Source organism: Podarcis raffonei, chromosome 17, assembly GCF_027172205.1.
Source record: "Podarcis raffonei isolate rPodRaf1 chromosome 17, rPodRaf1.pri, whole genome shotgun sequence".
Classification (NCBI taxonomy): domain Eukaryota; kingdom Metazoa; phylum Chordata; class Lepidosauria; order Squamata; family Lacertidae; genus Podarcis; species Podarcis raffonei.
In genome coordinates this window covers 34,830,318-34,972,445 of record NC_070618.1, presented here as the reverse complement: position 1 = coordinate 34,972,445, position 142,128 = coordinate 34,830,318, and the positions used below count along the sequence as shown (strand labels likewise).

General features: G+C 47.3%; 2 protein-coding genes across 5 annotated transcripts; one reads left to right on the top strand and one right to left on the bottom strand.

Annotated features, from left to right (window-relative positions):
* Nucleotides 1-24,409: 24,409 nt before the first annotated feature.
* On the top strand, nucleotides 24,410-114,436 carry MAST1 (microtubule associated serine/threonine kinase 1). Of its 4 annotated transcripts, XM_053370336.1 has the most exons (27): nucleotides 24,410-24,537; nucleotides 47,865-47,896; nucleotides 68,089-68,177; nucleotides 69,226-69,301; nucleotides 75,512-75,590; nucleotides 76,882-77,042; nucleotides 79,644-79,719; nucleotides 80,753-80,962; nucleotides 81,298-81,399; nucleotides 86,283-86,415; nucleotides 89,943-90,010; nucleotides 95,993-96,078; nucleotides 98,078-98,286; nucleotides 99,489-99,627; nucleotides 99,781-99,913; nucleotides 100,861-101,026; nucleotides 101,408-101,509; nucleotides 101,835-101,957; nucleotides 103,525-103,634; nucleotides 105,469-105,632; nucleotides 106,903-107,171; nucleotides 109,382-109,585; nucleotides 110,955-111,184; nucleotides 111,781-111,903; nucleotides 112,004-112,140; nucleotides 112,218-112,408; nucleotides 113,168-114,436. In XM_053370336.1, exons 1-27 carry the CDS (start codon nucleotides 24,499-24,501, stop codon nucleotides 114,271-114,273), a joined length of 4,557 nt encoding a protein of 1,518 aa, XP_053226311.1. In that variant the 5' UTR covers nucleotides 24,410-24,498; the 3' UTR covers nucleotides 114,274-114,436. The 4 variants fall into 4 exon arrangements, with proteins under 4 accessions (XP_053226311.1, XP_053226310.1, XP_053226309.1 ...); XM_053370335.1 differs by lacking the exons at nucleotides 24,410-24,537; nucleotides 47,865-47,896 and adding an exon at nucleotides 55,431-55,702 and having other exon boundaries at nucleotides 112,221-112,408; XM_053370334.1 differs by lacking the exons at nucleotides 24,410-24,537; nucleotides 47,865-47,896 and adding an exon at nucleotides 55,431-55,702.
* A 10,606-nt stretch (nucleotides 114,437-125,042) lies between these two features.
* LOC128404937 (nuclear factor interleukin-3-regulated protein-like) lies at nucleotides 125,043-138,333 on the bottom strand. Its single transcript, XM_053371036.1, has 2 exons — nucleotides 137,984-138,333; nucleotides 125,043-127,468 (listed from the first exon to the last, which is right to left on the bottom strand). The coding sequence occupies exon 2, from the start codon at nucleotides 126,969-126,971 to the stop codon at nucleotides 125,610-125,612; it is 1,362 nt and encodes a 453-aa protein (XP_053227011.1). The 5' UTR covers nucleotides 126,972-127,468; nucleotides 137,984-138,333; the 3' UTR covers nucleotides 125,043-125,609.
* Nucleotides 138,334-142,128: the final 3,795 nt, after the last annotated feature.

The following is a 142,128-nucleotide window of genomic DNA, read 5'->3' as shown; positions in this document are numbered from 1 at the left end:
GCGCATGCGCCCCTTTCCTCCTCGTCCTCCTTTCCTGCCCCGCCCTCCCGAAAGCGCCGAGCTTCCACGCGGGCGACGCCTTCGCTGCGAAGAGACGCCAGGGGGCGCTGCTCTACCCCGACTCGGTTCCGCGATCGAAGCTGCTTTTCCATATACTGTACAGTACAGAGCATTTTTAATTTTAAAATTTAATATAAAAAAATAGCTGCGAGCCTCGCTTTTCTTGTAAACCACATTTGCACAAACTGACCGAACCGAAAGCTTTGTAGAGAAGTGGGTTCCAAAGGAGCGCAGTTTTGCTTGCACAGCTTAACAGTTATGGGTCAGCAATAGTCTGAGCAGATTTTATCCTTCTTTTTCTTTTCTTTTTCTTTTTTTTTAAAAATATTTATTAAATTTTAAAAAATTTTAAACAAACAAACAAAAACATTAAAAAGACATATAGTTCATAAAACGTATTTTTCCATAACAAGTTTCTCAGACCTCCCCATATTTCTCCTTCTTGTATTCCAATTAAAATTATTTGTTCAGCAAATCCTTCATTTAAAGCATTACAGCTTATATTATTACCTTATTTTTCAAACCCTTTTCCCCCATCTATATTCATTTATAACCTTACAGCTAGATACCACTCAGTTTCAATCCAACACCATCAACATTCCTTAATTTCTTTTTCTTTTCTTTTTTACTGGACACCACCAGAGAGAAAACTCAGCGCAAGGCTGAGCCTATGAAAACCTCTCATGAAGATTCAGTGTCAAAAGCCGCTCCAGCAGATCAAGGAGCAGCTGAATGCCCTGTGAAGACAAAGAATCAGTCCAGCACCCTCCTCTACATGCGCTTCAACACATTTCATAGAATTATAGAATCACAGAATTCTAGAGTTGGGAGGGACCCTGAGGGTCATCTAGTCCAACCCCCTGCAATGCAGGAATCTCAGCTACAGCACCCCTGGCAGATGGCAATCCAACCTCCGTTTAGAAACCTCCAGGGAAACTTTCCGAGGGAGTCCATTCCACTGTCAAAGAGGTCTTCCTGTCAGACAGTTCTTCCTGATGTTTATTCAGAATCTCCTTTCTTGTAACTTGAACCCATTGGCTTGATTCCTACCCCCCTAGAGCAGGAGAAAATGAGGTCGCTCCATCTTCCATCTGACAGCACTTAAGATATCAGAAAATGGCTATCACTTCTCCTCTCAGTCTCCTCTTTTCCAGGCTAAACATACCCAGCTCCTTCAACCATTGCTATATTTGGCTTGGTTTCCAGACCCTTGATCATCTTGGTTGCCCTCCTCTGCACACATTCCAGATGGTCAATATGCTTCTTAAATTGTGGGGCGCACAATTAAAAACAGTATTCCAGGTGTGGTCTGACCAAGGCAGAATAGAATGGTACTGACTTTCCTTGATCTGGACACTAGACTTCTGTTGATGCACCCTAGAATAATATTAGCTTTTTTTCTTTTTCTTTTTCTTTTTTTTTTTTTGCTTCTGCATGGCATTGTTGACTCATGTGAAGCTTGTGGTCCACTAAGACCTCTAGATCCTTTTCAGATGTGCTATTGGTAAGCCAGGTGTCCCCCATCTTATATTTGTGAAGATGGATATTCCTGCCTAAGAGCAGAGCCTGACATTTGTCTCTATTGACATTCATTTTATTAGTTGGGGTCCAGTTCTCCAAACTGTTAAGGTCCCAATTGTGTCTTCTGCGGTGTTAACTACCCCTTCCAGTTTGGTGTCATCTGCAAATTTGATAAGCAGCCCTTCAATTCATTCATCCAAGTTGTTTATAAATATGTTGAACGACACCAGGAACAGGACTGAACCCTGCAGCACTCCACCACGTCTCTTTTTTCCAGCATGATGAGGCACCAAACATGAGCACTCTTTGGGTTCGGTCAGTCAACCAAGAATATGTCTAGCAAATGGGGAAGGAATTCAAGAGAAGAGGAATTGGGGAAGCTAACCTGAATGTCAAAATCACCCATAATTAGAGCAGGAATTAAGGATTCAAATTCTGAGAGAATAAGAGAAAATTGGCGGGTGTGTGTGTGTTGAGAAATAATTTCCAGTCATGCAGAGAGAGGTAGTGAAAAGGGGAGAATGGAATTCATTTGGAGAGAAAGAACAACCTTGACAGGCCCATGAAAGGAGGTAACCAGATACACATACAGTGGTACCTTGGTTTAAGAACAGCTTCGTTTATGAACAACTTGGATTAAGAACACTGCAAACCTGGAAGTAGGTGTTTTGGTTTGTCAACTTTGCCTTGGAAGCTGTTGAGTGTGTTCTATTTGCAAATTGAGTCCCCCACGGCTATGGCAAAGCATGCCTTGGTTTATTATTATTTTTTTAATAATATTTATTACTTTTGCAACAATTTAAACACTTACAAAAAAAACAAAGAAAAAACAATACATTACAATACAAAGACACTACCTAACACTAAAAACTAACAAGACAAAACAAAAACAATTTAAAAACACATCAAAAAAGAAAAAGGGGGGGGGAGAGAAAAAGAAATTTCAATATCTTATCTTTCTTTCACATCTTTCCACGACCTCCTCACGCCTCCCTTTTTGTATTCCACTTCTATTAATTATTTCAGCAATTCCTTTCCATCTTCCCCTGTTTTCTGTCCTATAATTATCTTAACACATTTTAACCTTTTTTTCCATTAATACTCTATTAATCTATTTGTACTTAATTCCTTATAACCTTTCTACTGAAGCCATATCACTTCATTCCAACATTCTTCTAACATTCATTAATTTTACAATATTTCTGTAAATAGTCTTTAAACTTTTTCCAATCTTCTTCCACCGACTCTTCTCCCAGGTCTCGGATTCTGCCAGTCATTTCCGCCAGTTCCATATAGTCCATCAACTTCATCTGCCATTCTTCCCTGGTGGGTAAATCTTGTGTCTTCCAATACTTCGCGATGAGTATTCTTGCTGCTGTTGTTGCATACATAAAAAAAGTTCTATCCTTCTTTAACACCAATTGGCCGACCATGCCCAGGAGAAAGGCCTCTGGTTTCTTCAGAAAGGTATATTTAAATACCTTTTTCATTTCATTATAAATCATCTCCCAGAATGTCTTAATCCTTGGGCACGTCCACCAAAGGTGAAAGAATGTACCTTCAGTCTCCTTACATTTCCAACATTTATTATCGGGCAAATGGTAGATTTTTTCAAGCTTAACTGGTGTCATGTACCACCTATAAATCATTTTCATTAAATTTTCTCTTAGGGCATTACATGCCGTAAATTTCATACCTGTGGTCCATAACTGTTCCCAGTCAGCCATCATTATGTTATGTCCAACATCTTGTGCCCATTTAATCATAGCTGATTTCACCGTTTCATCCTGAGTGTTCCATCTCAACAGCAAGTTATACATTCTTGACAAGTTCTTAGTTTTTGGATCTAACAATTCTGTTTCCAATTTTGATTTTTCCACCTGGAAACCAACTTTTTTGTCCAATTTATATGCCCCCATTATTTGGTAATAATGAAGCCAATCTCACACTTTATTTTTCAATTTTTCAAAGCTCTGCAATTTTATTCTGTCTCCATCTTGTTCCAGAATTTCCCAATATTTTGGCCATTTGGAGCATGCCTTGGTTTAAGAACGCTTTGGTTTAAGAATGGACTTCTGGAACAGATTAAGTTCGTAAACCAAGGTACCACTGTATTTCATTTGGGGCTGGGGGAGTAGGAAAATGAAAATAAACCATTGCATAAGTTTGTTGGTTTGCTATCTGTGTGTGACTAACACATGCATATTCAGTTTTAGGCAACACTTTCAAAATAGATAGGCTTAGCAAAAATTCCAGCCCCTGTAGTTTTCTCCACACATGTGAAGCTGACATACCCACGGTACAGTTTGTACACCACAGAATCCTCTCAATAAAAAAATCACTGTGGAATAGCAATCCAAACAATGAAAATACAAAGAAAACCAAGGTGCTCTTATTTTTTGCACGTGTACAGCTACTCTGAGCTCGGCAGCTAATGCCAGGTTTCATGAAGATTCCCAGCAAGCATCCTTTCCCAGCCTCCTTGCATGTCTTCATGTAGAAACAGGAGAAGCCTAGCTGTGTTCCAGCACACACAGCTTCTGGGAGATGCAGGCAAAGGCACGTGAGTGAAGTCTCACTGGAGAGCCAAGCAGTTCAGTTACCATGGACAGCGACAAAGGGCAGCTGAGAATGGGGTTCTGCCTTGCTCTCCATCCCTCTCGCTTCCTCTGCGCAAGGATCGCCTCCCAGGGTTGGGTTTGCTTCTGCAAGAAAGGAGTTCTTGGAAACAAATCAAGTGGGCATATCTCTGTCTGGCTTTCATCAAACCGAGCCCAGGCACAATGTATAAACTCAGGGCATTTTCACAACTGATACTGAAGATGCTCGTGCAAGATGGAAAGTGGAAGGGAGCCATGTTCACATTGAATGCGCATTCTAGCCAGTGTGGGGTTTACATATATGGCAGAGAGAACAGGAAGGGGACATCAGATCAGGCATCTCTCATGAAAACATAGGCAGCCCTGCAACACGGGTGGCGCTGTGGTCTAAACCACTGAGCCTCTTGGGCTTGCCGATCAGAAGGTTGAATCCCCGCGACGGGGTGAGCTCCTGTTGCTCGGTCCCTGCTCCTGCCAACATAGCCGTTCAAAAGCACGTCAAATGCAAGTAGATAAATAGGTACCGCTCAGGCAGGAAGGTAAATGGCATTTTCGTGCGCTGCTCTGGTTTCGGTGTTCCATTGCGCCAGAAGCGGCTTAGTCATGCTGGCCACATGACCCGGAAAAACTCTCTGCAGACAAACGCCAGTTCCCTTGGCCTGTAAAGCAAGATGAGCGCGACAACCCCAGAGTCGTCTGCAACTGGACTTAACTGTCAGGGGTCCTTTACCTTTGTTTTTTTTTACACCCACTGCAAATTTGTTTCTCTGTGTTAGCTTTTATCGTTACAGCTCTAAATGTCCAATCTATCTCTGGAATTGCCCCCTCCCTTATTACCTGAGAAGTCTGCTCCTCTGTGGAAGTCCCCCTACCTGTTCTCACATGATTTGAGACATAAGTGCCCATAAGAAAGAGCCTTCTCAGTTGTGGTGCCCAGGCTGTGGAATAGTCTGCTTAAGAGAAGTTCACCTGGCCCTCTGCTACTCACCTTTCAGCAAGCATTTTATTTATCTGAGTGTCTTTTAAGTATAGTTTAATGCTACTGTTTATATTTTATTTCCTTTTGTCACTGTGTACTCATTGACTCCGTGTTTTTGTGAGCCCCACTGAATGCATTTGTTGGGGAAAGGCAGGGCATAAATTCTTGCAAGAAAGCAACAGACCCCATTGAATAGAGGCAGGCCTCAACAGCTTGGTGGCTTCCAGCAGGTTTAGACTATAAGGTTTAGTCAGCCCTGGCTGGGATGGCTTTACTGGCTGAAGGCAGAGGGTGCTGCAGTCAAAAACATGGCAGGCATCCATTTTGGGGGAGGCTGGGATACAGGGACAGTTCTTTACTCTTTAGACCAGGAGAAGTTAAAAAATGGCTGCCTACCGCTACTCTAAGCATATATAAACAAAGCACATGATAGCTTGCTGCTGCAGGCAACAACATTTCCACATACTTAGTATCTATTGATTGCACGTCTCCTACATAAACAGTTAAGAGACCGAGAGCACCCAGTGCAACAGGGGCCTGCTTACCTTGTAGCTGCATGCTATATCATCATAAAGATTTGGCTCATTCCCTGCATATATGCTGAGACAATATTGCTGGCTAGAATTGCTCTAGGCAGCTTTGCTAGGGCTAGCTGTGCTTCTTGGACCCATCAATGCCAATTGATTTCCTTAAATGCCCTGCATTAGGCTTGCTCTTATCACCTCTGTAATTTCCATTCAATATATTGATCTTGGCCATCTTCTGGCTCTGTTTGTCAAGGCTGCTGAAATGGGGGTTTTGTGGGGGTGCTAAGCCCTTTGTGAGCACGTAACTGTAGCCACTCCTGTGCTCCACTTCCATAGCTCTCACTTCCCTGATTATTATTTTTGTTTATTGCATTTATATCCCCCCGCTTTTTCTTCAAGGAGAGCAAGGTGGCCTACATGGTTCTTTTTCTGATGGCACAAGTCCCCTGTTCTTAAATATTTCTGGTTGCTGAGCCTCAGGGATACATATGGACTTTTAAAGTGAGGCTGCAGGGTTGCCAAGGAGATTAATGCTCCACATTCCCCTGAAAATTCACACTTATATTTACTCCTTAAAATATAACACTAACATCTGACAGAAATCTATTTTTCACTAGGGCTGCCACCCAATTAAGGAAATCTTGGTCAAATAATCATGTCCTTTAATTGATGGATAAATCCATCAATTATTTTTGGGGGGACACATGAATAACTTTAAAGTGGGGGAAAGCATACTTTGGGATGGATCCAGACTTATTTATGATTTTAGTAGACCTGTAGATCAATGACACCTGTCTGAATCCAACTTCATTTTTAGATCAGGGATGGGGAATATATGGCCCTCATAGAATCATAAAAAAGCTAAAGGACCCCTGACAGTTAAGTCCAGTGGCGAACAACTCGGGGGTTGCAACACTCATCTTGCTTTACCTGCTGAGGGAGTCAGCATTTGTCCGCAGACAGGTTTTCCAGGTCATGTGGCCAGCATGACTAAGCCGCTTCTGGCGAACCAGAGCAGCACACAGAAACGACGTTTACCTTCCCGCCAGAGTGGTACCTATTTATCTACTTGCACTTTGACGTGCTTTCGAACTGCTAGGTTGGCAGGAGCTGGGACAGATCAACGGGAGCTCACCCTGTCGCGGGGATTCGAACCGCCAACCTTCCCATCGGCAAGCCCTAGACATTTAGTTTAGGTTTAGTTTAAGACCGCAGCGCCACCCGTGTCCCTTCATAGAATCATAGAGTTTGAATTGTATAATTGTGAGGATCCTGTAGCCCAATCCCCTGCAGTGTAGGAACATGGAGTTGCCCCACACAGGGATTGAACCTGCAACCTTGGCATTATCAGCACCATGCTCTAGCCAACTGAGCTATCCTCCTGAAGTCCTTGGACTCCCTTTCTCATCAGTCTCAGCCAGCATGCGCAGGAGCTCAAGGGTGAAAGGCGTCAGCCAACAACACCTGGAGACTCAGCCCATGTTAATTATGTAAATTTATCACAGCAGGCTTAATCTTAAAAGAGACATCCCTCTTTTTCCCCCACACAGAGGGATGCCTCTACTCAGATAGCAATTGCTACCTGTGGCTTTTATGAGTATTTACTTGCTCCACTCATCCCCCCCCCCACATTAACCTCCTTGAGCGTCTTCTTTCAACCCCATGCAACTACTTTGCTCACTTTTCACCTTCCCGATCCCATTTTTTAAGCACTTCTCTCTTCTTTTCTGCAGACCCACTTTGCACCCGTTTCCACCTTCACACCCATGTCCATGTTTCCCTCCTCCTTTGGGGCAACCCCCAGCCCACAAACCACCGTCGTGGCAAATCCCTGCATCTTTGTTCTGTGAACCACCCTGAGACCTCCAGGTGTAGGGCGGTATATAAATACAACTAATAATAATAATAATAATAATAATAATAATCTTCCTCTTCCCACACGGTGCAACTCTGGTGGGTAGGACTCGAACCAATGGATTCAAGTTATAAGAAAAGAGATTCCAACTGAACATCAGCAACAACTTTCTGACAGTAAGAGCTCTTTGACAGTGGAAGGTGGTGGCCTCTCCTTCCTTGGAGGACAGAGGTTGGTGGCATTTTTCCATCTTCGCTGTAGTAAGTTGGTCCCTTCCCTTTCTCGCCCTGATCTGGCCACAGTGATCCATGCAATGGTCACCTCCAGGCTTGATTATTGTAACTCGCTCTACGCGGGGCTGCCCTTGAAGCTGTCCCAGAAACTCCAGCGGGTGCAAAATGCCGCAGCGAGGCTCCTTACGGGGACCTTGCCGTGGGATCACATTCATCCAGTGCTTTACCAACTGCACTGGCTCCTGGTGGAGTACAGGGTCAGGTTTAAGGTGCTGGTTTTAACCTTTAAAGCCCTACATGGCCTAGGACCCACGTACCTATGGGACCACCTTTCCTGGTATGCCCTGCAGAGGACCTTAAGGTCCACAAATGACAACACTTTTGAGGTCCCAAGTCTCAAGGTGGTTAAACTGGTCTCAGCTAGGGCCAGGGCCTTTTCAGTACTGGCCCCGACTTGGTGGAACGCTCTGTCACAAGAGACTAGGGCCCTGCGGGACTTGACATCTTTCCACAGGGCCTGCAAGACAGAACTGTTCCATCTGGCCTTTGGTTTGGACTCAGTCTGACCCTTATGTTTCCCTCCCCTTATGCTTTTGATCCATGGGCTACTTTTAAAATGAGGCTGCATTTTAAATTGCATTTTAACCTGTATTTTAAATTGGTTGGTTCCCCCACCCCCCCATTATATTTTTATTGTAATTTTACTGGTGTTAGCCGCCCTGAGCCCAGCTCTGGCTGGGGAGGGCAGGGTATAAATAAATTATAATTATTAATATCTGTCATGAATGCTTCAGCTGAGACTCCTGCATTGCAGGGGGTTGGACCTCAGGATCTTTTCCATGATTCTATCAGATAGACAAGGAAGGAAGCAATGCACTTACAGGGATGGGGAGGCCCTGCAAGTTGCTTTCTTCACCCGCCCCATACACAGCACACATAATGATTATACTGCACGTGCCCTGGAGGCCGGAGGTGTGCTCCATTGTCTCTTGGGACAGAAAGATGCCAAGCACAAGCTCCTGTGGCACAAACAATAAAGACACAAAGAATTGTTGTGAGCATAAATCTGCAGCTCCAGAGACCGCCCTGCTCACTTCTTATAAGAATGTTTTTGACTGAACAGTATAAAAGGAAAGAAGACAAGCACAGAGTACCCAAATACAGTGGTACCCCGGGTTACATACGCTTCAGGTTACAGACTCCACCAAACCGGAAATAGTACCTCAGGTTAAGAACTTTGCTTCAGGATGAGAACAGAAATCGTGCTCTGATGACACGGTGGCAGCGGGAGGCCCCATTAGCTAAAGTGGTGCTTCAGGTTAAGAACAGTTTCAGGTTAAGAACGGACCTCTGGAACGAATTAAGTACGTAACCAGAGGTACCACTGTAGTTCCATCCCCCCCCAAAAAACCCCTGCAGGGAAAGCACCTATTTGACTTCATGCAAGGGTTCAAGAGCCACTGAGGGGGAAATAGGGACACTTGGAGGGCCTGAAGTGTATATGAAATATAAAAGGAACTTTACACTCTGCAGTGACAATAGATCTATGGTCTCAGATTCCCTGGCAAGCCTATTACTCTTATTTTCCCTGGGGACGAGAGGCTGCCTGCAAGCAGATACGCATCTAGCCTTGTCTCCTTGGCAATGAAAGACCCATGTTCTCAAATCTACTCTTCAGTGAGAGACCCATGGTTTCAAATTTCCACAATATCTAGGCCTCATATACTTGAATCTTAAAGAGATGTATGGGGAATATGCTGCGATGGCCGCAGAAAGTTTAGGCTTTGGCGTTGCTTTTTTGATTCCATAGCAATGATTCTGGTGTTGCAACACTCACTTAATGATGCCTTGTAGAGCTCAGGAGACTGTTGCGTCTGAGGGGGAGGTAGTAAGTCTCTGTACACAAGTGTGGCAAGTCCTGAAGAGTCCCAAGGCAGGTGTTTGGCCTGCTAAATTTGCCTGCCTGCCTGTTCTCACCTGCTTCCCCTGCATTTTCAGTTGGTCCTACAGCCACACACAAGCTACCATTCTGAAGAGAATTCATAAACACACACCTCAGATATGTAGATCAGTGGTTGGTGGAATGGGAGCAGGGGTGGCAGGGAGCAGAAGGGCCCTAATGCTTGGCTCTTGAAAGAAGCTCTTAGGCCAGATTCATCCTGGCTCAGTCTTTGGCCACCCTGAGCACCTTGAACACCAGACCCTCCAGGTGTCCCTGCAGGGGACAGCCCAGGACCTCCACACATACTGCCTAGGCTTGTGCAGTAGGGAGGTCACTTTGGCCTGCTAACACAGCGGTTTGACTTCACCCCTGGAGGCGCACTCCATTGTCTCTTGAGACAGAAGCATGCCAAAAATGCTCAGAGCTGTACAATATTGGGCTCAAGCAGGCATCGGGCCACGACTCATGTTTAGGTCGTGTGTGATGGCCTGGGATTCAGACTCGGATGCTGAACCTGAGGGATCCCAGCCTGCACAGGATTCCCCGCCTCCAGAACCAGCTGAGCCGGGGTTGGGGCATGAGCCTGAAGGGTCCTCACCTGTGCTGGATTCTCAGGTGCAGGCACCAGCTGAGTCTGCTCTGGCTCCTGAGGTGATGGAGGACCCATTGCCTGCAGGTGCTCCACTCTCAGCCCTGTCAGAAGAAGCTGAGGTTGCCTCTGGGTCCGGTAACCCTCCAGTCTCTCCTGAGCTGCAGAGGCTCAGGGCAGAGAGGCGGAGGGAACTAAGTTCCTGCAGGAGGAGTGTCGCCTCCAGGCCAGGAGAGGCGAGTCACCAGAGGATCGGGGCCACCCTATGCCTCGGGGGAGATAAAAGCCAGCCAGACCCAGTCCCAAGTTGCGGGAGCAACATTGTTGGTTGCTAGTTCTTGCCTGAACCCTGTCCTGCTTTTCTGCCGGACCTCCTGACCCGCCCTGGCTTCCTGCTTGCAAGCCTGTTCCTGACTTCACCGACTCCCTGCCCTGTACCCAGCTTCAGCTACTACAGACTGCCTCCACGTTGCACCTTTGACCACAGACCGGACTTGGACTTCGCCTCTCAGGTAACCCATGGGACCAGCACATCATGCATGGGTCCCTGCCACACATTTAAAGTGCTCTAACAGTCTTGACTGCCTGCAGAGAGTCCTGGGAACCATAGCTGAAGAATGCCAGGTTGTTAGGAGTCCTTTCAGAGCTACTATTCCCAGCACACTTAACAAATTACTGTTCCCAGGATTCTCTGAAGGAAGCCATGAATGTTGAAGCAGTATGAGAGTGCTTCAAATGTATGGTGTGAATGTGATCTTAATTTATCTCTGGCACTTGGAGAAGCCACACCTGTCCTCTTTGGAAGCTTTCCTTGGCCCTCAAGCCCCCACTTCCTGCACCAAATCACGGCGACTGAAAGCTCATCCTGTAGCCAATGCGGCAGGTAGGTAGAACTCCTTGTGTTAGCTTATCCCCATTGAGCTGGGAGCAGACTCTCCAAGTTTCCCTATTTTCCAGGGACGTCCCTGATTTAGAGAAGCCGTCCCAGTTTCTGATTTGATCCCGGAATGTCCCACTTTTCCTTAGGTAAAGGTAAAGGGACCCCGGACCATTATGTCCAGTCATGTCCAGTCATGGCCGACTCTGGGGTTGCAGCGCTCATCTCGCTTTATTGGCCGAGGGAGCGGGCGTACAGCTTCTGGGTCATGTGGCCAGCATGACTAAGCCGCTTCTGTCGAACCAGAGCAGTGCACGGAAACACTGTTTACCTTCCTGCCAGAGCGGTACCTATTTATCTACTTGCACTTTGATGGGCTTTCGAACTGCTAGGTTGGCAGGAGCAGGGACTGAGCAACGGGAGCTCACCCCGTTGCGGGGATTCGAACCGCTGACCTTCTGATTGGCAAGTCTTAGGCTCTGTGGTTTAACCCACAGCGCCACCTGCATCCCAATCACTTTTCCTTAGGAGGTTCCTATTGTCATTGGAGAAATGTTAGAGGGTATGGAGTTATCCGACCCCCGAGCCATTTGAAGCCAATCCTGTATAGGGAAGTTTAAAAACTTTCAATGTTTTATTATGTTTTTATATATGTTGGAAGCTACCTTAAGTGACAGGGGCAACCCAGTAAGTTGTGTGGGGTATAGATAGTAAAATTACATTATGTAAGGGGCACCCCTATTTTCATTGGAGAAATGTTGGAGGTTATGTGGTAGCCATCTGCGATGGTGTCCCTGTAGCTTTCAGAAAACAAGCCAGAAGCTCCCTACTCTTAGAGTACTTCCTCTTAGAGCAGGACGACACCACGGTAACATAGAAACCAAGCCACTGGGCTTTGAGGCCCCAGGCACCTTCCACCCTGTTGTTCTGTCTCTATGCTGCTTTAGCTGGTGCTGTTGTGATCAAGGAAATAGCCTATAAGCCCCAACGAATTTCAGTATCTTTAAAAGGGAGGCTGTGAGCCACTGGGGTACTGCTAAGCCTCTAGCTTGTAGTCCCTGGTACTTGCAAGCAGATATGAAACACACAAAACAGGCTTGTGGGGGACAAGGGACCTTATCAGAGTTATCCAGAATATATAGCAAGTTCTTGTAGCCTTCTGTGTTGGAGCGGGCGTGGAGAGCCAGGCACATTTTTCCGTGTAGCGATTAAGATGTTTGAGGCATGTCAGTCATGAAATTGGTTTAATTACTGATCAGACACCTCCAACCAAACCTACTTATGACATTGTTTTCTGTCTTCGATAGAGAAAAGACTGATGTACAGTGGAACCTCAGGTTGCGAACGTGATCCGTGCGGGAGGCACATTCACAACCCGCAGCGCCACGTCTGCTCACGCGCGAGCACCGAAACCCGGAAGTAACCCATTCTGGTACTTCCGGGTTCAGCACGGTGCGCAACCCAAAATCGCGTAACCTGAAGCATCTGTAACCCGAGGTACCACTGTATAGCTCAAGGAAGTTTTGGTTGTCTTTTTTGTGTCAACCGCCAAAACAGTTGCTAACTAGTAGACAGTGACTCGGTGGATTGATATAGACAAATACAAATTTAATAATACACAAAATTATACATAAATAAATACGGTCAGCAGCATGGAAAAATATGGGGACATCTCCAGGCACGTCTCATTAACAATGGTACTGTTTTATTGTGTGTAGCTCACACAAGGAAAACAATTGCTTTCCATCATTATCATATAGTTTGCTTTGGATAGATGTTCTGGGGCAATTTGCAGTTTGCACATTGTGGTATATAGGGCTGTATGGTGTACTTTTAACTCTTGCCGGGCTGGTTATTGTTAAGTATTGGGTATCTGTTCTGTTAATTGCTCTTGTTACCTGAAACCAAATAAATTAAAGTTAACCAGAAGATGTTCTCTGAACATAAGAGTTCATAAATATGTTTACTACTAGAACTGAGATGATGGAATCTTTTTGTTTATTAATAGAGTGACAATAATCTGATGAACCATCCTGGGTTTGTGCATTGACTAAGTGCCACTTTTAGTTTGAGGAAAATGTCATTTACAGAACTTGTTCTAGATCCAAAATAGGGCTCCACTGCAATTTCCAGCTGAACATAACCCCCTTGCTATCAGCAAGAACCAGAGACAAAAAACAGGCTATGATATCCAGCAGGATCCTGCCACAGGGCTGTGATCTGGACGGGGAGCACATTTTCCGGCACGGTCCCCACAACTGCTTTTCCTTCAAAATAAAAGTGGCCAGGAAGCATGCTGTTGTAAAGGCATGAAAAATGTCACATGCAATTTGTCCCGTGGTGTATCCAGGCAGTGGTGTGAAGAGAAATCCTAGGTATATACTGTAATTGAAAATTTATTTTATTGTCTTTGTACTAAGAGCAAAATGGCAGCTTCCTGTGAGCAATTTACTCACAGGAAGCACCAGCTGCAGGAGACAATAAATTCAGAAGTACCTACACCCTTCTGTGCTCTCTGTCAAATGTGAATGATATCCTTTTCTCCTTAGAACAGTAAACTCCTCTGCCCAAATCAGTGTTCCATCAGATGAGCTTTTATTTTGCGCAAGTAGCATTAGCTAAACCACCTGCCTAAAGTTTCAAGGTAGCTTCTACGTTACATGTGTGAGTTTCAACTGGAAATTGGTTTACATGTTATGCTTTGGAAATGTAATACGCAGAGCCTCTGAGAAGGAAGATCTGGGATTGGTTAGAAATGATGTCACCCAGGCCTTTGTTGCATTTTAGAAAGAAATATTTGCCTCCTGCCTTTGATGCTGACCTGGTCTTTGACTTGCTTCACTGCAGATGGAACGTCAGCGACTAAAGGGCAATGACTGCTGTCTTTGAGGGACCAAAGCAGGGGCAACCAACTTATGCTGAGATAGACTAGAACCTGTCTGAAAGTGAACATGTAAAAACATCTGCAGCATGCTAATTTAAACCACGTGCCTGAGCATTAGAAAGTACTATAAGTCCTGGTGTGTACCCTTAGAATCCAAAGCTTTTAAAAGGTGCCTCCATCTTCCTTCAGAAAGGAATTCAAATAATGACTTACTGATGTGTGTCAGCATCAGACATATCTTCTTGGTACCACTACGGAAGATGATTTGCAGTTCTGTGAGGCTATCCAGACAGGATCTGTTTCATATGAAGCCTATGTGAGCATTACCACATCAACAAAGGGACGAAGTGTTTGTGATGGAGACAGACGCATTCTTTTGTTCATTTATTCACCCATTCTTGTATAAAGCAGCAGGTGGCATACTTATAGCCAACGAAAGGTGCATGCGCAAAAGGAGAACTGATCTACCCCCCTCACAGTTTGTCTGCCCGAGCTCATTTTTCCAATATCAGATATCCAGGCTGGGGAGAACACTGGTGCAAAACTAGGAGAGGCAGCAGAGGGCGAAGGGTTATGCTTAGCACAGCAGCACGTCCTTTTTTGTTAGACCTTGCCCCACCTTTTCTCTTGTTTACATATGAATGGGGCAGACCTTCATTCCAAGGAACCCGAACCATAAAAGTCAAAATGAAAAGAAAGATGTTAATGGACCAAGTAAATTTTATGTGAAAATAGTTTTGGACAACTGTTATAATGACTTACCGTATTTTTCGCTCTATAGGACGCACTTTTTCCCCTCCAAAAATTAAGGGGAAATGTGTGTGCGTCCTATGGAGCAAATGCAGGCTCCTTGGCTTCAGCGATAGCAACGCGAAGCCTCCGAAGCACAGAGGGAGCGCTCCCTCAGCGCTCCAGAGGCTTTGTGTTGCTTTCGCTGAAGCCTGAAGAGCGAGAGGGATCGGTGCGCACTGACCCCTCTCGCTCTCCAGGCTTCAGGGATAGCCTCCTGAAGCCTTCGGAGCACAGCGCGAGTTCCCGCTATGCTCCGGAGGCTTCAGGTTCCTTTTGCTGAAGCCAGGAGAGCAAGACTCTCCAGGCTTCAGCACAGAGAGAGAGCTGTACAGCGCCCCTTCAACCAAGCGGGAGGAGAAATGGAAGGGGCTCCGTTTCTCCTGCCGCTTCACTGAAGGGGCGCTGAGCAGAGAGGTGGAGAATTTTTTTCTTGTTCTCCCCCTCTAAAACAAGGTGTGTCCTATGGTCCGGTGCATCCTATAAAGCAAAAAATACGGTATATGGAAACTCAGCCAGGGGGATTCGAGGAAGTCACCCAACAATGACAACAAAAGTGGAAATATTATAGTTAGGATACATGTTTGTTTGTTTTAATGTTTGTGGATATGTTTGTTATAAATTTGGAAAACTAATTAAAAAAAATGGGGAGGGGGGAAGGAACCCAAACCTGGGCAAGCCCCTAGAGCCCCTGAATTCTCTCCCTGCTCACTGCCTTTATGGTTTTATTTACACATATACAGTATACAACCTGAGCATAAGATCTGGGGGGTGAAGGGGCTCACAGCATTAACACCCCAACGGATCTTGCTTTTCCATGAGTCACAGCTTTGGATCCAGCACAGATCAGACATGTCTCCGGCTTCCAGCTGAACCAAACACAATGACGTTGGCTAGGAAAGGAAGTATGACACAGGAGAACGGAACTTATTTTCTGGGCAGCGGTCAATCCAGTCCTTCCTAGGTTCTCCCCCGAGAACAAACGTCCCCTGTCAGGGCTAGATTAAGCAAAATAAGCATGTGCTTAGGGCATCTAGGGAAGGTTGGCACCACAGAAATTTTCCATTTCCTGATTTTTAACGCTAATGGTCACAAATTTCTCAGCTGAGCATTCATTCTCTCAGTTGAAGTATGTTAAAAATTCCAACACAACAACTATGCAAGAAGGCAGGCTGGGTGCCTTATCTCTACCATGTATAGAAGCAGATGTGTTGTGTAAGAATAGCTTTGAGGATCTCATCAACGACTTTGCAATTAGGAAAAGTAGGAGAAAAAAAATCCCAATATAAATAAAGTGGACATATACAAAAACAAACATTATTTTCCATCTTACTGTAGGTTTCGTTTCATTTCAAAAAATAGAATTTTATTTTACAGTTTATTATTGTTTATATTTTGAATTAGATATTTACGGTGGCACCCAAATATTGTAAGTGCTTAGGGCCTCTGAAGGTCTTAATGCAGCCCCATCCCCTGTGTTCCACCAGGTTTACTCTAAATAAGTGTGCATAAGGTTGCAGATTAAGGCAATGGGGTTATTGCCAAATAAATTTGGCTGCCTGAGAAAGTTTCTATCCAAATGCGATTTTGGTTTTAAACGCAGTGTAAGGTAGTCTCTATGGGAGCATATTGTATTTAATTATGGGGTATCAGAGTTTTTAGGGGCTAACCAGGCTGGGATAGCTGGAATAGCAGGCTTGTTGGTTTTTCAATGTCTGATGTAGATATTTTTTTTCAATTTCGTTGTTCTGTATGGGACAATGACAATAAAGATTATCGTATCGTATGCCTGCAGAACTGTGGCGCATGAGCTTACTGTACATCTTCATATCTGAACAGCCCTCTTAATAAAATGGAGAGGGAGTCAATTTTTTACTCTTCCTTCTTAAAAAATTAATGTCTGACCTACGTGCTTGCGGGATTTTGAACAAGAGCTGCCCCTGGAAAGTGGAGCAGCTGCGGCAATGATTTTGCAGCCTCCATCAACCAGGAATGATGCACCGCCGTCTGCTCTGAGTGTAGCAGGCTGGCTACAGCCTCGTCTGCTTCCCTCCCCTGTTGCTTAATGGTAGGTCATAGGCCAAGCTCACTTTCTTCCATTCTGGAGACTGCGCTGCCTGCTCTTCTGGCTTTAATAATATATCACTTGCATGAATATTTCATCAAAGCTAATTTTACAAACATGGCTGGGGCTGTTCTGACTCCATTTGCTAGGGACATGCGGGTCTTGATTTTTCTGGGGCACAGAAAAACTGCTGGGCATAGAAGCAGCAGTCCGTCCTTCCCCTGCCACCTCAGAGCTCTCTCATTTTGAAGGTGTTGCTGGAGGCAGGAAGCTGAATGTAAGATACCATTTGTAGCATAGTGGACATGGGGGTGAGCTCTGTTCCAGGTGCAAATCTCACCTCAATAGGTGGCCTTCTCAGGACACAGCCAACAACCCCTCCATTTGCAACACAGGGATTATAATACAGTGGTACCTCTGGATACGAACGGGATCCGTTCCGGAGCCCCGTTCGCATCCTGAAGAGAACGCAACTCGTGTCTGCGCGTGCGCGGGTCACAATTTGCCACTTCTGCGCATGCATGGGACGTCATTTTGAGCGTCTGCGCATGTGCGAGTGGCGAAACCTGGAAATAATGTGTTCCGTTACTTCCGGATCGCCGCAGAGCGCAACCTGAAAATGCTCAACCTGAAGCAAATTCAACCTGAGGTATGACTGTACTGGCCTGCACTGCATGCTTTGAAGACTCAAAACATGTTGTATGAGTGGGAGATATTATTTTACTATATAGTTTCAGGATGTGCCAGACTCTGTGCATGAATTGTGATTTTTTTGAATGGTGAGTAGCATGTTACAGAAATTACATGGGGGGGCACATCTTTAAAGTTGTTAAATGTGATAAATATTATACCTGAATGTATCCTTTCGACTTGACAGCTCAGGGAAGATACCTAGCTTTATAAATCATAGAAAACCAACCCCTCTGCCAATTTCCTGCATTCCAACGCCATTTTGCCCTTGGAAAAAGGACCCTTTTCCCTGCCACCTCCCGCCATAATCCCTCAAGTGTGAGGACATGTACATGCACACACACACACACACACACACACACACACACAGGGGTGACAATTGCTGAGCTGATTGTTGGCCAAGGGAAGCCAAATCTCATCACTGGACTTGCCTCGGGATCCAGACATGCAAAGGAAGTTCCATTTTACTTTGGGTGGTAGGTACTTAACTATGCTAATCTTATACTTGGGTGTTGCCGTGACATATTTGACTATGTTAATCTTGTATAACCCTCCCCTTTCTGATGTTTCAGTGATGTAGCAATGATGTAGCAATGATGCTGTACGAACTGTATTCTGGGATATGGTGGGAAAGTTTTAAAAGGCAATGTCGCCCCATGCTTGAGGTTCACTCGCTGCTGTTTGAACTTGTTGCGCAACAATAAAGGATCTAAGCCTACTGACTGCTGTTTTGCTCCAAATTACTCGGCTGGAATTTCCTTCTTTTACTGACTTCATGGACCCGCGGGGGACTTGTACCCTGATGAGCTGAGCTGCTTAGTAGTCTCTCAACCCAGAATTTTCCTTAACAAGCACAAAGCCTTTATGTTGGAAGAGCAGAAACACCAACATCTCCTCATGCAGACACATCATATATGTGACAGCCCATCCCCAATATGCCTCCATGGTATACTTGGGTATGTATAATGTATATACATTTGCATTCATTGTGAATCTATTATGGATAGCTGTGTGCTGAAGGCATGAGGCCTGGATTATAGGAGCAGTCTTATTGTTTGCTTTTATTATTATCCCTAAACCATCATTTGGGTGAAGAAAGATAAGGCTTTGGGGTGGGTTTTTTTTTAAAGTCTAGGTTTTTTATTTGTATTGTTTTGAAACCTACCTTTGGTGGTTGTTTTTTACTAAACCCATTTGACACCCACTCAAATAGACTTCAGACTTATGTGAAAGGCGATTCACACATTAATAATCATGCACTACAAGGCAACCAGTTGGTAAGCTCACAACCAAGATGTGAGAGCTCCACCACTCCCTGACTTCACTAGATAATAATGATAATGATGATAATGCTTTTTTTCAGAAAGGTGAACTCAAATTAGCTTACAAAAACAAACATTAAAAGCAAAATAAAAACAACCAAAAATGGTCACCAATAGTATATAGAAAAGAGCAGATCCAACTCAAGCCCAGCCCACTAAAAGATAGCAGAAAATTAGGATGCAAAGGCCTGGATGTATAAAAGTGTTCTTGCCTAGTGCCTAGGGGTGGTGCATTAGTCAAACAGGGAGCCACCAATGAGAAGGCCCCTTTCATGGAAGAGGCGGTCCCTGCCTTGTCTGTCTGTCTGTCTGTCTTGTATCTATCAGATGCAAGAACCTTTTGGTAAATTGTCCTCTGTACTCACTTGCATTAGCTTGTATTTATTTAATCTGATTTTAAACTGTAATGGGTATGAGTTACTCGTGCGTAAACTGCCGCCTCTCTAGGCTAAGTTGCCTTGTTAAACCGTTCTGACTGCACAGCCCATCTCCCCACACTGGGGAGACCTGTCCAAAGGAGCTTCTCCCCTTTCACCCCACAGGGCTTTGGCTGAAGTGCCAGTCAGGACAGGGGTGGTTTACAAGATGGGACACCTGGCAAATTCTCCTCTGGCTTGCCCTGTGTGTTCGAAAGCACACCAGTGCAAGTAGATAAATAGGTACCACTTCAACAGGAAGGTAAACAACGTTTCCGTGCACTCTGGTTTCCATCACAGTGTCCTGTTGCGCCAGAAGTGGTTTAGTCATGCTGGCCACATGACCCAGAAAGCTGTCTGCAGACAAACGCCAGCTCCCTCAGTCTGAAAGCGAGATGAGCACCACACCCTATAGTCACCTCTGACTGGACTTAACCGTCCAGGGGTCCTTTACCTTACCTTACCTAACAGCTCCATCACTCTCAGGTTAGGCATAAGACCTCACTTCTCCACAGTGCACACCACACAATGATACCTGTGAAATGTATGGGTTTACTACCCATTTCATTTGATCTTATAGTGCACTTTACCTTAAAGGATTCAGGGCAGATAGTAACCATGATGCACAGGGTTTAGGACCCAAGACAAATGGTGCACAAGAGAACAGGAAGGCACTTCATGCCACACCCACCCACCCACAGTCACTGTACATTTTTGATTCCTATTTCCACCTGTTTTCTGGCCAGGATCCAAATAACTACTTGACTAGTTCTACAGACTCAGTATCATAACGGCTGTCAACTTTTAATCCCTGTTTTTATCCCCTGCATAGCAGCAGTTTGTTCTGCAGCAATTAGCAAAAGAGAATGCTTAGCTCCATGCCATGTAAAAGCTTCCCCAGCGATCAATTTCTGCATTTCAAACTTTTGCTGCAAGGGACATTGGCAGGCCGGGCTGCTCCCACCCACCCACCCCCTCCCTCTAGGCAGTTGGCAACCCTAGCGAGAGACCCCACTGAAGATGCCTGAGCCCCTAGGAGCTTCTGAAGTCATCCTTTGGACCACAGCCATGGTCTTCATCACAATTCCGCCTTGCCCTAGTTCACTTCTTATTGATTAGCCCTTAAAGCCAACCCTTCCATCCTCTGAGGTTTCGTTTTTACAATCAAGTGCTATATAAATTTTACGAAATAAATAAATACGTTGTCTCCAACCCCATCCTTTGCCAAACCATGAAAACATCAAGCGGAGATTGCAGCCTTGGAGGGATTTGTGGGATGAATGAAATAAAACTGTTATAAGTTTGAGGTGCCAGAATTTGTGGGGGCAAGGCACCCATAATTTCTAGATTTAGTAAGTGTTAGAATTTAATCAAGGTTTGGGAAGTTAAACTGCAAACACTGACCTCCCAGATCGAGCAGGGATTCAAAATGGAAATAAAACAGACCAGCTTCCCCATGAGGTAACCGCCTGATAATGGCTGAGCCATCAGGACATTCAGTGCTGGACAGCAAGGGGGAGTGGAGCCCCTCCTCCAGCTGTGTGTTAGTGGGCAGAGACAAAAAGGGTTTCGGATTTCAGTTTGGATGATGTGGGTTGGAGGGGAATCGTTTCACTGGGCTAACAACAACAACAAGGAACAAGAAAGGGGCCGAAGAGCACCATGTTGACTGACTGAGACAGGCTGTAACAAAGAGACAGAGAGCATGGCTGATTTTTCTGCTCTGAACCTCAAGCCTGCTGTGCCTATGGGAGAAGGGACCCTCTTGGAGTGTAGCGTGTTGAGCCCCTGCATCTGGACTCAGGTTTTATATATGTGTGTAAATAAACCATATATCATAAAAACACTACAGTCTCCGCCGTGCCTCGCTGTCCCTGGGTAAAGTGCTCCTGGAATGCCTGGAATCTTGCACCACTTGTGGAATTTGGGGTGGCATGTAACAATACTTTTTCTCTCAGCCACCATCACCTAATACTCACACCCCTTTTAGGGCTGCTTAACAGATAAGAAAAGAGTGTTGGCAGTTTGGCGCTCCCAGCCCCCACTCCCCCTGGGACTAGAAACCAGAGACTGATCAATAATACAGCAAAGCTCTTAGCATATGTCAAAGATACTGTGATGGGGGACAGGACATGGATGAGCCTTGTGAAAAAAGCCAAAAAACATTTTATTAAATGTCATTCTCCCCAGACACATTAGCTCATCAGACTAAATTATCCCATTTCTCCTCCCCTCCCCTTGTACGCTATGACCCATAACATAATAACATGTTTCTTTGGGATGAGAGAGGGCAAAGCTAGAGAGAAAAAGAAGCAAAGTGTTGGGAGATCTATATGTGAAAGGGTCAATGATTGATCTTGTCTGTAATCCCAATGCCATTAGTGCCCAGAGAAACTCTTGCTTTACAAAGGACTAGTTCTTACTGAGGTGGTAAATGTGTCTGAGCTGCGCCACTTCAGATCGTAAGTGGGGACTTGCATAATGGAACACTCCTCATTCCCTGCAGATAGAAAACTAGCAAGTCAGGGATAGAATCCATCTCACTGACATCCTAGTTTTCTATGTAGAGGAAGGGGGAAAGTTGTATGGAGGAGCATAACTCACCACCACCTATAGACTGACATGGCATAGCCTTGACCACCACAGTGAACCTTCCTGGAAGTAAGTCCTATTGAACGGAATGAGGGTTACTTCTGCTCTGTGGCTGCTAATAACATCTGTACCAACTCAATGACATAAGCAACAAAGTAGTTGCTTCAGGTTCCAAGGAATCTGCACGAATGCTGATCTCCAAGGAAACAGAGATCAAGGAGATATAGATATGGGGTGCACCAAAGTTTAGTTTGGGGTTCAGGAACACATAGATCTTAGTTCATTTTTAAAGTTCTTTGATGGTGTTGCATTTGAACTTTCGTGCAAATAAGGAACTAGGAGCCAACTTCGGTGTCCCCCTGATGCTGAGGGCTAACTTCGGAAGCAAGGAGCCTTGTCTGTCCTGAGACCATGGGAAACCAATGCCAGGTGGGAAGAGGCTATGCTAGGCTGCATCATGGACCCATGTGCATTAAGGCAGCTTCGTATGCTCCTATGGCAGCAGTGGCCCACAAGACACCATCTGGGAAGTTTTGCAAAGGATTCGCTCCTCCACAGCTCCCACCAATTTTAATGCAACTTGTATAAAGAGAATTTACCAATGCATTGTGTACCACATGGGAGAGTAAGAGCAGCTTCAGATTTTCTGCTTGTGCCAGCCCTGTGTAAATTTAAAATATAAGACCAATATATTTCTGTGTAACCTACTAAAGCACATTTGTCAGACTACTACACTATCAACTGCCATTGGATGATGATGAGCTGGATTTGATTTAGCTGGCTACTGGGATGTTTTATCTGTGTGGCTTATGGGTGCTAGAATCTGATATTACTCCCCCACCCTTTTAAAGGCAGATCTTCATTTCAAGTTACCAGAAAGGAGATTCTGACTAAACATCTGGAAGAACCTTCTTACAGTAAGAGCTGTTTGACGGGGAACGGACTCCCTCGGGAGCTGGCGGACTCTCCTTCCTTGGAGGTTTGAAAGCAGATGTTGGATGGTCAACTGTCATGGATGCTGGACTAGAAAACCCTTGGGGTCCCTTCCAACATTACAATTCTATGATTCTATATAATAGTCAGGGTAGACAGGGGGGGCACAACTTGAATAATAATAATAATAATAAATTTTATTTATATCCCGCCCTCCCCAGCCGAAGCCGGGCTCAGGGCGGCTAACAACAATAAAACAGTACAAAAGTACAGCATAAACAACATTCTAAAATCATTCATTATAAAATTAATTAGTAAGATATCGGGGGGGGCCGCAGGTAAGGGAGTGGGCGCTGCTGTGGTCTAAACCACTGAGACACTTAGGCTTGCTGATCGGAAGGTTGGCGGTTTGAATCCCTACAATGGAGTGACCTCCCATTGCTCTGTCCCAGCTCCTGCCAACCTAGCAGTTCGAAAGCATGCCAGGGCAAGTAGATAAATAGGTATTCTCGCGGGAAGGTAAATGGCGTTTCCGTGCGCTCTGGTTTCTGTCAGTGTGTCCCACTGCACCAGAAGCGGTTTAGTCATGCTGGCCACATGACCCGGAAAGCTATCTGCAGACAAACGTCTGCTCTCTCATCCAGTAAAGCGAGATGAGCGCTGCAACCCCATTAACTGGTCTTAACCCTCCAGGGGTCCTTTTCCTTTTTTATCTTTCTGTCCCACATAATTGATTCCATGATGCAGCACGCACACACCATTTGAATGGGAATGGACATAAAATCTGCGGGGGTCCGGCCCCCTCAAATATGTTACTGTGGGGAAGCCCCCACAGGCCCCTAGGAGTTGGCTCTTATGGGGCCGACCAAGACATTTTGGCGCCTGAGGCAAGACGCGCCACTGACGCGTGGAATGCAGGTAGCGGGTGGGGTGGCTCCTTCTTAAGGGCTGCCTCGCAGGTGAGATGGCAAGAGTCTAGTTCTCAGTGAGGCTCGTTTGCCCGAGGGCGGGGGAGTGCGTCAAAGCCCGGCGCGCTGCAGCTGCGCCCCCCACCCTCAGCACTGGAGCAGGCGCGGCGCCGTGTGATCGCCAAGGCGGCCGAGGGGAAAGGGTTAAGGAGGCCGGCTTTGGCCGGCGAGGGGGCGCCGCATCCTCTCGCTGCCCCCGCCAGGTCGGGCTTGGTGGCAGCCGGAGCGCACGTCGGCCCCGCCCGCGGCGCACGGGAGCGGGAGCGGGAGCCGGGGAGGGGCGGCCGCCGCCCTAGCCGCCTCCTTGTGCCGCTGCTCCAGCTCCGGCAGCCTCGGGCGCGCATGCAGCCGGCGAGCCCCAGGGGCGCGGCGTTGCTGCCCCGGCGCAGAGAGAGGATCCGCCCGGCGCGCCCCGGGCCACGCGTCGCAGGCGAGGTGCCCGCCAGGCCCGCCGCGAGGCCGGGGCTGTGCCGCAGTCGGGGGGCGGGCGGGCGAGGCGCCCCCTCCGCGCAGCCCACCTGGCCAGCCCCGCCCTGAGCGCCGGCCCAGCGCAGCGCAGCCGCGGCCTGGAAGGCGGCACGGGAGGCGCGCAGGCTCGGCTCGGCTGGCACTAGGCGCGCGGCGCCCATGGGGCGAGCTCTTCGGGCCGGCCAGCGATGGACGACTCCGGGATCATACGCCGGAGGCGGCTCCAGGTAAATCAGGGCGCGCGGCGGGTCCCTTCTCCCTCCTCTCCAAAGCGAAGCCCGCGCCGCCCTGGCCAAGCCTGCCGCGGTGCCGGGGATGCGGCGCGCAATCCGCGCGCCCTCTCCGCCGACGCAGGGAGGCCGGCCGGCCGGCCGACGGGCAGCAGAGGCAGGGCGGCAGCAGCAGCCGCCGCTCTCTCCTCCGCCATCCCGGGGGAGCCTCCGAGCAGAAGCCCAGCCCGGGCTTGTTTCTTCCTGCAGGGCGCAGGTGTGCTCGGTGCCAACCGAGCGGCGCTTTCCTTTGGTGCCAGGGGGGCGCCGCCGGAGGTGGCCGCGCTCCCCGCACGCCAGACCCGAGCAAATCTTCTGGTGTGTCGAAGGGGGGGGGAGTGGGAAGGGGGGCGGAATGGCCGAAGACCAGCGGGGAAGCCGAGGGCCGCCTGCCCCGGGTGGGCTGTGGGGTCACGCGCGTCCCTGGGCAGCGCCAGGGAAAGATCAGCGGCGCCTGCGAATCATCATTTGGCTTTGCTGAAAATGAGATCTGGGAGAAGGTTCCTTTTTCCGCCTCCTTTCTCCCTGCTCCATCCGTTGGGGCAAAGCCAGACTGAAGAGACCGAGGCTGTACCTCAGTCCTAGGAATATAAGAATTTCCCAGCGGGGTCAGGCTGGAGTCCGTTGATGTAGTGTTTGGCAGCATGCAAAAATGGCAAGCAGCAGTCCCTGCCCCGAGGAAGTTCCACTCTAAATACAGGGCACTAGCAAAGGAGAAATAGGGGTAGAATTATTACATTTATTTACTTAAATAACTTGTTTAGATTTCTGCCCTACGCCTACTGCCCTACGCCAAGTACATTATCAGGGCAACTTTACAAACATTATTATTTTATAAACCTTAATGTGTAGAGTAAACTACAGCTTGAGCATGACAGCACCCAAATGGAATAGAGCAATTGACAAACACTAAAAAGGGTGAGAGGGTGGGGGATCAAAAAAGTGTCGAGGAAGACTTGGAGTGGGTGCTGGATGAGCCTTTGATTGTGAAAACATTCCAAAGCCAAGGTGTCTTATATTGCTACATTTCATTCCCACTTTCCCACTTTGGTTGTCAGGAAATGTTGAACAGCAAAAGACTGCAATGGAAACATCCAGTTGCTAAAGCTTTTTAGGGAAAGCCCCTGGAGGCCAACCCACCACACCTTTGACATTAGTGCTTGGCTGCTCCAGAAGTTTCACAAATGCTCTGTGAAGCACTGTGTGCTGGTAGCACACATTGTGTGCACAGAAGAATTAGGACTGTGACATGAATGAGATCTAACAACTGGAGTAGTATGGATATGATGAGAGGCACAGAATGGGGCACCCACCCAGAGTCCCATGGACTCTGGGCCTAAGCATGTTCTGCCTGGCTGGTATCTGTTTGTGAGCTCCCCTGGAAATTGAATCAATAGACTGTTCTCTTGGCTCCTTGCAGGCAGTATGAGCTGTGGAGGTAACAAACAACCTCTCCACATGTCCAGACACTTCTAGTTATATGTTTTCAAAATACTTAGCTTTAGCAGTTGTTTAGCCTTGTCTCTCTTATTTTACAGAGCTTGAAAGGTGTTTATGGTATATAAACATATTGTTTGGAATTATGGAGGCATGACAATGTATGCATATGCTAGGTTCCCAGAGAGTAGTGCAGTCCATTCATCTGCATACTGTCCCAGGCAGCGAGGAAGGACACAAGAGAGAGAAAGCTACGGGGATGCTCAGCTCATGTGGAAGGGGAAAGCAAAACAGCAGAAGTCCCCGTGGCTGGACAACGTGCTTAGTGAAGGCGAGGCATTCTAAAAATGGAAACAAAACTTGTTCAAAGCCCATCATTTCTTGTAAGCAATCTGTTCCTAAGAAACCAAATTTACCATTTCCCGAGCTGTATTTGCAGCGGGTCCCTGGAAGGATGCAGAAAGTGTAGTGCAGACTTTTCTGACTTTGTGCTCTCCAGGTGTTTTGGACCGCAGCATGTTGGCTGAAGGCTGATGGGAGTTGTAATCCAAAACATCTGGAAGGGCACCAGGCTGGCAAAGGCTGCTGTACTAGTTAGAGTGCTGGGACTGGGGTGACCCAGGCAAATTCAGATCTTTTCTTAGCTGGGAAACCTTGGGCCAGCCATCATTGGTGTAATCCAACTCACAGGATTCTTTTGAGGATAAAATGGATCTTTGGTTCCTTGGAGGAAAGTGAGGATATAAACGTGATAAATGAGAAAATCTGTTTCTCTTTATTTCACATTGGTAGACATTGGAAGCTGAGAGACATATGAAATAGCAAAAAGTTGACTGGATATGGACAGCTAGTTTCATAGTTCTATTTGGGATTGTATTTTGTTTTGAATTGTTTTTATTCTGTATTTTATTTTGCTGTAATCCATTCTGGGGGTTTCTGGTGAAGGGTGGATAATCTAATAGTTATGATGATGATGATGACAATTAATACTTTCAATTAATAATGCAGCGATCCATAACCTCCCCTACCTTATTTTGCAGTCTCCTTGATGGAGAAGAGAAAGTCACCATCACTCATATAATCTTGGAATAGGGTTTAATTAATTTATGTAGGCCCATCTGTGGTGTCTTTATGCAATGCCCAGGCTGTCCTGAAGCATATGAAGTGAGAAGTGATGAAAGTGCTTCTGACCATGTGAAGAGAGAATTTCATCCGACATAAAGCTACAGATTCCCAGGACTAAGCCATAGGGTTCTCAGGTCTGAAAGTGTTGTTTCCAGATAGTCTCAGTCCTGGAATTTGCACTGTTAGAAATAAATGCCATCTTTCAGTGACATCCACTAGACATCTTTTGCTATATCTCTTCAGACATCATTCCTAACCATGTTCTGCACTAATCAGAATTCAAAATACAGACTATGGTTTGTGCTTCGGCACATGTAAGCCAACCATTGTTTATTTGTCCAGGCGATAGGTTTAAGCATTTCCTCCTTCTTTTACCAATGGTCCTTACAATACTTTGGACTTGTATGTATACTGCCTTTCATATGCTACACAGCAGGAAAAATACAATGATTCATCAAACAGGTTACAACACTAAACAGTTAAAATCTTCAAAAGTAAAACACAGCAGTTATCCAGGGCAAATCTACACAAAACCACCTCTGGAACTAGACACCAGCAAAGATCCTAGGGTCACAAATGCATCTTCAGAAGGCGCCCAAACACCATCAGTGTTGGTGTCCAGCTGGACATGCCACCAAGAGAAGGCTCTATTCCTGATCACCCCCAAATGCACTTCTTCACAATGTTCTACAACCAAGAGGCCTCAGCTGATATGGGCAATGTGGGAGGAGGCAATCTGTCAATCTGGTCCCAAGCTGTTTGGGGCTTTGTAAGCGAGAACCAAAGGGACGCGGGTGGCGCTGTGGTCTAAACCACTGAGCCTAGGGCTTGCCGATCGGAAGGTCGGTGGTTCAAATCCCCGCGACGGGGTGAGCTCCCGTTGTTTGGTCCCAGCTCTTGCTAACCTAACAGCTTTTTTCCATGCGCTGCTCTGGTTTCACCAGAAGCGGCTTAGTCATGCTGGCTACATGACCCGGAAAAACTGTCTGGGATCAGACTTCGGCTCTCTTGGCCAGTAAAGCGAGATGAGCACCACAACCCCAGAGTCGTTTGCGACTGGACTTAACTGTCAGGGGTCCTTTACCTTTACCTTTTTAAGCCAGAACCAGGAAGTTAAACCTAGCCTGATAGCAAATGATCAGCCAATTCAGCTCCTTTAGGAGTGGGGTAATAATATCTGTACAATAATGTAATCCATTGAGTAGCCGAGGCACCACATTTGTCGCTACTGCAGGTTCCAGATCAGCCCCAAAGGCAGCCCCACAATAGAGCACATTGCAGCAATCCAGCTTTGAGGTAGCCAGTGCAGAGTCACAGGCATAAGGCTATTCCTGTCCAGAAATGACAGAAGCTGGTAAAAGGCACTCCTGTACCATTTGATCAAGTGTGGATGAAGTGTATTGACTGACGTGGGGTTTTTTGCCTACTGTTTTCACGATGCTACAAAGAAAATATCACCCCTATGCCTTAATTATACTGTGGCTTCAATATTATTTGTGGAGCTGCAGATATAAATAGTATGCCTTACATTCTTTTAAATGTGACTTGAATTTAGCAACAGTCTTCATGACTTGCAACCATTTTCAATGTAGTAATTATAAAGCTAGTAATCCTTTATCATAATATTTTAATGTGATATGTCGGTGCTGTAGCGTTTTAGACACTTTGCATACAGTAACTCCTACAATAATGAGGTTGAGGTAGGCCCAATATTATTAGCTTTAAGCAGCCCTCTCCTAAACAAACAAACAATATTAGTGTGACTTGCTGAAGGCCATCTAGTGTGTTGATAGCACAGGTGAGATTTGAACTCGGGACTTCTTATTGATAGCTAGGTTTGCTGCATTAAGTCTCTTGCAGAGACAGACCAGGCCAGATAGGGAGCCCACGGTCCAAATACAATACTCAAGTTGTGGGGGCGAGCACATGCAAAGCTGATGCATGCAAAACATTTTTAACTTGCTAATATTCCAAGGTGCCCAGGTGGTAGTCATGGCTCTTCCTACTTTCCTCTTAAATAGCCCTCTGAGTTAGGAGAGGAAGAGGGAGTGATCTTCCCAATACTACCCAATAAGGTCCATGGCTGAGTGGGGATGTGAACCCAGCTCTCCCCCAGTCCTAGTTACAGCACCCTAGCATTGCATTGACTGGCTCACCTTCAAGGATGGCTATTTGACACAGGTAAGTGTAGGCTGGGATTTCGATATGTTGCAAATGCAGCGTGTATCTCAGCCTCTCTGCAGACCATTCTCAGGAAGTCCGCAATTGGTGGGACACACACACACACACACACACACACACACACGATGGATGGGGCAGATTATAGTACTATTTTGGAATATGGCACCCTGTGTGATGCCAAAATTTGGCGTACTCCCCGCAAATGGATCTTCTCCTTTTTGGATCTTCTCAGTTTTGGGTGCCCTCACCTCAGCACCCTGTGCAGTGGAACTGCCTGCACCACCCTAAATCTGGTGTTGTGGTGGGAGGAAATTTGGGAGCATGGCTGGCTGGGGGTTGCAGCAGCGTGGGAGAAAGCCCCCCTGACTGACTCCTATGGGACTGTTGCCAACAGCTGACACGCTTCCAGGAAGACACTCTACAAGGATGTAGAAGGAGAATGCAGCACCCGAAAGTGACTCGTAGGAGAGTCGGACCAGTTACAAAAGGCCAATGGGGAATTGGATGAGAGAGGCCTGTGGTGATTGTTATTATTCTTTTATTTAGTGTAAGGGTAATTTATTTAGGGGACGCGGGTGGCGCTGTGGGTTAAAGCCTCAGCGCCTAGGACTTGCCGATCGAAAGGTCGGCGGTTCGAATCCCCGCGGCGGGGTGCGCTCCTGTCGCTCGGTCCCAGCGCCTGCCAACCTAGCAGTTCGAAAGCACCCCCGGGTGCAAGTAGATAAATAGGGACCGCTTACTAGCGGGAAGGTAAACGGCGTTCCGTGTGCTGCGCTGGCTCGCCAGATGCAGCTTGTCACGCTGGCCACGTGACCCGGAAGTGTCTGCGGACAGCGCTGGCCCCCGGCCTATAGAGTGAGATGGGCGCACAACCCTAGAGTCTGTCAAGACTGGCCCGTATGGGCAGGCGTACCTTTACCTTTACCTTTAATTTATTTAGTGTTAGATAGTACCTCTGGCGGGGAACGCATTGTGCTCCTTGGGTAATTTGTCCACCTTTGGTCCCCATCCTGCACCTGTGGCTCCTAGGAGCTGTCAGCATGTGACAGTGGCCATACCCTGGGAAAGGGCTTCAACTGGCTGGCTAATCCAGGTGAAGGTTGCCAAAGGGTCTCAAACCCTTGGTGAGTTAGGAACTTCCCCAGCGTGAGAAGACGGGCTCAGGCAGACTAAACAGAGGAGGCCAATAGTCGGTCCAATGAACCGTATAGCGCAAGTTCTTAGCACCCAGGGTGCACGTGTGTGTGTGCCTGAGAGATGGGGCACGGAGGGTGCCCGTGCCAGCCCAAGCCCTCACTTCTAACCAAGCTGTTGCAGTCTGAGCTGGTGGCGAGGGAGGAAGAAAGAGGCTTGAAGACACCCCATGACGAGGGAAGACCTGAGGGCTGTGGCACCAAAGTGGCGTATTGTGGGGGTGCCAGGGGGGCCATTGACCTGAGTGCACAATTTGGGTGTGTGTTCAAAGCAGGCACACCATGTAGAAATCCCTGTCATGTGCCATTCATGCCCTGCCCCTACCCGGCATACGGGTGCCCACCTGGCAGCCTGGGGCGTCCCCCTTTGCAAAGGAGGAGGAGGTTGCAAGAGCTTCCAACAAAGTATTAAAATACAGTGGTCTGTTAAACATTAAAAGCTTCCCTAAAAGGGCTGCCTTCAGATGTCTTCTAAAAGTCTGGTAGTTGTTGCTCTCTGGTAGTTGTTGCCACTACCAAGAGGGCCCTCTGCCTGGTTCCCTGTAACTTGGCTTCTCGCAGTGAGGGAACTGCCAGAAGGCCCTCGGCACTGGACCTCAGTGTTCAGGCAGAACGATGGGGGTGGAGACGCTCCTTCAGGCCTCCCCATGTTACGCCCTTGGGTGCAATGACCAAGAAGGCGGTTTGTGCACATGCTGTGGAGGGAAGTGAGGGGCAGATGGGGCTCATCAGCCTACACAGGTAGCCCATCTAGGAGAAGGAAAGCTCTGATTCTAAACCTTTGCTGCCTTCGGAAGAAAAAAAGGCTCAGGAGTAAACCCTACACAAATCCGAAGTGGAGTCCCTAAGATGGTTGGATAGCCTCTTGTATGCCTCCTCCTGGCAACAGCTGCAGCCAAACTGGTGCTAAACATATTGCTCTGCTTTCCTTTGGACCACATCAGTGAGGCTGAGAGGGGCATCTTGTCTTCATTAAAACAACAAACCCAAGAAAGCCCACCCCTTCAGAAAAGGAAAATCTCCACAGCCAAATGCATTGAAGTAAATATAAGTCCCAGCCTGGCACCAAAAATATGACGGTGTTTGTGCCAGGCAGGCCCTTCTGGAGAAAGCATTTCATAATTGGGCCACTGTTGAAAAAGATCTTTCTCCTGCAAGTGCCCACCTCTGGTTTGAACCAGTAGGTATGGTCTGTCTTCATTATGATGGGGAGGGGGAGAGATTAATGAAATATACATGTCCCAATCCTGACTCCATCCAATTTTAGCCATATCATGTTGCCACAACTCTGTAGTTAAGAAGAGCTTTGAGCTCCACTGAACGGCATCCCCAGTTCTTCAGACCCTGCACTTGCTGTTCCACCGTACACATTCCAAGTGTGCCTGCCTTTTCTTTCGCTGATCTTAGAGGTAACCTTCTGCCTGTTCACAGTTCTGAGGGTAGTTTAGGACTGGCAGAGGGAGCACGGAAATGGAGCAGTGCTGTCCCTGTGTTCAGAGAGCCACCCTTGTGTGCTATGGGTGGGGTGAGATTAGGGTGCCTGCAGAGAGAAGCTACTAACACTCATGTGTAATTGGGTTCCGGAGAGCATCGCCATGTGAAAGCAGTGAGAGGTGCAGCTTTTACCACAAGAGTGATTGTGCTGCTCTGATGTCCCTCAGCATGGCTCTGGCGGTGAACATGCCTTCTCTCGAAGACCATTTGGTACATAAACACCCCTCTTCCTGCCTATCAGGGGGCACTTACTTCATATCTGAGTCACTGCTGACTTTTTCTCTTAGCTAGTCACTGTTTTTATGAACTGACTGGATCCAGAGGGTTGATGGGAGGCACCAGCTGGGGAACCCCCAATGAAACCCCAGGGGATTGGTGGTTGGATGACGGTGAGTGGCCAGAGGGAGAAGAGGGGGCAGAGGAGGAGGTGTCAGAAACTGAAGGGGCAACAAGGTTCAGTGAGCAGGAAGAGGCTGTGGCAGAGAGCAGCCCAGAACCAGAGGCTGGAGAGGAGAGGGGCAAGAGACAGAGATGAGACAGGCTGCTGAAGAAGTCTGGGGGGCTTCCCCTCCCCCCTGGTCTCCCAGAACCAGAAGAGGTATGAAGAGGGTGGAGCAAAGACAGGTAATATGATGGTCTCAGATTGCATAGGAAGGACCCAGAGAAGGAGGAAGCTTAGGCAACTATGAGAAGGCAAGGACCTTTAGTCCTCAAAACTGCCTCATAGGGGCAAGTTCTACCTGGAAGAGTTGGTGTTCTCTGCAGGCCTGGCCTCCTGGGCTGTCTAGTTTCTTTGAATAAAAAGTTAACTTCACTGAAGCTGTGTGAGTTATTACTAACCTGCTCCTGGCACCCACTCCTGACAACTGTCTTTGTTTTCAGTGCTTCCTCCTTCTCCCCCTGCTTTCCACCCCACTGCCCTTCCTCATGATGCTGTGGTAGTCAGATAATCTTCTGATCATGATGGGGTAGTAGGGTTTTCTCTTTCCTTGCTCCTTAGCAGATGGGTGACCCAACAGCTTAAAACAACATGCGTTGTACTGCTGAGAGGGGCTTCCTTAGAAAGCGCCCCTTGCTGTGTGCGTTTGGGGTCTTTATGTGCTGTGCTTGGGGCGCCCCCTTCTCAGCCAGCTCCTTATGCATTCTTCTAAATGTAACGGGAGTGTAAATGGAAAAGGGTTTCCTTTAAGAGAGAATAAGAATGACTTGCCTTCAAAGAAGGCTTCTCCCTATACAGTGGTGCCTCGCAAGACGAAATTAATTCGTTCCGCAAGTTTTTTCTTCTTGCGAGTTTTTCGTCTTGCGAAGCACGGTTTCCCATAGGAATGCATTGAAAATCAATTAATGCGTTCCTATGGAGAGCGCTTGCCAGGCTGGTGGTGCGGAGAAGGGCTTTTCTCCCCATCGCAAGCCTTTGGAGCAGCCTTCCGAAGGCTGGCGGTGGGAGGAGGTCTCTCCGCCCCCCCGCCAACCTTCGGAGGAGGTCCGAGGACAGTGGGGAAGACGCGCTACGCTCCCCCGCTGTCCCGGAGATTTCCCTATGGGCTTTCGTCTTGCGAAGGAAGCCCATAGGGAAATTCGTTTTGCGAAGCGCCTCCAAAACGGAAAACCCTTTCGTCTAGCGGGTTTTCCGTCTTGCGAGGCGTTCGTCTTGCGGGGCACCACTGTATTTCTGCATGAGTCACTGTTCTGGACACACCTCCTGGCTGGAATGCAGCAAGCCCAACATAGTGACTCCTTCAGAGAGGTAGCGGGCAGCCTCTGTGAGCTAGTTCTGCTGCACCAAATGGGGAAGGCAGCAAGCACAGTGGTTGGACATATGTCTTGGATGCAGAAAGGCCCAGGTTTTAGTCCCTGCCACCTCCACTTAAAATGATCAGATAGATGTACAGTGGTACCTCTGGTTGCGAACGGTATCTGTTCCAGAGGCCCATTCGCAACATGAAAGGAACGCAACCCGCAGTGGCGCGTCTGCGCATGCTCGGGTTGCGATTCGCCGCTTCTACGCATGTGTGTGATGTCATTTTGCGCGTCTGCGCATGCGGCGAAACCCAGAAGTAACCCTTTCTGGTACTTCCAGGTTGCCATGGGATGTAACCTGAAAGAACGTAACATGAAGCGGACGTAACATGAGGTATGACTGCAATGGGAAGGACGTTGGCTGCTGCTCGCCAGAGTGGGAATAACACTTGGCTAGATGGACCAATAGTCTGACCTGGTGTAAGGGGATTTCCTGTGTGACGAGTCCAGCCTCTTCCAACCTGGTGCCCTCCATCTGTTCTGGACTGCAGCTCCCTTCAGTATAACAGCTGGAGGGCACTAGGTAGAGAAAGGCTGGCCTATAAAGGTCTACACTGGGATCTGCTGCCCCTGTAGACCTGCCACCTAAGGCAGCTGCCTCAGCATGCTTTCTGGGTGGGCCAGCCCTGGCCTAGATAATTCCATTTGTACTTGATACAACAGAATAACCTGCTCCCAGCTGCAGCTTGATTAGAAAGAGGTGGGCCCAGCATGGTGAATTTATTCATTCCCATTATATCCCTAAAGCAAGGCGAGACACAACAGGCAGCCTCTTGGGTGAGTGGGTGATTGAGGCTCACCACCAGAGCCGCCTTACGTAATGCTCTTTCTCACAGCCCGAAGCAGTTCCCTCAGTGGCGCAATTGGTGCACAATGGCACATGGTTTGGGAACGAATGGTTTGGGATCTGAGACTTACTTCATTTGTATGTATTTAGAGGTTGCTGTGTTGAAAATAAAATGAAAGGCAGGTGCAGTGAGCCTGACTATGTAGGAGTAGTTCCCTAAAATAAATATTGCAAAGACTGAGTGTTGTGTTAACTTGCTGAAGGGCTCCTTATGCTAACCCCGCCCCCAATCTTGTGGTTATATATCTTTGTAAGAAATTGCAATGTTGTTATGTTCGCTAAAAAGAGAGAGAGAGGAAAATTGGGGAACTGAGCCCTGTCTCTTTCTGCATCCATTTTCCTTGGTCACTTATTAGGTTTTGAAGAGGTCCTGTTTCTGCCTGTGCAGCCACAGCAGCTGCTGCAATTCCCCAAGTGGGTTGACTTCATCCCTGAAGGCGCACTCTTCTTCCAATGTCTCCTGAGACAGATGGATGCCAACCAATTAATTAGGATTACCATGCTATAGATATGTCATATTTGAACTGTGCGAGGGCATTTATTTAGCTGCTTGTCAGTTTCTTAAAAATGCGTACACACAAGTAGCTTTTAGAAAATGACAGTCGGCCACCCACTCTTGTGTTTGAAAGATTAAAAGGAAATGGCTCACATGTGCATATAATTCAGATATGTTGAACTTGGGTTTGCCAGAGTACCAAAAACTTGTTCAAAATGGCAGTGGATGATTAATGTCATTTTTAAAACAACATGTGATATAAGATGGTGCACCTGTGGAAATTGACTTCACACCTCCTCCCAGCTTGACAGTGATTCATCGGTTACCAGATTTTGAAACAGGTTTCCAATGAAGTGTGTACCCACATGGTGGAAATGCCTCCTAATTTGCTTTTTTTAAAAAAACAAAAACAAAAAACCCTCACAATTTTTTTAGAATGCCAAGAGAAGTTGTGTCAAATCCCTTGTTGATTGAAGAATTGTTCTGTATAGAAATGTTAGGAATGTACTACTGCCTCTTTACATGGATGGCCTTTTGGACCCACAATCTCTACCTCCGTAAATGATAGAATCATACAATCTAGTCCAACCCCCTGCAAATCATCCTTGGCAGATGGCCATCCAACCTCTGCTTAAAAACCTCCAGTGAAAGTCTTGTGGGAGTCTGTTCCACTGTCAAAACAGCTCTTACCACCAGAAAGTTCATCCTAATGTTTTGGTGGAATCCCATTTCTTGTCATTTGGATTTGTTTGTACACACACACACACACACACACACACACACACACAGCCAACAGAGAAAGCTAATACCACTGTTGATCTGTTAATTTTTAAAGAACTGCAAGACTCATCTTGTTTGCCTCCAGAGACCTGCTTAGCTACTTCCTCAAAAACTGCTTTGTTCGTTTCTCTGCCTTAGTTTGCTAGGCCAGTTTACCTGTCAAAGAAATAAATTTTATTTATTTTCATAGGGTGTTTTTTTTTATCTACAAAGCCCTGCTTCTTATTGTTGTTTTAGTTTCTTATCTTAGTCAGGTTTTATTTATGTATTTGCCTAGTGTATTTTAGCTTAATATTGTATAAACTATAGTTTAAAAGAACCCCAACCTTGCCAGTGTTCTACAGTGGTCTTGAAATTACCTGCATTCATTCTGTACAGTTCCACTTTCATTGCTTTGGTGCATATACCAATAGCTTATATTTTGCTGTTTGTACCTTGTTAGGTAGGGTTGCCATATTTCAAAAAGTGAAAATCCCAACACAAAGGTTGTTGAGCTTTTATTAATTCTGACCAAAGTTGTTGAGCTTTTTTGCATTTTTTTTAAAAAAGTTTTGAAATATTTTAAAGGAAATTTGCCATACATCTGGATTTTCCCGGACATTTTTTAAAAAATTGATTTTCTGCCCGGACGCTGTTTATGAGGACTGAATCCTGACTATGTCCGGGAAATTCCGGACATATGGCGCCCTATAGGTGAATCCCAGTTTGAGTTAACTTGCTATCAAATACAGTACCAAAATTCAAGTACCCAGCAAGTGGTGCAATTCTAATGTAGCCTCTTTAACAGAATGGCGCAAATGGTGTTGGCACATTGCCCAGGTTGCAAAACTCACCCAGAGTGTAAGATAAAGGGAAAATGAACAAAGTACTGAATATTTTGAGAAGTGAGGATACTTTTTATTAGTTACAGTGGTACCTCGGGTTAAGAACTTAATTCGTTCTGGAGGTCCGTTCTTAACCTGAAACTGTTCTTAACCTGAAGCACCACTTTAGCTAATGGGGCCTTTTGCCGCCGCCACACAGTTTCTGTTCTCATCCTGAAGCAAAGTTCTTAACCCAAGGTACTATTTCTGGGTTAGTGGAGTCTGTAACCTGAAGCGTCTGTAACCTGAAGCGTCTGTAACCCGAGGTACTACTGTATTGGCATCCCAACAATATTGTAGAAGTTCTAGGCCCTTTGGGAGCCCACGGCGAATTTTTTGCCCGGCACTTCAGGAGTATAGGGTTGCTCATCCTGATGCATTTGCTGCCTGGGGCTCCTTTGGGAAGAAGGGCAGGATACAAATTCAATAAATAAAATACAGTGGTACCTAAGTTTGGTTCTCAAACTTAATCCATTCCGGGAGTCCGTTCAAATCCCGAAACCGTTCGAAAACCAAGGCACGGCTTCCAATTGGCTGCAGGAGCTTCCTGCACTCAACTGGAAGCCGCGAAAGCCACATCGGACATTCAGCTTCTGAAAAATGTTCGCAAACCGGATGTTACGGAAAAATCTAGGTGCGAGGCTGCTTAGTCACCCAGCTTGTCGGGCAGAGCCCGCTGGTCCCTGTGGAATAAAGGAAGGAGTCCAGCCACCAACCGGAGTGAAAAGCTATAGACCAAAGTTTATTGCGCAACAGGTTCAAAGAGGAATTTTGAACCCCGAGGATGGGGTGACAAGAACTTTTAAAAGTTTCTATCTTATCCCAGCATACAGTTCATTAAGCATCATCACTACATCATTGCTACATCCTGATTAACATAGGAGGCATGTGTTGGGGCAACAGGTGGATACAGGATATGTATTGGGAAGTACATTCTAAGCACCTACTACAAAGGGACAATAGAACTTTGTTTTGCATAGTCTGCCACCTGGGCAAGTCCAGAGGAGTGCTTTTGCCCAGCGATTGACACCTATGAGTACCTTCCTGTGAGTATGTGACCTCCCGCTTGAGGGATTATGATGGGGACCAAGTGGTTTCCAAGTCCTTGGCCAATGAAGCAAATTGGCAGTGGAATGAAGGAAACTGGCAAAGGAGTTGATTTTATATGATTTTTAAAGCTAGGTAACTTCCCTGAGGGAGGTACGCGGGTGGCGCTATGGGTAAAACCTCAGCGCCTAGGACTTGCCGATCGTCAGGTCGGCGGTTCGAATCCCCGCGGCGGGGTGCGCTCCCGTTGCTCGGTCCCAGCGCCTGCCAACCTAGCAGTTCGAAAGCACCCCCCCCGGGTGCAAGTAGATAAATAGGGACCGCTTACTAGTGGGAAGGTAAACGGCGTTTCCGTGTGCTGCGCTGGCTCGCCAGATGCAGCTTGTCACGCTGGCCACGTGACCCGGAAGTGTCTGCGGACAGCGCTGGCTCCCGGCCTGTAGAATAAGATGAGCGCACAACCCTAGAGTCTGGCAAGACTGGCCCGTACGGGCAGGGGTACCTTTACCTTTACCTTTTTAACTTCCCTGAGCTGTCAAGTTGAAAGGACACATTTATGCATAATATTTGTAACTTTAACAACTTTAAAGATGTGCCCCCACCCCCTGTAATTTCCGTAACACCGGAACACTCACTTCCAGGTTTGTGGCGTTCAGGAGTTGATTTGTTCGACAACTAAGCCGTTCGAGAACCAAGGTACCACTGTATTCATACTTGGCCATTGGCTGTCCAGAAATACAACAAGCACCATTTTGCAGGTGTCTTAAATATTTTCCCTCTGAATGTTTGTAATGTTACTCTTTGTCACCCAGATAGGTTGAAGATATCTTCCTTCCCTGGAGAAAATAATGCTTAATTGGATTTTAGCATGTGAATTCATTGTGAAATCTGTGTTTTATGAAGACATCCATGTCAAACTATATCTGCTTCTTCCACCTTTATGTTATTATTGGCTCTATGTACTGGGATCTATATCTTGCATCTTCTCAAGTATTGCCCCCATGTTCTGCTGTTGAGAATTTTGCACTGATTGGAGTGGGATGCTTCTAGCCTCCCACATCTAATGAACATGCATTTTCTGAGCATGGTAGGCTGTAGGGAAGAGGCAGAATGAACGGCAAAGGGAGAACAGCAATCATGTACTTTATGGGTCAGAAATCCAAAATTGGCTGGTTCTTGTTACTGGTTTTGCAAAGTATGGCAGCTGCAGTTCATTTTGATTTTATTATTTTTCTAGTTTTCCAAAATTTACAGACATACAAATCACAAACACACAGATCACATACAATTCCAATACACATCCATATTTGACTTTCCTCCCCCTTTCCGTGGTTTCTTTTTTATTTTAGTTTTTTATATTGCATTTTCCACATTAATCCATTTTTAAGTTATGGTTAAATTTCTCTGGATAATATGTTTAACTGCTTGTTTACTTTAACCCTGCTAATGAACTTACTTGCATACAAGAATTTTTCAGATATTTCACAAATTTTCCCCAGTCTTTAATGACATTTTTCCTTCTTGGTTTCTTATGACACCTGTTAGTTTTGCCCTTTCGGCATAGTCCATTAATTTAATCAGCCACTCCTCGTTGGTTGGTGCTGCATATTCTTTCCACCTCTGGGCAAAAAAACAGCTGTAGCATACATAAACAAGTTTTTTGGGGGTCTTTTGGTATCTCTGTACCTACTATCCCTAGAAGAAAACCTTCTCTTTCTTTGCTAAAGGTTATCTTAAATATTTTCTTCAATTCATTATAAATCATTTGCCAGAAAGCTTTTACTCTCTTACAAGACCACCACAAAGTACCTTCTTTTTCTTTACATTTCAGCATGTGTTTGATTTTGATTTATACCTTTTTGCTAAGCCACTAGGGGTTAAATACCCTGTGGACCATCCTTTTGAAAATTGGCTGCCCAGATAAATTTGTAAACATCATTCAGCTCCTCCATGATAATATGACAGCAACAATTGCAGTATTAAGGTTATACTAGCCTCTCCCATCCTGGTGCCATCCAGATGTTTTGGACCACAACTCTCATTGGCCAGGGCCTAGTGGGAGGAGGAGTCTAAAACATCTGGAAGGCACCAGCTTGGGGGAGGCTGGGTTCAGCTGTTGATAGTCTGTTTCTTGATCTCAAAATGGATAGGAGCACCTTTTAATGTACCGTAATTGGAGATAAACACTTCACTTCCCCTGCCCCAGATTATTAAATGAACGCAGCAAGTAGCTGCAGGATCTAGTGCCTAAATGAATGCTTCCAAGTTGTTGCTGAAATGCTGCCTTGAATTTAACACCAGCAGTTAGTAAAGATTTGGCAGATAAGATCATTACTAGGGCTAACCATGGGTCAAGTGATAACAAATGAAGCCAGCTTGATTTAAGTAGAATGGCAAGTGGAATTTGAACTGCACCTTCAGTATTTTGAGATGCTGAGGTTAATATTCACATTAGACTTTGAGAATAAGGAACTGGTGTTTCTGAATACTGAAATTATATCTAGGTAGTGTGTATTGATGATAAACAGTTTCCATGCCAAGCAGAACTTAAAAACAAAAACCAACACCTTGCAAGAAAAGAGAAGCCTCCTCTAGTTTTCTGTTGAGGTATGAAAACATGCAGAATCTGTCCTCGCCCACAAAGATAGGACGGCATGCATAACCAGCTTACCAAGTGGTTACATGATCACTGTGGTAAGTTAACAAGCAATGGCTGGAATTGATGCTAAGAGATGGAATTGATGTCCGGCGGGAATTTATGAAAGGCGGCGCTTTGTCCTGGATCTTAGGCAAGTCAATTAAAAAATAAATAATAATAATAGCTGAACAACTAGGGTTTTCCTTTAAAAAGCTCAGCAGTTTGGGGGTCTTCCTAAACAAAAGCTCAACAACTATATAATTTCCAGGAAAAGAGACTTGTAGGGTTTTCCACATCAGGTGGCAAAATAGCTTGTACCTGACTGGTGGGCACCATTTGCTGCTCTTCCTCAGTCAGCAAAATATCTTGGTGCAGCCCTGTGAAATATTAATAGTAGGCTGTATTGCAGGCTTCTTGTCAGCCGCTCTCTCTCAGCTACAGCACTGTGTGCCCCCTCCCTCCCCCAAAAAAAGAAAAGCATTATGAGGACAATGTTGTATATTGGCATTGGCAGGGAAATCATTTTAAGTATTTTAAAATGAAACTTCCCACTTTTAATTATTTCTGTCTTTGCTGTGGTCTTGTTTCTGGATGGACTTATGACTGTCAAATCATAGCTACACTCGTGTATTGTTTTCCATCGCTTCTCTCACTTCAGCCCTGGGTGTGAGAGAAAAACAGCATATAAAAGAACCAGGAGGCTCTGTCTCCAGAGAATTGAATTGTCATTCTAGACTTTACCTATCTCTTTGCCTGGAGCGACTGTGGAAAAAACATACTGGTGCGGTAATGTGGTGTTGAAGCATAACCCCTTGTCAGGGGGTTTTTTCAGCTGGAACGCTGTTGTGCCACCTCTCAGGTGGTGCCATTGCCTTCATAAGAGAATAAGGGAGGCATTCCTGGTGAGTTCCGGCACCTCTTTTTCTAGAAAAATAAGACTGCCCCTTGTGCTGTCGTTCCCTACCGAACCTCCCACTCTCCCACCTACCCTTGGCGTATTCTGCTTGGAAATTTGGATGGCAGATAAATATTCTGGTCATAATCCACCTGGCAGTTTCCAAATAAACAAAAATGAAAATGAAATTTTGCATGGACCCTGAATATCCCACCCAGAATGGAGCTGGTTTGAGGGGGAAATGGGCGCTTCGGGCAGATACACCAAATGACACGTCCTCTTTGGTCATTTACCTGGGGCACAGTCCACCGGGACAATCTCTAGCACAACCCCCACTGAAATGAGGGTGGACAGGGGGATTCCCTTGCCCCAGGTTCTGTTTGCCTCCTCCCAGAAAAAGGAATTTTGGATGTGCTTCATATTCAGCTCAGCCTGCTGTTGTCATCAGAGGGACAAATCATATCCAGAGACATAGCCTTGTTGGAGGCTGTACACACGATCCCTGTAAAGTTATATTCTTCCCCTCAAAGACTTCTGGACATTATAGTTTGTTAAGGGTTGCTAGGAAATGTAACCCTCTGAGGTGTAAACTATGGCACCCAGAATTATTTGACGGAAATAATGTGCTTTGAATGTGTTTGAAGGCTATATGCACACCATAACCTTAGTTTGTTGCAGCAAAGTCTTGTAGACACCTAGGACTCTTGGGAAGGGCAAGCAAATGTGTTGGAAGTTAGCATGGAGTCACCAAGCCCAGAGACAATTTATCACATACTGAAGGCGGGGGAATCACATAATTCAGTGTTCCCCTAGGGCAGGCTTCCTCAAACTCGGCCCTCCAGATGTTTTTGGCCTACAACTCCCATGATCCCTAGCTAGCAGGACCAGTGGTCAGGGATGATGTGAATTGTAGTCTCAAAACATCTGGAGAGTTTGAGGAAGCCTGGCCTAGGGGAACACTGAACTATGTGATTTCCCCCACCTTCAGTATGGAATAATATTGTCCATTCATTCTGCCACCTGGCCTAAGGCTGATTCACACGTGCATAGACATGACCTTACTTCTGGTCACTCTTTGATTATTCAGTATTTGATGATTTTGCGACTGAGGCCTAGTCTAGGTCTATACAAGCAGCAGAATGACAAGGTGAAATTGTGCAGTGGTAGAATGTACTACCTCTGACTTCAGGGTTTTTTAATGGTCCATGATGTTAAAACACACACACACTGTTCCTTGCAGGTAGTAAACTAGCATGTCAGACCCTTCAAGTGTCCCTATTTTCCAGGGACATCCCTGATTTAAAGAAGCTGTCCCGGTTTCTGATTTGATCCCTGAATGTCCCACTTTTCCTTAAGCTGTCCCTATTTTCATTGGAGAAATGTTGGAGGGTTTGGAGTTATCCGACCCCCGAGCCATCTGAAGGCAATCCTATATAGGAAAGTGGCTTTTTTAATGTTTCATGTTCTGCTATGTTTTTATATGTGTTGGAAGCTGCCTAGTGTAGCTGGAGCAACTCAGTAAGAAGTGTGGAGTATAAATAGTAAAATTATCATTATGGAAGAGGACATCCCTATTTTCGTCGGAGAAATGTGGGAGGGTATGGCATGTGGGAGGCAGGCCAGGCTTAGAACATCCCTGAGAGTGCTATTTGTTTCCTTGCAGGGAATTATAGGGGGCAGATTGCCATTGACAAATGGCACCTTCACTCCTACCATTTCAACATGGTTCAGCCACAGTGGCACAGCTAGGTAATTTTAGACTTAATGGCCTTTGCTGCCCCCTCCTGCCTTCGGATGGTAAAGTGTACTTCACTTATTTCAAAATGTGGCAAGCCCTGCACGTTATAAAGGAAAGAATAGACACAGTAAACGAAAATTTTTGGAAGTCTTTAAAAAGTTTATAGAAATCTCCCCCTGCCCTTACGAAATTGTATTTGTATGAACATAAAGGACAATTTGTTATTATATTCGTACAGAAGAATTGTATAAAATTATGTACTTGTTTTTCCATATCTTCCTTTTCTTTCTTCTTTTTTCTTCTTTGTTCCAGCTTTGGTATTGAATATTGCTGTATATATAGACTTTTCTTTTTTTAATTGAAACTAATAAACTAATAAAGCGACGGGGTGAGCTCCCGTTGCTGGTCTCTGCTCCTGCCAACCTAGCAGTTTGAAAGCACATCAAAGTGCAAGTAGATAAATAGGTACCGCTCCAGTGGGAAGGTAAACGGTGTTTCCATGTGCTGCTCTGGTTCGCCAGAAGCGGCTTAGTCATGCTGGCCACATGACCCGGAAGCTGTACGCCGGCTCCCTCGGCCAATAAAGCGAGATGAGCGCCGCAACCCCAGAGTTGGCCATGACTGGACCTAATGGTCAGGGTCCCTTTACCTTTACCTTAATAAAGATCAATTTTTAAAAATGTGGTAAGCCAGCCCTGTCTGGGTCCGTCTGCTTATTCTGCGTTGTAAGAGCTGTGGACCTCTGCCCCCAAACCCTGCCCAGAATTCCCCTGCTGTGTTGCCACCTTGTTCTGTAACGTGTGTGGCACCTGCCATATTGTTTAGTGCATGGCTTGATTTAAACTTGATGCTGGGTGGGTTAAAATTGATTTTCTGTTCTGCCCAACCAGCTTCATTTGCCATTTGGGCCCTCAGCTGCTGTACCTGTAACATTAGCACGCCAGCACTGCTGCAGCCAGCTCCTGGTGTGTTTACACGGCACAAGTAGCAGAAGAGGCCTTGGTTTGAACATGAAATGCTGCTTGGGTCATCAGGTTTAGAAGGATATCACACTTCACTGGAGCCAAGGCCATTGTGTTTCATGTGCATCACATACACACACGGTTGAGTTTCTTTGAGGCAGATCTCAAGCTTGCTTTGTAATGATTTGTAGGGGTTAGGGTTAGGGGAAAGACTGCAAGGCAATGGAAAAACTTGTTGTGGGGATGTGATGCCCGTGGCAAAGACCAGCTTTGGATGTGTGAACTGACCTCAAAAAGCACTTTGTCTGAGGTGAGGAGGACATTCTCTCTGTGGAGTTAAACCTGTGATGGTGACTCATTTGCAAAGTGCCACCTGATGCTGCAGTCATTGTGATGAACATGCATGTGTGAGCCAGCCCTTAAAATGAAAGAGATAACTGAAGGGAAAGTTAAGTTGGAGTCAATTCAGGAAATAGCTAGCTTTTCCCAGTCTAGTACTGGATTACAATTCCCATCGTCTTTGACCATTGATCATGTTGGCTGGGACTGATGGGAATTATAGCCCAACAACATCTGGAAGGCACCAGGTTGAGGAAAAATGGTCTGGGTTTTAGCAAAAGTTATGGAATGGGCAGGGTGGTAATTGAGAATAAGACTTTATTTAAACGACATTTCCATCCTGCCTTACCTCTAAGAAGAGCCTCCATGGTGGTTCACAGCAATAAAATACCAATGCAATTAAAAGGTGTATTCAAAACCAAAATAAAAGAAATGAACAAAATCATAACTAGATAAAATTAAGGTTCATTAAAAGTCTGGTGGAACAAAAATGTTCTTACCTGCTTCCACCCAAAGGGCCCTGTCTTATGTACATCTCCATTAATTGCACCCACCTTAGTTGCAGAAAGCAAAGCAAGACCTCAGAAGATGACCACAGTTGACAGGCAGGTTCATGGGGGAAGAGGCAGCCCTCTAAATAGCCTAATCTCAAGCCTTTTAGGGCTTCATAGATAATAAGCAGCACTTTGAATTTAAGATGATGCAGCCAAAATAAAATGGCCTGGCTGGATACAGGACTTTCTAGGCAGTTATCACAAGTTACATTCAAATGACAACCCGGGTAATCAACAGGATCCATGCTCTTCATTAATCTGACAGTCTCGGTGAACATTGCAGTGGACTTTGTCAATTATCACCACCAGAGACCACTGTGTAAGGAAAACCTTTCTGGACGCTTCCTCTGATAAGCGTCCACACACGCGATTGCCTGCTTAGAGAATTACGGCGGACAAGGTTTCCTATAATGCATGAGTTATAATGCATGAGTGTGTGAGTGATTCTAGAACTCCCTTATAAAGAACAAAGCATTTACAAACCATTTTATACATAGTTTCATTCAGATACACGTGCTTTTCCTTAGAAAACAAGTCTGATTAATTGTTTCCGGTTCTGATAGAAAGTGTCAGTATCCCGCTACGGGACTTGCTCCATTGACACAGAGGGAGTTGCATTCATAGAAACAGCGGTATTGCCTGCTAGTTGTGTTGAGCGGTCGCTAGCGGTGCAACAACTTTGACAGTGGAGTTTTGGGCAGGTTGTCCCTTTAAATTTTTAAATGTCTTACGGGTGTGAGCCTTTTATTGAGAGGGAATTTGTGTGGTTATGGAGGGGCTTTGGAGTTCTTTTGATGTGTGTGATGTAGAGCATTGTGGAGATGCATCAGTGAACATGCATTGGTGACTGTGAATAAAGTGGGGGTAGCATTTATGGTCATGCCTGTGTATCAGAAAGAATCAAGACCCCTTTGAGGTGCTGATGTCATGAATCCCTTAATCATAGGTTCAGGTTGTATATTTGTGTAACTAAACCATATATCATAAAGACACTGCAGTCTCTGCTGTGCCTCCTTTCCAAAAGAAAAGATAAACCTTGGGTGAGTTTGTGGAACTCCTTGTAACTTGCACCACACAGAGATTAGGCTGGCGTGCAACAATACATTTTAATGGTACTGGGTAGAGAGGGACCTATAACTTTGTTTACATTGTCCCCTGTTGGTAAGCAGAAATTGAAATCCGTACTGCAAAGTGGTTGGCATGAATATGCTATTTAGCAATTCTGCTGGCACTTGGACAATCTGGAAAATCCAATATGTCTGTCAAAATAACTCACCAGAAAATATATCTAATGCTACCTGTTACATTGAGAGAATCAAGTGCTTTCCTGTCTTGAAGAAACCTAATATCAGGAAGCAACTTCAATGCCTGCCTGCCTGCCTGCTTGTCTTTCAGTGTGATCCTATACATGCCTACTCAGAAGTAAGCCCCACTGGGTTCAATAGTGCTCACTTCCAAGTGAGTGGGCATATGATTGTAGCCTTGATACTTAATTTTCTTCACCCATCCTCCCTTGATTCCCTTATTTCTGATCCCGCCAGCCCAGCCCCGCACCCCCTTGGTTCCCTCACCTAGTTCACCCGACCTGTTACCTCTTTTGTCATTTCCACCTTTGAGCCTTTTGTGAGGACAGTCTCTGGGATGGTCCTCCTTTCTTTTGTCCATCACCCAATCGCCTCAGAAACAGGGCTACGTGTACCCTGTGCTAAAATGGAAAAACAGCAGCAATGCAGCCAGGCAGTCCAAACAAGAAAAGGTAAACTTTGTGATTTAGGTACACGCTGTAAATCGAGCACATTTGCCCCATTTCCCTTGTTTTACATAATTTATGATGCACTTTGGACAATTACTGTTATTATGCATAATTTATTCTGGTTTTGCTAGTCAGGGCAGGAAGCTATAGATGCCTCTGACCACTGGGAAATCCTGTTGGCAACTCCTTTGGGTTTTTCAGCAGGCATGCAGTGACTCCACTATCAATTGTCATTACAGATATAAGGACTAAGGGATCAGCAGACTTTTTCAGCAGGGGGCTGGTCCACTGTTCTTGTGGTGGGCTGGACTATATTTTGGGGGGGAAATAATGAACGAATTCCTATGCCCCACAAATAACCCAGAGGTGCATTTTAAATAAAAGGACACATTCTACTTATATAAAAACACCAGGCAGGCCCCTCAAATAACCCAGATATGCATTTTAAATAAATGGACATATTCTACTCATGTAAAAACACGCTGATTCCTGGACCGTCCGTGGGCCGGATTGAGAAGGCGGTTGGGCCAGATCCGGCCCCCAGGGCCTTGGTTTGCCTACCCATGAACTAGATTGTTGTTCTCTCTCTTTCCTAATGTGAAAGCTGAGTTTTTCAGAGAGCTGGTTTCTATGCATGTAGCATATACGGTACATCCTGTCCTTTTGTGTTTCATGGAGTCATGGGAAATGTGTGTTCTTCTTGGCCTAACTGAGCTCTTCTGCAAAGCCCTTCTGTGGGGGCTTACCACAGATTTACGTGCTTTGCAGTATCTGCCACCACAAGTCTCCCTGTCTTCCCCACCTCTCCTTTACTATTTTTTTGACCATGAGAAAATGATAGAAGAGTCTAGGTTGCCTCTGGGTATCCCACTCCCTCATCAAACTTTCTGAGGAGAATGCGATGGCTTATTGGGAATGAAGAACTGTTGGCTACCTGTTGTGCTTCACTTTCCCTCAGGACAGTTACATTCCATATAAATGATGTGTACTGAAGAATGAGTTACAGAAATAGTAGGGATGAGTTGTCCTTGCTATTATTTTTACTTCATGGAGGGTGGGATGTGAAAAAAAGGCCAGTCTTTCCTTTCCTTATCCTCAAGGAAAATTACCTGTAGCTAATGTAATTTTTTCAATTATTTGCAGAAAGACCTCCCTTTGCCCAGGAAAAGCAGTAGGTAAGTACAAGATTTCTGTATTTATAATAGACACATAGCAGAATGCCAACGTGAGAGAAAAACTATTTCTTTGTAGCCACTTTTTTTTTGCTTGTGTGTGTGTGTGTTATATGTAATTATTATTATTATTATTATTATTATTATTATTATTTATTACTTATTACTAACTACCCCTCTTGTGGACTGATTAAATATCATTACCCCAATGGGAAGGCTTCCAGCCTGGTGATGCTTTGTTTAACATCTCCTTATAATGTGAATTGTCTCGTCATGTTGCATATCCTTGGTGGTGAAGGAGAAATGTACGCAGTCCCAGCAATGCATGCAGCATGGAGCTTTGAAGTGTTCACTTCCACCAAACAGAGCAGAGAAGATAATTTCAGCAGCCTCCACACAGGGGCTGTCGTAATATTTTAAGCTGCTCTTCAAAGCTACTTCCCAACTTTTAGCATTTTTTGCTATTTTGTCTCCTAGCCTGTCCATAACCCTCACATTATAAATCCACCACTGGGCCATTTTGAACACTCATTCTGCATTGTGGACAAAGCCTCTTCTTTCTGCTCTTTGCTTCTTAAAAACATGTTTCCTCCGGCCAACAGGTAGTTTTCCTAGAAATCCACTCTACGAATAAAATAAGAGATTAGAAGGCAAAGGCTCCCACCGTCAGCCCTTCAGAGTGACCTGCTGACAAATCTTGTTGCCTTGTGATTGGCAACTGTGGGGCAAGAAAGGACCCTCAAGGGAGGGGCAGCCTTGTCCAAGGAATTACTGACTGCTATGCCAGGATGCTAAGGGACGCAGGTGGCGCTGTGAATTAAACCACAGAGCCTCTTGGGCTTGCCGATCAGAAGGTCGGCGGTTCGAATCCCCACGACAGGGTGAGCTCCCGTTGCTTAGTCCCTTCTCCTGCCAACCTAGCAGTTCGAAAGCACTTCAAAGTGCAAGTAGATAAATAGGTACCGCTCCGGCGGGAAGGTAAACAGGTTTCTGTGCGCTGCTCTGGTTCGCCAGAAGCGGCTTAGTCATGCTGGCCACATGACCTGGAAGCTGTACGCCGGCTCCCTCGGCCAATAAAGCAAGATGAGCGCCGCAACCCCAGAGTCGGCCACAACTGGACCTAATAGTCAGGGGCCCCTTTACCTTTACCTTTATGCCAGGATGCTAGGGTATTTGTAGTAGTCTGCAAAGTGATAACATAGAACTGGAATACGTGGTTATCCCGTTGGCTGGTTCTATGAAAGCATTCTGCACACATGAATACTGTCATACACAAAACAGAACTGAGTTGTCTTTCAAATGGAATATTCAACTTGCATGACTTTGCAGCTGCATATTTGTACCTGGAGTTCTCACAGCATTTGAAAGTTTGGCAGGAAAGTTCCCAAAGGTGTATGATTCAGTACTTCATAGTCCTCTGCAATCTCAACATTTCTACAATCATATTTTAAGCAGAAATCAGTTTACTGAGGCCATAATTAATTCTGCAGTAAGGAAACGGTGGAGTGTGGAAATTGTGGAATAGATACCCCTTTATTTATGTGGATAAGCAGATAGTCAGGAGGAGTGCATTTGTTATCCTGAAGAGGCAAGCCACTGTTTGGTTTCAAAAATGACTTGCCTCATTAGGTGTTGGAACAGCTGCAGAATAAAATGTCAAAATAAGCTCTGACTCTGTGTGTGGTTTCTTTTGCTTCATATTTTACTGTTTAGATTGTTGCCATAATATTTTGGCTCCATAGAGGAATGTATAGGAGGATTACATGTGGGAATTATTTTTTCTGGAGCTCCTAATTCACATAAATAGTGCAGGAAATATCTGCCCAGAAAACTAGATTCCTGCCAGTTCCTGCTGATGGACCTTCCCATGGATCTTATATTTGAGTAGCAAAATGCCCCTTGAATGGTGTGTATGGCCATGGTGTATCTGTGCAGGTGACTGTTCATCTCTGTGCATCCACATTAATTCTTGACCTTGTGTTTTTACACTTAGCAAACACATATTGGTGTGCAGTATGTTGGGGAGTATGTATGTGCATACAGGTCTGAAATGAAGATGGGGGAACTGAAGTAATGGCTGTTGGTAGCAGTAAGTCACTGTTGGCTGCCTGAAGTATGGCAAAGCAGTGATACAGACTAAGTCGAGCAAGCTATATTCTCCTTATTCATTTTCTAAGGCAGAGCTTTCCAAACTTTTCATATTTTTACATTTTTTTAAAAATAATTTTTATTACATTTTCATTTTTTTGTAATCACAATATCCACACATAAAACAATAAGCTCAAACATCGCTCTATCTGAGCATCGACCTCCTCCCGCCCCTCTTTCTGACTTCCGTACGTATTTACTTTATTCTTAGCATTTCTATAACCACTTTTTTACCTTCTTCCTTATTTTTATATTTCCCCTTATTCAATGTAAATCAGTTCCTTGTATTATCATTACAAAACATTTCAACTCAAAGCTACAAACGTTTTCAGATGTTTACAATATTATTTCATATATAATATAAATTTGTTCCAGTCCTTTTGAAACAGTTCGTCGCACTGATTCCGGATCTTCCAGACTTTTCAAGCCGGTGACACACTTTTTGGACATGCCTCATTTCACGACACAGCAATTCAGTTTCGCATCATTTCGTGACACAGTAATTCAGTTTTACCAGCAAACTGGAAGTTAAACTAACCCTTTCCAGCCCCGGGAGGAACACAGGGAGCATTCGTGCGACGCACCTACACACTGCAGCCGACGCATTAATGTGTCCCAACACACAGTTTGGAAAGTTCTGTTCTAAGTGTATTAAAGTAGGCTCTATAAATAAAAAAATTGAAATTTATAAATTGAAAATCGTAAGTTCCCCTAATATGTTCTGCTACCTTTAATGCCCTCTCAACTTTCTGGAGGCACCTCTCTTGCACGGATGATCAGAGGAGAAGGAGATGAGTAATGTCCCCACAAATGTGTAGGATATTATTATATAATACTCAGAGCAAAGCTTTTTTAATTTTTTTTTTAAAAAATGATTAATATTTTTTCCAGCATTAACAAAATCAAAAACAAATAACATCATAAAAACCAAACTACAACACCATAGTAGCTGCCAATTTAGGCATACCGGAGATACATAGTCTAGTCATATTAAAGAAAAGCAGAACACACCAATTTCACATTTATGCATGTTACATGCACCGAAGACTCCAGATCATCAGCATAGACAAATATGGACTTCCAGGGTGAATCAGCATCTTTTAGCCAATTGCCCATGCATTGGCCTTGAGTTTCATCAGGCAGAATCTCCATGTCTTGCACTGTAATCCATTCTCTCACAGGCTATTATTGGGCAGTGTTCATGTTGCGTAAATCAGTTTGTGCTTATTAGACCCAGAACTTAGTGTCCCAGCTTTGAATGTCATCTTTGCCTTAGGTCAGACTAAGGCTAATGGGGTCTAGAGAAAGATGCTTCCCTCCTCACATACGCTGAATGCTCACTTTCCATTACAGTTTCTGCTTGGATTCCAGTGCAGAGTCCGGTGCTCATTTCCCGAAGCACTTCCAGCATGACACTGACGAGAAGGACAAAACTGCTGAGTACAGCAGGATTTAAGAGCATGAATATTAGGGATAGATGGGCTGTGTGTGTAGGGAAAGCCAGAGGAGAGGAGTTGCATTTCTGAGAACTCAGCAAAAAATATATATAATTGCATTCATTTTGAAGTATTTTTCTCTAACCATGAGGACTAGAAACCAATGTTTTTAAAAATGAAGATAGCAGTTGTTTCCTGCATCTCATAAAATGGCCACACATGGCAAGATGGCTTCAAGTCAAGCCAAAGTCTGTGCGGAGGACCATGACTTTTGGAAATCTCCGTCCATTGCTGGTAGTGTGGTCTATGTGACTATTGAAATTACTAAGAGATGATGGGTGGAATTCAACATAGCACTTAGTGGGGTCTGCGCATGGGGAATGAGGTCACCTCGTGCAACAGGACTTCCTTCTCCCCCGTGAAGCCCCTAGTGACTATTGAAATTACTAAGAGATGATGGGTGGAATTCAACATAGCACTTAGTGGGGTTTGCTCATGGGGAATGAGGTCACCTCGTGCAACAGGACTTCTCCCTCCCCCGTGAAGCCCCTAAACCTGTTCTGAGAGTTCCCTCAACCCTCCGGAGCTGAATGCAGGGGGCACAGGGGAGGAGGGGCAGTGGCAGACTTTGGGGTCTCAAACATCAGCAGTGCCACGTGTGACTCCAAAATGACCCCGCCTCTCACCTTCCATTCTGCAGTGATTTAGAACAGCTTAGTTAATGAACAAACTTGGAAACAGAACGCTGCAAACCCAAAAGTAGTTGTTCCAGTTTGTGAACTTTGTGCCTTGGAAGCGGAACATGTTCCGCTTCCTGTTGAATGTGTTTTGTTTGTAAACTGAGTCCCCAGCTGCTAATCAGAGGCTTCCTGTTGAGTCTGTCGGCTGTTGAGTCCCCAGCACCCATGCAACACAAAGGTGATGTTTGGAGCTTTTGTTTTTGCTATTTTTTGTGTTTTTGTTTGGGTGACTTTTTTGTTTTTTTTTTACTGTAACTTGTTCTTCATTTTATGGGACTGACTTGTGGCTTGTGACTTCGTTTTTGTGACTGTGGCTTGTGAATTCATTTTTGTGACTGTGTGGAACCCAGTTCAGCTATTGATTGATGGATGGATGATGGATGGATGGATGGATTGATTGATTGATTGTGTGACTGCAGAAATGGATAAAAGCCCCCCCATTCAAACAATGACGATCATCAGTGCACATAGGGGGAATTTTTTTTTTTATCATCTATAATATTGTCTTATTTATTTTATAGTACAGTACATTGATTATTGCTTTCATTTTATGGATCAATGGTCTCGTCAGATAGTAAAATTCATGTTGAATTGCTGTTTTAGGGGTTGTTTTTAAAAGTCTGGAACGGATTAATCCAGTTTCCATTACTTACTATGGGAAAGCACGCTTTGGTTTTAGAACGCTTTGGTTTTGGAACACACTTCCGGAATGGATTAAGTTTGGGAATCAAGGTACCACTGTACATTATAGTTATGGCGACTACTGTGGCTCCACATACTCCCCATAAACCTGCCTCTGGAGGGGGAAGTCCTATCACGCAAGGAGAGCACATTCTATACATGCAACAACTTAGCTGAATCCCACCTTTTACGTGTGTGTGTGTGTGTGTGTACACTTGTTAGAGCGTTAATGGTATGTCACATAGTTGTGCTTAAAGAAGCACAACTGAAGCTGCACATGTGTATAATTTGTTGCATTTAAATGAGTATTCATGTGTTTCTACATATACCTGTTAGGAAGGGTTTTTCTATAGATTTATGTTCTCCCCCCCTACTGCCCCCCACCTGGAGATATTCCACCCCTGGAGGTATTGGGCTCAAATATGAGCACACTACTGGAAACTGAATAAGGATCGGAACCAAGAAGTGCAAATTTTCATGATTCACAGGGATAGTTCTGACTTTATGTCTAAAGCACCTACTTCAAAAAGTGCTACCAGGTGCTGTGTTTGAACGTGTTGCAGTGTTTGTGGTGGACAGCCTCTGGCAATTTCTGCCAATGACACTGTGCCCTCAGGGACTGCTGGCTTGAGAGCATCCTTGCTCCATCAAAATCCCTATGTTGAAAACTTAAAGAGAGGAAAGATTAAGCCCAGTATTTATCCTAACATGTAAAATTTCCATTTTTATGGAGGTTTTGGCAATGGGGCTCTTTCCTTCACAGAGTGCCCACACACACATGCAACAATTGTGTGGAGGACTGTACCACACCCCCTCAGTCCTGAATGTCAGCAGCAGCTACATTATTGCTATGCCAAAAAGTGACTTGTTTTTATTTTCATGCTCTTCTCTCCTATCCTTACTGACTGCTTTTCTTTACAGGATTTTTATTTTAAACTGTATGCAAGTCAGAAATATATTTAAAAAACAAATAAAAATAAACTGTATGCAAGTCATACAATTGCATAAAGCATAAAGTACTGCACACCCCCTGTTTTTCAAAAGCCAAGCCATGCTTTTGAAAATGTTGATATGTCTCTGGTAGATTTTGATATGTGAATGGTGCCACAATACCCTCCAACATATTCTCCACACATTCTTCCCAACTGTGTTCCCACACAAAAGCATAGCATCCCAAAATGTGTGTGTTCTTGGCACCATGATCTTGTGTATTTTGGGACACCATGATCTCCTGCGAGAGTAAAAAAGGTAAAGGGACCCCTGACCATTAGGTCCAGTCGTGACCGACTCTGGGGTTGCGGCGCTCATCTCGCTTTGTTGGCCGAGGGAGCCGGCGTACTGTTTCTGGGTCATGTGGCCAGCATGACTAAGCCGCTTCTGGCGAACCAGAGCAGCGCACGGAAACGCCGTTTACCTTCCCACCGGAGCGGTGCCTATTTATCTACTTGCACTTTGATGTGCTTTCGAACTGCTAGGTTGGCAGGAGCAGGGACCGAGCAACGGGAGCTCACCCCGTCGCGGGGATTTGAGCCACCAACCTTCTGATCAGCAAGTCCTAGGCTCAGTGGTTTAACCCACAGTGCCACCCGCATCCCTTATTATTATTATTTTATTCTTTGTTAAATTTGTATACCACCCTTTATCCAAAGATCATAGGGTGGTTCACAACATAAAAATTAAAAAATGAGAACACAAAATACATAATAAAAACAAAAACAAACTAATAACCCCCCTCCCACAAACACATTTATTAGGTTGTAGAATATGAAATCACCCAAAGGCCTGGTTCGAGAGAAATATATTTGCCTGGTGCCTTAGGATATGGAGCTTCCCTGGGAAGAGCATTCCACAGATGGGGAGCCACCACAGAAAAGGCCCTTCTTGTGTAGGAGGCACACAAAGAAGGGCTTCAGATAATGATTGCAGGGTCATTATTCGTAGCTCTCTTTTTTTAGCCACTATAATGCAGCATGAACATGGCCACCTGGTGTCATGCTTCTGAGCATGGACTTAATGTATGTTTCCAGATATTTCCCTAAGTTGTACTGGGAATGCTTACTACTCTTCAGAGCAAAGCAGCTTGTTTTGAGGAAAAACGCCACATTCACAGTTTCCCAGATTTTGGCATTAATGTAGTCTGCTGTTTATGGCTAGTGAAATCAGCTTCATCCTAGGCCTGTGTACCTATGGATGCTCTTAGGCATTTATGCATCCAGGGACTGTGGGCACCATTTGCAGAAGAGTTAGTGAGTGGATATACTTTATGGAAGACAATCTTACTCGGCTATGAGTGATCGCCAAAGAAGAAGAAGAAATACTTTTTACACCATCAAAGTGTACAAATATGTCCATCAGTGCAAGACATCGTTCACCCGTATGGTGAGAGCACCTACGATAGGCAGGTATTTGCACACAGCCAAATATGTGTGCACACAACCCACACCCATATGCAGATCAGCAGCACTTGCAGCATGCGCTCATGCACACACTGGCACTTAATACAGCGCCGCCCCCTCACACCTCCCCCTCCTCTCCCTGCCCTTCCCCGCATTCTCTCCCTCCCTCTGTCTTCCCCTCCATTCCAGTCCTCCTTTCTTCTTCAAAAGGGAAGGCTCACCACAGACCTCCCCCCCTCCACTCTTGGCTCCAGTGGGGGCTCAGAAGGTGCTTCTGCAGCATATACCACCCCCAGCCTCGCCACCATGACCCCCCAGGGGGATGATGTCTGAGTCCCTGTGGACAGCGCTCTCCAATTTCTCTATGCCCGATTTCCTTGAGAGCAGCATGTTTCGCCGTACAAAAAGGTACAGAGAAAGGAAGCTTAATTTAGTCTGCATCCCTCCATCTTTTCTCCCCCTTCTCCGTAGCCCCTCCCCATCAGCATTCTGTCCCTCTCTGCTCCCATTCCTCCATCCTTCCTTCCTTCCTTCATCCCTATCATTCTTCCTCTCTCCTCCGTCTCCTGTATCTCTTGCTCCACTCCCCCCCCCCCACTTCGCTGGTTTGCAAGGGAGAAGGGGAAAAAAGAGCTTGTGTATTATCATCTTCCTTTCTCTCTAACACCCCCCCCCCCCGCATTGTGGCCAGGCAGCCAGGACTCTCCAAGGAGGTGTCTCCTGGGGAGGGGGGGAGGGGGTTGCAGTGGCTGGCAGGGTTGTGGCGCAGTTGGGGGAGGGGAAAGAAAGATTCACAAAGACTAGGATGCCATGGCAACTGCCAAGGACATGAGCTGTATATGAACTGGCAAGCACTGCCTATGACAAATGGTTGGTCTGCCTGTCTTTCTAGCTGTCCGTCTCCCTCTGGCTCCATGGATGCCCCCCCCCTCGGTTCTTCTGGGTCACTCAGCCTGGACAAGCTTGTGGCTGCTGGGTGGGCAGATGGAGGGGCTGGGGGTGTGGGTGGGTGGTTGGGGTTGGGGACTGTCGGATGCAGCCAGCAAATGGAGATGTATAGGAGGGGGCTGAGTTTTAGTGGATGGAAGGAAGATGCGGAGGGTGAGAGAACTGCGTGTTTGAGTGCACTCCAGAAGGATGGTGTTGTGGGTGTCTATATATATTTGCCGCAGGAAAGTTAGGTAGGAAGGGGATGAGTGGGAATAAATGGAAAGATCTATGGCTGGGCTCTGGCATTCTGTTCTTCTTCCCGAAGATGCTCACGCCTGTGAATTTTTCAAGTGCCTGCATGCCTAGCTGCCACTTCTGGCACCTAGGAATTTTAAATGCATTCTAGCCCTAGGAGCGATTGTGTGAAAAGTGATCTAGATTACACTAATTCCCCACCCCCTTTACCCATCCATCATAGCAGTTGAGTATGGAATGTATAGCAATAACACCCCCATCCTTTGCTTAAATTCTCCCTGCCATTGCCCTCCATTCCCATAATGCCTCAATATACACCACTGCTTTCTCTGTTATTTATCTTTGCGATCTGCTCAGCTGCAGGGCAATGCTTTTATAACTGCATATAACAGAGAGACTTAAAGACGTGTCCAGCGTCAGTCAGGTGGGGTTGTGGCAGTTAAGCTAAGTCCTCTGTCTCAGCTTATCAGATGTGTGTCCTCCTACAAGACTAGCTCAGTTTGTGGCGTTTGAGTCTGCATGTGTGCAGTCTACATCTGTTCATTTGAACATCAGTAATTGGCAGTGTGAGTTTGCAGTGAAAGAGCTGAGTTGGGGGGAGAGAAATACAGGGAAATCACAGACGTGTGTGTTTACTTGTTTACATAGGACGTAGAGAGTAGAGTATGTGCTGTCACTTTGTCATTCTGTGTGGTTGAACAATGGTGTAGGAACTTCAGACCAGAAGCCAGGTGGCTTACTATAATTCCTTGGGCCGAATTGCAGTGCTAGAAGATGCCTTGATGTGTTGCAAGTTTGCAGTGGGCTCTCTCCCAGAACTCAGAATCCCTGGGAGACTCGGACAATATTCCCTATGAAAGAAGGGAGTCTGTTGAGCTGCACAGGAGATGGTGACAGGTCCTCTGCCCTATAGCTCCACCTATAGGAAAGATGTATTTTCAAACTATCAGGAATAAGCTTATATCCCATACTTGTGGATTAGCTAAAACAGATATTTCTTTCTCACATTTTATCCTGCCCTTTGTCTCGGGAGCTCTGGGCAGCATATACAAGGAGAATCCCATTTTATCTTTAAAAAGCCCTGCAAATGTGGGTTAGGCTGAGAGATAGATAGATGATAGAGACTGGTTCAAGGTCACCCAGGGTGTTTTATTGTTTTTTAAGGATTTGTCTTTGCAAAGCATTTCCAGAAAATGGATCCCACTGCTTTCCAAATACTAGATGTGATTTTGGAAAAGATCTGCTGCTGCCTTGGGTAGAGAAAATGGGAGCAGCTGAGAGTGCATACTAAGGAACAGCCTAGACATGACCAGGGGTAGCCATGTTTGTTGTTCGTATATCTGCCTCGTTCCTGTACGCTGTAGAATTGAAACGCGTTTTGTCTTCTAACACGGAAAGGGATGCTTGGGTGAGAAGAGAAGAGCCCTTTGAGCCTCAACTTCCATGTGCTTTATTTCCCCAGGCCCTTTCCCCTCAGCCCAGGCTACGGAGCGATGGCTTGCAGGCAATGTTAGAAACTGAGCTGTGAAAGCTAGGAGCTAAATGGCACCTTAAACCTAGGTAATGGGCGCAACAACAGAATGTCTAGGCACGTTTTTTTCATAACAAGAATACAAAGCTGAATTCATTATCAGCTGCAGCTAAAATATTATGTTCATTTTTCACATGGTCTAATCCTTCCCCTGCCCACCCCCACTAATATTCTTAAGAGGGTCTCTTCTCTGGTCTTCAGAGTGTAGTTGGAAGTAGGGAGGAAGAAACGGGTCCTCCTTTCCTTCTACTCTGCAGTTTTAATCCGAAATCTTGGGTGCAGGACTGCGCCCAGGGCTCAGAAACTGCTAGCGCTAATGAAATTCCCTGTCGCGAAATGCGCCTAGAACAATGGGAGTTTCGAACACAGCTTGCAGGGAGGCTAGGAAGGGAATGGTTGGGCTTTGCTCACCTTCATTATCTGCCTCTTCTAATGTCAGAAGCTGATCCCACCAACGGCAGTCGCTTTGTACATGCATGGGGTGACACAAGAAGAAAGAAACATGGCTGCCCCTGTTGTATCTAACATGGCTTTCAAGACTTTTAGGATTAGGAATAGACTTTTATGCTCTTTCCACTTCTTTGCCACAGTCTTCTGGGAGACAGGTCAAATCTTTCACCCCAAACATTGCACCAGTCCTTGCTAAAAAGTTTAAAAAGTGGTCCTCCAGATAGTTGCTGGACTCTTAACTTTCTTCCCCAGATCCAGGCAGGCTGAGGCTGATGGGGTTGGAGGTCAGTGACATCTGGATGTCCACAGGTCCTCCATCACTGTCTTATATATCATTGTTAATATGGGAGAGCTTTGCTCCTTTCTGTGTGGTAACTCTTGTTCTAAACTGTCATGCAAATGAATTTGAAACGTTCTTGTGCAGTTCATGAGATGGCGTTGGACTGGGATCGTGGAGACCTGACGTCAAGTACCACCTCTGTTGTAGTTTGGTCTTTGGCAACTGAGTCGCAAACCCAGAGCATTACCCAATCTCACAATTTCCGTTCCAGATGTGCAAGAGAAAGATTTCCCCAAAGGAGGAGTTCTCAGCTCTGTTGCACTTCTGTCTTAGGTGTTCTGCTGTTTATTTGTTTACATATGCCCTGCTTTCTGGAGTAACATCTTACAAGACCGGCTTACAAAATTCAAAAGCAAGAAAAACCTCACATAAATCAGTAAAACCAATAAAGTATCACAGGTAAATCACATTTAAAAGCACAGCTGAAAGGCCTTCTTAAAATTCATGCTCAAAATTTTACTCAAAGTAGGCACACTGAGATTAATGAACATGACTAAGTTAGATCCATTAATTTCAATAGGCCTGCTCTAAGTAAATCTTAATTGAATGCTAGCACATCCAGATTAAAGCTATTCATAAAGGCCTTCTTAAATGCAAATGTTATCAAAGCATGCTTAGAGAGGCCTGGGTGGGCGGTTTGCCTGTTTTCCATTGCATTGGTGCAGAAAAGGCCCTGCCAAACTAGTTCAGGTCCACAGGAGACCAGAGAGCAGGGTGTGGTATGAAAAGCTCCAAACCTGCATAGGCTCATGTAGGCAGATATGATCCTTTAAATACGGGTAAGGCTTGTAAAAGTAGCCCCAGGTTGGCTGCTTCAGGGATGAGAAGCTGCCCAGAGTGGCTGGGGAAACCCAGCCAGAGGGGCGGGGTATAAATATTAAAATTATTGTTATTATTATTAGAATGTCCAGGAATTGAGAACCCACTTTCCCCCTGGGTTCTGCAACCAAAAAATGAGGATTGTTCATTCATTCATTCATACAGGCATTGCTTTCAGCTTCAGAGATGTGAGGTGAGGAAAAACAGAAAAATTCAAAGGGAGGGGAATGCTATTTATTTATTTTTAAAGTTAATAATATTGTAATGGTATTTAATACCTGGTACCTTTATTGCCAACTTTGGGGAAATGTGGGGCGTAGTGAAGGGTTGTTTTTTTACTCCTGCAATTGAGTTCTTGGTGTGATGTTGGTGCTTCTTGGACTGCCTATAAGTGTCTGAAAATTAATCTTTGATTGTTATTGTGATATGTAGGAAGAGTAGAGGAGAATGTATTTCAGGGAGCATAATCGGAGTACATAATGAAGACTAGCTTCCCTGTTAACCACCCTGTTGCATTCACAATGAGGGAGAATAAGGGGTGCATTTATTTACGCTGCATGCTACCCCAAGTGGTGCGAGATTCCAGATGTTCCAGGTGTTTACCCAGTGTTCATGTTTCCTTTTGGAAAGAGGCACAGCAGAGACTATGGTGTCTTTATGATAAATGGTTTATTTACACATGTACTACCTGAGCCTATAGGGTGGCGCTGTGGTCTAAACCACAGAGCCTATGGCTTGCTGATCAGAAGGTCGGCGGATAGAATCCCCGCAACGGGGTGAGCTCCCGTTGCTCAGTCCCAGCTTCTGCCAACCTAGCAGTTCCAAAGCACGTCAAAGTGCAAGTAGATAAATAGGTACCGCTCCGACGGGAAGGTAAACGGCATTTCAGTGCGCTGCTCTGGTTCACCAGAAGTGGCTTAGTCATGCTGGTCACATGACCTGGAAGCTGTACACCGGCTCCCTCAGCCTATAGAGTGAGATGAGCGCGCAACCCCAGAGTCGTCCACGACTGGACCTAACAGTCAGGGGTACCTTTACCTTTACTACCTGAGCCTACAATGGTGGGGTTCGCAGCATCAACATCCGGCACAGCTGTCTCTTTCTGCTTGCTGCTTTGCCTCTGGTCCACATCCCTGCAACTCAGCTCTGAACACTGGCTTTGTCCTTTTAACTAACCGCAAACTGGGGAAATGGCCCCAGCCATTTACAGTTTCACACAGAGCCTCTTTCATTTGTTTCCTTTAATGACCCATTACCCAGGCTGTCACCTGACACAGGAAGCTAGCCTATCTTAATAGTTGCTCAATCCAGGGATCAGAAGGATATCGCATACAGCCTACTTCCTCCCCCGCCCCCCAAAAACCTCATAATAGTATGCTTGAAGTGTAACAGAGATTTTCATTTGTGTTGGCAATTGTGAGCTTTCAGCTGAGCTTTCATACTGATTCTGGATGGATTAATGCAAAAGGTAGTGATGTAATTTTTGTTGCTATTGAGCTAGGGTGTGTGGAGTGTTATGGGAGGGGTAGTACCTCTGGTGGGGGACACATTGTCCTCCTTTTGGGTTGTTTGTCCACCTTTGGTCCCCACCCTGCACTCAGCTCTCACCTGTGGCTTCTACCTGTCAGCATGTGACAGTGGCCACATCCCGGGAACATCTTCAACTGGCCAGCTAAACCAGGTGCCAATGGGTCTTGTTGTGAATATTTCCATGGCCTTCTGAGGTTTGGTGAGCTGGAAGACAGCACAGGGCCCTCTTGGTCATGGCCCCCTGGTTGGTAAATCCCTTTTCTAGTGATGCCCAACTGCTTCCCTCTATTAAGGCTTTCAAGTGAGCCATAAGAGCTAGCTCATCTAGGAGAAGGAAAACTCTGAGCCTGTACCTCTGCTGCCTTGTGGGATATCTTCGGAAGAAGAAAGGCTTTGGAGTAAACCCTACAGAAATCCAGAGTGGAGTCCCTAAGGTGGTTGGATGGCGCCCTGTATGCCCCCTTCCAGCAACTCCTGCAGCAAAGCTGGTACCAAACATATTGCTTTGCTTTCCTTTGGATCACATCAGTGAGGCTGAGAGGGGATTCTTGTCATCTGGGCAGCCCAGGACCTCTGTACACACTGCCTAAGCTTGCACCCCGGAGAGGTTACTTCAGTGCTGTTAACGCAGCAAAAGCAACGCAGGAGGAAGCAGTTACAAGTTACCAGTCTCTGCAGCCACAGCAGGTGCTGTGATTCTCTAGTGCAACTCAGCCCTCCAGATGTTTTTGGCCTACAACTCCCATGATCCCTAGCTAGCAGGACCAGTGGTCAGGGATGATGGGAACTGTAGTCTCAAAACATCTGGAGGGCCAAGGTTGAGGAAGCCTGCTCTAGTGGTTTGACTTCACCCCTGATGGTGCACTCCATTGTCTCTCGAGACAGACAGGTGCCCTGCTCAGGAGTCACCGCACAAGTGTGAGCTGGACAGGGAACCATCGCCAGCTTAGCCCTGTGCCCTGGTTGTACTCGGTTGTCCTCAGGGCTGTGTGCAGAGAGCTCTCTGCTGCATCAGGAGTCCCAGCCGAGTCTTGAGGGCCCAGCCTAGAGACCTGTTTCCCTTTTGCACAGCCTCACTTAGGGCTTCTCGGTTTAGGCTTGTTACCTGATTGTGACGTGCGTTTTGTGAACGAGCCATCATGCACCAAACACCTAAGGTGAGCCTTTCATATCGCCTCACACACAATGCTCCTTGTTTCAATGGAAACAGTTGTGAGTCATGGAGTGACAGAATTCAAACAATGATTCATGTATGTGTGCCCCAGCCGTAAATAGAGCCTCACAGTTAGGAGTCATGTCAGCGCGACCTACTCTTCTTTTCTGCCCGGGGAGAAGGGGCTATGTGTATATTATATATTTAATTATTTATCTTTGCCATTTATATGGTGCCCCCTAAAATAAACTATCTAGGCCTGGTACAGAAAAATAAAACACAGCAATTATACAATGGTACATTCAAAATCCACAACAAGCTTAAAAATCCAACCAGCGTAAAAGCATACAAGGAATAAACATAAGGCCGACACACAGATACACACAAGTGCAATACTGGAGCAGAAAAGCTGAAATCACAATCAAATGCAGGTGTTAAAAGCCATCAACACAGAGATTTAAAAAACAAGATATTAAAAGGGGAGGGGGGGGAGGAGAAAGGTGGTCAGGGATTATTATTATTTTTTTTAAAAAAAGAAGCACACTCCCCAAAAACGGCTCAATAAAGTGAGGTGTGTGGTAGGGGCCAAAGGAGTGTTTCATAAGGCAGGCAGGAAAGGAAACTGCCTATGAGGAGCCTTTCTGGAGAGAATTTGGGGGGAAATGCATTTTTTAAAAGGACTTTTTATGGATCAGATTGGATCTACTTAAACAAAATTTATATACCCCTTGATTGTGAAGAAAAAGAAAAGCAAAAGACCCAAACACCTCTGAGTGCTTTACAAAAAATATAACAATAAATAATAAATTATAATAATTTTTTATTTATACCCTGCCCTTCCCGGTTCAGAAAACCAGGCTCAGGCCGGCTAACAACAAATTCAAAACACTTAATTGTAGAAGCAGCATAAAATACAGTATAAAAACATGAATAACAATAAAATTCAAAATTCAAGAATCAGTTTGGGGGAAATCCATCTAATAAGCATTAGATAGTCACCAGGGCTAGCTGGCTGAATTAGTCCTACTTGGGCCGGCGAGGAGGCCAGGGGAGAATTAGCTGTGGGGTCTCAGAGTGGGTAATCTTCATAAAAGGGGAGGGGGAGGGAAGAGAAGGGAAATAAAAGACCAGGCTGAATTCAAATTAAAGGCCAGGCGGAATAGCTCTGTCTTACAGGCCTGATGGAAGGAGGTTAAATCCTGCAGGGCCCTGGTCTCATGGGACAGAGCATTCCACCAGGTCGGAGCCATCACTGAAAAGGCCTTGGCCCTGGTAGAGGGTAGTCTGACTTCCTTAGGGCCCGGGAACTCTAATCTATGGTTATTCGTGGACCTTAAGGTCCTCTGCGGGGCATACCAGGAGAGGTGGTCCCGTAAAAGCGAGGTCCCTAAGGAAGTTAGTAGGTGTTACAAACACATTCCAAAAATAAAAGGAAAAGATTAAAAATCAACAGTAGCTAAGAGAATCTCTGCCTCTTCCCCATGTCCTCTGAGCATGCCGGAGAGATTGGTGGAAATCATGGCTGGCTAGAAAGTCAAGACAAAATCTACAGAGCCCTGATGGTGACTCAGTCCTTTCATTAATAATCAGTAGTGACAAGGCTCTTCTTCTCAGCCCAGTCAGGGAGCACCTGAAAAAGGCCACAGTCTTAAAGACAGTGACTGTACCAGATTGGGTCTGGTATGGGGGAGCATACTGTATGCTAGAATGTGTATGAATGAGACAGGCCTGGTTTGGCTTGTAGGTGGGCCTCAAATGAGGGAATCGGATAGAACTATATGTAATTCAAGATGTAAAAATGTAAAAATTCAAGATGTGCAAATGTGGCTTGGCCACAGAACTGTGCAAAGTGAGTTTATAGTTGCCACACATGAACTGGTCAGGGTTGTGAACACCCCATGCCTTTTCAAAGCACGGGTTGTGAACACCCCATGCCTTTTCAAATCACACGCACGCAATTCTGTGCCAGGGTTATGCAAATTCTGCTCCCAGAAAGGTAGGGGTGTAATAAAAATTGTAATTGTAATAAGAATATGAAAATTAAGCAACATTGCTTATATTTGATTAATTTGCATAACTCTGCACCTGTTAATCAGGGATGTGGAAAGCAAGACAAGACATTAAAAGCCCCATTCGCTGATCAACTGAAATATTATTAGGTTAGCCCTCTGGTTTTTATTATTCATCAGGTGAGGCTTGCACTATTTCACATGTAACTTCACTGTCATGAGGGCTAGAAACTTTTTAAAAAGTGCATGGGTTTGGTTTGGTTTTGAAATCAGATTGTAAAAATCTCACTTCGTAAATAAAAGGGATGTCTCTAGGTTTCATGGTTGTAAGAGAAATATGAATGTTAGTAAGTGTCAGAAGATATTTCTGTGGACCTCTTTCCCATAGTCTTGAAAGAGAAGAGGGTTATTCACTGTAGCCATTCTCTTGCCATCTTTTAGCTGAATTCCCTTTTTCTTTTGCACACCAATTTCCATCCTCCACAGTATGCATTCCTTCTAGCTTCTTTTTACCATCATCAACGGGCAAAAGTGTTGTATTTTTGCAAATAGTTTTTTGGGGGGAGGATTTGGGGGGGTCTACAAAGATGTGGTTCAATATTTATGAAAGGATCCTGCTACATTTGCTTGCTCAGATGAAAGATTGGTCTTTTTTAATGTAATTTATTCCCCAGTGGAAAACCTGAGTCTCAAAATGTGTCAGGATCCTTTCATAAACATTGGTTTGCAACGTTCTGGCTTTAGTTCTTATTTTTATATCAAAACTGGGGTGATGGATTGTGCAGTTTGACTGCCCCCACTGATAATGTCCCTACTTGCTCAGACTTACCGGACTCATGGGGTAGGGTATAACCAGGGTAACTATTCTGGCCTATGAAATTTGCATCTCACTTGCTATTTCAGGTGGTCTAAGCCCTTGCTTGCCATCCTTTAATTCTTATTCCCTTAGTAGCAGAATGCTTGACAGTAAAGGAGAGGTAGATAGGCCTCCAGAATGACAGCAGGACAGAGTTTTTATACTTTTTAGTGTTTTTTTCAGGGGGTACTCAAAGGTATGCAGTACCTGCACCTCTTTTTGTTGTTGATAAAAAGTGTGGCACTTACTGTAACAACATCATGGTGAGTACAAGCACCTATTTTTCTAGGGGGGGAAAGCACTGAATGGGGGTATATAATGTCAGGGGTGAACGAAGGCTAACCGACACCTGCGGAGGGGCAAACTGCTGGCTGCGCACGCGTTGTACCACTACGTACGATGCATGCCTGGTGTCGCTACATAGGGCGTGTGCATGGTGTCGCTACGTACGGCACATGTGTGGCGTTGCTATGTGCGGCGCATGCGTGCAACACCGCGCATGCATTGTACGTAGCTGTTTGCCGCCAGCGCCTGAGTGCCATACGGACACTGGCAGGATTCTCTGCTCGTGGCTGCAGCTGCGAATGGAGGATCCTCCACATGTGGCTGCGGCAGCACAATGGCTGCTTGCGCCACCGCGCCCAGGGGCGGCGGGGTGCCTTCTTGTCACCCCCCCAGACCTGGCACCCGGGCCGCACCGCCCCCCCCCTTGCAATGCCACTGTATAATGTCATGGTGTGAATTCCCCTGACCTTGCTCTCCTCCTCCAGAATACTCTGAACAGGCTCATCCCTTCTTCAGTTAACATGTTTGTGCCACATAAGTGTGTTAGTCTTTAAAAGGCCACACAACTCTTTGAGAACTGAGTGTCAGAGAGGGGATAGCATGATGGATCACTCTGGGAGGTATATGGGGGTACGTACTTTAGTATCCTGTTGGCACACAATGAACGACACACTGTCAAAGTTATCTCTTGTTTAGAAGTGCTGTTTATCCTAGGCCCATGTGTGAGTTTTGCGTCTCTCCAGAGCCCACCTTGGGAACTTTCTATAGCTTTTGTGATGGAGGGTTGGGACACTTGGCTCTCTTTCAGTTGTGCATGTTGGGCTTTTCGTATGAATGTTTCAAGAAGATAAGAGCCTTGGAGGTGCATTTCTTCTGGCTCAGATGATTGCTAATTCAAACTTGTTCAGTTGCAACCCTGAGCCTTAGCATGCAATGGACAGAAGGGGCACTGCACAACACACAAGCCATTGTTGGCAGCCCATAAGCTACTGTGCAGCCTGAGAAACTGACAGCGATATAAACCTGGGCAAACATCCAGCCCTGTGCAGTTAGTAACCTATACCATAGTGTTTGTACAGCACTGAAGACTAGCTGGCAAAATAAGGTTAACAGCCAGCCAGCTGCACCTGGGAGCTGCATGGCAATTCAACACAGCCTTGTCAAGGCACACATCTGAACGGTGTTGTCCTTGGGGCCACTCCAATTTACTTTAAAATGCCTAAACGTTATGGCAGAGTTTCTTTTCTTGAACTGCTTGGGTTGTGGAATGACTTGCCTTACCTCAGCTCATCACTGAGTTCAGCTCACTTATCTGAGGACTAGTTATGACTTAATAAACATGGAAGGGTGTGGATAACCTGCCAATGAACCCTTTGTGACAATGTTAAGGGAGAAAGAAGTAAGGCTGTAAATCACACCTAGAAATGCTACTTAATTGTTGATTAGGAAAAATCTGGCTCCACCCTTCTATTAAGTATGACTCGTAGTTCCATGCAAATAGAAGTTAATTAACACCACCAATGCCCTCTAGGGACGCGGGTGGTGTTGTGGGTTAAACCACAGAGCCTAGGACTTGCCGATCAGAAGGTCGGCAGTTCGAATCCCCGCAACAGGGTGAGCTCCCGTTGCTCGGTCCCTGCTCCTGCCAACCTAGCAGTTCGAAAGCACGTCAAAGTGCAAGTAGATAAATAGGTACTGCTCCGGGGGGAAGGTAAACGGCGTTTCTGTGCGCTGCTCTGGTTGGCCAGAAGCGGCTTAGTCATGCCGGCTCCCTTGGCCAATAAAGCGAGATGAGCGCCACAACCCCAGAGTCGGCAACGACTGGACCTAATGGTCAAGGGTCCCTTTATCTTTAATGCCCTCTTTGTCACCTTCCAGAGGAAAAAAGAGCTGAGTATTATGTGATCATAGCAAGCAAGAGTGGATCCAGGATTTCTGAATTTCAATATTGAGTTAAAGCTTGTATACGTTTATGAGAAAGACGGAGAACGCAGGCACAGTAAGGCCTCAGTTGGGAGGCAGGTCTTGTAGCAAAAGAGCTCAGTTTGGTAGTTCTGCTTTTGGATCACACTCTAGATAAGCCCACCCACATTTGTAGTGGAGTTCTGTTGCCTCTAGGTAAACACTTTCCCCACACTGAACCAACAGTCCTGCTTTTCACACCTTCTCATAAGGGATCTGTAGCTCAGTTATTTATTAGAGCTAATAGTTGTACGCAGAATGCCTCTGTCATTGTCCTGAGCGACTTCAGCTAAATGGATCTCAGTCTGCTTGAGATCTTGGAGAGATACTGCCAGTCTCAACAGGCAGTACTGGACCAGGAAGGCCAGCGGTTTGACCCAGTAATAAGGGAGCTCCATGGCACAAGGTGGGCCAATGGTTAAGTGGGAAATGGGGCTTCCTGGCTACTGGCCAGCTCTTCTTTGGGAAAAGACTACAGAAGGTAACCTGCTGCCATTTTGGAGTAGCCAACCAAGCTGAAAAGAGAATTGACTGGCCAAGCTTTCTAACTGCGGCGTTTCAAGGCAAACCACATAGTGACATGAGCTGCAGCCTGGTCTGGCATCTTTCATCCACACACACCCTGATCTAGGCCTGTCTTCTTTCCCTCTCCTTCTTTCCTCCCCTTTGTACAGTTGCCGAACCAGTAACAGAAAGAGCCTGATCCTGACAAGTACATCGCCGACGCTGCCGCGGCCTCACTCTCCACTCCCAGGTCATATTGGTGAGTTAAGCCCTTGACCTGCCCCATCCTTCTTTCCGGAGTTCCACCCTGGGTGTACCTTATCCAACACTACACGGTGGGTCACAAACGGCCCCTTGTCTTGCTGCCCCTGCTCAGGCAGTGGCCTTCAAACAAGGCCTGCTAGACTGGCTTTGACAAAACAAACCTTGGAGTCGAGTAGTAATTGCTCATACCCAGGACTAATAAGTTGCCCTTGGTTCCTTCTGAGGACACAGTAATGTAAGTCCTTCATTTTTTAATCTACCCTCGTTTTTTTTTAAAAAATGTGGGGTTCCTTCGCATTGCTACAGCTGGATAGGATTAGATGGACATAGTCTTGTGTTATACCTGTTTGTCATAACATGCCAGGATGCCTACAGAAATATTGAGAGAAATTTCGTCTAAAGTCCATATCCACCTCACCCATTTTCCATCCTGTCAGCCTTGCCATACGTTTAGCAATAAGTATTACGTTGACTCCAAAGCAATCATATTAGTTTGATTTAGAACCAATGTTGTCTTTGTGGGCTCATCCATTTTCTTCTTCATTTGCATCTGAACTGTAATTTTCCCACTGATTTCTTTTCTCATCTTTCCATGCATCCCAGGCCATCTGTCTATTATTCTGGCCACATATATAGCAGCACCTTCTCATCTGTCCATCTTACTAACTATCCCTGCCATTGTCTGTCCATCTGTCTGACTTCAAATCTTTTCCTCTGACTGTCTACCCAGCCATTTGACACTTGATCATTAATCCCCCATTGTCTGTCTGTCACCTGTCTTATTTGTTTATTCACCCATCCAGCATTCTATTTCTTGGCCTCTTTCTGTCTTCTGTTTTCATATTCCTCTGCATCACCTCCCATGGCTTGTTGCTGGAGTCACTATGGCAACCTTTCTCATTATGGCAGGCTCTGAATATGAATCTGAATATGCTGGCTCCTTGAGTGAGACAGGGTTAAGAATTCGATTTGATCCTCTGGCAGTCTCACCAGGCAATGTGTTGATTTCCCTTTTGTGTCTTCTTTTCCTGCCCTGTCCACAGGTAGCAGCCCTCTGGACAGCCCTCGGAACTTTTCCCCCAATACACCAGCCCACTTTTCCTTCGCTTCCTCCCGCAGGTAAGAGCAGTCCCTCATTCTTTGGGGCTCTGGTGTCCAATGGCTTTTGGGAATCTCCGCTGCAAACCCGGACTCCTTCACTGACCACTGCTGTGTCCATACAGGGGTGTTGCACAATGAGTAGTCCACTTTTTACGTATGCACCTGGGTGCAACAGTGTACACAGATGAGTCGTTTAAATTTTCTGCCTCTGAGTCCTAAAGCAGTGTTTTGCATCTGCACTAGTTGTGTGTATCCTTGTGGTGCCCGCTCCCCTCAGTTATTACATACACACCCTCCATTAACATTTACTTAAGGGTGGCATGAGCACAGATAGATATAGATATAGTTATAGATAGAGATAGAACCAGGGATGCAGGTGGCACTGTGGTGTAAACCACTGAGCCTCTTGGGCTTGCTGATCAGAAGGTCAGCAGTTCGAATCCCCACAACAGGGCGAGCTCCTGTTGCTCTGTCCCAATTCCTGCCAACCTAGCAGTTCGAAAGCACACCAGCGCAAGTAGATAAATAGGTACCACTGCAGCGGGAAGATAAACAGCATTTCCATGCACTTTGGTTTCCGTTACGGTGTCCCGTTGTACCAGAAGCAGTTTAGTCCCGCTGGCCACATGACCCTGAAAACTGTATGTGGACAAATGCCGGGTCCCTCAGCCTGAAAGCGAGATGACTGCTGCAGCCCCATAGTTGCCTTTGACTGGACTTAACTGTCCAGGGGTCCTTTACCATTACTTTTTTAACTACACATATAGCCACACCTTAAAAAAACAACCGCAGAAAATAGTCAAGAACTAAGGTTTACCAGCATATTTTGCAATGGGCAAAATGAAGGGTTGTGAATTTGGGGGTAGGGGAGTAAACACACACAAAAATAAGTCTTTCCATGCCGCTTATAGCTACTGATGGTACAGCAAGCCCCCCTAGAGATTTGCCTCATGGGAGACCTGCCTCTCCACTTGCAGTCCTTATTTGATGAAGTCCCACATCTGGTTTCAGAGACAGAGTCTCCTGGGCAAAGTTCCCATAGACTACTGAATGAATGGAAGCCCACTTGGGGTAGAAACCAGTTCCTCTGTCCACATGGAGAACCAACTTATATCCATTCCTCATACTTTTTTCTTGCTTCAGCCCCTGCCCAATCTCTCAGTTCCCCACCAGCCCATCCCAAGAAGTCCCTATCCCTCTCAAAGGCTTCGGAGGAGAACTGCAGGTTCCTGGCTATCATTCTCGTGTTTGCTCTACCAGGCCATGCTGCCAGAATGTGGCATACAGGAACATTTGAGGCGGTTGAAGACTCCACAGCTGCTGCTCCCCACTCCCCATCTGCTCTCTGCTCTTTTTATAGTCATGCCCATGCAGCTTCTGCCTCCCGCCCACCCCCCACCCCCAAAAGCAAGGGAACAGACTGTGAAGTTCCATCTTGCCATCCACAAAGTGCTGAGTAAAATCCGCCCTGAGCTGTTTACAGATCTCTGTTCTGTGAATTTTCACACTGGACTAAAACACACGTACGGTTTTATCACAGGAGTATGATTAGAAAATACCTTATTCCGTGGAACTTGCAAAGTCACTCGTGTCAGTGAGAGAGAGAGAGAATCAGAGAGAAATCAAGCAAAGTGTATAGATTGGAACAAACCAGGGCACCCTGAAAGAGCTTTTTTTTTTTTTTTAGGAAACCACTGAAATTGTTGAGTTGTGGGGTTTTTTTAGGAAAAGCCAAAAGTTGTTGAGCTTTTCTTTACAAAAATGCCAAAAAATGTGATTATTATTTTTTTAAATAGACTTGCCTAAGATCCAGGACAAAGTGCCGCCTTTCGGAAATTCACCGCAACATCAATTCCACCTTCGAAATCCCAGTAATGTCCAGGAAAATCTGGACGTATGGCTGCCCTAACAAACCCACTGAGGCTGCCTAATACATGATATAAAAGGAGGAGGATGTTGGCTATTTGCAGAAAGCACAGGGTTAAGGGCCGGGGTGTTTGCATGGGACAGTAAATAGTCAAAGCTGTTCCAGATGCAAGACTGAGGGGTGGGGGAAACTTTGCCAGAAAGCTTTGGAAATTGTCGGCCAAAGGATGCAGAAAGGGACAGTCCAAAACAGAGTCACACAGTAGCTAGGATCAAAGGTAAGGTACCTTTCCAAGCAGACTGGGAACAAGATGCCATAACCTAAAAGATAACAACCAGAGAGTCAACAAGGTCAAGGCTAGTTGTTGTCATGCCCAGACGAAGACCCAGACCCACCACTGAAGTTTTATGGCTAGCTTGGGTCAGGGCAAACCAATAGGACATCTGTAGGTGGAGTCCTCCTGAGGCTGGGGGAGGAGAAAGTTGACCCTCTAGCATGCATAAAAAGTATGAGATGCAGCATAGGTCCACAGCACACATATAAAGCAGATTCAACACACATTTAGAGCATGTGACTTCCCCCAAAGAATCATGGGAACTGTAGTTTCGCCTTCACAGAGCTACAATTCCCTGCATCCAACAGTCCCAAGGATTCCTTGGGCAAAGCCATACGTTTTAAAGGTGTGTTGAATGTGCTTTAAATGCATGGTGTGAATCTGCCCTATGTTGACAAGGACATTTTCTCTTGTGCTTTCCTTTCTTTCTGAACCTCTGAAGGGAAAATAGAACTGGGAGGAGAAGTCTAATGCAAGGACTCTAATTAGAATCAACCCTTGCGCCAAAACTGCCATTGTGGTTTGGGGTTGCAATTCCTTAAAGGGTTTGTGGCATTCCCTATTTCACCCGGGTGCTCCACTTTCTGTAATCCGGTTTACACGCCTGAAAGCTATGCCACCATCACACATACTGGTAACTATTCAATCACTTTTTATGCATTCATCAGGTAAAATTTGATATAAGGCAGTTCTGTGGAACTGGCTTTATTAACCAGAGAGGTATTTTTAAAAACCTTACCAAAGAAAGAGGCTGAAAGGGGAGCTGTATTTTTAATTATACGGAAGCAAAGATAGGAATATTTAAATCAAACTTAAATTTCTCTCAATCCCTGTCCCCAAACTGATGGGGCCATGGAGGGGAGGGGAGGAAAGAAGAGAAAGCAGAATTTGTTGCATTGGCTCCCACTAGCGCAACTGCTTAGTTGAATGGGATGGTCTAAGGTAATAATAACTGGAAACATTAAATCTGCAAAATAGTTTAATAAAGGGGTGATATGATAGCCATGTTCAAATATATAAAAGGATGTCACATAGAGGAGGGAGAAAGGTTGTTTTCTGCTGCTCCAGAGAAGCGGACACGGAGCAATGGATCCAAACTACAAGAAAGAAGATTCCACCTAAACATTAGGAAGAACTTCCTGACAGTCAGAGCTGTTCGACAGTGGAATTTGCTGCCAAGGAGTGTGGTGGAGTCTCCTTCTTTGGAGGTCTTTAAGCAGAGGCTTGACAACCATATGTCAGGAGTGCTCTGATGGTGTTTCCTGCTTGGCAGGGGGTTGGACTCGATGGCCCTTGTGGTCTCTTCCAACTCTATGATTCTATGATTCTAAGAAACAAAGGTAAACACCAAAATAGTCATGGATCCAAAGAGACTTGAACCTTCTCCAAAAGCAAAGTTCTGTTGAGTCTTCTGAGAATTGCAGGGGAATCCGCCAAGGGCACTTCTCTGGGAAGATAATCGCTGCATTTTATCCTCTCAGTAACCTTGCCAGGCAGGTTAAGCTGTGTGACAGTATCTCTCCAGGCACGGTTGAACTACAACTCCCATCATCCCTAACCACTGGTGATGGTTATCCAAACTATCTCTTGTCCTGCAGCTTTGCCCCGGGGGAAGCCATTCTTTATAGCTCCATCAGAGCAAATGGCAATTCAGGTTTTCTCTGAATTGGTGTTTTCTCTGATTTAGCACTAAAGAGTGGGTTTTCCCTGGGAAAGGTGTGGGGCAAGGGGGGATACTGCTCAGATCCATGCTTTCTAGGTGTGGAACTAGCAGAATTGTGGATGAGCCCTAAATTACACTTCCTGGCCAGATTACTTAACAAACACTTCAAGCATGAAAGTTTGATTAATTATTCAAGGCCAGGCTAATCAATTGTCATTGGATCCAGAAGATTAATTGCAACAGCCAAACACCACTTGTCAGTGTGTTTATAGCTTTTGTTGATATAGCAGCTAGTTCACACAATGAACTCTCTTTTTTCCTGGTCCAGGCTCAAACTGTACATCTTTGAACCCACATTGCACCTGAATTGAGCTTATGCAGGTTTTGGAGGGGGCAGAGGGCTTGCCCTTGCACACATCTTAACATGTGAAAATGCTTCAAGAGCACATATCCCATGAGAAAAATCCAAATCATTTGGAGCTTTTTAGTGTAAAAAGACAGGGAGCAAGGGCAGAGGGGTCTAAAATAATCAACAATGTGGAAAAGGAGACATTTTTCTCCCTGAGGATAACAGAATTTGAGGGTGCCCAAGTAACATTGATTGGCAGTAGGCTCAGGTTGGGCAAAATAACAGAGCAAGCTTAACCCTCAGTCTGCTATGCTGGAGGAAGTTAAGAAGTGGCAGAGATTTCCCTCCACTCAAATGCAGCCAGGTTCTGTTGGCAGGAGGCCTCACTGCTATGGAGGTCCTCACTGCACCTGTCAACAATACAGGCAGGTAGGAGCTGCTGCCAGTGGTATCCCCAGCAAAACTCCTGAAAGAAGCTGTGTTTGGGGCAGTGGGGGCTGCAGGACTGGCCAAGGATCCTCTAGAATCTTGATCAGGGGTCTGCAAACTAAGGCCCGGGGGCCAGATGTGGCCCACCGGGCTCATTAATCTGGCCTGCGAACCTTTTGGACCCTGCTGCCCGCTTGGTACTCACCACACAGGGACTGAGTTCCAGGACATTGGCACGGCTTTGGATTGGCTGCAAGAAGCTCCTGCAGCCAATCCGAAGCCGCGCCAGCGTCATGGAACTCAGTCCCCGTGTGGTGAGGACTGCGCGGCCTCTGGGTGGGCGGCAACGCTGGCGCGGCTTTGGATTTGCCACAGGAAGCTCCTGCGGCCAATCTGAAGCCATGGACGCCTCTGGGTGACGCCCCTTCCCACTGAGGCGGCTGCGTATGGCCAAGAGCCGAGCGGGAGGGGGGCCTTTCGGTGAGGTTGGGTCCGGCCGCCCACAAGGTCTGAGGGACAGTGGACCGGCCCCCTCCTGAAAAAGTTTGCTGACCCCTGATCTAGATCCTTAGATGATCCAGCTACTAGTGATAGACTGAGTCTGGGCCTCTCGACTGAAGTCCTTACCGGAAGTGCTTCTCTTTAAAACATCAAATGAATTGTTGCCTTCAGCACCTATTGGTCATGAGAGGTAAATAGAACCTCTGCATTCAGAAGCAACATACTGCAGGGGTAGGCGATGTGTTGCCCTCCAGATGTTGTTGGACTACAACTCCCACCATCCCTGACTTTTGACCATGCTGGCTGGAGCTGATAGGAGTTGGAGCCAAAATGTCAGAAGGGCACCACGTTGCCAATTCCTGCAGCATGTTTTTGGACACCATATACTGGGGGACAAAGAATAAGGGATTCTGTTGATGGGAATCATAGTGTTCAAGCCTATAGAGCTCCCAGCTCCATCCTCCATTCACTGCATTGTCCAAATATCAGTTACCCTTAGCAAAGTTTCTGGTATTTCTATGAAGCCTCATTAAAGCCCACAAGTGGATCTGTGTCTACAGTAATAGAGAGAGGTTTTCTAGGCTGTACCTAAATGGTTTGACATATATGTCAAGATAGATGTTGACATGAGAGGCATAGTATAGCATTCAAACTCATATGCTTGGTATGCACCTTTGTGTCCTGAAAGTCTGAACAGGCAATTACCGTATTTTTTGCTCTATAAGACTCACTTTTTCCCTCCTAAAAAGTAAGGGGAAATTTGTGTGCGTCTAATGGAGCGAATGCAGGCTGCGCAGCTATCCCAGAAACCAGAACAGCAAGAGGGATCGCTGCTTTCGCTGCGCAGCGATCCCTCTTGCTGTTCTGGCTTCTGAGATTCAGAATATTTTTTTTCTTGTTTTCCTCCTCCAAAAACTAGGTGCGTCTTGTAGAGCGAAAAAAGAAAGCAAAGAAAGCACAAGTGGTTGAAACATGGACTTTGTGACAATATGGGTTTTTTCTTTTTCCCCCCATCAGAACTGGTTCTGCCTGAATCTTTAAACTATGGACTATCTTAAAGTTCCTCTTCATTTTGATCATTTCAGGGCAGATGGCCGGCGCTGGTCCTTGGCTTCCTTGCCATCATCTGGATATGGAACCAACACTCCCAGCTCCACTGTATCGGTAAGACCTTCCTGCCATTAAGAAGATCTGGGAGGGAGGCAAGATTTGACTGGTTATGGGAGCTGTTTATTGGACAGTGGCCCAAAGACTCTGCTGCGGTGTTTGGGGAAAGGCCAGCCATGCAAGTCTAAATCATAAATAGAAATTGCTAAAACTACGTGTGGGCCAACTGACTCCCAGTTTGCAGCTATTGACCGCCCACCCAAGAGCCCTGCGTGTCCACTACAGAGTTGCCTTATGTCCAGGAAATCCCAGACATGTCCTCTTTTGCGGGGTAAACGGGGGGATTTTTGCATTTTAAAGGAAATGTCTGGGGTCCGGGGTTTTTGAAATTGGGGTGGGGTTTGGCCTGGGCACGGGTGGCTCTGCATGCGCAGCCACTGTCAGCCTGAACCAGGGAGAGAGGCACATGGGTGCAGCGGCCCTGCGCACCCTTGCGCCGCTTTCCCTGGCTCGGGCTGGCAGCAGCTCTGGCTGTCTTTTCGCCCCCTCTCTCTTCAAGATATGGCAACCCTAGCATACAGGCCAGAGGTAGGGGAGGGGAGTCAGTGTTGTCAGTCTGGGTTGCCTTGGGGCACCTTTAGGAGAAGAGGCGTCTACATAATGTGAGCACTCAGGACATGTTGAGGGTGCAGACTGCATACCCATTGCAAATGTTGTCACATAACTCAGTGCAATCTTTAACATCCTTGTGTGTGTATCTGTGGTTCACTGTAACAACATCTGGAATTCTTAGCTTCAGGTCAACCTGAAGGGCTGTAGGTCAGTGGTAGAATGCTTTCTTTCCATATGAAAGGTCACAAAACCCATTCCAGGCATTTCCAGGTAGGACTCGGAAAATATGCGTGCCTGAAACCATAGAGCAACCTTCTGCCAACTTGGTGCCCTCTGTTATATTTTGGACTACAACTGCACACCCCAATATCACCTTTGCTGTGCTGGCTGAGGCAAACAGGACAGAGAAGGCTGGTGTAGTCTATGCCGAGCTAAATGGGCCAGTAGCCAGATGGTTTAAGCAGCTTCCTGCATTCAGTCACATTCTGTGGGTTAATGCCCGGCTGACATATGAAAACCATTCTGCATTAACAATTCTCATGTTGCGTTGGCAATTGGATTATATTTTGGTTCCTGCAATAAAACTGTTGCATGTTTTAGAAGGCTATGCAGCCCATGTATAGGAGCTGGGCCATTTCCCAGACCTAGATACATTTCCGTGGCAGATTTGGGAAGACATTTGCAAATAGCTGACACTTGGCATCCACTTAGGGCCAATTCTGTTTCTTCCTTGCAGTCATCCTGCTCCTCCCAAGAGCGCCTTCACCAGCTGCCTTATCAGCCCACTATGGATGAGCTGCATTTCCTTTCCAAGCATTTCGGCAGCAGTGAGAGCATTACTGATGATGACGGGGGACGGAGGTCCCCTGCGGTGCGGCCCCGGTCCCGGAGCCTCAGGTAAGGATGGAGCAGCCGTCACCCTGCAGAGCAACTCCCTTGGGTCCCTCGTATGTTCATTGCGCATTCATCCTTCACTCAGAAACTTTCGTAGGAAGTTGACCACAAACTTGAAGTTGTCTTGGTTGACCACAAACTTGACATGAGCCAACAGTGTGACGCGGCAGCTAAAAAAGCCAATGCAATTCAGGGCTGCATCAATAGGAGTATAGCATCTAGATCAAGGGAAGTAATAGTGCCACTGTATTCTGCTCTGGTCAGACCTCACCTGGAGTACTGTGTCCAGTTCTGGGCACCACAGTTCAAGAAGGACACTGACAAACTGGAACGTGTCCAGAGGAGGGCAACCAAAATGGTCAAAGGCCTGGAAACGATGCCTTACGAGGAACGGCTAAGGGAGCTGGGCATGTTTAGCCTGGAGAAGAGGAGGTTAAGGGGTGATATGATAGCCATGTTCAAATATATAAAAGGATGTCACATAGAGGAGGGAGAAAGGTTGTTTTCTGCTGCTCCAGAGAAGCGGACACGGAGCAATAGATCCAAACTACAAGAAAGAAGATTCCACCTAAACATTAGGAAGAACTTCCTGACAGTCAGAGCTGTTCGACAGTGGAATTTGCTGCCAAGGAGTGTGGTGGAGTCTCCTTCTTTGGAGGTCTTTAAGCAGAGGCTTGACAACCATATGTCAGGAGTGCTCTGATGGTGTTTCCTGCTTGGCAGGGGGTTGGACTCGATGGCCCTTGTGGTCTCTTCCAACTCTATGATTCTATGATTCTATGATTCTATAAGCAATGAAATTATTTAAGGTCTATAGAATGGGATAAAAGACCAGTGTTCCAGTTTGATTCAGGGTCAACCCTGGCTGGCATGGGTAGATCCTAACAACAGTGGAGTGTATTTGCTAAGAAGCATTTTAGTGCAATGATCTGTGGGGAATCTTTGGTTCTCCTAATGCTGCTGGACATCAGCTCCAGCCAGGATGCCAAGTGATCAGAGCTGATGGGAGTCATAGTCCAGCAACAACTGAAAGGCCTCCAGTAATCTTAAAGAATGAATGAGGTTTACGTAGACAAAAAGAAACACAGTCATACCTTGGTTCTCAAATTTAATCCGTTCCAGGAGTCCATTTGACTCCTGAAATGGTTTGAAAACCAAGGCGCAGCTTCTGATTGGCTGCAGGAGCTTCTTGCACTCAGCCAGAAGCTGTGGAAGCCACGTCGGACATTTGGCTTCCGAAAAATGTTTGCAAACTGGAACACTTCCGGATTTGTGGAATTCAGGAGCCGATTTGTTCAGGAGCCAAGCCGTTCAACTACCAAGGTACCATTGTATAATGATACATCAAACATCTAAGAAAATAAGCCCAAAACAGCTTAGCAACTCAGCAAATATGACTTTTGTTGCATTTCAAATGTGATAAAGACTGATGGGATTAGTTATTTGAATTCGGCCATTAGGCTGCAATCCTATATATATTTACCTAAGAGTAAGCCCTGTTGAACTTCTAAGAGTAGACATTAGAGGATTGTGCTTTTACTTTCTCACGTTGGTATGATCCAGGCCAGGAGGAAAGGTTAAACAGGTTGAATACAAAAGGCTCTTCTACTGTCCTGCCTGCTGGGAAGCAATTAATTGAAGAGAACTGTGATTAAATAGCTCCTGCTAATGGTTCCCTGTACATCTCGCAAAGCAGGTTTGTGTGCCATTCTGAAAGTGTTGCCTTTGGTTAAGGAAAGCAATAGGATAATACAGTCAAACCTCAGTTGTAGAACGTAATCCGTTCCAGAAGCCCGTTCGGCTTCCGAAACATTTGACAACCGAGGAGTGGCTTCCGATTGGTTGCAGGAGCTTCCTGCATTCAAGTGGAAGCCGTGTCATTTAGCTTCCGAAAAATGTTCAAAAACTGGCGTGTTTACTTCCGGGTTTTTGGCATTTGGGAGCCTAAAAGTTCCTTTTGGGGTCTGAGGTTTGACTGTATAGGAAGCAATATAGGTAATACTGAACACCACACTGATCTTTCATTACCAACTGATACACCACACTGCTGCTGACAATTAGTTCCTGAGTTTCCTTACACCCCTGTCTTGTCTGTTCAATGCAATGGATACCCGCTGGACAGGTCCTGTACGCAGGGGCTGGAGTCTCGGAATCTGTTTTCAATTTTACTGGAACTTCTGGAAGCCAAGTGCATGAGACAGTTAGAAATGGAGAGCATGGTGCCTCTGAGCACACACTCAGCCCACGAGTTTGTTTTTTAAGTAGTACAACTGACCTCACAGTCTTTTCACACAAAAATCCATTCTAATACCACTGTGTTTTCTTTATTTCAACAGCCTTATTCAGAAAGTGAGAGGGAAGTCTTGTGTGTGTGTAAAAAACCCTTTCCAAGTCTCCTGCAAAGTACCCAGAGATTTACCATAGATCCCAATCTACCTTCTCCCCACTTCGTCCATACAGTATATTTCACACCATTAGCAACAAAAATATAAAGATTAAGTAGTAATAAAGAAAAGTGAGAAATGCCCAAATAGAATTCAGGACCATGGGGAGTGCAGGAAAATAGAAGATACCAGGAGCTGATGCATTCTTATTCCTTTGCAGCCCCGGCCGGTCTCCATCCTCCTATGACAATGAGATAGTAATGATGAATCATGTGTACAAGGAGCGATTCCCCAAGGTAAGGCTTATAGTCGGAGGCAGAATCTAAAGATTTCATTTCCATCAAATAACATCCTACAGGGACCATTTTGCCAGGAATCCTGGAGAATGGCTGCTAGAGGCAAAGGGATCTGTTTCATTTAGCCACTTTCCAGTGACAAAAGACAGACAATCTACCTGTATTGACACTTAGCATGTAAATTTAGGGCTTTTTTTGGTCCCACTCTTTCTGGACACAGCTCCATGCTTAAAAGCTCTGAGTCCAAGTGTGTGTGTATGTGTGTGTTTTGTCCTGGAGCTTTCTTTGCAAAAACCCACTCTTTAGTGCTCAATTGGAGCAAATGTCCATTTGGTTTTTCTGCGGATTGCCTTTTGCTCCGACTGAGCTTTAAAGAGTGGGCACCTTGAGCAGGAGTTTTACACCGTGGATCGTGTCTAGGAAAAGTGTGGATCAGCCCTTAATTTACATTTTAAAACTTTAATACTCCTGCCCAGAGCAGTGTCTTATTGCTTTACTTTGTCTCATTCTCTCATGATTATTGCAATAGCCCACATTCCAAACAAACACTGAGAAAGGGTAATGGAGAGAGAGAATAAGAACTGGGCACAGAAATGGAAGCAAACAGGTATAATGATACCTGACTAGGGTGTGTAATTATTATTTATATAAATAGATATGATAGAGAAGATAAATGCCTTATGACTTATAAGACTGAGGAAGAAAGAGAGCCCCTGAGGTTGGATGTGCCTTGTCAGATGTTGTGTCTTATTGTGGTGTAGTTGTGATACAGCGAGTGATTCTTTTAGAGGAAGGTGATAAAAAAAAAAATAGAGGAAGGTGATAAAAAGGAAGGGCTCTCATGACCCAGAATTTTTGGTTTTTTACAGGGAGAGCACAGAGAGTGCTGTTAACTGGGTTGTAGTTGAGGGCCTGGGAATCAGGATTCCCTTATACTTTTCCTAGCTTTGAGAAAGGAGCAATGCCTATTCTGGGTTATTTACTAGAGTCCTCTTTTTCCTGACACAAGAGCTCCAATTTCTTACCCCCACAGGCCACGGCGCAGATGGAAGAGAAGCTGAAAGACTTCATCAAGAGCTATGAGCCAGACAGTGTGCTGCCCTTGGCTGATGGGGCTCTCAGTTTCATCCACCACCAAGTCATTGAGCTGGCACGAGACTGTTTAGCCAAGTCCCAGGAAGGCCTCATCACTACTGTCTACTTCTATGAGCTGCAGGAGAACATGGAGAAACTTCTGAAAGATGTGAGCATGGAGCCTCTCAGTGAATGTGCAGTGCACGGCAAGATGTGCGGAAGAAGTCAGTTTTGCACGGCAGTGAATAAAAAAGATACAGTCAGGAGAGGCAACAGTGGTCAAAGGGAGGGAGCTGGGTTGGATTGGAGTATTTTCTGGAGAAATTTGGGTTTAGGTGTGAGTGGCAGCAAGTTATGGTGGAAGCAACCATGATGGACGAAACAAGCCATGTGAGAGCAGGGACTCTGAGTGGGGTGATAGCAAGAACATGAGGAGGTGTTCCTTGTGGAGATGACTGCAACCAAAACCCTTCTCTAACAAGCCCCTTCTTCCATTGCTTACAGGCCTATGAGCGCTCTGAGAGTGAGGAGGTGACCTTTGTCACTCAGCTTGTGAAGAAGCTGCTCATTATCATCTCCCGACCAGCCCGGCTGCTGGAATGCCTGGTGAGGCACTGAGGGGTATACGTGTCTGTCTGCTTCCCTAGGAATTGGCAGAAGTCAAAGCTGTATGTCTCTGTTGCCACTTGATATCTTCCCACATGTTCACATCAAGATCACTCCATGATCTCCTGCCTGTTGCACTCTCTGGACTGGTGAGGGGCTCAGCTTCTCAGGTCAAGGGGAAGGCACCTGTAAGGGTCAAGGCTGTGGGTTTATGGGCTCTGGTTCTGTGGGATCCAGCCCTGGAGCTTCCTGTCCGCCAGCCTCAGGTTCAGTGAGCTCAGTATCATGCTCAAAGCCAGGAACCTAGTCCACCACCTCAGCCACTAGCCCTATTGCCTCTTTGGTATCTTGGTCATTGACTCTGGGATTGTGACAGGTAGCATTGCTGTGAGGATGGGGAGAAGAGTGCCATTCTGCTGTTTTCCCACCATCCTCCTTTTTCATTTGCTAATGCATGTTGCTGCAAAGGAGTTATGTGATAGGAGTAGCAGGGAGCCACCAGAACACTCAAAACATAAATTCACAATGAAGTGGCCGGCAGATAGGAGCTATGTTGTGGGTTCTAAAATCACACACGCAAAGTACTGTACCCAGCTACAGCCTACAACACTTCTGCAGAGGCATATTTTGCACACAGTAGCAATTAATGGTCCATTTGAAGGAACTCTTACAAGTACAACATATGACATCCCTGAAGGACAATGTGTGGGCTGTGCACAGCAAATGAGAAGGCAATGTACATGTTTTAGGAAGAACATAAAAATCATGTGTGTGCACAAAGTTCCTTAAAATGAATGGGATGCATGGACATAGCTGCTCTAACTCAACACAAGGCCTACTGAAATCCTCTCCCTTTGTTCAAGGCCCGTTGGCTATTCCAACCAATGAACCCCAAAAGTTTCCAATTCCCTTTGTCTCTAGAGGGTGCACTCTCCAAAACATGATATTTAAGGAGGACATGTATTTTAAGAGTGCTGCCATGCATCCTGTTGCCTCTATATCAAGTTTACAGGGATAGGAGATGGGACAACGTTTTTTAAATATATGCCATAAATAATACAAAAGAAGCCTTGCTTGCTAGCCGGGGGGGGGGGGGGCGACCACAAATGGATACCACCTCTTCTCCCAGGGCTACCTCTTCTTCCAGAGCTGGGGAGTGAATTCAGGGGTTCTTGTCTCCATCCTAACCATGCACTATCAGAGCTTAAAAGGAGCCACAGCCCACTGGTATTCTCAACACCAGTCATGCATTCAAAATGAAAAAGCGTGATGTAAATACAGTACAGGGTATTACTCAATAACTATCAGACTGCACACAAAAGGTTAAGGCAGAGGTTTTCAACCTCTTTGAGTCCACGGCTCCTTTAACTAACTACATTTTTTCTGCAGCACCCCAGTGGGGCTCAGGAGCCCAGTTCTGTCACCCCTTGCCTTCAGAGCTGGCAGCCTCTCACCCTTTTTTGAACACCCTCCCTTGTGGAGGGTTCCCTCATCCTCCTCCCCTCTCCCCTCTCCTCGGGAGTCCTCTAGCTGCTGCCGCCATCCCTGGTCTCTGACCTGTGCCCCCTGCCCCAAAGAGAGGTGCCTCCCAAAGCTTATAGCCAGGGCTGCTGCAATAAACAGCTGTGCAAGCCTTTGGGAGGCAATCTGAGAAGGGAGGGAAGGAAAGGGGGACAGAGGCCAGTGTTGCCTGCAGCACCCTTGACCATCATTCAAGGCACCCCAGGGTGCCACGGCACACTGGTTGAAAACCACTGGGTTAAGGAAAAGGGCACACACAGCCAAAGAAGGATTTGATCATATGGGTAGTGAAAATCATTGGGAAGGGGAGGAAATCTATTGAACTATTGTGGGAGTTGGAGTCCAAGCACTGCTGGAGAGCCACATGTTCACTATCCTTGCTCTGTATCTGTTTCTATGAGGCAGAAAGTGAAAGAGGCATCTTTAGGGCAGCCACGTTGGTCAAGAAATTAAGGGTGGCAAACTGGGAGGGAGACAGATCTTGTGCAAGTACTCAATCGCCCAGGAAGTTCTCCTGAGCACGGCCCAGTGCTCATTTGTTTAAACAGGGCTTTAACAGAAGACTTCAGCAGGTCATTCTTCATTCTAATTAGAGGTGAGGCCGCAATTTGGATTTGGTGTTAACCCCAGCACATCTTGGACCAGCCCTTAATTCTGCCTACGAAGGACATCCTGGCTTGTGTTACTTTTGTCAGCTTTGTTCCCACGCGGTAGGAGTTCATCCTGGTGCCTGTTCATCAGTCCTGTATGTGGGGAGGAGCCATAGTCCAGGAAAAGTGTTCAGTCCTTCGTACCACGACTTAAGTATTAGCACTGAGCTGGGCACCCTTGAGCCTTGGCACCAGTTGCTTCTCCTTCTGCCTCTTAATCCTGGCTCTGCTCTCTGCCATCCACAGGGCATCAGCTTTCATCCACCTGCCGGTTTCCCTGGCAACAGACCATCCAATCACAGGATGCGCTTCCTCAGCCTTGCTAGTTGCCAGGTGGTTTGAGGAGCAGGAGGCTGTGCCAAGCCAATGCAGCATCAGTTGCTGTGCTTATGTGGGCATCCCTTGTTTGAAAAGGAGGAGAGTAGCAGTAGAGAGGAAAGCAACTGATTACGCCTCTTTTTATCATATATGTATATACTTAGTTGTCAGTTTGTTTTTGCCAAAAGCTGGCTGATGGGAAGCTGTTTGATTTCCTTATTCCTTTTTCAAGTGTTTTTCTGCACCGGCTGTTGGCTTGTGCCTGACTGATGAATAATCTCTCTATCAGGCAGATCTGAAGGAAACAGTGTTGGGCAAATGCTTCTGTTCCTTCTTTATTTCTTCTAGCACAGGAACTGGGACTGGTTCCCCCGATACTGTTTCCTTTGGACCTGGGAGTTCAAGGAAAGCAAAAACACCCACACATAAAGCTTTCACCAAGGTTAAGTTGGAACACTTCAAATTCCTGTTTTTCTATAATAACTCCCCAGTCTCATCTCTCTAATTCCCTGACTGCTGCTTTGTCTCTCCCCATCCTTTCCAACTCCACAAAACCAAACACACTGCAGTCAGAATCAGTCTTTTGATTACTCTTTCATAGCCTGGTCAGCTTGTTTCATTCCTTAGAAGCAACCTAAATTGCTGCAGCTAGATCTGTAGCCTACATTATTTTTTAAATTTGGGTGGTGTGATCAACTGGGTAGCCCCATGGAAATTAATGAACATGGCCAAGTTTGGTCTATGAATGCCAGTAGAGCTACTCTGAGTAAAACTTAGTTAATTTCTGATTCACAAAGAGGTTGCAACCCAGTTCACAGACCTATATGACAATTACTATATGACAATTACTTTGTCATATTAAGCAAACTGCAAAATTACCACACATTAGTATAATGGTTCAGATCGAAACCTCAGTCACATAATTCCTTCACTCACTCACTGTAGGATCCCCACAGCACAAACACAGAAATCCCTGGCTCAGCTACATAAATCAGTCTGCATCACAGTTGGTATATTTGATATCATAGAATAAAATAAATGAAATGAAATGGGAGAACCCCAATTATTCATTTAACATAAGCCTAACCACAGCAGGTGGCGCTGTGGGTTAAACCACAGAGCCTAGGACTTGCTGATCAGAAGGTCGGCAGTTCGAATCCCTGTGACGGGGTGAGCTCCCATTGCTCGGTCCCAGCTCCTGCCAACCGAGCAGTTCGAAAGCACATCAAAGTGCAAGTAGAGAAATAGGTACCACTCCGGTGGGAAGGTAAAGGGCGTTTCCGTGTGCTGCTCTGGTTCGCCAGAAGCGGCTTAGTCATGCTGGCCACATGACCCGGAAGCTCCCTCAGCCAATAAAGCGAGATGAGTGCCGCAATCCCAGAGTCGGTCACGACTGGACCTAATGGTCAGGGGTCCCTTTACCTTTACCTTTAACCATCTTGTAACCTCTGGCCAATCCACGTTGCACCAGCCTTTTTCTATGGCCCACAGCACCCCATTTTTGCAGACCTTCATTTCTAAACAAGTAACCCAAAGATAATCTTTAGCCTGCTTACTATGGTAAAATCCTATCCTTTTTGTGGATAAAATAATGTTTTGCACACCCGAGTCCCTGAGTGGTGAGAGGTTTCAAGGGTACTAGCACATACTTTAGGTTTGGTTCCCTTGATGGAGACAGATAGTGCTTCTGTGCTGTATGATCTTGCTTCCATAGACAAATAGTCTGTGCAGAAGATAGAAAACTCATAGCATTAACACTCCCAACAGATCCTGGTCCTCCATCAAGTTTCTGTGGCAGAGTAGGCGGGGGCACCAAAGCCATAACTTCAGATTTTTGCACAAAGAACTCCGGTCTCTTTTGTTCTCTTTCACCTCAGTGACATCCCTCCAGCCAGGCAGATCTGGTGGCAACTCATTGCCCTAGCTGATATGACAAAGTAGATACTAAACAGATGCAGCTAGGGTTATTTACTCACTAAAGAAACTAGTTTGACCATTTCAACAGCCTTCCTGTTTCTGCAGAATTTGGTCCTAGTTATGAAGTCACAGGATTGAAGGGGACCCCAAAGAACCCATTTGATCCAACCCCCAAGCTTCTTATTCCACTTTTCCTTCATGACGCTCAGGACAGTGTGCTTGGGGACTGTGCCATTCTACTCTAACAATTACCCTGCAAGGTGGGTTAGGCAAAGAGAAAGAAGGAGTGGCTGATTGAGGCTCGCCCAGGACACTCTGACCCCGTTCCCAGCGCTCTGACCATTACACCACAGCAACTCTCCCTTTTGTGAAAAAGCAAAGGCAGCTCATTGTTGCTAGCTCCCCGCAGTCTTAGGAGAAGAGGCCAGATCCAATCCAAAGCAGGGCCTAACTCTGAGCTGTTCTACTGTTCCCTAGGAGTTTAATCCTGAGGAGTTTTACCACTTATTGGAAGCTGCTGAGGACCATGCCAAAGAGGGACACCTGGTGAAGACCGATATCCCTCGCTACATCATCAGCCAGCTGGGACTTACCCGAGATCCTTTCCCAGGTAATTCAACAAAAAATCACCTGCAGGAAAGCAGGCTGCATTCCACGTATGTACCTGGGCTGCAGTACCTACTGTGTTTTGTGAACATATGTGTATGTGATTTCATGCATGTGCTAGCATGCTCATCTTGTAACCTCCGTGGCTATGTGGCAAGTGACCCGTCCTGTTAGCTGTGGAGTTTGGCTTTACATGGGTTCCAAGAAGCACAGGCTGTTCTGTCCCCCTTCCCCCTCGTGAGGATTCTTCATGCGTGGGCCAATCACGTTTACGGTGTTCAGAGTAACCTCTTCATGTGCGGGTTTATTGTTTAGGGTAGTCTACCTGAAGGAGCGTCTCCACCCCCACCATCCAGCCCGGACACTGAGGTCAAGCACCGAGGGCCTTCTGGTAGTTTCCTCGCTGCAAGAAGTGAGGTTACAGCGAACTGGGCAGAGGGCCTTCTTGGTAATAATAATAATAATAATAATAATAATAATAATAATAATAATAATTTTTTTTTATACCCCGCCCTCCCCAGCCAAGGCCAGGCTCAGAGCGGCTTACAAGCAATAATAAAAACAAGAAGAATGATTACAACTTAAAAACAAAAATAAAATACAACATTAAAATAATGGAACATTAAAATATTAAAATGTAGCCTCATTGCAGGAGAAGGAAAAGAAAAAAGAAAGAGAGGGAGGGAGGGAATCAAATTGGCTCCAAGCCAAAGGCCAGGCGGAACAACTCTGTCTTACAGGCCCTGCGGAAAGAAATCAGATCCTGCAGGGCCCTGGTCTCATGAGGCAGAGCGTTCCACCAGGCCGGGGCCAGAGTTGAAAAGGCCCTGTCTCTGGTAGTGGCGCCTGCCCTGTGGAACCCCCTCCTATCAGATGTCAAGGCAATAAACAACTATTTTACTTTTAAAAGACAACTGAAGGCGGCCCTCTTTAGGGAAGTTTTTAATGTCTGCCGCTGTATTGTTTTTACTATTCGGTTGGAAGCTGCCCAGAGTGGCTGGGGAAACCCAGCCAAATGGGCGGGGTATAAGTAATAAATTATTATTATTATATTACTTGTTAAGCAGGACAGAAAAAGACACCGAGGGTGTGATGTCACTGATGGGAGTGGGTGTCAGGACAGCTTCTAGCCTTGACATATTTCCAGTATCTTAAAAAGAGTTGAAATTCATCCAGGATTCCTTGGGGACAGAGCTTCACCTAAGAAAAGATAGATCATGGATAGACCGTGTCATATTGGACAATTCCTTAGCTTACTGCTGGGATTATTGTGGAGAACACAGGACTAGATGGACTTCAGTCTGATATAGAAAGACACTTCGGATGATAAGATACATTCTTTGGTTCCCTGATTAATACAGATCAGTGAAGCCTTTGCCACTAAGAGATCCCAAGTATTGACCCTTGCTGTGTAAATCTGGACCTAGTTCACACACACATTAGCAGCCATTTATTTGTTCATATGATCGTGTATCACAGATACATGACACCTGGGGGGGGGGGGAGACCACATATGTGTGAATCTACATTATGACTGAAAGGATGTCTTTGTATGAATGTTTTTTGAAATACTGTTCACTGCCCTGGTATCTTATTTATTAAGTTGTCAGGATAGAAAGTGTGCTTGCTTTGGTCTCAAGGTGGTCTGAACCACTGAGTCTCTTGGGCTTGCTGATCAGAAGGTCAGCAGTTCGAATCCATGTGACGGGGTGAGCCCCTGCTTTGTCCCAGCTCCTGCCAACCTAGCAGTTCGAAAGCACGCCAGTGCAAGTAGATAAATAGGTACAGCTGCAGCGGGAAGGTAAAGGGCGTTCCTGTGCGCTCTGGCTTCCGTCACGGTGTTCCATTGCGCCAGAAGCGGTTTAGTCCTGCTGGTCACATGACCCGGAAAGCTGTCTGTGGACAAACGCAGGCTCCCTTGGCCTGAAAAGCAAGATCAATGCCACACCCCATAGTCGCCTTTGAGTGGACTTAACTGTCCAGGGATCCTTTACCTTTTACCTCCATCAATAAACTTCTTGATTTTGAAATCTTAAATTGGGCTGAACCAGCTAACGTTTGATGCCTTAATCTTATATGGCAGATTTCAATGGTCATTCAGGGTGTGCTTCTTGGTTTATCTGTGTAAACTCAGGGGCAAAACGTAGTTATATACATGTGGAATTTCTTCCAGCAAACCTCCTCCCCCCTCAACTTAACACTTTTGCTATAGTCTTCAGGACTCCAAATCTATCTGTCTGCCTTTCTGTCTGTCTGTTATATTTATATCCCTCCTCTTCTCCCAGGAGCTGAAGGTGGTACACACCTCACTTCTCCCCACCCCCTTCCATTTTATCCTCACAACAACTCTGTGAGGTAGATTAGGCTGAAAGACTGTGACTGGCCCCAGGTCACCTAGTGAGCTTCATGGCTGAGTGGAGATTTGAACCCTGGTCTCCCATGTTCTAGTCTAACACTGTAGCCATTACGCCACACTGGCTGTCCGAGCAGTGCAGGCCAAGGGCATCTTTAATGCTTTCCTCACAGGCAGGTTTCCCAGTCACATTTGGCTCTTCTTAAGGGACGTGGGTGGCACTGTGGGTTAAACCACAGAGCCTAGGACTTGCCGATCAGAAGGCTGGCGGTTCGAATCCCTGCAACGGGGTGAGCTCCTGTTTCTCGGTCCCTGTTCCTGCCAACCTAGCAGTTTGAAAGCACGTCAAAGTGCAAGTAGATAAATAGGTACCGCTCCGGCAGGAAGGTAAACAGCATTTCCGTGCGCTGCTCTGGTTTGCCAGAAGTGGCTTAGTCATGCTGGCCACATGACCTGAAAGCTGTACGCCGGCTCCCTCGGCCAGTAAAGCAAGATGAGCGCCGCAACCCCAGAGTCGGCCACAACTGGATCTAATGGTCAGGGGTCCCTTTACCTTTACCTTAAGCTGCTTTATCCCCATGGAGTAAAGTTGTACAGACCTGTTCCCAATTGTTTGACCCAGGGACAGGGTTGGTAGTTGCTCAAGGTGAGTCTGTGTGGTGTCAAAGTGCTGGCACCCAGGTAAGCAAATGGTCTCAAGGCACCAGACGATGGAGGGATTGCAATTTGGCATAAACTATCTGTATCTGTGTGTGTTAAATGGGCATGGGCATGCATTTGTGTGAGCAGGGTAGCACAGCTGACGTTGTATTCCAGTGTGAATGTAAGTATATGCGAACCCGCATACCCGCAGGTGTTTGTGTATCTGTTCCCAAGGTGTGTGCTAAGATGCATGCAAGCATATTCGCCTGTGATTTGTCTTAGCGAGCGCATGCTTCCGTCTCCTGATTTGTCACCTTGACACATGTATCTCTCCATCACACACATACCCCCGCGCGTTAGCATGCCGCCGTGTGTGCATGTACGTACCACAAGGCATGTGCATTGGCGTATATGCATGGCTGTATGCACATGTCTAGGTTTCGCCCTTTCTGTGCTTTCATGAATGACAATGGGGTTGCTAAAGCCTTGTTCCCTTGGCTCTCCCTTTGGCTCTTTCCAAACCCTGTTCTCGTCAGATGTGCTGTATGTGGAGGAGCATGATAGCGGAGGATCGAACACACCTGAGACAGAGGAGTTCACAGAGGTCAGTACACAGGGGGCACCAGCCGCACCCCAGCTCTGTGCTGTCTATCCCAACTCTTCACACATAGACACAACTCTCTCTCTGTCTCTCTTTGTCTCTCTCCCTCTCTCGCTCTCTCTCTCTCTTCATACCGCTGCTCAATGTTTCTGCCACTACATCCACATCGCAAGCTTGATCCTGGGGAAAGAGGGTAAAGCAAAGCTCCTGCACCTACTTGACTTCAGGCCGCCACCCCATTTGGTGGGCTGTTGTGCAGGAAAACAAACTAAAGGAAATCTGGCTACTCACTTGGGTTCATGCAACTAAAGCCCTCCATTTATCATTGGGCGTTCGGTCTCTACTGGCAGCAGCTAGAAATCAGGCCAAAGCCATGGTTCCCAACATGGGCACACGCCCCGGGGGGGGCAATTTGATTTTTAAGGGGAGCAATTTGAGAATGAGTTATTAAGAGTTAATGGCCACTCCTCCATGTGAATAGGAGTTCACTTTTTGAATAATAAGAATTATATGTCACGGAACGGGGGCGGGATCAGGATTTTAGAGATGCTTAGGTGGGGCGTTTCCATGTGCTGCGCTGGTGCCGGCTCGCCAGAGCAGCTTTGTCACGCTGGCCACGTGACCCGGAAGTGTCTCCGGACAGCGCTGGCCCCCGGCCTCTTAAGTGAGATGGGCGCACAACCCTAGAGTCGGACACGACTGGCCCGTACGGGCAGGGGTACCTTTACCTTTACCTTAGGTGGGGCATTGCCAAAAAAAGGTTGGGAACTATTAGGCTATAGCCAGAATTTGTTGCCTGGATGCAATTAATTTACACTCCTTTGTTATGTATGTAAGTAAGCAATCCCCCCCCCAAGCCATGAACAGCCTCAGTATTGCGGGGTGGGGGGCGAGGAAAGGAAGTTTTCCATCCCTACCTAAAGGCGATATTTGCAATTTCAGGGGAAAGTCCAATGAACTCCAAAGTAGGTTTCCCAACGCATAACTTTTGGCAGGTCAGAATTCGTCAGTGGCAGAGTGACACTTCCTCTCTATTCCCATAGCTGTTCTCCCCACCCCAAATCCAAACCCCTTCTGGGCTAATAGAACTTTGGGACAGGGACTGGGTCATAAACATAATAAACAGACTCATCACCTCGCTTTAATGTTTGATCTTTTACCGTGTTTTTAATGTTCTCTTGGGAGTCGCCCAGAGTGGCTGGGGAAACCCAGCCAGATGGACGGGGTATAAATAATTTTATTATTATTATTATTATTATTATTATTATTATTATTATTATCACTGTCAAAACAAAAGGCCACCTTTAATTAATTTATTTTTAAAAAAAACATGACCATGCACTGGGACCTGAACAGTGAAATCAATGTGCTTGGAGCCCCACCTGATAATCAACCCAAGCTTTAGTTGACGGCTTAAAACTTGCAGCTCGAGTTATGAATTTCACATGTTGGATGACTCCCTGGGAGTTGTGGAAGCAGCTGACTTCCTTGCACCCTGACTTCGGTAGAGGTAGCAGCAGCGCCAAGGATGGCGACCCAAGCAGCAATTCTAGGGGTGCCCATAAAGCTACATGCCATTGCACAAGTGCACTCCCCAACTCCTTGTGAAACAGCAGAGGATGATAGGGTGCAGTTCTTGGATTCGTGGCACACTGGTTTTGGACCAGCAGTACAGTCAAACCTCGGCTCCCAAACATCTCTGTTTTGGAACATTTCGGCTCCCAAACGCCAAAAACCAGGAAGTAAATGCTCTGGTTTTTGAATGTTTTTTGGAAGCTCATGCAACCAATCAGAAGCCACGCCTCGGTTGTTGAACATTTCGGAAGCCGAATGGGCTTCCTGAATGGATTGTGTTCGACAACCGAGGTTTGACTGTGTATCTGTGGCAGCCCCGTACGGTAGTAGCATAGCAGATGTGCAAGAAAAGGGAAAGAGGCAGAAAAATTGGAAAAACCACAAGGGGGGGGGATGAGAACCGGTGTGGTGGAAGTTGGAGAAAATGCATGAAGTTCCCATTTGCCTCCTCCACTCTTACGAAAGAGAAGTCCAGGCAGGCATATGAGGAGGGAAGAGAAGGAAGGTTCACATGGGAGATCTGGGAGACAAGTGGAAGAGAGGCACAGAATATGGGTGGATGAGGTGGGAGGGAAAAGAAGCCCAGATGGTGTTGGAAGCAGCCAAGAAGAAGGTTTAGGAGGAATGTGATTAGTGGGTGAGAGGAAAAGAGAAGGCATGGGTGATTGACAAGGAGCATCATGGGCAAATGGAAGAGAGGAGGCTTGTGTGAGAATGCCGGGAAGGGAAGCAGGTAGAAAGTACAGGGAAGGAAAATGAGCTTCTTAAAATATACAGTGCGAGGTGGTCCTAAGTCCTGCTGGGTTTAAGCCTAGGGACTGCTTTATCCACCCCCCTTTCTGCCCTATCTAGTGTGGTGTAGTGGTTAAGAGCGGTAAACTCGTAATCTGGTGAACCGGGTTCACGTCTCTGCTCCTCCACATGCAGCTTCTGGGTGACCCTGGGCTAGTCACACTTCTTTGAAGTCTCTCAGCCTCACTCACCTCACAGAGTGTGTGTTGTGGGGGAGGAAGGGAAAGGAGATTGTTAGCTGCTTTGAGACTCCTTCGGGTATCAAATCCAAATTCTTCTTCTTCTTATCAGAGTCTGTCAGGGGTACAGGGATTGCATTCATGTCTCTCATTTTGACAGCAAAGGGGACATAGGGAGGCGTTCTTAGTGCTTGCCCCACACTTAAGGAAGCCCGCCTTCTCTTCCCTCTTTGAGATCCCCCAAATCTTGAGCACGGAAGTGTCTCAGACATACGGCTAAGATTCATTGGGTGCTATTTGGGCTGCGGGGTTAAACTGTTAGAGGGTTTGGGTTTTCCACCACTGATGTTATGTGTTGGTTTATTGAATTTGAATGGTGTGTTTTACATTTGGTTTTTTGATATGTTGCGAAAAAAGATGCTAAAGTAGAACTAAGTATAAAACTGCAGCACGGAAGCCTGCAGAAGCATGGCACGGTTGTTTGCCACAGACGTAGGAAACTGAGGTGATGGCTCTCCTGCCTTCATTTATCCATTCTTCTCAGAGTGTGTGCTGCATTTTTATTTGGGGAAAGAGCACATGACGCAGTGGCGTGGGCTAGCCAAAACAATTATGTCCAAGCATGCTGGTAAACAGAAAATCTTAGAATCATAGAATTGTAGAATGGGATGGGGTCACCTAGTCTAACCCCCAGCAATGCAGGAATCTCAACTAGAGCATCCCTGACAAAATGGCCATCCAATTTCTGCTTAAAAACCGGAGTCAGACCAGCTGTCGGAACAGATAGTTCTTCCTGGTGTTATGTCAGCCTCTCCTTTCTTGTAACTTGAAGCCATTGGTTTGAGTCCTACCCTCCAGAGCAGGAGAAAACAAGCTCCCCCCCCCCCATCTTCCATGTGACAGCCCTTGAGATATTTGAGGATTGCTATCATATCTCCTCTCAGTCTCCTCTTTTCCAGTCTAAGCATACCCAACTTCCTCAACTGTCTGTCATAAGAAGCGGTATGCAGTGGCTTATATGACCAGCCACTCAGGTCTCAGGAAGGGAAGTACTGTGTGTGTGTGTGTGTGTGAGAGAGAGAGAGAGAGAGAGAGAGAGCGTGAGAGAGAGAGAGTGTGTGTGTGTGTGTGTGTGTGAGAGAGAGAGAGAGAGAGCGTGAGAGAGTGTGTGTGTGTGTGTGAGAGAGAGAGAGAGAGTCAGAGAGAGAGAGAGAGAGCGTGTGTGAGAGTGTGTGTGTGTGTGAGTGAGAGAGAGAGTGTGTGTGTGTGTGTGAGTGAGAGTGAGAGAGTGAGAGAGTGTGTGTGAGAGAGAGAGAGAGTGAGAGAGTGTGTGTGTGAGAGAGAGAGTGTGTGTGTGTGTGTGTGTGAGAGAGAGAGAGAGAGAGAGAGAGAGAGTGAGAGTGTCTGAGAGAGAGAGAGAGAGAGCGTGTGTGAGAGTGTGTGTGTGTGAGAGAGAGAGAGTGAGAGAGAGTGTGTGTGTGTGAGAGAGAGAGAGAGAGAGTGTGTGTCAGAGAGAGAGAGCGAGAGAGAGAGAGAGAGAGCGTGTGTGAGAGTGTGTGTGTGAGTGAGAGAGAGAGAGAGTGAGAGAGTGTGTGTGAGAGAGAGAGGGTGTGTGTGTGTGAGAGAGAGAGAGAGAGAGAGAGAGAGAGTGAGAGAGAGAGAGTGTGTGTGAGAGTGTCTGAGAGAGAGAGAGAGAGAGAGAGTCATAGAAGCTACGGCGCTTTCTCAAACACCTGAAAAGGCAGGAAGCCCCACTGCTGGGAAAGAGCCTGCCTTGGTCTGAGAATCAGAGAAAGCACTGGTGTGGTGCCTGCAAGCAGCTTCTCATCCTCCCATTGGGGCATCTTAGCCATCTAGCATGGTGACCAGTCTGGTTAGGCAGGAAGGTGACAAGCACAACTCCTTCCTAAACTCCAGTTGACCTCAGTTAAAACTCAGCAGAGTGGAGGACCCAGAAGCAGCCCTTCTTGTGGAAGAATAAATACTCCATTCAGTAGAATGAACCCAGTTGGTGGGGACACTGGCACCATCTCCAGCAAGCCCCAGGGGCCCAGGCACCCATAAATTTTTTGCTGTTGGTGCCTGGCCTCTGCTGCCTGCCTCTGTGCATTGCCCAATGCGACCGCGGCACATGGAGGCCATGATCCAGTCACTTCCGCAGTGCCGGAGCTGCTCAGTCGTGATGACATGACATGACATCATCACATCACCACGTCATTATGCTGCAACTCAGTGTGCACCAACGTTGGGGACCCACAGTGGGGGGGGGGCAAGTCAGCGCCCCTGTCAGGGGAGATCCCTTTCTAGGTTTTGCGTCACAAAGGTTGTTAGAACAGTGCACGTTTATTAAGAGGAAAATAGAATGTGATCGCATGCACCCCCAAAAAATTGCTGTGCAGACTCCTTTTTTTAATAGGAAATAAAATTATTTATTTAGTAAAAATAAAGGGTGGGGATAGAGAAGAGGGAGAGAGATCTAGCAGGCTTCCACCTCCTTCATACCAGGTGGAAAAAGAGCCCAACATGGTTCCCTCTTAGCTCCCTGCCCAGTTGATATGCAATAGATAGGAATGAAAATAAATCTGTTGTGATTACAAAAAGGAACTGAAAACACGTGGAATCTCTTGTCCTTCTTGCTCTTACTGACTAACCTTTCATTTGTGTGACCCAGGCTTGAGGCGTGTGGCTTCTTGAATAACAGAAGACACTCCACCAGAATAACTCCTTATTATTAGGCAACTGAGTCAGTGGGTGGATCTGGCTGCAAGGTTCATCATTAAATCCATAGTGCCGTTGCATAGCCAGAGATTGCCCCGTCTTACGTTTGTGCTTTTGGCTCTGGTTTTTTTCTATCTTCTGCATCTATAAATGAAACTAAATGGGCTATGCCTGTTCAGATTCAGAGTGGCTCTCTACCAATTTTCTGGTACCAGTGTTAGCTGCATTCACAATCTGTCATATTCCATACACAACTGCACTCCTAACCAGTGGCGTGTGGTCAGTGGACTAGGCTAGTTCCCTAAATGTTCTGGGTAAATTAGAGTATTAAATGTATTAAAGCCTGGTGCCTCCTTCCCAAAACTCGGGAAGCTTCTCCCTGGCTTAGAAAGGGAGGTGCGATACTCCATCTGGGTACAGGAGCCCTTCTGCCACCTTCCCAAAGTCCACCCAGCTTTCGGAAGGAGGTGCAATGCTCAGCACGCAACGTCACAACATAGCAATGTCACACTCGCAACGGCGACAGCCCCTCCCCCAGCTGCCCTTGCAAGTTGGCGCCTCTAGCCCTAACTGTTCCCATACCAAAAATAATAATTTGCCATACGGCACTGCTCCTAACCTTGGTAAAGAAGGGGTCCTCAATAGGGTTGTCTTCAGTTAGCGTGGCTGGATTTCTTAGGAGCTTCTTATGCCCTCACACCCAATTTACTTACCATTACAGAGTCGTGGAACTACTCCAAAGCCAAAGAAGCCACCGGGAGAAGGAGACTTTGGAACAATTAAACTCATAAGCAACGGGGCATATGGGTGAGTGAGCTGACTCAGATCCCAAGCTCCTTGGATCTGCCTGCATGAAAGGGTCTCTCTTGCTTCTGGTTTGCTCCTTCAGCACCAAATCAGGCCTGGTTCAAATGCTTACCTGGCCCAAAGGTGCTGTTCCGAAAGTAGAGGAGTTGGCTATTTCAGCTGGTTTGAGTTGAAAGTATTGCACCGTTATGCTGCAATCATCCATGCTGGGGAACCCATGTCCCATGTTTCTTTATGAGCATCATGGTGGATGGGTGCAGGATCTTTGATATAGGGAAGCATCTGAACCAGGCTTGGAAGTTCAGGAGATATCCCTTGGAAAAAAAAGAAGAATTACAATGGTACCTCTGGATGCGAACAGGATCTGTTCCGCAGCCCCGTTTGCATCTTGAGTAGAACGCAACCCGCAACTGCATGTGCGCAGGTTGTGATTCGCTGCTTCTGCGCATGCGCATGACGTCATTTTGAGCGTCTGCGCATGCACAAGCAGCGAAACCCAAAAGTAACGCGTTCCGTTACTTCCGGGTCGCCATGGAGCGTAATCTGAAAACGCTCAACCTGAAGCACATTTAACCTGAGGTATGACTGTATAAGGGTTTTTCAACCACACAGAAAGGAGAAGAATAACGGTAAATTCCTGTCATAGTAAGATGGTGTAGGGAACTGGATCTGTTGAGTGGGTCAGATTCCCAAATTACACACAGACACATGCAGGCCAAGTTTGGCAGACCCATCATAATGACTATACACAGGTCAGAATTCCAAGGAAACCTTCCAACAGGCTTGCTCTGGAGAGAGAGAAGATGCTACATCACTAAACTGAGAATTTCCTTCTCTCTCAATAGGAAGCAATATGGATTCAGAGTACTGTATTTTTAATCCAAAATACTCAAATTTTAAAACAGCATTTTCCTATTTGTAGAGGGGATGCTTTGTATCTAAACTGCTTCCTCTGGAGAGAAAGTTGGACATTTTTCTCTCCTCAAAGGAAGCAGCTTGCACTTACACTTGCTCCAGCATTTTGGAATGCAAACTGCTTCCTCCCTCCCTCCCCCTCAGCAGCCCATCCTAGCCAGGCTCTCTGTCACTGTATTGATGCTGACAGGGAACCGTACTTGTATAGGAACAGCAGGGAGCCCCATTTAAGGGACATCCATATTTGCCTAAAACCAGCTGTCACATATGATGTCAATTGTGGGATACCACCAAGAAGGCCCTGTTTCGTCTTGCTACTTGCCTCAGACTGAGACAGCAGAGGCACCTGGAGGGAGGGTTCTGAAGAAGGCGTCAAAGAGAAGGCAGGGCGATGTGGGAGCGGGGTGTTCTTTAGGTCACAATCCTCAGACAGCCTCCCACCCAAGGATGGCCCAAGATCTTTTGCCACCTTAAGGGTTTGCAGTGATGTGTAATGTTGATGCAGTGGACATATGAGCAGACAAGGGACGCGGGTGGCGCTGTGGGTTAAACCACAGAGCCTAGGACTTGTCTATCAAAACGTTGGCGGTTCGAATCCCCGCAACGGGGTGAGCTCCCGTTGCTCGGTCCCTGCTCCTGCCCACCTAGCAGTTCGAAAGCACATCAAAGTGCAAATAGATAAATAGGTACCACTCCGCTGGGAAGGTAAACGGCGTTTCCATGCACTGCAGAAGCAGTTTAGTCATGCTGGCCACATGACCCGGAAGCTGTACGCTGGCTTCTTCGGCCAATAAAGCGAGATGAGCGCCGCAACCCCAGAGTTGGCCATGACTGGACCTAATGGTCAGGGGTCCCTTTACCTTTACCTTTACGCCTCACTGCCCCCTCCCAAAAGCTCTGGGTAAAAGCTAGTTTACCAGCCCATTGTCTAAAGAGGGGAGAGAGTCTAGTATTTATAGAGCGAGGATCAAGATCCCTTAATACACCTGCATTCTCTGCTGTGTTCTTGGAGAAGTGCTTTGTGGGTTGGGGTGCCTCTTGCTGAGCACATCCCCTCTGCTTTCTCCGCCTCCTCCTCTCACAGAGCTGTGTATCTGGTGCGGCACAAAGAGACCCGGCAGCGCTTTGCCATGAAGAAGATCAACAAGCAAAACCTCATCCTGCGCAACCAGATCCAGCAGGCCTTTGTGGAGCGCGACATTTTGACTTTTGCAGAAAACCCCTTTGTGGTCAGCATGTTCTGCTCTTTTGAGACCAAGCGCTACCTCTGCATGGTCATGGAATATGTCGAAGGTACACGGCCTCAGAACTCCTGAAGGGACTCAGGTACCCCCTGGTCTCTCAGTATCACACAAGTCAGCTTTCAGGTTACATATGGAAATTAAATCCCATGTGTGACCTTGCAGGAAACAACTCATTCTGAGAGCAGCAGTGGTTATCCCTTGAGCAAACAACGTGCACATCCTTTGTTGTACAAACAATATTCAGTTGTATTATTATTATTATTATTATTTATTAAATTTATCTATTAAATTAAAAATGTAGCTCAGAAGTTGAGAAAAGCATCTTTTCTGGCCATCCAAACTGATCATATATCCTTCTCAATTCATTAGCATCCAAGCTCCTCAACCAGTGGTTTCATTACTTTTAGTCAGGACAGTGATGTTACTGGAAGCCCTAAGATGATAATAATAATAATAATAATAATAATAATAATAATAATAATAATAGTAGTAGTAGTAGTAATAGTAATAGTAATAATAATAATAATACCTTTATTGTCAATGTACAACCTGTGTACAATGAAATTAACCGAGCCTATCTGCTCTCCACACAAACTCTTTTATTCAAAAAGTCTCTTTTATTCAACTGTCTCTGGCTTCAAAGCAAGCTTGGATTGTAAGAGATGGCAGAGTCCCTGTGTGCTTGGCAGGGGCTTCCAGCATCCTGTTAGCTTTTTCAGCAAGCAAGATTGGAAACACCTCTCTTTAAACCAGTCTCAGGTCGAAAGATCACCTAGGTCTTTAATATTACCGTATTTTTCGCTCTGTAAGACGCACCAGACCACAAGACGCACCTAGTTTTTGGAGGAGGAAAACATGAAAAAAAATATTCTGAATCTCAGAAGCCAGAACAGCAAGAGGGATCGCTACGCAGTGAAAGCAGCAATCCCTCTTGCTGTTCTGGCTTTTGGGATAGCTGCGCAGCCTGCATTCGCTCCATAAGACGCACACACACTCCCCCTTACTTTTTAGGAGGGAAAATGTGAGTCTTATAGAGCAAAAAATACGGTAAATACAGCATGAATGTAAGACACAGGGAGCCAAGCCTTGTACCTGCCCTCCTACAGACTGTGCTTCTTAGCATTCCAAATGGCATGGCACTGGAGGACTGCAAGCTCCGATCAAGGACAGGAACAGAGCAGTAGTCCTGCACTGTGCAAACAGAGTGGCCTGCTAGCTGCCTCCCTAACCACTTGGCCCTTTTCCCAGCAGGCGGGGACTGTGCCACACTGTTGAAGAACATAGGGGCACTGCCCGTGGAGATGGCCCGCATGTACTTTGCTGAGACCGTCCTGGCGCTGGAGTATCTGCACAACTATGGCATCGTCCACCGTGACCTAAAGCCCGACAAGTATGAAGTGGAGAGCCAGAGCCTCTCCTGGGCTATGTTGCCGGGAGAAGAGCTTTGCTGACATTTCCTTTGCCAAAAGTGGGGGGCGGGGGGGCCAAGGTGTTTCTGTGATCTGAGCTCTCTTGACGGTTGTTTCTCTGGCTTTCTCCTCAGCCTGCTGATCACTTCCATGGGGCACATCAAGTTGACAGACTTCGGTCTCTCCAAGATGGGGCTGATGAGCCTCACCACCAACTTGTACGAGGGTCACATTGAGAAGGATGCCCGGGAGTTCCTGGACAAACAGGTGGGCACCCTGATGGTGTGCGTGAGAGGGGAGCGTTGTGGGCATAGCTGTCAACTTTCAGGTTTGAAAATTAGGGATCGGCAGCCTCAAAAATAAAGGCTCAGCAGCCTCACCTGTCCTGGGGACAGTCTACAGGATATCTAACAATCTGGGATAACAGCGGGAAATGATGCTGGAATAAGGGAATTTCCCGCAAAAAAAGGGAAGGTTGACAGCTATGGTTGCGGGTGGGTGAGGGGGCAGAATTCGAAACGTGCCATTGAAATTGTGTGGGAGACTATAACACTGCCCTGTGGTACAGATCAAGGCTGATCCAGGGGAGTTCTTCCTGCTCCTCTCATATTGTGTTTACATACAAACGACAGAAGTAAGAGGACATTAATCTCAGTTAGTCATTGGCTATGGGGGTTTTCACTGCCGCCAGACCACTTGGTAAATATTTAGGGAGGTATGAGATAAGAGAGTACAAAAACCCCTGGAAGCTCTCATGTGGTTGACTTGTTTTTAAGCCCCAGCGTGGACTTTAAATCAGAACTTGTCAGTCAGCAGAACAAAGCCTTTCTTACCAAACAAGGCCTTCTGGTATTTTAGAAGGAAGACATGAGGCAGGACATGACAAATTGTCATTGTGTATGTGAGGGGGAAAGCTGTAGACTTAGGGTGTCTAACCTCCATCCCAGGGGCCTGGCAGAAGCTTTTCTGACCCCCAAGACCCCGCAGGTGGTGGTGGTGGTCAAAACAAAAATTATATACCCAGCTCAGGGATGGATAGAGAGGTCTGAAACCTTTCCACCCAGCCCAGAACTCTGATAGGAATGCAGATCACCCCTTTCTCAGTTGTCTCAGCTAACATGTAGGGCTGCCATATGTATGGATTTTCCCAGCCATTACCAGGATTTCACCCAATCTCTGTGCTGCTAGCTGAAGGACGGTTGGTGTCTTGGCAGGTGTGTGGAACCCCTGAATACATTGCTCCCGAAGTGATCCTTCGCCAAGGCTATGGGAAGCCAGTGGACTGGTGGGCTATGGGCATCATCCTGTACGAGTTCCTGGTGGGCTGTGTGCCATTCTTTGGAGACACCCCTGAGGAGCTCTTTGGTCAGGTCATCACTGGTAAGTGAAGGGCAGGTGTGTTTGGGTCACTGTGATCCAGCTATGAGCTCAACATTGTTACTTGCTGGCCTTGGAATTTCCTCCAGGCTTGGCTAAGTTGCTCCTGCTCAACCAAGGAGAATGGAGGGTGCTGTTTGAGTTGGTGGGGAGAAAAACCTTAGGAGGGTATCATGAAACAGAGTGAAGCAATAAGGTGCTTTGGGTTCAGAGGCTCTGTGAGCTGCTTTCCATGTTAGAAAGATACTTGGCATACGAATTTCCCAGTAACAATTAAAGCTGTTACAATAATCTACACATTGAGGAGACCATTCTAACCCTCCCTAATCCACCCCATCAGCTGCCTCGTCCACCAAGAGCTTCTCTGTTTCTTTCTGCTTTCAGATGACATTTTGTGGCCGGAAGGGGAGGAGGCCCTCCCAGCAGATGCTCAAGATCTCATCTCCTGCCTCCTGCAGACCAACCCTCTTCTCCGCCTGGGGGCAGGTAAGGACAGTTGGTCAGGGTGCAGGGCAGTTAGTTAGGTGGGACTTCAGTGTGATCCAATCCAGAAGGAGGGGAGGGATAGTCCTGCCCCCAGATCTCTAGATCCTCCGTTGCAACCTGGGACACCAAATTGTTGACCAGCTGTGGCCTTGGTGGGTCTGTGTCAACATTTCCTAAGTGCTCAGGAAGTAGCCCACCACCCACCTCCGGCCACCTGGCAGCAGAATCACATGTTTCTAGGAAAGAGCACCTCTTACCATGTCCAGTTTGATTGGCGGTGTTGTCCAGCAGAGGGCAGCAAGACTTTGGTCTTTGCTTTTTGCAGGTGGCGCCTACGAAGTGAAACAGCATGCATTTTTCAAAGATCTGGACTGGAACGGGCTTCTGAGGCAGAAAGCAGAATTCATCCCTCACCTGGAGTCTGAGGAAGACACCAGCTACTTTGACAGCAAGTGTTAACATTCTGCTTTCTTTTTCTTTCCCCACTCCCAAATGTTTTCCTTTAAGAAACAAGAGTGAGGCTGCTGGCCTGCACCACTTCCCACTATCCAGAAACACCTAATCCCATATTGCTCATGTTAATAAGGGCCTTCTCCTTCCTTCTTTCATACCGGAGAGGCGTCACTGGGGGATTTCCATTGCAAATATCAGCTTCAGAGGAAACATTTTCACCAGGGCCCCCACCGGGAGAAAAGGGCCATAGTGGCAGAGTAATGACTGCAAGCAGAAGCTCCTAAATCCAGTCTCTGGCACTTTCAGCTGGGACTAGGAGAGACCCCTGCCTGGAAACCTGGGAGAACTGCTGCCACTCAGTGTAGACAGTGTGGAACATTATGAACCAGTGGTTGCCTCTGTAGGAGGCAGTGTTCCAGTGAAAGAGTCACACCACTGCAACTGCTCTTGCGTTTTTTATTTTATTTTTAAGATGTATGTCAAACATGGTCAGGATGCTGTCAGCAGCTCCCAGCTGGCTGCCCAGGAAAGTCTGAAGACAAGGAAAAGTTTCTTACCTTCCTTTTTTATTTCAATATTACAGAGAGAGGCTATAGAACCCAGCCTCTTGGATAATGGCATTGTCCTGAGCTAATCCCCCCCCCATTTCTCCCACTTCCTCATTCGTCATTCTCATCGTCTCCTCCACGGGTCCTGCCATGTGTCTTTGAGCTCTTAGCTCTCCTACTTTAAAGGCTCACGGGGTTTTGGGAGATGGGGAGTCTGGAATGCTTTCTAAAGACACCCTGTCAGCCAGCTGCCGTTTGCGGTCCTGCCTCCTCCTCTCTCATTATTTCCCAACTTTTCCCCTCTTCTGCCTCTGAGCTGTGACCTCCCTCAAACCCCTGTTGTCAATCTATACTGTCTTCCTCTTCCTCCCCCCTGGAAGGGTCAGGCTGGGGAGGTGGTCTCCACCATTCCTCCTCTGCTCAGTCCCTGACAAACAAATGCTTAAAACATAATGCGCTAAATGCTAAGGTGCATCTGATGTCCTGCCTAGTTTGGTTCACATGGCCAAGATCAGAGATAAGCCTCTGCCTGCTCTGGGCTTGAAATCTTTATCATCCATGCCATACAACTGTAGGTGATTGACAGGTAGGTGACCTCCCCACCCACCTGTCAAAAATGGTCCATGGAAGGTGGGCCAATTCTGGATCTGATCCTCAGGTTGAAAAGGATTCCCCATCAGCTCTTATGTGACAATGGCAGCGTAATTCTGGGAGATGACGGGGGCATTCTAGGGTTCTCATTTGTTTTTAAATGGGTATGCTTCTCATCTTTGGGGTGGGGGGGTGCAAAGGGAGAGGCTGCTTGTCCCGGTGGAGCTTTGTTTCTGTTTTTCCAAGCTTCCTTCCTGCTCAGGGTGAGATGTTCCACTTGGGTGCAGGAAGGAAGCTGCCCCTGTGATGTTTCTCTTTCTCTAGCCATTTGGGGCCAGGCTTAGAGGGAATGTGGGCAACTCAACAGCAATCCTGCTGCCCAGGTCTCCCGCAGCTCCCATGAGACAGTTTTCCTCTTTCCAGCTCGCTCCGATCGTTACCACCACATTAACTCATATGATGAAGATGACACGACTGAAGATGAACCTGTGGAAATAAGGCAGTTTTCATCTTGCTCTCCCAGGTTCAGCAAGGTAAGAGTCCTCACTGACTGCATTTAATTTGAATTGTTGTTGTTGTTGTTTAACACTGGTGCTGTGGTTATAGAGTGTGCGCTCAGAAGCCCAGAGTTTAAATCTCCCCTCAGCCTCACAAGTGTCCCTAGCCACTTCCATCTCTGTCGCCTCTCTTTCTTTCTGGAAATAAACGAGGATATTGTTACTGGCCTACTTGGCAGGGTTGCTGTAAAGATTACTAAGATAATGTGTGTGAAATGCTACAAATACTTTTAATTGCTCTATGAAATGCTGCTGTTGTCTTCTTCATTCTTCTCCTTACCATCAGCCTGTCATGAGCAAAATGTGTTTGGGAGCATAGTGCAATGAGAAGTCGGGATTTGAATGGCGTATGTTGGGGATGGGTAGCCAATAAATGTATTGGCTATCTTCATAGCGCATCTCTATCAGGAGACAATACAATAGGAGATTGTCAGCAGCAACACAGCCCTATGCAAACTTACTCACTTAAGTGTGCAGAACAATGGTGTCCAAGTCGTGTGTTTGTTGAGCTAATGTGTGGGTGGGTGGGTGTGGGTAGGTGGCTGGGTATTTTCAGGCAAAGATTGGCAGGAAGAAGGGATGCTTGAAGTCTCCCTCATGGGCCAGATCTGCACACTCAGACCTTTCTAAGACTGTTCCCAACACCCCTGGTATAGGATCTGAAACCAGCAGTAACCCTCACTGATGAAAAACATATACAGTGTTACCTCTGGTTACAAACTTAATTCGTTCTGGAGGTTCGTTCTTAACCTGAAACTGTTCTTAACCTGAGGTACCACTTTAGCTAATGGGGCCTCCTACTGCTGCCGCACGATTTCTGTTCTCATCCTGAGGTAAAGTTCTTAACCCGGTGTACTACTTCTGGATTAGCAGAGTCTGTAACCCGAAGTGTTTGTAACCCGAGGTACCACTGTACCTGAGATCACCTTGTGGGCAGTGGGGGATTTTCTGTGGAGAACTGAAAGATTTGGGGAGGTTTAAGAGCACAGCACTGCTACGTGTTAATTCTTGGTGGCTGAGATACCTTTCAAATTTTCCCTTACAAACACCAAAGAATGTCTTAGAAGGCTTGGGTGCTGTGTTTAGTTTTTGTTGTTATATCCTCCACACAACATGCTTCTGAGTGTGTGTCCTCAGGGGCAAATTTATTGCCTAATTAATCGAACTTACGTTTTCACCTGTGGTTTTAGTACTGCATGAATGATTGATGGATTGTTTTGTGGATGGTTGGGTCAACTGCTTTGTGGCCATCTGTAGTGAAAAACAGTCTATAAATAAGGAAAATAAATACATATTTATGTAGACAAGGATTAAATGTAAGGTATTGGTTGTGTTTAGAATAGATTTATAAAAGATTTAGAAAATTTATTGATTAGAATATTTGTGTGAGATTGTATGGGAAAAATACGGAATAACAGATACAATTTTGCTTAAAATGTATATAGGAAGTGCAGTGTAAGCGATGGAAGTCAATCAATGAATTTTTTATTATTATTTTCATATTGAGATATTTGTAGAATAAACTTGGAAGAAATTCTTCCAACTTTTCTTCTTCTTCTTTTCTCTTTATTTTTTCTTCTTTTTTCTTTTCTTTTTTTCTCTCTTTTGTTCCTTTTTTCATATATATGTGCTTATTTGAAATATATATGTATTTTCAATATTTTGCTTATATTTTGTAACAATTAGGTTAAATAAATTAAAAATTAAAAAGTTAAAAATAACTACATAAGCAATAAAGCTGCTCCTTCTAGCATGTTGCTGTACCATTTCTCACCTTTCTGGCCTTTGCCGCCTGCCCCCCTCAATACAGGTGTACAGCAGCATGGAGCACCTCTCCCAGCATGAGCAGAAGACTCCAGGTGTCACCAAGAGGGACCAGAGCAACAAACACAAAGATGAGAAGCTCAGCAAAAGGGAGAGCCTGGGCAGCTTCACCCTTCGAGAGAAAAGCTGGCGCACCAACTCCCCTGAAATGTGAGTCTCCACCCTGTGCGATAACAGCTGTGGCTTTTGTTCTTCAGTCCCCAGACCTGGGGACACTTAGAACAGGAGCTCTAACTCCAGCTCTGAGAGTCAAATATGAGCTTCAGGGTTTCCTGGATATTCCAGGGCTCTGGTCCCAACCTCTGGTCCCTGGCAGACACTAGCTGCTGTTAGTCCAGCACTTCCCCATATGCCCTGAGGACATAGCAGAGAAAACTAGAAATATCAGCTGAATACAGGATGCTTAGAAAATGGACGCCGTCTGTATAACTAGTACATTGATCAGCTGTTCCCAGAATCACAGAATTGTAGTGTTAGAAGGGACTGCGAGGAATATCTAGTTCACCCCCCTGCAATGCTGGAATCTGTTGCCCTACATGAGGCTCAAACTCACAACCCTGAGAATAAGTCTCATGCTCTACTGACTGAGCTTAAATGTAAATGCATTTCTGAATTACCAAAACCTCAGTGTAGGTGCAATATAAGTGAGGCACGGACTAAAGTACAGGATGACATAAAGTTCAACAAACAATTGCTTTCTCCTCATTCTTTGGAGGGAAGATAATCTTTTAAAGTTCTTTTTCATTCCTTACTATAGTACAGAATCCGTTCCGAAGTCCATTCAACTTCCAAAATGTTCAGAAAGCAAAGCGTGGCTTCTGATTGGCTGCAGGAAACTCCTGCAGCCAATTGGAAGCCACGTCGGACGTTCGGGTTCCAAAGAACGTTCACAAACCAGAACACAAACTTCTGGGTTTGTGGCATTCAGGAGCCAAAGCGTTCAGGATCCAAGGTACAACTGTAATGCTCTCAGTGCAAAATGTAACACTTTAGGCATTTATTTTCCCCCAACACCACCCCTGTGCTCTTAAGTGGTAGCCCTAACAATTAAAATGTCTCCTCACTTACTGCAACTGAATCCACTGAAGATTCACTTCTGAACTGGGGAACCTGCGACCTGCCAGAGACTCTTGGACTCCAACTCCCATCAGCCCCAGCCAGTGTGGCCAGTGGAAAGCGGTGATGGGAGCTGTAGTCCTGAAGCATCTGCAGGGCCACAGGCTCCCCATCCTAGCTTCAGCTAAAGTAGATTGCACTCCAGTTACAGCACTAATAATAATAATAATAATAATAATAATAATAATAATAATAAAGCTCTAAGGCCTCCTGACACAAGTTAAGCCCTGGCTGGCATTTTGGACATGGCCTCAGGTGTTTGGGGTGGGGGGGTGAGCCATCTTGCTTGTTTTCTGTCTCTCAGGAAGCGGCTCTCAGCCTCGGAGTCGTCCTACACCGAGAGCGATTCCAGCCCCCCACTGGGTGCACGTCGGCGCTTTTCGGCCCTGATGGACACCAGCCGTTTTGCCGTGCCCCTGGAAACCGACAGCGAGAGTCTTGGCAAGGGGCCTGCGAAGGCTCCTGCAGAAAACGGGCCCCCGGGGTCCACGCCCCAGGTGGAAGGCAAGGAGAGCAAGGAAGGGGCAGCAGGAGAGGCTGGGCAGAGTCCTGCCCCTGTAGAGACTGAGGCAGGTGAGTAATGGCCTCTTGCTGAAACCCTCACTCTGGCAGCTGAAGGGGAGATGCCACAGTTGGGGGCCCAATTTGCTCAATTTACTTGAGATGTGCCTATTACAGTTTAAACGGATTCTTGATACGTCGCCTCCCTTTTGACATCTGTTTTGTGCAGCCAAAGTCCTCTCCCTTCCAGCTTCTGGTGAGGAGATGCAGCCTGGCTCAGGGAGACCACACATCCCTAGGGAGCAGGGAGCAGTGCACCCCAGATCCCTTAAATCACCCCTTGGCAGATCCAAGCACTCTGGTCTTGGTTCTAAGGCAAATCTCAAGTGTACAGAGCCTCTCAGGACCTTTCCGGTAGGCATTGCACAATGCAGCGGTTGCAGAGGATCCAAACGTCTGATCTCCCATCAATTGCCAGGAAATTGCTCCCATCAATTGCCAGGAAATTTCCCAACATTCAGGCTGCAAGGTTTTGTTGCTGGAGAAACTCGAACCTTCCTCCCACCAGCACCGCACAAATCTGATAACGCATCCACTGCAATAAGGAGTACACTAGGCAATGTGTATTTGGTGCAGGCCCTTCAGCCGATCGCTTGCAACCAATTCCATTCTTGCACAGACTCCGGTAATTTCAGTGGGCTTGCACAGGAAAATTTCCTGGTGGATTGTGACTTATGGGTCGGCTCCATCTGCCTCCCACTCTGCCGCCCAAAATTTGCTGCGTGAGACAGTTGCTTCACAGTAGGAATGGCTCTGTGGCAGTGGGTGACACAACTCTCTTCCTGCCTCTGCCAGGGTCATTTTGCAACCCTTTTATTTCTTTGTTTACATGTTGGAGGTGAAGTCCCACCCCATGGTGCCATATAGGAGGGAGGAGCTCCATGAAGTGCTTTTAAAACAAAAGCAAAAAGGGGGTGGCTGCCCCTTTGCTGCAACCTTGCCCCTCTGCTTCTTTGATTTTTTTGTTTTCTCCCAAACTACTTTATTTGGGAAGAAGCATGCTTTTGTTCTGTAATTTGGTTTTTAAGAGGTTGCACACTCCCCTTACCCAGAGCCAATGCACATCCTCCTCTCTTTCCCCCCAAATAGATTGGGGCACTAGATTGGGGCTACTAGCAGGAGTGCAATCCTATGCATAAAATGTGGTTGCGGGCAGATTATTTCGTAAAAGCCTACCAAGGTGCACATTCCACCATCAGCTGTCTCCCTTCTTGCAGAGTGGCTGGGGAAACCCAGCCAGATGGGTGGGATATAAATAAGAAATTACTGTTGTTATTATTGCACATAGCAAGCCCCCCTCTCCGTCCCTCAGTGCTTCGGTTGCCTACCCTGTTTCTACCCCAGGAACAGACACGTCTGCTGCAAGTTCTCAAAGGCTCTAGCAAACCCTGAGATTTCCAAAAAAAAGCAAATGCATCAGTTATTTCTATTCTAGTAATATCTGCCAATAAGTTTGATTGGAATCTGGGCTTTCCCCACGTTTGTCAGAGCTTGCGTGGCTGCAGAAAACCCTAAAATGGTGAGAGCCTTGTCAGCCCAGGTGTGCGTAGGATCAGACCGAAAGGTTCCTCTGCTACTGGGATACTGTCCTAAAACAAGCCCTTATCTGACCCTTGGTGATTTTAACAAGCCCTCGGCTGGTGCTCTTGGAGGGGGTAAGGTGCCCGGGGTGGGGGGCGGGCAGAGCCACCCCTTTGCATGGCATCCAAGGTGTTAGCCATGTCTAATAAGAAAAGGGAAAGGGCAATGATTCCTTGCAGAGTCTTGCAGCCCAAGCATCGAATTGCATGGCTTCAGCACCTTTATGCAGTCCACAGAACTGAGGGCAGGCAGCTTGGCAATTGCAATATCAGGTGTGCATCAGTAGCACTTACCAAGAGGTCCTTTTCGCACTATTTGTGAGAGTTTGGTGGGCACGCTGGGGCTTGGCCCTAGGCCTCTGAGCTCCGCTGGGGCGCAACCCCATCTCCTCAGCTTCACCTCGAGAAGGCCTAGGCAGGCAGAGTCACCCTGCCTGGGGCTCCGCCCGCTGTCTGCATGATGAGGAAAGGCGAAATCTTTGGGCATGGTGTTTGTGATCCTCTTGGGTGGCTGGGGGTTTGGATAGTCCCTGCTGCGGCCCCCTCTGCTCTGTGCTCCTTGTTTGAAGGCGGGGGCCCCTGGCGTGTGGTCCTCTGATGTAGGGCTTGAGTCATCATCCCTCTCTCTCCCCTCCCCAATAGGCAATAAATCAAAAGCGGGTGAGCTACAGCCCCCAAAGGAGCTGGACCCTTCAGCCCCCAAAGCCACCAATGACTTGGTGCTGCGCCGGGCACGCCACCAACAGCTCTCAGGGGACGCCACGGCCGAGAAGCGCAGCTCCCGCACAGGGGGCAAGGTCATCAAATCTGCCTCAGCTACTGCGCTGTCCGTCATTATCCCCACAGGTACGGGCCTCCTCCTCTCGCCCCCCTGCACATAACCAGCAGGCACAGCACTAACCCCATAGGAACGGCATCCCACTTTGAGCCTGGCACCCCACCCCCTGCTCTCAGCCCACCCCCTGCCCCCAGGGGCACTGGGCTTCTCACTACAAACCGTCCATCCTGCTTGACAGCATCTTGGCCTGTCTTTCATGCTGTATCCACCCGCCCTTGCACAGAACCGCTCCCCTTCCATCGGACCGGCCTGTCCCGGCGGGCCGCATCCTGATCAAGACCGTCCAGTCCCTGAAGACAGGACCCATCTGTCACTGTTCCAGTAGGAATGAACACTCCCCACTCACTGCAGCCTTCATCAGCTCACAGCCCCCAACCTCTCACTTATCAACCCTGCATGCTGTACCCACCCTTTCGGCACTTCTAACATAGTTGCTGAGCTGTGTGCGTTTTGTGCCATTAAAAAAAAAAGGTCTTCCATAAGAAAAATGGAACTCTGGGCCATGCACAAACTTATGCAAATGAAGCATATTTGCATGTATAACTTCCTCTGTTGGTTTAGATTTTGCAGCTTCTACAGTTTTGCATAGTTTGTTCTGCTTCTGTCGTTTATGGAGAGACAGAAAGTAGCTTTCAAGGCACTGAGGACCCCCTGAATGCTGGGAATCATATTCAGTTATGCCTCTTAAGATTTAAGCAAGCATTACCCACACACTGTCAATTGCACCATGAGGGCTGGAAACTTGCTTTTAATTTAAATGCAAAGGGAGGTTCTTGGGAAGCAGAACGTTGTGCCAAAAGCCCGCAGCCTTCTGCAGCTTGAAATTGCACCATGCAGGCCTTTGTCTGTGGCAGGGGTCTATAGCTGTATGCTTAAACTGGGTGTGGGGAGCCCTTTCTGATGCTTTTGGGTTCCAACTCCCACCAATCCTAGCCAGCATGGCCAGTGGTAAGGGATGATGGGAAGTGGTAGCCCAACAGCACCTGGAGGGCCACAGAGAATAGGGAAAGGCACCACTTATTTTCCCCTTCCTGCTAGAAGGGCACACACCAGGCTTCATTTGCCTGTGGGACCTGCGGGAGCACTTTGCCCTAGCCTGCTCGACACCCACCTACCCCGACGTATCATTTCCCAATCTCAAAACTGCCCTTGGAAGTGTTGCAGCTTCTGTACTTTTCCCTCGCTGCCAACAGGTCTCGGGAAATGACTTGAAGGAACAGGCGGCTGGTACAAGTTTGCAGGACCTAGAGCAGGGGAGGCTGGGGGCCAGGGCTCCTGTTCTGGGAGGCAAGAGGTGCCCTTGTGTTCTTGCCCCAAGGAATGGCGGAGGGCTTCTTGCTTCCCCTTTAGTTTTTCTCTCCCTCTCCCTCCTTGCAGTGGAACAGCACAGCAGCTCGCCTTTGGCCAGCCCCATGTCCCCCCGGTCACTGTCCTCCAACCCATCGTCCCGCGATTCCTCACCGTCCCGCGACTACTCGCCCGCCGTCACCATCCTGCGCTCGCCCATCACAATCCAGCGCTCCGGGAAGAAGTACGGCTTCACACTTCGTGCCATCCGGGTTTACATGGGGGACAGCGATGTCTACAGCGTGCACCACATAGTCTGGGTAAGCGTGCGTGCCAATCCAGAGGGCACTTTGGGCAGGCGTAAGATTAACACTTGGGACGTGGGTGGCGCTGTGGGTTAAACCACAGAACCTAGGACTTGCCAATCAGAAGGTTGACGGTTCGAATCCTCGCAATGGGGTGAGCTCCCATTGCTTGGTCCCAGTTCCTGCCCACCTAGCAGTTCGAAAGCACGTCAAAGTGCAAGTAGATAAATAGGTACCACTCTGGCGGGAAGGTAAACGGCGTTTCTGTGCGCTGCACTGGTTCGCCAGAAGCGGCTTAGTCATGCTGGCCACATGACCCTGAAGCTGTACGCCGGCTCCCATGGCCAATAAAGTGAGATGAGCGCACAACCCCAGAGTTGGTCACGACTGGACCTAATGGTCAGGGGCCCCTTTACCTTTTACCTTTAAGATTAACACTGCACCATGGGGAAAGAAGAGCCCCTTACCTGCCTTGTCTGCCTCAAGCTAAGAGAGCCCAAAGGGGCAAACGCTTTAGGCAAAGACCCTTGCAAGGCCAAAGCCGGGTGTGCTGTGGGCAGAAGGGGACAGCAGAGCTGTGAGAGCATCTCTCTCGTCTTCTCCCCTGGCAGCACGTGGAGGAAGGTGGTCCAGCTCATGAGGCAGGCCTGTGTGCCGGAGACCTGATCACCCACGTCAACGGGGAGCCAGTGCACGGGCTGGTGCACACGGAAGTGGTGGAGCTCATCCTAAAGGTAAGCACAGAGTGGCCGTGGCCTCCGAGGGCACCTGGGCAAAGTGCTGCATCTGCTTGCTGTGCCAACAGCCAGCTCTCTCCCCTCTCTTTTGCCACAGAGCGGGAACAAAGTGATGGTGACCACCACGCCCTTTGAGAACACCTCCATCCGGATTGGGCCAGCCCGCAAGAGCAGCTACAAATCCAAGATGGCTCGGAGGAACAAGAGGAGCACCAGCAAGGAAGGGCAGGACAGGTGAGGTGCAATAATGGGGGGGGGGAGAGGAAGGGGCTGGCTCCCCTCTTGGCTAACGGCTCCCCTTCCTTCCGTAGCAGCAAGAAGCGCAGCTCCCTCTTCCGCAAGATCACCAAGCAGTCCAACCTGCTGCACACCAGCCGGAGCCTCTCGTCGCTGAACCGCTCACTGTCCTCCAGCGACAGCTTGCCAGGCTCTCCCACCCACGGCCTGGGCGCTCGCTCACCCACCCAGAGCCTGCGCTCCACCCCTGACTCTGCCTACCTAGGTAGGAAGCTCAAGGGGGCTGGGCTGCAGCAGGGGGGTGGGTGGGGAGAGGGTTAGGGAGGTGGGGGGCATTTGCTCCCAAAGATGTTTTGTTTTGTTTTGTTTTGTTTTGTTTTGTTTTGTTTTGTTTTGTTTTGTTTTGTTTTGTTGTTTTGTTTTGTTTTGTTTTGTTTTGTTTTGTTTGTTTTCACATAGCCAACACCATTTCCTTCCCATCCCCAACCATACATTTACATTTCTATTTCCTCAATCCATCATATTATTCTTTTCTCCTTTCTCCCACTTCCCTATGCCCCCACTCGATTTCCTCCACATTATACAATTTACAGTAATCTTTGCATTCTACAATATTCTCAAAACATCTATATATTCTTATTATCTTTCCTTACTAATTTTTCTACCATCCAGTGCTTCACATTTTAATCTAGGCATATTAGCGTATCTTTTTTTGAGCAATATTTTGCCATATATTCATCAAAACATCTCCACTCCTTTTTAAATTTTTGATTTGACTGATTTCTTATTATAGCAGTTAATTTTGCCAAGATTAAATATTCATTTAGTTTACAAATCCATTCCTCCCCCCAAAGATGTTCTTAATGGGGTGGCGGGGGGGGGGGCAGAATTGCATGTTGTGAGCTCTTGCTGCCTCTCACCCCGGAGGGAGTTGAGACTGGCTTGGAGCGTACCTGGTGCCCAGCAAGGACTGCTGGTCTCCTGCCTCTCAGCCTGCCCCCTTCCCCTTTGCCTCCCACCACAGGTGCCTCTTCACAGAGCAGCTCCCCAGCCTCCAGCACCCCCAACTCGCCGGCTTCCTCATCCCACCACATGCGGCCCAGCACCCTGCACGGCCTGTCTCCCAAGCTGCACCGCCAGTACCGCTCCGCACGCTGCAAGTCGGCCGGCAACATCCCCCTCTCGCCCCTGGCTCACACGCCCTCGCCCACGCAGTCCTCGCCGCCCCCGCTGCCCGGCCACACGGTGGGCAGCTCCAACACCACACAGAGCTTCCCGGCCAAGCTCCACTCCTCGCCGCCCGTGGTGAGGCCGCGCCCCAAGAGCGCAGAGCCCCCTCGCTCGCCTCTACTGAAGCGGGTGCAGTCGGCAGAGAAGCTGGGCTCCCCGCTCAGCTCCGAGAAGAAAGTGGTGGTGAGGAAGCACAGCCTGGAGGTGGTTCACTCGGAATACCGCAAGGACTTCTATGGGGAGCCTGGCCTCCACAGCCTGGCGGAGTCCGACGGGGAGAGCCCCAGCGAGTCGGGGGCTCCAAAACCGCTTGCCACCCGGCGCCTGGGCCGCCAGGAATCCCCACTTAGCTTTGGGGCAGGAGATGGAGAGGCCAGCGCCCTGGAAGCCAGCATCAAGGCCAGGCTCCCAGAAGCTCTGCTGGGGGACTGCAGGAGAAGCCAAGCCGTGCAGACCGAAGAGGCGTTTGCAGGAGCCAACCGTGCCCTGGCCAAAGCCCTGAGCCCCGTTCAAGAGCACGAGCAAGGCAGGAAAGGAAGCGTGGAGGTGGAAGTCACCCCGCGGGGGCCTGTCCCCATTGTCTTGGAACCCAAGGAGAGCCAAGAGCCTGGCCCTCTGGGGAAAGCTGCCCCGGAGCATGGCCAGGACAAGGCGGGCTCACCCAAGGAGAAGTGGATCTTGGAGGTCGTGGAGGAGCACACCACCCTGGGAACCTGCGCCAAGACCCCCAGCTGCCTCTGCCCAGAGGGGACCAAGAACGGGCTGAAGCGGGGCTCAGCGGAGGCAAAGGGGAAGCGGGGGAAGGAAGAGGGGCCTGCTCTGGGATCCGGGAACAAGTGTGCTGGAGACACCCCACGGCCTTCACCACCCGCACTGGAGAAAAAGGGGGCAGCACGCTGACACAGAGGACTGCCTTTCTCCCTGTACTGACCCCCAGACTACGCTCCTTAGGACACCTCCTTCCTCTTTGCCTTGCAGCCGTGGCAGCAGTGGGGCTGGTTGGGGCAGCCACATCAAAGCTGGAGGGGGCTGACCTGTAAGTTCCCTGTAAATACGAAGGGCAGAGGCCCCCCGGCCCCCCTCCTGCAAATGGCATGCCTGGTGTTAGGCCTTGTAAAGTACCTATACATAACTCTCTCTATATATATTATATTATATTATTTATATAAATATACATATATATATATATATGAGCAAGACTACTCTATACATGAAAAGGTTAATACTGTGATCATTCCCTTCCCCAAAGCTACTCCCAAGGCCCTGTGCTTCAAGCTACTCCTTGAAGTCTGTAGGATAACAGGGGGAATGAATGGATGTGCCGGGAAAAGACATCACAACCAGAACATGCGCAGACCAAGTAAGTTGGGACGCAGAAGATTTTACTAACCCACAAAGTGCAGAAACCCAATTCTAATTCTTGTTGCGTCTGGGTCCTTGCATGCAGAGGGGGTGTCCAACTTCATGCGAGTTCGTCATTGACTGATTGAGAGATGCCGGTCCAGGCTGGCACCACGGCAGCAGCCGGCAAGTGAGCTCCCATCCCTCAACAGCCAAAGTCCCCACCCCCACTTTCAATTTGCCCATAGCACGTGTCCAAAGCAAGTTCTTCTTTCCTGGCTCCCTTAGGTGAGGCAGGGAGAAACCCTGAATTTATTGTTCTGCAGTTCTAATAAATACTTAGGTAAATCATCTCGCCAAAGTGAGCACTTTAAACATCAAATTGAACTTCCTGGCAAAGCAAATTGCACATTGGTCAGTTCTTAGCATTGTACATCTGTTTGAAACTAAACAAAAGTTTGGATTTGAATGTGCCTGGATAGAGAAAAAGGCAGATTGGCCCCACCTCTAGAAAAAGCAGAGGTGTTTGAACTATAAAGGTCCCCTCAGGTGGCAGATTTGACACACTATGAAAAGTGGTTCTGTGGGAGATCGGAATATCTGGCCTAGGGGTCACGACCGATTGGCAAATATCCCTGTACTAGCCCTGTTTAAATGGGGCTTATGCCGGTGAGCTCACTTCTTGACTTAAGTACTGGAAGGGGTGAGCCATTTGGATTTTAAACCTTAGGAACCAAAGTATCTTGCAAAGGCAAAGACAGACAGACTGGTGATTTTTGAGAGAGAGAGCAATTGAGTGTTTTCAAACTTGGCTTAATGAGCCCATCAAAATAAGTGGTTTCTCAGGCAGGGATTTTGGAGACAACTGAAAACCATTAAAGGTGGTTGGTTGCTTGGTGAAGAGGCATGTTATAGTGCAGTTTGAGCTCATGGTGGATCCCAACCTGGAAATGCGTGTTGAGTCCATTTTAAAGGGGGAAAACAGTTTTCCACAATATTATTAACACTTTTCTGCCCCTGTTCTTACATGAGGTGCTCAATGGGTGCTCACATAGCATAGCCTCTGACCTGCTGTACAAAATGGCATCTCCTGCCAATGTACTAAATGCATGCCCTTTAATGTAGAACTACCACGGCAGTCCTTGGCCCACTGGGCTGTTGCATGTCAGTGGCAAGAGCTGGCACCAGGAGGGTAGAACCATTTGGCATGTACACTAGGAAGGCAATAATGGTGCTGGAAGAGGAGGATGGGCACTGCCGTTGTTGCACATCGCAGTTGTGTCAGCAGCTCCTGCAGGTGCCAATTTGGTTGAAGTTGGTCGGGAATACATTTTCCTGCAGCCACGAATTGGGCAAAATGCCTGCAGCCAACCATGCTGCCCCATCATGCAGCTGTTGTGTCATCTGTGTTTGTGGGCAATGAAGTCATCGTGCATGATGGTTCTGTAAGTTGGCATTGTCTTGTTTTGCTGTAGAACTGTAACCTCAGAGCATGCCTGCAGCTTCTGCCCAGAGGCACAATGCCGCCAGGCCTCCAAAGGCTCAGACCCTGAAATACAGGGTACAGCTTGGCATAGGAGGGCGTGGAGCCTGCCAGGGCAGGGGCGGGGCCTAGTGATGCCTGGTGGGTCAGGGGTGAAATCTGATTTCAGAGGAAATGGGCAAAAATTCTCAACCGAACCACTCATGGAAGGAGGATGGAGCCCAGTGAAGGAATGGCAGGTGCATCCACTTAAACCTTGGGGATTGTAGCCTTGTAAATGTGGCAGCAGTTTCCTGGCTGAAAATCCTAAACTCTCATTAAACCTACAGTGCCCAAGGTAATTTAGTGGTAAGTTAAATCAACACTAAGGGACGTGGTGGCGCTGTGGTCTAAACCACTGATCCTCTTGGCCTTGCCGATCGGAAGGTTGCCGGTTCAAATCCCCATGACGAGGTGAGCTCCCAACCTAGCAGTTTGAAAGCACACCAGTTCAAGTAGATAAATAGGTACCACTGTGGCAGGAAGGTAAAAGGTGTTTCTGTGCGCTCTGGCTTCCATCATGGTGTTCCATTGCGCCAGAAGTGGTTTAGTCATGCTGGCTGTGGACAAACACTGGCTCCCTCAGCCTGAAGCGAGATGAGCGCCACAACCCCATAGTCATCCTTTGACTGGACTTAACCATCCAGGGGTCCTTTGCCTTTTACCATTTACCGTTTACCAACACTAAGTGGTTAGGTCCTGGATGCACCATATGAGAAAAATAGCCTTTTCTTCCCTCTTTGCATCTGCCCCCTCACTCTGAGGTTCTTTGGCCTGTAAATCTTAAGAAGGAAGCAAAAACCCTGTAACTTTGGGTCATGGTCAGAGAGTTGGCAGCCCTGCTGCAAACGGCAACATCAAACCCTAATCACTAGGGTTCTTCCATATGTATTCTTGACCATTCTTCCGCCTGGTTCAGCTCCCAGTCTGTCTCCAGCCGCCTTCCTCACTCACTGGTGCTCTCCCAGTCCAGTTACCTCTGAAGTGAGAGATACCCTCTATGCAATGCGAGCTGATGGCAGAAATCTTTTTTTACTTTTGCCCTCCCTCTCAAATTTCTCTCTCGTTATCCTGCAGAAGCCATTAACTCATCTTTCCTCAGCTATCCTGATGGTGAAAAAAATCACTTGTTTTCCTGAAGACAGCTGGATCCCTGGGCATCAGATATTCCACTGGAAATAATAATAGCAATGAAGTGGGGCTTTAGGGGAAAGCCGGGTTCACTTCTGTTGAGACTTTACAACCCATGTAGTATTTCTGTTGTCTGACCAAACCAAATTTAGCCTGTTGGGCTTGATCAATCTTCCTTGCCTGGGGCAACAAAAAAACGGGATTGGGAAGCATGTGGGAAGCCAGAATACGTGGCAAGTGGACTGTGTTTGACCTGGTGGGTCACAAGCTGTGTGAGCCTGGCCAATATGCATTCTATGTCCCCCAAACCATATGAGACCTAGTGCTAGTCATAGCGATTGCTCCAGGTGAGTCTGCAAGATACAATGCATGTGCTGAGGAACCTACAGCTGTGGGGATAGGGATAAGTCCTAGACTGGGAGGAAAGTGAGTGGGGAAATGCTTTATCTGGATGAGTAATTTTCTTCACCAGTCCAGAGCTGCTGGACCCACAAGGAAGGAAGGCACTCGGAGAGCAGAACTCCAGGGAAGTAGGAGCTCCTGCCAGTCTGTCCACCTTGCAGGGAGGGTGTGTCGATGGCTGTTGCGCCCTCCAAGCTCTGACATGCATGAACGACTACTGAAGCACCCCCTGCTATGTTGGCATCTATCTGTAATGTGGATAAAGGCATATAGCCCACCTCCCTCACAAGGAGATAAGAAGCTGACAGCCACACAGTGTCTGCCCGCAGTGTGTGTCTTCTGGGCCATTATAACTTGTTTCCAGGCTTATTAAGGCAGGCACACTGTGTCATGTTAATAAACCAACCTGTACAGCAAATCTGGCCTTTAGCTTCTCTCTTATTGCTGCCTGTTTGGGACGGAGGGAAGGGGACCAGAGAGCTCCCACCTTCTTATTCCCTGAGCTCCAAGGAAAGGAAGCCGAACCCAGAAGAGACTGGGGCAGAAGAGCTGGATCTGGGGTTGGGGTGGTTTCCTCATCCACTGTTCAGGGTGTGGGGTTCGGTTCAAAGAACGAGCGGCCCCAGCCGGGCCCAGGGTTTCCCTCCCTCCCACGTGATGCCCGAGTCACTCGGCTCTTTGGAGCTTATTTCCCCTGTTCTGCCCTCAGGTCTCCTCCCTCCTGCATGGACCTGGCTTCCCTCCAGCAGGCTACAACCCCAGTGCTTACATAACAGCCAGGGCATTGTGCCAGGAGGTTAGTATTACAAACAAGGTGCCTCTTGTACACGTGAGGCTCGTCTCACACAGCCCTGTGCCAGGACGAGGAAACCAGGGCAGGGCCACAAGCGCATTGGCAAAGGTGCCACCCACTGCTAGTTTTCCTTCTGTAGGGCTGTGGGGCTGCCCTTTCTGCATAGCTGACGAGTTGACTCACTGAGCAACCCTGAATTGGCTGGAATAGGAAATTGGGCCTCTGACTCAAGGGCTGGCCTCTTGTGGCCAGTCTCTGACTCCACTTGGGGTTCTCTAATTATCTGGATCCTTTTCCTCCACCCCTCTTAGGACGGTTTAGAATGAATGGTTGGATCTTTTCCCCATCCTGACCTGGGTGCCGTAACACTCTGCTGCGCTTGGTTAATCAGCACATCTGCCAGTTCCTAGACTTGTTCCTACACAGCCTCTTGATTTCCATCTGATTCTGTGTTGGGCAAAGCATGAGGAAGAGCCGGTGTTGACCACAAGGAGACCATGAGTTCAGTCCTCTGCTAACGTTCCATGTCAAGGGACCTCCTTCTGTCACCTCCAAAACAGAAAAGTAGGTGTCATCCCAACCGCTACGCCAAGGATTGGGATTGTTCTTCAACTGCATCTCCCCAAATCCCTGGCCTTTGTCTGGGTTGCCTGGGGCCCATGGGAATTGGGCTCCAACAACACCTGGGGCAACCCTCCCGTACACCCCAAGGATGGTCCTGCGATGAACCATGTAGGCAATCTAATGTGTTGCTTATCAGTTACCAATCAAGAACATCTTTCTATTAGGTTCAATTTCCAGTAGGAAATTATCCCATGGAAGCCCCACTAACATGAACAGAAATCAGACAAGCGCCGTACACTTCAACGGGCCTGTACAAGACAAGTTCCCAGCGGACTGTGCCCCCATGTTAGTGAGTGGGAAGGTGGGTGTCACTAGGAATTTCAGCATCAGGTACAGAAATGTTTTGGGCTGGCCCTGTACACACTGCCTGTCTCTCAACAGAGGTATGTTAGCTCTCAACGCAGCCCTTCCCTCACTGAGCTGCTAAGACTCCTCAGTATGCTGTTGAAATTATAAATACATAGGATGAAAGGGGAACCTTTTTATGTTGTGAGCCACCTTTGATTTTCAGGTGAAGGGCGGGGTACAAATTTAATAAATGATGATGCTTTGGTACTCCAGTCCCCACATGAATGCCTAGCAAAGGCAGGGTATTAACAATGCAGATTGCCCCCAACTTTCTAATATATATGCCTGCAGATGATGAGAGAAACCAAGTGGGCAGGTAGAGATGATGGCACATGGTGGCAGTTATTCCAGGATGCGTAATGTGAAATGAGCACAATCAGACACGCACAGCTTTCTCTTGAGAGAGCAAAGTTGAAAGCGTAATAGGCCAACAAAGCATCTATGCTTAATTCTGGGTATTGGGCACCATTGTACCTCACACGGCATCTTAATTATTCTCTGTGCCCCCTCCCCACTCATCAATCTTGGTTTCTCCCTTTGCTCTCTAATCCTGCTAAACCTTGGTGCCTTCTGCCTGCTAGCCCTGGAATTGGAAAAACAAGAATGCCTGAGCCAAGTGGTGCAATTCTTAATGATAGGCAGCATCTCCACAGGGGCACTGGTTAAGAGGAAGGTGCAGCTTCTTTCCTGGAGACACCCACTAAGTACTCGTGACAGTCTGGACTGAGTTGTCAACATTTCCTTGCCTTGCAGAGTGACTCAGCAGTGCCTGGAAGGCAGTGGCTCCTGAGAGGAAAGGTGACTGGGCAGTCACCTGGATCCCAGCAGCCAGTGGAAATGGCTTCGTGCAGTTTCTGGGTCACTCATCATTTCTTAGTTCAGGGCGAGCCTGGTAGCTTGCCACCTCATCGCCCAGCTTACCAACACAAGTTTCCAAATGGCAGAGAGACACAGGAACAATAATAAGCCATCACATTAGGTAATACGAGCTTTTGTGAACATTTTCCACGCTTCCAGCACTCCACAACTTCAGTGCCAAGGAGAAGGCTGTTCTGGGTCCACATTCTACACAAAAGGTTTTGGGTTCAAATGTTTTTGGATTTCAAGAAGCAGGTTCTACTATGTCTGAATAGGCAAGTGATTATATGTCTCTTTGCTTCCTCCCTCAAGCACCCTGACTTTGGGTGCATATACTGCAAAGGAGACCTTGTTTCACATCTAGGCTATAAGCAAGTGGTCCATCACACATTTAGTTTCCCCCAGCGCACTAGCTTTCCAGGGCCTTTTCATGCTAACAGAACAACATGTGGGTTGACCATACCTGAGCCAAGCTGTGCTTCTGTAATTTCTTCTCCAAGAGTCCAGTCCAGGATCCTGCCTACCCTTACTAACTGCAGATCCCAAACACTAAGAAACGTCCTTATTCCATCCAGCCTAGCATCATACTAGCTGACAGCTGCCAACCAATTGCCTGTGGGAGGATCACAAGGCCTAAAACCAATAACTCTCCCTTTTTGTCACCAGCAGCTGATACTGAAAGGTAGGCTAACTTTGTCCATGGGGGCTCTATTTTGCAGACAGACCTGTCTTCAATGAATGCATCTTAGATACAAGGGAGGCCACCATTGTTTTTGTTCTGTTGACTTTGACTTATTATTATTTATCTATGTGGGTATTCATTTGGGTTGTTGCAAGCCACCTTGAGGATTACACAGTGGAAAGGTTATGTTTTGAGTAAATAACCCATTGGAAACTACCAAGATGCTCCAATCAACCAAAACAGAAGGGCAGAACCATTTAAAAAACATGAACCACCTAAACTGAGAGGACAATGAGGGGAAAGCCCCAACTTTGTGGGCGTAATGGCCTCGATTTCTATTTACAGTGGTACCTCGGGTTAAGCACTTAATTCGTTCCGGAGGTCCGTTCTTAACCTGAAACTGTTCTTAACCTGAAGCACCACTTTAGCTAATGGGGCCTCCTGCTGCCGCTGCACCGCCAGAGCACGATTTCTGTCCTCATCCTGAAGCAAAGTTCTTAACCTGAAGCACTATTTCTGGGTTAGCGGAGTGTGTAACCTGAAGCGTATGTAACCTGAGGTACCACTGTAAATGCTGCATAAAAGGAAGGCAGCATGAGAACCTGCTTTTGTGCCGATTTGAGCTTAGGTGGTCTCACCAGAACTGGTGTGAAACAGCAAGATTGTTTTCAACAAAGGGAATAAAATGCTCAGAATGCAAAAATGAAGGGAGCAAAGATTAAACTTGCTTCAGTTAAGCCAGCAATTGGGAACTGTCCTTCTGGATGCTAGTCATACAGAGCATCTATTCCCAATTAGAGCGTGTCTTCTAGCAGCCCTACATCTTCACAGGAACACAGGAAATGTCCTTACCTCTACTTGTGTAGTCCAGTCAGGGCTGGTCCAAGAAATCTTGCTGTCTGAAGCAGAGTTTCAAATACTCCCCCTCCCCCAATCCTGTGCCCACTCCCAAGTCAAGATGCATAATACCATGGCTAGTCAACGTATTTTGGCATTTGAGGCATGAAATCCCCTGGCAATAACAACACAGCAATAATTTGCTGCCCTTTCATGAGACTCAAAATTGGTTGCCTCTCTCTGCCTAATGGTAGGGCCAGCTTTGGGCCAGTGTTGTCAAAGCTAGTGTTCCTGGTACCTTCCAGACTGCATTGACTGGGGCGGATGACAGCAGGTAGTTCAAAATATCTGAAGGACATGAGGATGGGGGAAGCCCCTGGGCTGTCAGGCAGTCTTCCCCATCACCTACTGGCGGATGTTTCGCTGGAGACTGCCAGGAATTGAACCTGAGACCTTCTGCATACAAAGGGCACGATGTGTCGCTGAGCAACAGTCCCTCCCCTTAGCTGTCGCTTTTGACCTGATAAATTTTCCACCCCCCCATATTATGCAACTGATTTACCATGGGGAGTTTTCATGACACTTGCACTGAGTGTCTCCATCAGGATTAAGGTGGAATGAAGCTGGTCCATAGCCCTTCCTTGCGTAACTGCTTCACCGGCTGCCTTCTTCACGGCAATCACAGAGCGCTTAAGGCAACCTCAGACCAATTGGATACTGCTTGAGAAGCAAGAAAGCTGGGTGGAAACCAAACCAATGATTATATTTCAAAGGCAGCTTGTGGCAGAAGGTGGAGGCTGCCAACTGACACCACAGTTAAGTAACACCCGGGTGTCATGTAAAGTGTTACCGTTAAGACATTCCAGAGTCCCAATTCATAAACGGGTTAGGGAGTCACTTTGTTTTGACTCGCGAATTCCAGCTCCGAGTTGTGCCACCTTTGCCCATAGGGCTGCCAAGGTGGGGGCTGGAGGTGATGCTGTGATATTTCCTTTTCCTTTTTGCTAGCTCTGCTCCTCTGCCTTTAGAGCATCCTGACACAAACAAACTAGAGAGGTGTAACTTTTCCACCCTGCTTCATCCCCATGAGTGGAAAACTGCCACCTGCTCAATACCTCTCTGTAAGTATTGAGCCTTTGTCTCTCCACTGCCCGCTTGCCTCAAAAATATGGCAATGTCCTTGTAATTTGGTGCCACAAATTCGGGAGCTTCCTCGCCTCCAAAGCTGTCCATACGGAACACTACATGGGCTGCCCCAACCCCCATCCTGGCTATCCTATTCTGTTCCCTATCTTTTTTATCCCAGGCTGTTCTCTGCTCTATCTTTTTATCCCAGGCTGCCGCTGCCATGGCAACACAGGCCAGGCATTCTGATGGGCTGCTTTCATGGTACACAACACTGGCTGCCAGCCACCCTCAAGCAGTGTGTGTGCAAGCAGAAGGGGCGGGCGGGCAGGGTGTGTGTGTGTGTGTAGCCGATGACCTACTTTTAACGGCACTTTCTTCTTGCCCTTGCTAATCGTGGATAATCCTACCCTGACCCAGAGATGTGGCAGAATGAGGAAGCGAAGGGACAGGCTTCAAAGAGATGCAAAAAGCCAGCGGATGGGGGTGTCTGCATAAAGTAGCAGGCTCAACATAGTGGGGGAACACAACTGCTACTGTTACTCAGACCTTACCTGCTCCTAGTCTGCTAATAGGAATGCCTGCGCTAAGGTGGAAATTATAAACAAACCTTCAGTGGAGGCCAACCCTCAAATTTTTAGAATGGCCACATTAGCATCGCAGGAGTCTAGTCTCTTGAATCCCACAGGCAGTCTGACACATTTTGCTGTCCCCACAGCTAGTTTACATCTTACACTCATATTGTAGGGACAGCAATAATTGATTCGATTAACCATAATAGCTAATTGGAGCTTCCATGTTCAGAGGCACTGCACCTCCAACCAGTTGCTGGAGGGCATCCAGTGAGGTAAGGCCGCTGCTCTAATGCACAATGTGTGACCTTCTCAAAAGCGTTTCATTGGCTATTGTGGGAAAGAGGAGGCTGACTTGTGACGGTCCCATGTCTGAGCCCACCAGACTCTTCCGAAGCTCCACACGCAGGGTTATGTATCCAGCTGCAGACACTTTCGTTTCTCATCATTACAAAAAAGAAAGCTAAATGTGTTCTCCTCCTCCTATTGTACCACTGGTAGGAAAACGAAACAAACCGTATGAAACTTACAGGGACCTGGCCAGGTTTACGCAGCCTGAAGCAGAGGCCAGACCCAACCCTCGACACACCTCAACCTCTCAAATAACCCACACCTGTAATCCTAAACCTCCTTGAGGGCAGGGACAGGGAACTTGGGGTCCTCTAGCAGCTCCCCTCATGCCTGACCACACTGGCCGTGTTGGTGGGGGCTGATGAGAGCAACATTCATAGGGCCTGGCTTTCAGCATCTCCGTCCTACACTCACTGGCAGGGAGAAAGCCAGGTGTGGTTTTGGTTCCTCCAAGAGGAGGCGAAATGATTCAAGTCACACAGTGCAAAGCCCTCCCAAATGAGGCTTTCAACTCAGATGTACCTACAAGATTCCTAACACGTGGGCTGAAATAAATGCCCTGACTACCTGTTTCTGCGTTAAATGCTGACTTTCACAATTCCACATAGATTGGGGTCACAGCAATTCCCTTATGAACTTCCTTGGACAGCAGAATCTTTGGAAAGGGCCAACCTCAAGCCGAGGAGAAGGGCCCTTTGTGGCAGCAGCAATCTAGGGAAAAGCTTTGGCCTATTCATACTTCCTGCTGGATTTTGAGAAACGAGGTTAAGACTTTCTTACTCTGTCAGGCTTATGAAGAATAAGTTCTCGGCCTTATGCTGTTCTTATATGCATCTTTTAGGATAGACAAATTGACTACTTCAATGGAGGGTGGGGGGCACTGAACAATTGTTATGGATTTAGCCACCTGGTGGATGTTGGATGGTGACACACCGTACAAATATATGTAAACAGACAAAACACTTGAGTCCTTTCCTGTACAACATTTGGCTGCCCTGGTTGAAAGATAAGGCACCAGTGTTGTACATCCCTTTTATGCTAATCTGTTTCCACTCCCAAGTAATACTCAGCAATTCCTCAGCATTTCTTGAAATTTTCTGCACATTTATTTTAGTATTTAAAATCACAAATATTTCTGTCCAACCAAGCAGTTCCTGACTCAGAAGATGAGGCAGTCCCTGGCAAACCACCAGCTGTGCCAGCTGAAGCTACCCAGGAGCCTCGGCACCAGCGAAGGGTGGATGAGATGCCAACTTCTCCGTGGATCTCGATGCCCCAAAATCAGCTCAAGTAACAATATCCTTGCAGGGACTGACTGGACAGCCAGCAGAGCTCAGAGACAGATTCCCTCCACGTGCTGAATCCCTGGCCTATCCAAGCAGGGAGGCCACTAACTCCCAGGTCTCAGTAGCTCCACAGCCTGCCTTCTCATGAGACCCCTTTCAAGTCCAGCCGGGTCACGATCCCTTCGTGTCTCATGATTGCCCCTCTGCTCGATTCTGTGGCCCTGGGGTCTGAGTGGACGAAGACCCGCTTCTGCTCCCCAAATCCAAGGCTGATCCTGCCGTGCAGAATTTCTCTCGTATACAAAACCCCAGATCAGTTTAAAAAACAAAAGCCCACCATCTTTTACCCACACCCAAGCCTCCTTCAAGTGGCCCGAGGGCCGTCGTCATGGCAACCTTCCTCCCACCGACTGACAAGGTCCTTGGGCACCGAGTTGTCCGAGTGGACGCCAGAGCTGCGGCACAAAAGTCTCTCCAGGGCGCCCCCTGTGGCCGGCGGCTCGTTGAGGAGCAGCGCTTGCCGCACCAAGGCCGACATTTCCTCGGGCCGGTCGCCGGCGGCCCAGTCCGGTGCCACAGGAGCTTCCTGACAGCAGCCGGCCGGGACAGCGCTAGGACCAGGAAACAGCTCTTGGACGCCGCTACTGTGGGCCCTGCACTTGAGGCGGAGCTTGTGAGGGAGAGCTGCTGTCCGGACATCGGGGTGGGCATCCAGCGGCCCCGGATAGGGAACGGGCGAGCCGCCCCAGCTGCGCTCTTCCCCGCTCTCCTCGCTGCTGTAGCCCTCAAAGGGGGATTGGGGCTCCTGAGCCTTCCTCATGTGCTCCACTTGGGGCAGATCCCCCTCCAAATAACCGCTGGGCGTGCTGTAGCTGGGGGGCTTTGTGCAGTACCCTGGGTGGGGGGGCAGCTCCTCCCGCTGGCTGTGGCCTTCCTGCTCCATGCAGGGGCTTTTGGGGGCCTCGCCAGCACTGCGTCCTCCTGCCCGCTCCTCCCGCTCCGGAAACAAAGGCTGGGGGGCTGCCACTGCGGTAAAGCCATTGGCGCTGAAGAGGATGACCCCGCGAGGAACCGGGGTCTTGGGCTCTGGGTGGTGCTGTGGGGGAGCCTCGCCATAGGCTCGGCTGACCGCCTGGGCCTCCCCGAGCGTCTGCGGCATGGGGCTGTCCCGAGACGAGCCGTCCGACATGTCCGAAAGGGAGCCCCGGGACGAATACTTGGCTGCGGACACACTGCCGCTGTCCCGACTCGACTGCTCCGTCTCGGAGGAGTCCTCCGAGTGATGCGCCCGGGACAAAGAGCTGCCAGAGTACATGCTGCCGTCGCTGCTCTCGTAGAAGTGGGCCATGGCGTTGGCGCTGGCGGCGCTCAGCTGCTGGCTCTTCTCCATGAAGGCTGCCGTGCTGATGAGGCCGAAGCGCAACTTGAGCTGCAGGAGCTCTGTCTTGAGCCGCACATTCTCCTCGTTCAGCGCCATCACCCTGTTCTCCAGGACCAAGTCGTTGAAACGCCGCTTCTCCCGCGAGCGCTTGGCGGCCTCGTTGTTCTTCCGGCGCTTTTCCCAGTAGCTGGCGTCCTTCTTCTCGTCAGAGATAAATTCCCGCTTCCGTCGGCAGTTGGCACTCGGCTTGCCCTTCAGCGCCCGGGCTCGCTGCATCATGCCGTCCTGGTGGAATCCAGGGAAGCTCCCTGCCGAGCACAGTGTGGGCGAGTTGAGACTCTCCATGGCGTCGCCGGTGGAGGTCTGGCGATCCCTCGGCACAAACGTTCAGGTGCTCGCTGCCTGCCTGCCCTTTGGACGTTTACCCTCCAATTGCTGCTGAAGCTGGAAAGGGCACTTCTTGCCGAACACGACGCCCAACGCTGTTGTCAAACTGTACTGCCAGAGGTGCTACTTACAATATAGCCTTGAGCTGTCCTCCAGCTGCAAAAGTCAAACGGGCTCCGAGTTCCCACCGGTGCAAAGGGAACTGTCCAGCACAAGGAGAGCATCTTCCAGGACACCCAGAGAAGCAGGAATTCTTTCGGCGGGAGGCCCAGGCAATCGAAGACTTTCTGGTCACTCTTTGCTATCCGGAAGATGATTCACTGGAAGACCTGCGGGGCTTTGAATCCAGACACCGGCCGACGGCAGGAGCAGAGATGTTACCGGCTGGCAGGCGCAGTGGGAAATGAAGGAATCAGTGGCAACCGCTGCGTCAGGCCCAGAAGGGAGTGAAACGCCTAAGGAGGAAGGACACAAAAGGAGGGTGTTACATCTCTGCCCAGTGCTGTCACACACCTCAGGCTCCATTTACATAATCCAGCAGGTTGAGGCAGCAGTGCCACAGCCCCTGGCAGACAAGGGCCACACCCCACATTCCAGTTCCCTCCAGAAATATGAGTGCTAGCACACAGTGGGTGGGGTCACACCTGCGTGGGGGTCACTCCCTTTGGGGAGCCCCCAAACACCCCGTCCCAAAAAAGGATTTCATGCATATACATACACAAGTTCTGCTTGCTGGTCAACGCACACTGTGTACCATATCCCCACCTACTTGAAGCATGCGACCCAAACCAGTCTTCTGCTACATGGGCCCCTGGCAGCACCGCACATTGTAACGACTTCTGGACATAGAAGGGGCGCATGGCACATATAAAGGGCACACGCCAAGCTAAGGAAGGGGAGCTGAATGCACACTATTTGCAGCACAGAGGGGGGCCTTAAAGCAAGGAAATGGTTGCAACCTGGATTTAGGGTATATTTAAAGCTATGGTTTTCCCAGTAGTGATGTATGGAAGTGAGAGCTGAACCATAAAGAAGGCTGATCGCCGAAGAATTGATGCTTTTGAATTATGGTGCTGGAGGAGACTCTTGAGAGTCCCATGGACTGCAAGAAGATCAAACCTCTCCATTCTTAAGGAAATCAGCCCTGAGTGCTCACTGGAAGGACAGATCCTGAAGCTAAGACTCCAATATTTTGGCCACCTCATGAGAAGAGAAGACTCCCTGGAAAAGACCCTGATGTTGGGAAAGATGGAGGGCACAAGGAGAAGGGGACGACAGAGGATGAGATGGTTGGACAGTGTTCTCGAAGTTACCAGCATGAGTCTGACCAAACTGTGGGAGGCAGTGGAAGACAGGAGTGCCTGGCGTGCTCTGGTCCAGGGGGTCACGAAGAGTCGGACACGACTAAATGACTAAACAACAACAACTAGGGGATGTATTCCATTTACTCCAATGCCGTCCCCAAATATCTCCATGCACAGCTGCCTGTTATTTCGCAAACCTTGAGAAGAGCTTTCTCTTTCCCCTCTCACAGGAAAAGTAATCCCATTTCTCTCTCTCTCGCACAACTTCATCCAGGCTGTGGCTGTAGGGCTTACGGTGTTTGTGTGTGTGATGAAGGGTGCCAGGTTGGGAATACGATCTGCGAAACCTATGGATCCAAGGCAAGCAGTTGCCTGGTCCCGTTTTGACTCAGGCCACCAGGCAAAGGAGGTTGTATAAGGAAAAGCGATGCCGCCACTCCTCCTGGACACCATGACACATACAGAGGAATGCTCCAGCTCCCCTCCCCTGAGAAAGCCAGGGCCATGTGTACGTAGTGGCACGCTCCCCCATGGCGGTGGCGCTCCCCCCCTTCTCTTCTTTCCCTTTGCATGTGATCTACGCGCATCAGGCACAAGCAGCAGGAATATAGGTCAGTAAACACTGAATATTTATCAAGCCAAGCAGTCAAAACAGGTCTGATGATTATGGATTGCACAACAGCTCCAGAAAGAGAGCACAGGCACAGCGCCAACAACCTACTGGCCTAGAAACTGTTTCTGCACAAAGAAACAATAGAGGCAGGGAGGCAGGGGGAGATATTACGTGGAGCTGCAGCAGGAGGAGGCTGCAAACAACTAGGGCATTGTCCAGGGCAGCCTTCAATGTGACTGGCATGTCGCTGTGCCATTTGCCCACAGCTGGGGCTGGGGAGAATATCCCACCAGGGCACACACCCCAGACGTGGTTTGCTCATTTGGCTGCTGCTCTGGGCTTCTTTAATGAAGCACAACTTTTTTTTCTGACACGCATAATTTTTTATAGAGGAAGCAATGGGAGCACCATCGCTTAGGCAGGGCGCTGTGTAAACATTCTTCTTTTTCTTTTAAGGGAAAAGCTTTATTTGTTTCATATGAACAGACTGGAAGGAACTAGAATTCACTGGCCAAACCATGTGGGGGGGGGGAGAAACATTAAGTGGGGGTATTTCATAGAAGCAATTTGTGCTAAAAAGAGTATTTTTTTTTAAAAAAACAGATCTCTATTATTCTCCCCCTCCCTTCAAAAATAAATGGAAAATATGACACAATCCAAAGCCGCAAGATCCCTTGACGATCAGATATGAAACTCTGCTATGCAGCTCGTCACCAAATCTTACCACCCCAACTGCAGACCAAATGAGTGTCAGTGTGCCTTGTTGCAAATGGTACTGCAGGCACTATATACCTGCCAATTAAAATGTGGTGGGGGTTTTTTGGGGGGACGTTATTAGGTTGTTGTTTTTATTTTGATTATGTATTTTTTGGTTTTATATTTTGATTTGATTCGGTGAACCGCCCTGAGACCTCCAGGTATAGGGTGGTATATAAATTCTATTATTATTATTATTATTATTATTATTATTATTATTATTATCATCATCATCAGACCCCTGCCTGAAACACAGGAGGGCCTTTGCAAGACAGTGCAGACAACGGTCTGACTTTGTATAAGGTAGCTTCCTATGTGACTATATAAATTAGGACGTGTTCACTTAAATGATGGGAGTTTGGAGCCAGGGTTTTCAGATGTTATTTTGCCTGTTTTCATCCCAGCTGGTTGGCGCAATAACTGTACCTGGGTGCCTGAGCTTGCTTTCCCCCTCCTCCCTCCCCATCCCTTTTTCCTTGTGTGCCATGTCTTTTGGAATATAAACCTGAGGCCAGGGGCTGTCTTGCTACTGATTGTAGTTAAGTCACTCTAGGGGCCTTTTCAGCTGAAAGAGCAGGGCAAAAATGCTTTAAAAAAACAAACAAACACTATCCAGCTGAAAGGATGTGAATGCTAATGTGCAGCTGGTAGAGTATGAGACTCTTAATCTCAGGGTTATGGGTTCGAACCTCACGTTGTGCAAAAGGATTCCTGCAGGGGGTTCGACTAGATGACCCTTGGGTCCCATTCCAACTCTACATTTCTGTTTTGCGCTGAAATCTGTTGAGCTTCCTGCACTACTTTCTTCACCCTACTTGCTCCTGGGCCACATCTTCTCCTTCAACTCTTTCCTTGACCCATGCATTTATTTCTCATTCTGGGTCAAGTCAAGAAAATAATTTTCCAGCTAAACAACCCAAACCCCACACCCTGACCCGCCTTTGGGCTCCGGCCTCATGTCTTGGTGGCACGTGGAGCTGCCAGCAGGATGGGCTGGGTGTGTGCAACCAGGATGCAGCGAGCTGGGGCATGAACAGAGGCATGACCTACTTCCCAGTCTGCGTCACCTCCCTGGGGCAGCGAGGCTTACAGCCTGCAAAGGAGGTCATATCCCAGAGCCCTTGACTTATGGCGAGATGTGCTGGAATACTTCTGGAGTAAAACCAAATAAAACTTTTAAATGCAGATTCATTTGACACGGATAAAAAGTAGAAGATCGGAAACAAACAAGCAATTTAACTCAAAAGTGCATCTGAGCATGGGCAAAGTGCTTTGCCACTCACAAATAGCCAAAGTCATGTCACACGTATCTGAGGCTAAAGAGAAATGGCTTCCAGCTTAATAAAGGTTGCAACCTTCAGATAAGAGGTTGAGCCTTAAGGAACTGAGCTGGTCCAGCTCAGAGGGAAAGGGGGGGCTTGCAATGAAAAATATTCTGGATCAGAACAGGAGAAGTAAAGGGCTCTTGTTTCTCCTCTACTAGACGACAAAACGCACAATGTGAAGAGAAGGAGCAGTAATCAGTGCAGACACACAAGCAGGCAAGTTTGCACACCACTTAGAACCCAGCCTCCCAAATTCAGTGTTACAGGATTCAATTTCAGTGAAAGTGTGGATAAGATTTACAGAACGTTATGTTGCCAAATTTAAGGGAAGGGGATGCCAAATCTTAGTGATCCACAGGAGCTGAGGCCTTTCATAATATATGACGGTCTGACCGTCTTTCCTGGAGGAGTCCTAGTTTTTCACAAGTTTCCTGGAACATACCATATTTTTTGCACCATAACACTCACTTTTTTCCTCCTAGAAAGTAAGGGGAAATGTCTGTGCGTGTTATGGAGCGAATGCCTGCGGGTGGCGGGGGGATCTGCTGCAGTCGTGAGCAGAGGATCCATGGTTCCCCTTCCTTCCCTCCTCCGTGGTTACAAAGCATGGATCCACATGGATCCTCAGGATTTTTGCATTGGGCTACTCCAAACTCACTGTCAGATCACATGTCTGTGGGCACAGCATGAACCACAAAAATCATATATCCACTATTTCGTTTAGAATTTTTTTTTCTTGTTTTGCTCCTCTAAAAACTACGTGCGTGTTATGGTCTGGTGCGTGTTATAGAGCGAAAAATACGGTATGTTAAACTAGCCAGCCTGCAGTTTGCCAGAACCCCCATCCCTTTTTTTTAAAAAAAAAATGGTATTGCATTGGTCTCTTTCCAACCCTAAAACATGGCGGCTGATATTATGGACAAGTTACCTATTTTTGGTGAAAGACCAACAATTTCATATTTGGGTTCCTGGGGAACTCTCAGATGGATGCCATCCAGGCCCGGTGATTTACTCGTTGTTCATGTCAATTAAGGCCTAGAATTAATTACTTAATGGCCTTTTGCCACCACTTTATGTCTTCCTGAGAAGGCTGGTTCAGGAGCAATTATCTGCCCTTCATCTTCCACCGTGAAGCTTATCCTCCGTTAGCAGATACAAAGAGGGGGAATTGTAAGCAGAGGGGATGGGAAGCTGCTCTGACAGCTGCTGTCAGTCACCAACTTCCTCACCGCCCTGCCTTTAAGAGCAACACAACACAAATTCAGCAGCTTAGGTTTTCCTACTTCATCTCCATAAAACAGGACAAGCCGGGGCAGGAGCAACATTCCCCATTCTTGTCTTCAGTCATAGATTTCCAGAGTAACTTTGGACTGCCCGTGGCAGATAACCCTTCCCAAGTCTTCTTCCTTAGGTGACTGATATTGTTTGCTCTGCAGGTTCTTCCCTTTGCTTAGGCCTATGACTAGCAGCTTCCAAAATGAGATCCCCTCCTCTCTGCTCCCTCCCTGCAGGGCTTCCCACAACCGCTTAATGATGTAACATTACATGACAGTGTCTGCTTTCCAAGCAGGAATGTTCTGTTCCTCTCTGGGTTGGAGATGAGCCACTCTAATTCTTCTTCCTCCTCCCCTTTCCCTTCCTCATCACTAGGCAATATTCTGCATAATCAAATCTCTAAACACACACGCTAGGATTGCCACTCCACCCACCCCCCCACCGAGGCATTATGTAAGCAGCACGGCAGGCAGAAATTTAGCAGGCATACCTTAAAATACAGTGATAGGGGGAAATGTACCTGTTGATGTTTTGCCCATCTGGCAGTGTGTTAAACAGAGACAAAGGCAGGAATCACACAATATGGGGCTGCAGGGACGGTGCAGTGGGGTGGGGGAGATGACGATGATATAAAGCAGAAAATCTCACTATTTAACATCAACAAGGGAGGGGGGGTCAGGAAAAGATCAAGCTACAGGTTTCACTTTTGGCCGGTGAAGGGAGAGCTCTGGGGTCTTAGCTAGCCTGACACATAGAAATAAAGCAGGTGGGAAAACAGGCTAAAGAGTAAGTTTGTGAAGAAGGTGGTCCTTAGGGTTGCCATATTTTAAAAAGTGAAAGTCTGGGCACAAAAGTTGCTGAGGTTTTTTTTGGCCAAAGTTGTTGATCTCAACAAAAAAGAGACATGGGCTGCCATGCGTCCAGATTTTCATGGATATTTCAGCGATTTTCGCCCCCCAGATGCTGAATACTGGCTATGTCCAGAAAATTCCGGAAGTATGGCAACCCTAGTGGCACTCCTAGGCCAAGATTAATTTCCACCCCAGACACCGGACGGGTCAAGTACTGAGCATGACGTGGAGAGCATGGATTCACACTGCCCTCCAGGCGTCGAGTGGCCTTCATCAGATCATGGCAAGTTAAAACAGGACATGCACACAAACACATCACTTTGGGCCTCTGAAAGGTGCAATGCAAATATGATTAACAAATAAAGGTAGTGGTTAGGGCTAAGTAGGTCAAGACACGCTTTGAGGTTCCCTACAGCAGAACCCCAAGGGGGAAGAGACCGTCACAAGAGGTGGCTCACTCAGCAGCAGGTGCACCCTACAAATGGCCGCAGAGTCGGGCACAAGCCACTCCTGGCAGCAACCTGGCCTTGCCCAACTGCGGCCCTCCTGAAGTGGTGGGCCACAACTGCCACCAGCTCCAGCCCGTGCAGGAGAAGGTGTGGGTTGCCCAATAGTAAAAAGGTAAAGGTACCCCTGACCATTAGGTCCAGTCGTGACCGACTCTGGGGTTGTGGTGCTCATCTCACTTTACTGGCAGAGGGAGCCGCCGTTTGTCCGCAGACAGCTTCCGGGTCATGTGGCCAGCATGACTAAGCCGCTTCTGGTGAACCAGAGCAGTGCACGGAAACGCCGTTTACCTTCCCGCCGGAGTGGTACCTATTTATCTACTTGCACTTTGATGTGCTTTCAAACTGCTAGGTGGACAGGAGCAGGGACCGAGCAATGGGAGCTCACCCCGTTGCGGGGATTCGAACCGCCGACCTTCTGATCGGCAAGTCCTAGGCTCTGTGGTTTAACCCACAGCACCACCCGCGTCCCTTGTGGGTTGCCCAATAAGCAGGGGGCAAATAAAGGCAGCCTGGACAAGCTTCAGAGCTTTTTAAAATGAGTTTTGCTCTGTAAACATTAGCAGGCAAAGCTCTGTCCACACCAGGCGGTGATTTATCACTTACTGGTGTCTGGAGCTCAAGCTGCTGCTAGACGTACAGAAGCAGGGGTCAGTGAAACAGCAACTCTTCCTACAGGCAACCTCAAGAGCCAAGCTCTGCTCTGTGGCTGACTGGCCACCAACCTCTCCGATTTCACAACTGACTTTGCCATCCCCACCTCCCTCCGGACGCCTCCCCCTCGCTGCTCTGAATGCGAGTGTTTGGCCTGCTGAGCCTCCTCAAGGGTGCAGAAAGGCTTTCTAAAGCAAAGATTGCTCAACTCTGGGGCGAGGTTTTGCATGTGGCAGCAAGCAAGCCGTTCCGTGCTACACAACAGCACGTACGTACACACACTCTCTCTTGCTTAGACTTTGTCCAGAGTTTCCATTGCTAAGGAACATACTGATCTCCTCCCAGGAGCCTAAGCTCTTGGCCACGACTGGGGTTACAAGTTTTGCATAGCTGTTGAAATGACTCAGGATGCCTGTAATTGCGTTTGGCTCTGGAAACCAACCGATGCCTTGATGTTTAGGGCACTGGGGGGGGTGCAGCACAGGGTGTGGTAAAGGAGGATGGGAGCAGGAATGCTTTGCTCCGAGTCTGAGTTCTGGGAGGAGAGTGGTGACTAGTGGTCGGAGAACAAGAAACAAGAGACTAAAGAAGTCTGTTCAGTGCTCAGTGTGTTGCAGTAAATCTAGTGGTTTGACAGCCCAAACACCTCTCCGATTCCTTTGTCAATCCCTCAAAGCACAAGAAAGGAAGCAAGTACAGTGGTACCTCAGGGTAAGTGCTTAATTCGTTCCAGAGGTCTGTTCTTAACCTGAAACTGTTCTTAACCTGAAGCACCACTTTAGCTAATGGGGCCTCCCGCTGCCGCCGCGTCGTCAGAGCACAATTTCTGTTCTCATCCTGAAGCAAAGTTCTTAACCCGAGGTACTATTTCTGGGTTAGCGGAGCCTGTAACCTGAAGCGTATGTAACCCGAGGTACCACTGTATATCCTGCAAATGGAACGTACACAACTGATGCTGTTTGCACTGTGACTCCACCCAGAGAATTGAAGGCTCCACTCAGCAGCCCTGAGTGCTTCTTACCAACTCTAACTAGCCAGCCGACTCCACCCAGGTTATGTGATCAAGGTTTCACTTGACCTGGATTAGAGAGCCCTCAGCAGGATAGTGGAAGACGCAGGTTGCCAAGACCTCGGTCAAATCCTACTCACAGAGTGATCTCAGGCCAGATGCACACTCAGTCTACCTTACCAGGTGGTTGTGTTGGGGGTGTCCTGAGCGCTTTGGAGGAGGGACACCTTAGATATTGCCATGCTCAAAATTATTGCATTGCTGGGAACTGAATTAGATGATCCGCTGGGTCGCACCCAACTCTACAATTCTGTGTTTCTATGAAATCAGGATGGCTATGGCCTTTTTATCAACTTTCAGTGCATGCTTTAAAGGAAAGGAGGGGGTGATAAGCTACAGCAGTGAAGGTTAGCATGGATCTAGGTGGTAGCCATTAATTAAGATGGGGTAAATAGGGTGATTTTGCCATTCCTATCTACAAACTCCCATCTCAAACCCTTAAATATATTTATCCATTTGTACTTGTGAATGCACATGAACACACATCTGCAGGCGGTGTGTTTTATCTTTGTGTGGGAAGAGGATTGCGAGTGCATTCTTAATAGTAATTTGCTGTACTTTAAGATCAGCTGACCCTCTCAGCCTGGCAGAGCAAAGATCACAATCAGAGAAAATACTGTCCATTACACAATCAGTGTTTCTAATGCAACGTGTGAGCTTTTGAGTTACACACAACTCTTCCTGTGACTGGATAGTTAAGAAAGTGTTTTAAAAGGAAATAGTACTTCTACTTGTGGAGAAGATGAACAGAAACATATTCTTCCCTCTTTTTGAAAGGAAGGAAAATCACCATCTAGTCTAAGCAACATGTTGTGTAACTCAAAAGCTGATACGCTGCCTTTTGAACACTATTTAGTCCTAAATAAGAGTCTGACCTAGGCAAGATGTACAGCAGGGATGGAAATTCATTGTCCCTCCAGGATGTTAGAGGTTTGCTTGAGTTACATACAGTGGTATCTCGGGTTACATACACTTCAGGTCTACATAGGTTACACAGTCCGCTAACCCAGAAATAGTGATTCAGGTTAAGAACTTTGCTTCAGGATAAGAACAGAAATTGCACAGCAGCAGCACGAGGCCCCATTAGCTAAAGTGGTGCTTCAGGTTAAGAACGGTTTCAGGTTAAGAACGGACCTCCGGAATGAATTAAGTACTTAACCTGAGGTACCACTGTACTTCCAACAATCCTCTAAGATGCAGAATTCCCCCAGTGCAGAATCTAGATTTACCTTGATGCAGAAATTTAATTTTAGCAGAGTATACATAGAAGACAACGAAGAGGTAATCAGCCCTGTGTGGTTTAACTAAAATCCCTGGAGTCCACTTTTGTATTTTTAAGTTTAGAAAGCAAGAGAGCGTGCTCAATATCACCTTGCAGTTAAGCCATAAGTGATCTGTGTTACGAGATAAGGAGTGCACTTCTAGATCACCTAGTTCCTTATTTTTGGCAAGAATCTCTGTAACAAGCAAGGACAAGTCGCTGTCCCATCATTTGGCCAGGGGGTCGGTCAACCAACCTTCTTTCTGCCCAACCCCTGCAGAACAGAGGGTGCAAGGTTTTGTTTGTGTGGGTACAGAGTTGTGCAAGTGGCAAGTTTAAATACTGGAGGGGGGGTTCGGGAGAGAAATTGACTGTGCTGTGTTAACCAGTCCCCAGATTACACACTTCCTTACCCACATTCCTGTGGTCAGGTAGAGGACTTCATTTGGAGAGAGAGAGAGAGCTCTAGTTTGTTTAGAAGTGACTCTCTTCAGCTAGACACGCCTTAAACAGCTTCTTCCCTCCCACTTTCACGCGGGTGCCATGCATCGCTCTATGCTTCCTCAACAGTGTGGCACAGCGAACCTGCACATGCTCAGAGGCACTCCACTATATTTTGAGGCGGGAAGCTCAGCTGCAAACAAACCCGTGCAAGTTTAACCCGTGTGCATCAGAATGCCCAAATTATTTTACTGGAACAGCAGCAACAAGCAAAAACACACCATGACGTCTTCCCGGCTCTGGTAATAAACCTTTCTTCTCCCGAAAGCAAGCTTCCCCCAGTCTCATTTCTTTCATGTCAAAGGGTTCTTGGCTGCCTCGCACAGACACACAAAACCCTCACGCCCTTCCCCACCCCCCCAAAAAGTAGGTCAGGCTGGGCAAGAGAGGAGGCCCACTCGCAGGCTTGCTAATGTTGTTCCGCGCGCGAGCCGGGGCGCGCGTGTGCGCACAGTCCAGCCGGGGGAGTTGCGCGCAAGCGGATCTTTCCCGCGCCGCCCCCGGCTCCACTTCACACCAAGAACGCGAGTGGCTGTGCAGGAGAACTTCTCCGGCTGCATTGTGCGTCCCCGCGAGCTTTTGCTTTGCTTTGAGCAGGGAGCGGGCAGGCGGGCTGCTGGGCACATACGCACAAAAACGCAGCCCCCAAAACAAAGCTGCACATGCTCGCTGCACGCAAGACACCGTTCCCACAAACAAAGCGCGCACGCACATGCACCCGCCGCGACTCTCTCGCTCTCTCTGCCCGGCGAGCAGAGACCCAGGAGCCGCCGCCGCCGCCGCCCTGGCCGGGGGAGGGGCGGGAGCTCCGCGCCCCGGATCCCGCAATCGCAGACGCGCCCCGAGCCCCGGTACCTCTTTGGGAAGAAGCGGCCGCGTCCAGGGATCCGTCGCGCTCCTCTCGCCCCGCCAAGCGCCTGCCTCCTCGCCCAGCGCCGCCGCCGCCGCCGCCGCCCTCCTTCCTTCGCCCGGCGAATGTGTGTTAGTAGGTCAGCCGGTTGCATAAGCGCTGCTCTGAGCGCCTCCTCCGTCACGCTCCCGGAGTCGCCGCACAAAACAAAACGGGGGAAGGGAAGGCAGGGAGGAAGGGAAGCGGGGCGGGGGCAGCCAGCCAGCCAGCGAGAGAGAGAGAGAGGCTGGGCCGGAGCCCGACGAGCAGAGCCACGCGGGAGGCGCCGCGGCGGGGGGCGGAAGGGCCGGACGGAGCCCGCCCGCGGGCGGCCCTCGCGGAAGATGCGCGGCCGGGTTGCCGAAGGCGGGCGCAACCCCATCGGCGCGCCTGCGAGCGAGCGAAAGAATAAAGGGCCGCCTTGCTCCGAGGATTTTCCCATGCAAAACCGCCCCGGCTCTGGGGGTTTTTTGGGGGGTAGGGTGGGGGGAACGAATCCCTATTTGTGTGCGAAGAGCTCTGTAATTCTTTGGTGCAGAGAGAGGTGCACTCTGCGTATGCCCTTGGGCCGCCTTCTTTATCCATTATATTTTTCTACCATCTTTCAGCAGCACAAGGAGGTGTACACGATCCTCTTGGCCCATTTCGTCATGACAAGAGGAGTAGATTAGGCCTAAGGTCGGCCACCACGTGGGATTTGTTTTTTTATATATATAAGATATTTATTAAGATTTTACAAAAAGCAAAGGTTAACAGGATAAGAAAGGGAAAAAAAGACAAGAAAGAAAAGAATCAATACAAAAAATACAAAAATACATAGAGAGAAAAAAGAAAATACAAAAAAGAAATAAATAGAAAAAGTTAAAAACAAATCCATTTTTTCCATATCTTTAAACTCATTTACTTGTTTCCTTGACCTCTTCACACCTCCCTTTTTTGCATTCCCGTTCACATAGTCAGTTCAGCAAATCCTTACCCTTTTTCATTTATCTTAACTCTATATCTTAACATATTGTAACTGTATATTTTCATCCATTATCAGTCCATTTTTACATATTCTTATTAACCTTGTTGCTAATGCCACTTAATTTCAATCCAACATCATTTTAACATTCATTAATTTTACAATACTTCTGCAGATAGTCTTTAAATTTCTTCCAATCTTCTTCCACCGACTCTTCTCCCTGGTCTCGGATTCTGCCAGTCATTTCCGCCAGTTCCATATAGTCCATCACCTTCATCTGCCACTCTTCCAGGGTGGGTAAATCTTGTGTCTTCCAATACTTTGCAATAAGTATTCTTGCTGCTGTTGTAGCATACATAAAGAAAGTTCTGTCCCTCTTTGGCACCATTGGGCCGACTATGCCCAGGAGAAAGGCCTCTGGTTTCTTCAAGAAGGTATATTTAAATACCTTTTTCATTTCATTATAGATCATCTCCCAGAAAGCCTTAATCTTTGGGCACGTCCACCAAAGGTGAAAGAATGTACCTTCATTTTCTTTACATTTCCAACATTTATTATCGGGCAAATGATATATTTTTGCAAGCTTGACTGGTGTCATGTACCACCTGTATATCATTTTCATAATATTCTCTCTTAAGGCATTACATGCCGTAAATTTCATACCTGTGGTCCACAACTGTTCCCAGTCAGCAAACATAATGTTATGTCCAACATCTTGTGCCCATTTAATCATAGCAGATTTAACCGTTTCATCCTGAGTGTTCCATTTTAACACCACGTGGGATTTGAACCCAAGTCCCCTGAGTTCAGTGCTCCAGCTCCTATGCCATCCTGGATTTCCTCGCAAATGGAGGAAAGATCCGAATGAATGCAACCAAACACTGGTAAGGGCTTATTAGCAAGCCTACCCAATGGCAGTGAAGGCAGCAAAGAAGGCATACTTGGCTGCCTCCATTGCATCCTCATTATGTCATCCAGCAGAGCTTTTCCGGGTTGTAGGGGCCTTTTAGAGGCTGACCCAAAGCAGGTGGTAGAACCGACGGTAGTTCGCTGTGATTGGTTTGCAAAATATTTTGAGGATAAAATTGCTTGCATCCACCAAGACCTTGACTCTACAGTGGACGCTCGGGTTGTGAAAGTGATCCGTGTGGAAGGCACGTTTGCAACCCGCAGCATTCGCAACCCGCAGCACCACGTCTGTACACGCATGGGTTGCGATTCAGTGCTTCTGCACATGCGTGACCGCCGAAACCTGGAAGTAACCAGTTCTGGTACTTCCGGGTTTTGGCACGTCCCTAACCGGAAAAAATGCAACCTGAAGCATCTGTAACCCAAGGTATGACTGTAGTGTTATAGCAGATGAATCTCATGGGGTGTCCAGAGCACAGTCTAGTCCTGTTGGATGAGTTTCAGTTGCTAAGGCTTGAGGATGTGGACCAGGTGCTCAGATCGATCAGGGAAACCGCTTTCACCCTGGACCCTGGACCCTCTTTGCTGATAAAAAACAAGCAGGGAGGGGACAGCTGGTTGGGACAAGGTGGTGATCAATGCCTCTTTACAAGAGGGGGTGGTCCCTGCCTGTTTGAAGGAGGCAATGGTAAAACCACTCCTTAAGAAGCCTTCCCTGGATTCGGAAAACCTAACTTAGCTACCAGCCAGTTGCTAATCTCCCTTTCCTGGGCAAGGTTCTGGAGCGAGTGGTTGCGGACCAGATCCACGCGCTTTTGGGACAAACTGATTTTCTGGATCCACTTCAGTTGGGGTTTAGGCCTGGTTTTGGCACAGAAACTGCTCTGGTCGCCCTGTATGATGACCTCTGTCAAGAGAGAGACATGGGAAACATGTCCCTGATTAATTCTTCTCGACCTCTCAGCGACTTTCAATACCATCTACCATGGTATCCTTCTAGAGCGACCCTGAACTAGGGGTGGGTGGCACCACTTTGTGGTGGTTCCCATCCTACTTGGATGGTTGCCCCCAGGGGGTGTTGCTTGGGGAATGCTTTTCAGTCCCATGGAACCTTCAATGGGGGGTTCTGCAGGGCTCAATCCTATCCCCCACGTTGTTTAACATTTACCGTATTTTTCGCTCTATAACACGCACTCGACCATAACACGCACGTAGTTTTTAGAGGAGGAAAATCCGTATGCATGCCACCCGCAAGCATTCCCTCCATAACACGCACAGACATTTCCCCTTACTTTTTAGGAGGAAAAAAGTGAGTGTTATGGTGCAAAAAATACGGTACATGAAACCACTGGGTGCGGTTATCCGGAGGTTCGGAGTACATTGTCAGCAGTATTCTGATGACAACTCTATTTCTCATTTACATCTGCAGGAGCTCCTCCCTTACATGCCGTTGTTAGCATAGGTTTGATGTCTGCTGTGCTACACCTCAGCTGCTGGGAATAAACTACAAGTTGGGTGTGTCTCTGGAGGAGTCCACGCTCTTCCTCTGGGCACCTTCTACCTGCTCAGGGGACAAGAGATCTCCAGTTTTGGAAACGTTCTCACTGAAAATGTGTACACATGCATGCACAAATAACACACACACACATATATGAATTGTCCATGAAACTCTATGTCTACAGTTTGGTAGAGATGGGAGTTCCTTGAGCGTGCGCTTTATTAGATAACAATATTTAGCCAACCTTCGCTCAAGAGCTGAGGGCATGCGCACACTTGAGGTTAGGCTGAGAGATCGTGACTGGGCCAGTCCTAATCCAGCCCTCTAACCACTAAGACACACTGGTTTTGAATCTGGGCCTCTTCATTCTTTGTCAAACACTGAACTGGGTTGCTAGTCTTAACATGGAATCACTGCCGCGGCTAACCAGCCATACTTCCTATGGTTGTTGTTAAAGATTTCAGAGATAATGTCTGTGAAATAGTTGGATAACTTGTAGGGAAAGTGACTAACATAGTAATACGAGAACCCTGGTATCTCTCCATTAATTCACTAAATGTTATTACTTCTTCACCCAGGGAAGAAGAGGTGAGTCCCAGCACTTCTCCTTTCATTCATTGACCATTGCACCTTCCCCTTTTCTTCTATAAGCTGGCATTTCTCCCATTTTGATGTGAAAAATCAATCCTGAATTACTATTTGAGGTAGTATTCATTATTGCACAGGACCACCATTTCAGA

What these genes read in the sequence shown, in the direction of transcription:
- LOC128404937 (XM_053371036.1), bottom strand. Translation starts at nt 126,971, where the DNA reads ATGGAGAGTCTCAACTCGCCCACACTGTGCTCGGCAGGGAGCTTCCCT.
- MAST1 (XM_053370334.1), top strand. Translation starts at nt 55,617, where the DNA reads ATGATGTCTGAGTCCCTGTGGACAGCGCTCTCCAATTTCTCTATGCCC. An exon ending in TCCACTCCCAGGTCATATTG is followed by an intron (nt 68,178 to 69,225) that starts GTGAGTTAAGCC and finishes CCCTGTCCACAG; the next exon opens with GTAGCAGCCCTCTGGACAGC. An exon ending in CCCTGACTCTGCCTACCTAG is followed by an intron (nt 112,409 to 113,167) that starts GTAGGAAGCTCA and finishes CTCCCACCACAG; the next exon opens with GTGCCTCTTCACAGAGCAGC.